Here is a 144,179-nt window from a genome sequence, read left to right as displayed (position 1 = left end):
AACCCCCACCCCTTCAACCAGCACCCCTCACTCACAGGCCAGGGTGTTATGTTAAAGAAAGTGAAAAAGCTGGATGAAAATCTTTCCATGCAGGCACAGATCCAATCAGTGGCTGGTTCTTGCTTTCGTCTGCTCAAAATGCTGGAACAGTTCCTGCCCCTCCTGTCTATCACCCACAGAAAAACGGTGGTCCAGGCATTAATAATCTCCAGGTTGGACTACGTGAATGTACTCTACCTGGGGCTGCCTGAGGATCTACTGGCAAGACTGCAGGTGACCCAGAACGCTGCAGCAAGAGCAATACTCATGCTTGGGCCTAGAGCCCGCATGTCCACACAGCTGAAATCCTTGCATTGGCTCCCTGTCCGCAAAAGGATCCATTTCAAGGCCATGGCTTTGGCTTCTAAGGCTCTCCACGGCATAGGGGCTGGGTACATTGTGAAGAGAGTTCAATTTTACCACCCTCACCGTGCACTTAGGTCTGCAGCACTTCAGCTGGCTCTGACCCCCAGATTCCTCCGGGCACGCATCGGGGGTCGCTCCTTCCAGGTGCAAGCAGCAAAATTGTGGAACAATCTACCGGTGGACGTTAGGTTGACTTTGGATCGCCTTGCATTTAGGCAATCACTGAAAACTTGGTTGTTTCAGCTTTAATATCCAGAGCGGGAGTCACACTGCTTAGCTAGGCCTTCATCCTGCTTCAGCGCCGGGACACTCAATTGAGTAGCTGTGTGATCTATAAATAGCCATTTAACATAACATAACATAACTGTCTTAGTTCCAAAGGGTTTGCTTAGAGTCCTCACCTAAGTGTCCTTAATCTTTAAAATTCTAAACTCGACCTTCCCATAGGATTATACGGAGCTCGTGACTGTGATCTCACACTGCACATGTCCCTGTGGGTCCCCTGTGTCACTACCTTGTGTGGTTCCTTGGGGTCCGTGTGATTCTACAGGCTCTAGGCACTGTGTCTAGTCAAGTCGTGGTTCTTATACCACTTTCTAAATATATGGTTCAGTCCCCTCCTGGGGCCTAATGTGTATTGTGCTATTTACTGTGAATCTAGTGATTGTGAATTGTGTGCTTTGACCTCTAATCTCATAGAGAGGTGAGTAGGGAGTGTTTAGAAATAACTACATATTTATATACATACCTGGTGTGGTTCTCCTTTCATTTGGTCATTCAGGAGGTTATAATCTGGTAAAACAAGCTGCTTTACATTCCTTGAAGACTTAGCCTGAAGGCTGCTCTCCATAGCTACCACTAGGATAGCTTTCAATAAGGTTGTCTTTAACCTAATCATCAATAAGGGTTGTTTGGACTGGTGCAAGGTGCCCACTAGAATGGTGGACATCATATGCCAGGCCAACTTCTTACACCCAGGATCCAGAAAGGTCTGTCCAGAAAATATTTAGGGTCCTCACTCATCATCGTCCTGCCTCCTGAGACATGTGACGTCAGAGCGTGCTTGTAATAAGAAATTTTACGTGCGTCAGTGTGCTCTGGTGGACTAGTGACGTCACAGTGCCCTGCGCGCACGGCGCACCGCTGACGCGCAGCTGCCTTGGACTCCTCCTGTTTTACCCATACTGAAAGTGAGGGGTCGGGCAGGAGGCGCCTGCCCAGCCGTCTCCTGCTTTCTCTTTCAGCTGACACTCTCAGCATCGCTTCAGCTTGACTTCCATCTGCAGGATGGACGCTTCCAGCTCATTTCATCGCTTAGCTTCATGCGAGGGCATCTCTGCTTCAAAGCTGCACGGTGCAGGGACTGACTGCCCTCCAGACGTCCCCTCGCGCCATTTATCTCCACAGAGCACCTCAGCTTCGGAGCCACTGGAGCGGGCTCGGCCTGACGAGTAGGCGCACAACATGACCACACTGTCTACATCAGTCAAAGAGACGTCCTGCTCTTTGGTCTGTGGAGCAGCTTTGCAGAAACCCCTTTCAGGGAGTCTCTGGACATCAGAACTGCCAATGTGCTGAAGGTCTTGTTGAAAAACAAATCCCATCACGTTACAACATGAATGTGACAAATTAAGATTGCATCCACCTCATCGCATCACAATAATACCCGCTCGGCTACATCTCAAGTTCTCCGCAGCGTTCGACACTGTATCCCACCACACCCTTATTAAGAGACTTCACCACATTGAAATATAAGGAGACGCCCTCAGATGGATCACATCCTTCCTCACAGGGGGAACCCAGAGAATGTACATCTCACCTTTCACCTTGGAACCCGAGAACATCATATGTGGCGTCCCTCAAGGCTCATCCCTCATTCTCACCACGTTCAACACCAACCTGAGCCCCCTGGCAAACATCGCCAGTCTCCATGTACTAAATAACATATCCCACGCAGAGGACACCCAGCTCAGCCTCTTTTTGTGGAGTTTTATATAGCCCAAACTAGGCCCGAAGGTATCAGACCGCTTTATACGAGCACCAGTTACTTTACAGACGGACACATTCATGTTTTATTTTTTGTTAGGCACTGGGAGATTAAGCGATTTGCCCAGAATCACAGAACTTTGAGCGTCACTGCCGAGACTCGAACCTGGTTCCCCAGTTCCGTGGTCGACCGCCCTAGCCGTTAGGACACATTCTCCCTCTTGCTATCAGAAGACCGGAGCTTAATTTGAGCCGGTGCTTTCTTGTGTTGGGCACTGCTACTTAATTGGTTTCACTGTACTGATGACAGCCTGCCACATGGTGGCGCTGCTCATCTAATTTAGAGATGAGAAGAATGATGGTTATTTATGATTACTATATACATAAAAACAATAGTAATACCAACCCTCCCCCCCCCTTCCCTCCACTGGAATCATCTGAACTGTTGCACTTGCAGGCGATAGGGAGGGTTAGTAGTTCTTTTGGTGCCGTCACTGGCAGCGATGACGGGGGCAACAGGTGATGCAGTCGCAGTGGCCTCCTGGTCAGGGCCCTGGCACTTATTATTTTACAAGTTCGCAGTGCAAAAGACCCCTCCACCTCGCTGCCAACTTCTACAGGTGCATGACAAGCGTCGCTGACTGGATGAAAGACAACTGCCTAAAACTCAACACAAACAAAATGGAAGCGTTGATCTTTGGGAACACCACGTCCCAGTGGGATGCGTCCTGGTGGCCTTCTGAACTGGGACCCTCAACAACTCTGACAGACCATGCCCGCAACCGTGGCATCATCCTGAACATCATGAAAAGCCAGACTCGGCCATCTTCCTCACTCTTCACATACTCCGTAAGATCTTCAAATGGCTCCTGGTCAATGCCAGATGCACCATCACGCAAGCCCCTGTCACCAGCCCGCTGGGCTATGGCAGAGCACTCTACGTACGAATCACCTTGCAGCTCCTGAAGAGACTGCAGACCGTACAGAACTCAGCGGCCAGACTCATCCTCGACCTCCCTAACGCGACCCACATTAACCCCCACCTCAAGAAGCTCCACTGGCTCCCATCCGGAAGAGATGCAACTCAAGAGGCTGATCAACAACGACAAAGCCCTGCACAACCCAGAACCAGCGTACATCAACCACCACCTGCACTGCACCTGCCCGCCATTCATCTGCACTCCGCCTCCCTCCCCCTCGTTCACACACCTCGCATATGCGGAAGCAACAGTGGGGGGGCGCTCCGTCTCCTACCTCGCTGCGAAGTGCTGTAACGACCTCCCACTTCATCTCCATACCTCATCCTCTCTGCTGGAATTCAGGAAAGGACTCAAACCACGACTGTTCCACTGACTCTTCCAAGCAGCAGGGCTCTCAGCGCCTGGATACCGTCACGGGTGATAGCCATGCTTTATAAGGCCATTTGATTTTATTTCAATTTGATAATAACACTGAGTCCACTACATTAAACTAACACTACATCGCCTGATTATAATGTTTGCTCCTATCGCATGAGAATAATACTGGCACTGCTACACCGACCTTCCACTACATTGCCTGGCAATAATACAGACTCAACAACATCGACCTAACACTACATGGTATGGTGAGTCATGGCTAGTAGATCTGGTATTATTCACTTACCATGATAAAGTAGTGATTGAGATATTATATTCATTAGATGGAGTAAAGTACCCCAAATGTATATTGTTAGACCTGTCAGCCCTAGGGTGGTCTTTCCATATTTTTTTCGCCCTTGCCTCATTTTTCCCACCTTTTTTTTGTTGTCCTTAGGTCTCCGAGCACCTTCCCATTGCTAACCAGTGCTAAGGTGCAGGTGCTCTCTTCCCCCAACATGGCTGCCACTTGCCCCTGCTACTGCAGCGTGGTCATTTTAGGCACACTCTAGTTGCCAGGAGCTGGCTGGAACCCCTAAACATTGTTGCCATTCCAGCCTGCCTTGCCTGCCCATAGCTAGACTAGGGAAGCTCCTGGAACCTTCTAGAATAGGGGCGGAGTCTGTTTTTGCCGCCTTAGAGGGTGGTCACCTGACCTGGGCATATATAAAGAAAAGGAGGGAAAGTTTTCAGTCAGTTGGGGCATCACTGACCTGGGGGACCCTACGCAGGAGACTTAGGCGGTAGGGCCTAGTCAGAAACCTATACCACTGGTGGTGACAGGGTTTAGGTGCTGCCCACCAAGCTGTGTGGAGAACACTGAACTAGCCCACTGATCTGGCCCGGCGGGAGGGGAACCCAGAGACCACCAGCAGTGACCTGCTGAGGAATCCTGTCAGCAGCCTGCAACTCAACCTCCCCCCCCTTCAAGAAACCAAGAACCCGTTACCTATCAAGGGCGCAGGAGCCACCAAGGGCCAAGAAGAAGTCTAACTGCCACAGGACTACTGGGGATCAACCAGGTACCGGGCTGTGCCATCCCTGCCCCCTTTGCCTGGGCCTGTGCCCCTGCGCTGTCCTGCATCATCTCCACTACTGAGCTGCCTGCCCTGCCTACCCAGCGCTCTCCTACTGTGCCCCTGAGAAGCGCTGTAGCCAGCCAGAATTGTTGTACCCTGAAAATCGCTGTATCTTTCCCCCCAAGCGCTGGACTGGCAGAACTGTTGTGCTGCTGAACTGCCCCTGTGGCCCCTCCAGCGCTGTGCCCCTTGATGCGCTGGGACCGCGTGGCGTCGCACCCCCACTCACCACGGCAGCCCGGGTCCTCGGAGAGCCCCGGGAGTGTGGCCGATTTGCTCCCTGGCCTGGGCGACGACTGGCGCGGCCTCGCACCCCCGCGAAGACCTGCTGCGGCCTGTCTCACCGCCGCAGCCCTCGCTGTGCTGACGCGGCTCCACGGAGCACCTGAGGCCGTCTGACCCCGTTGCTGCCTCTGCGCTCCCCCGGTGGGGCCGCACTACCAACTTTAGCCCACTCGGCGGCCCCCTGAGCCAAGGGAGGGCCGCCGCATCCTAACGCTAGGCCGCACCCGGCCCAACAAGGCCTGAAGCTTCTGCCCGCCTCACGTGACGGGGGCGTCGTCAGAGACTCCGCCCCACCGTGCCCCAATTGGTCATCACCCTCCGTGTCCCCGCTGGCCGCGACACGATTGGCGGCTGCCGGGGCGCCCTCACTGGCTATTGGACCCCGGACTCCCCCAAGCCCAGGGAGGCCCGGGACCAAGAGAGACACCGGCGCGGGGGCTCGGAGCGAGCCTGGAGCCCCTGCCTCCCTCCAATGGCCTAGAGAGAAGGCCCAAATCACCGGAGGGCCCTCGGAGGCGAGAGAGAGACCCTCCCCTCCGGGAGACCATCGCAAGGGGCCAGGACGCCCGAAGAAAGAGGTAAACCCCCGGAGGAGGACGGAAGGCCGGAGAGGGCCCCGAGTTAGTCCCTCCCCTGGGGAACACTGTTGTTGGGCCCCGTTGGCCCCCAATTACCCAAAGAAGGCCCCTTTAAGCACTGGAACTGGGCCAGGACCTCAGTTAGGCCCCCTTGACTGTTGCAGCTAGAGTTAACCCCTGGCTAGGGGTCTGGTACTGCATAGTGAAGGGCTGTTTAACTCTGTCTGATTTTTAATGACCTGTTTATCCTTGAGTAATGAAATGGTCATTCCTGATTAAGGAAATGTTGGATCTTAAGTGCTGAAATGTCATTCCTGTCTAATGAAATGTTCATACATGCTAGTGTGATTATTGAAACGTTTATCCTGACTTACTGACCTGGGGGATTGAAATGCCCACAGTTATCTCCTAAGTTGCTCCTTGAATGAAATGTTTATGGAGATCTGCTGTAGTGATTAAGGCATCACCCCCTTTACTCCTGCAAGGAGATGGTTATAGAAACATACTGCATTGTTGATTGAAGTGTTCCCTCTGCTCCCCTAATGAAATGCACTAATGAGTTCTTGATACCTTGAATATTGATTGCCCTGATTCTAATCCTATATAAAAGCTGATTGATTTTAAACAGATTTACTGTTGTGGTCTCCCTCATTGTGTGCGTTCCCTGTCTCAGTGGATACATGTGCTGTGTGGTCACTTTACACCTAAGCTTCGGGTGCCTACCTGCTCGGGACAAGCTACCCCCTGGGGAACTGCTGACCCCAGTTCCTACATATATGGTCAGGATGGTGAAAGTGTCCCTGGAGCCAAGGAGCTCGTAAAGACGCGTGGTCTGTGGTTCTGAACCAGTCTGTGCGCGTGCACTTCCTTAGTTACTTGCAGTGGCGTGAGTGCACAGAGACGCAGGAGCTTTGCACAGTGATTGGTCCCAGGACCACAGGGAGGAGCCAGGTCTCCAGCGCACAGGGAAAGATACCGTTGGCTAAGCACGCTTAGACGAGGGTGCCAGAGCAGCACATGCGGCTTCCAGCAGAGCAAAAAATGCCACACTCCAGGTGCCACTGTTTACAGGTTTCTCTGTCCTGCAGAGCTGGCTGGCCGGCATATTCAACTACCCTATAGGTAAAACTGTCCGCAGGTCCCACTGTTTACAGGTCCCACTGTCCTATAATTTCCACCCCCCTGTAGGTCCCACTGTCTGCAAGTGTCATTGTCCTGCAGGTCCCGCCCACCTTTTGGCCCCACTGTAAGCAGGTCCCACTGTTTGTAGTTCCCAGTGTCCGCAGGTCCCAGTGCCCACAGGTTCCACACTCTTGCAGGTCCCACCCCCCTGCAGGTCCCACCCTCTTGCAGGACACACTGTGCTCAAGTCCCACTTCCCGCAGATCCCACTGTCTGCAGGTGCTACAGTCTGCAGGGGCCACCATCCTATAGGTCCCAATGTCCAAGTGTCTCCAGGTCTCACTATTCACAGGTCCCACCGTCCAGCAGGTCCCAAGTTCCCTGAATCCGCAGCTCCCACTTATTTATATTTATTTAATTAAAGGTTTTATATAGCGCTGGCTGGACCCGGAGGTATCAGAACGCTTTACATGAGTATCAGACAATAATTGCAGGTTACATCTTTACAAAGATTACACAGTTATCAGAGCCTGGCAACATAGTGACAAGTAAGGTTGAGACAAACAAAAAGGACATATACGGAAGGGAAAAAGCAGGCAAGGGGAAAGATTCAGGGGAGGGGGTGTAGGAGGATGGATATCTGACTATGGTTACCCCAGATTTTTTGCCTAGTGTTTAGCTGGTTTTTGACTTAGTTGGCCTGGGATCCTGCTAATCAGGGCCCCAGGCTATCTGTTCTCTCTTTAAATGGACTCCATGTACTATAGGTACATCACCAATTTGGTACTGGACACCTTGTCAGCCCCTGTACCATGCACTATAGGTGCTCAGGGCATAGGTGCATTCAAGGCCTACCAGGGGCTGCAGCATATCTTTTGCCACCCCTGGCTGGTACTTAAATCGACACAACTGGCTGTTCACATAGCTGGGGCAAGGTGGTGTAATCACCCCTTGCTTAGATATAGTATACCTATGTCTAAACCTATATCTGGACACATATACACCTATAAGTCACTCCTATGGCAGGCCTTTACAATCCTGGAGGCAGAGTGCTTGGTTTTATGTGAGATGGTGCTCTAGCATGGGCTGAGCCTGTCTGCAGTGTTCGGAACCATTTCCTTACTGCTGTTCCAGTGATACTGCCATACCATATACTCTTAAGTGCATTATAATCCTCGCGGTTAATGCTAACTTTGGTTTGGCTTTATCAAAACATGTCGTGTTTGGTGTCATACACTTTGGAATACTACCCCCTCGCCAGTTCTCACGACGGGGGTAGCATTCCACCCTTCTAGAGGGAGAAGACATGTTACTTTACTTAAAACGCGGTTAATGCTAACCAGAGCCCCAGCATCACAAAATGGATGCTGCTGCCACAGACACGAGTCTGGCCTCCTGCTGCTGACCGAAACTTGGCAGAGGACGCTTGATCAAAGGATCTCCTGTCACAGGGAGGTGTCACACCACCCCAGACAGGAGATAGTGGATTGTAGCAGGGAGGGTTGAAAGAAACTAGACACTGCCTGGGGCGCACAAGGTGTCCCTGGGCAGATTCCAGTCAAACCGGTTCTGGGGCCATCCTGCCCCAGTCCTGGTGGCAAACTGGACAAAGGAAAAGGGGTGTAACCACCCCTTCCTGGGTCCCACCCATAGGAGGGACCAAGCAGGTAATCCAGCCCCCAGATTTGGAATATAGGTGGGAGCAGTGCCAATGCACATCAGATTATCCTGACTGAAACTTATGAAACGAAACTCTGGACCCTTCGACATCCTACTCGACGTAGAAGACTGAAGAATCTCCCTTGTGGTCAAGGAGTGACCACCCTGTGCAAACAGGCACCATCCAGCACCTCGACGTTTGCTTTGTTGCAGTTCCCGCCAGAACTTGAGCAACAGAGTTCAACAAGACCCAGCGTGCCTGCCTTCTAACAGCCAGATCCACAGTCTATGCAGAGCTGAGACCCGTGGAGGCGACCTGAAGCGTGGGAGCGGCCATCTTGGAACAACCACAAAGTGCTGACCGTGCAGCATCCGAGGTTCCCTTGAAGCTGTGCATTGGAGTTTGAGAAGCTCCAGCCCCGAGCATCTTTTGCACCGAAGCTCACCCCTCCACACTCGACGAGTGCTGCGTGGGGCCCTTTTGCATTTTTCTGCTTGACGCGTTGGTCCGGTCGCTTGCCCGCTGGCTAGTGGCCCCAGAACCGATGAACCTAAGAATTTACACAGCTGGTCTGGTTGCTCCAGACTGGCCCGCACTCCCCTGAAAAGGAGGACCCGCTCTGACCTTGCTGGTCCGAGTATTAAGCAATCTTCGAATACTGCGTGGGTTGCCTTTGCCAAGGTTTTTTGACTCCGATCCGGAAGCCGACACCGTCGACAGCGAGAGAGTTGGTGGGACAGCTCGTGATCCACTCCAGGACATCCTCGGTGCCCCAGAGTCCACGTGGCAGTGGAGACATGCTTCACGACATCGACCTGATTGCGTCCGACATTGCCTGGTTCCTTCCTGGTCACTGGCTAGTGACCCAGACTCTGTCCCCTCTGCTTTCAGGTACTCTACAACTTCGATCCACCCTTGGATGGCACCGGACACTTCTCTTCTGGACGCCTGCAGCATCTTCATCTCCAGGCACCCTAGATCTTCGTGCCGAAACCCGACACATCTTCGCACCTGTGCACCCGCTTCCTGTGGGTGAGGTAACTCTTGAACACCGGTGCTCCTGTAGTGGTTAACACCTCTAGTGTCTAAGTCTAAAGTTTTGTCCTTCTAGTCCAGTCGGAAGACTCTTAAAACTGTAACTCGATAACTTTTACGCACCATTGACTTTGCATTGGTGCATGCGTGTGCTTTCTGCACTGCACCCGAATCCCGCGGGCTACTCCCGTCCTAACTGCTGTTAGTCCAGTGTAGTCCCAGCGATTCCCAAGACCCTAGGCCTTACCCCCGATCGATTGGTGATTGTAATACCACTTTTTTTGATATATGGTTTAAGTGACCACCGGCCTCATCCATAAAAGTGCAACTTGTATATGTTATATTGTGCTTTTGTTTAAACGCTTGTGCTTCATTGCTCATAAAGAGTAGTGGGGATTATTCTGAGAATAAATACATATATTTTTATAGTATATAACTTGTGTGGTGTCCTTTCATTTGATATTACAGGATTGCATATGGTAAAACAGCTGGCTTCACATGTCCTCTTGAGTTAAGCCTTTAGGCTGCTTAGTCCATGCTACCCCTAGGATAGCTTGTCTTTAAGGTTGACTTACAACCACCACCATAAGGGATTGTTTGGACTGATACAGGGTGCACACAGAACTGTGGACATCATACATCAGGCCAACTTCTCACAGGGGGGTAAGAGCAGGGGAAGTAGACAGAGAATGGACGAGGGAAAGAGGAGGGGAGGGTTAGAGACACAGCATGGCAAGAGGAGGGGGAGGGTGACGGGGACACAAAACGGTAGACGAGTCAAAGCTCGCCCAAAGTCCAGTAAGCTGTGATCCCAGGGGAGTGGTATCATTTCCCCATCTCTGTTGCGAGAGGCGCCCTAAGCGCAATGGACTCTCCCAGAGGGGTCGCTGAGACTCCAAGGCCTATTTACTGGATCCTTCTCCAAAAAGGGGAGAAGGAGTGCTATGGCAAGGGTACCATACCATACCTCAGCTGTGAGTGGCTCCCTTGGCGCAGTGGACTCTCTCAGCGGGTTCGCTGAGACTCCAGAGTATAAATATTGGATCTTTCCCCAACAAGGGGAGAAGGAGTGCTTAGTCAAAGGGCACAAAAGGACAGCGGGCTAGGCAGAGTAGCAGGCAAGGGGAAAGATTCAAGTGAGAGGGGATAGGATCAAAGGAAGTAGACAAAGAAAGAAAGAATGCTGAATGGGAACAGATAGATAGATAGGAGACAAGGAATAAGCAGAGTAACAGAAATACGATGAGGGTGGGGGGGGGGCGAGACAGGGAGTACGGGGAGTAAAACTGTGCCCAAAATCCGGCTGTGTAGGTGACGGTCAGGGGATGAACCAAGGCCGATCTCCTCAATAGCTGAACAGAGCAGCTCCACTGGGCGTTGGACATAGTGCTCGGACTCCGCTGTCAGGATGGAGATCAGGAGTATGCTCAGAGATTGTCATTGTGCGTTGATTAGGTGGTGGTCGCTTCCACCCCTCTTTCACCTCTGCTTCATTGCTGCCTCTTTGGTCTGTTTACTCTGCCCCAGGGTCCCAACAGGGGCTCCGGTCCCAGGCACATTCTCTACCTATTGACGGTAGCAGCAAAGAATTGCAAAACCTTGTTATTTGAGGCTCTTTTGGGTGGCATAAGGTGAGTGCTGTTCGGTCAGCCACAGGCCGCCTTCGTTCTTTGTGTTTCAAAGGCGCTTTCTTATCTGCAGATCCCAGTGCCCGCAGGTCCCAATCAATCAATTAATTATTCAATCAATCAGGGTTCTTATAGAGAGCGACTACTCGCCTGTGAGGGTCTCAAGGGGGGGCTAGAGAGGGAGGATTCTGCAGTTCAGTTGAAGAGCCAGGTCTTGAGGTCCTTTCTGAATTGCGGTAGTGATGATGTTGAGACCTGAGATGCAGAGGTAGGGAGTTCCAGTTTGTCTTAGCGAGCTCGGAGAAGGATCTTCCTCCAGCTGTGGTCTTGTGGATCCGTGGGATGATGGCCAGGGCCAGTTGGGAGGAGCGGAGATGTCTAGTCGTTGTGTAGAAGGAGAGGCAGTAGTTGAGGTATTCGGGTCTGGTGTTGCTGAGGCTTTGTATGCGTGGGTGAGGAGTCATTCATTTGTCGATCAGGAGCCGGTGGAGGTCTCTCAGGTGACCTGAGATGTGGCTTCAGCAGGGCGTGCCCAGGATAAGTCTGGCTGTGGCGTTCTGGATGAGCTGCAGTTACTTTGGGAGTTTTTGGGTCGTGTCGGCGTAGAGTGCGTTACCGTAGTCGAGCTTGCTGCAGACGAGTCGCCTGGGTGGCCGTTCTCCTGGACTCGGTGGGGATCCATTTGAAGATCGTTCTGAGCAGGCAGAGTGCGGAAGCAGACGGACGATACTGTATTGATTTGGCGGTTCATATACAGTGAGGAGCTGAGGAAGTCCCAGTGTCTGCAGGTCCCACTATCCGCACTGGCACCAACACCAGGGCCATTGGAATGATTGTGCGGCTGCAGCGATTTTCGCATGGTTATAGATTTGCTGCGTTTGCCACATAATCCATAATTTTTCACATAATCTGCAGATTTTAACAAAAAAAATCTATTTCTAGATCAACGGTTAAAAAGTTACTAATAATGTAGTGATGCGTGGTGCCGCCCACTGAAAGGCCCGTTTGAAAGCGGGACGGTCACCTTTTTGTTGCTTATTGCTATATTTGGGTATTAAAATAGTGTTAGTGGGGTGCAAAGAATGCCCAGATAGTGTTACCAAGTTTAACAATTATGAAACAATGAAGTAATACTATTACAAACTGTGAAGCATAGTGCCGCGTAATTTGCCTTTCCTTGCCACATATTTTACTGAACTCTGCCACACAATTTGGCACTTTCCTATCGCATAATTCCAGTGGCCCTGCACCAATACAGCCCTAATAGATAGAAGACATGAAGCTGGAGGTTTGCCCCATGGAAAGTCCCTCCTGTACAGAGGGAGGTGAGTGTAAAAGGAAAGACGAGGACAGTGCGGGCAGTTCTCACATGTCTGGAAGTGGCGCCCCTCCCGGCCCTGAGGGGCAGAGGTCACCAGAGCCCCTCCCGGCCCTGAGGGGCAGAGGTCACCAAGCTCCTCCCGGCCCTGAGGAGCAGAGGTCACCGGAGCCCCTCCCGGCCCTGAGGGGCAGAGGTCACCGGAGCCCCTCCCGGCCCTGAGGGGCAGAGGTCACCGGATCCCCTCCTGGCCCTGAGGGGCAGAGGTCACCGGTGCCCCTCCTGGCCCTGAGGGGCAGAGGTCACCGGATCCCCTCCTGGCCCTGAGGGGCAGAGGTCACCGGCGCCCCTCCTGGCCCTGAGGGGCAGAGGTCACTGGTGCCCCTCCCGGCCCTGAGGGGCAGAGGTCACCGGAGCTCCTCCCGGCCCTGAGGGGCAGAGGTCTCCGGAGCCCCTCCCGGCCCTGAGGGGCAAAGGTCACCGGAGCCCCTCCCGGCCCTGAGGGGCAAAGGTCACCGGAAACCCTCCCGGCCCTGAGGGGCAGAGGTCACCGGCGCCCCTCCCGGCCCTGAGGGGAAGAGGTCACCGGAGCCCCTCCCGGCCCTGAGGGGCAGAGGTCACCGGATCCCCTCCTGGCCCTGAGGGGCAGAGGTCACCGGATCCCCTCCTGGCCCTGAGGGGCAGAGGTCACCAGCGCCCCTCCTGGCCCTGAGGGGCAGAGGTCACTGGTGCCCCTCCCGACCCTGAGGGGCAGAGGTCACCGGAGCTCCTCCCGGCCCTGAGGGGCAGAGGTCTCCGGAGCCCCTCCCGGCCCTGAGGGGCAGAGGTCACCGGCGCCCCTCCCAGCCCTGAGGGGCAGAGGTCACCGGAGCCCCTCCCGGCCCTGAGGGGTAGAGGTCACGGAGCCCCTCCCGGCCCTGAGGGGCAGAGGTCACCGGAGCCCCTCCCGGCCCTGAGGGGCAGAGGTCGCCGGAGCCCCTCCCAGCCCTGAGGGGCAGAGGTCGCCGGAGCCCCTCCCGGCCCTGAGGGGCAGCGGGGACTCTTTTTTTCATTACAGCAGCTATGCATGATTTCTCGCGACGCGCTTCGAAAACAATGAAATACCCAAAGTGTGGAAAGGGCAGAGTTTGTCCTTTCGCAGACCCGTAGCTCACAGACATAAATCGTGGTCTTATGGAAGGGTCTACCGACGTCACTGTGCTGTCAATCAAAGAGACGGGCCGAGCCCTGTCAGGCACCCATCACTCACTGTCCAGGGTGTTATATGTGGGGATAAACCCCCCACCTCTCTAGCTAGGCACCCCTCACTCCCTGGCCAGGGTGTGGTGTGTGGGGATAAACCCCCCACACCTCTAGCTAGGCACCCCTCACTCCCTGGCCAGGGTGTGATGTGTGGGGATAAACCCCCCACACCTCTAGTTCGGCACCCCTCACTCCCTGGCCAGGGTGTTATATGTAGGGATAAACCCCCCACACCTCTAGTTCGGCACCCCTCACTCCCTGGCCAGGGTGTTATATGTAGGGATAAACCCCCCACACCTCTAGTTCGGCACCCCTCACTCACTGGCCAGGGTGTTATATGTAGGGATAAACCCCCACACCTCTAGTTCGGCACCCCTCACTCCCTGGCCAGGGTGTGGTGTGTGGGGATAAACCCCCCACCCCTCTAGCTAGGCACCCCTCACTCCCTGGCCAGGGTGTGGTGTGTGGGGATAAACCCCCCACCCCTCTAGCTAGGCACCCCTCACTCCCTGGCCAGGGTGTGGTGTGTGGGGATAAACCCCCCACACCTCTAGCTAGGCACCCTCACTCACTGGCCAGGGTGTGGTGTGTGGGGATAAACCCCCCACACCTCTGGCTAGGCACCCAGGGTGCGGGGATAAACCCCCCACACCTCTAGCTAGGCACCCTCACTCCCTGGCCAGGGTGTTGTGTGTGGGGATAAACCCCCCACACCTCTAGCTAGGCACCCTCACTCACTGGCCAGGGTGTGGTGTGTGGGGATAAACCCCCCACACCTCTAGCTAGGCACCCTCACTCCCTGGCCAGGGTGTGGTGTGTGGGGATAAACCCCCCACACCTCTAGCTAGGCACCCTCACTCACTGGCCAGGGTGTTATATGTAGGGATAAACCCCCCACACCTCTAGTTCGGCACCCCTCACTCCCTGGCCAGGGTGTGGTGTGTGGGGATAAACCCCCCACCCCTCTAACTAGGCACCCTCACTCACTGGCCAGGGTGTGGTGTGTGGGGATAAACCCCCCACACCTCTAGCTAGGCACCCTCACTCACTGGCCAGGGTGTGATGTGTGGGGATAAACCCCTCACACCTCTAGTTCGGCACCCCTCACTCACTGGCCAGGGTGTTATGTGTAGGGATAAACCCCCACCCCTCCAACCAGCACCCCTCACTCACTGGCCAGGGTGTGATGTGTAGGGATAAACACCCACCCCTCTAGCTAGCCAGGCACCCCTCACTCACTGGCCAGGGTGTTATGTCCTGGGGTAACCCCCCACCCCTCTAGCTAGGCACCCCTCACTCCCTGGCCAGGGTGTGATGTTAAAGAAAGTGAAAAATCTGGGGGTGAAGCTGGATGAACATCTTTCCATACAGACACAGATCCAATCAGTGGCTGGTTTTTGCGTTTATCTGCTCAAAATGCTGAAACAGTTCCTGCCCCTCCTGTCTATCACCCACAGAAAAACGGTGGTCCAGGCATTAATAATCTCCAGGTTGGACTACGTGAATGTATTCTACCTGGGGCTGCCTGAGTATGTAAATGTATGTAAATGTATAGGCATTTATATAGCGCACTACTTACCCGTAGGGTCCCAAGGCGCTTCGACCGCTGCGAAACCCTTCCTGGCTTCCCTGAGAGATGGTCCCTTAATGGGTATCTCCAGGGTGAGACCAGGTATCCCCGGCGGTCTGGTGGGGCCGTTAGTGAAGATGAGGCAAGCTAATGCCCAGAGTTGCCGAGTGTGAACGCTGATCAGAGTGGGCACTGAGGCGAGAGAATTATCGAGTCCGCTGACCCTGGTCCAGAAACCTGCCGCACCGGGAATCGAACCCTGGTCCCGGGCCGTCCTCTGCTCTCGGGTCTGCCGCCTCTAACCAGTGAGCCACACTACTTCACTACTGGCAAGACTGCAGGTGACCCAGAACGCTGCAGCAAGAGCAATACTCATGCTTGGGCCTAGAGCCCGCATGTCCACACAGCTGAAATCCTTGCATTGGCTCCCTGTTCGCAAAAGGATCCATTTCAAGGCCATGGTTTTGGCTTCTGAGGCTCTCCACGGCATAGGGGCTGGGTACATTGTGAAGAGAGTTCAATTTTACCACCCTCACCGTGCACTTAGGTCTGCAGCACTTCAGCTGGCTCTGACCCCCAGATTCCTCCGGGCACGCATCGGGGGTCGCTCCTTCCAGGTGCAAGCGGCAAAATTGTGGAACAATCTACCAGTGGACTTAAGGTTGACTCAAGATCTCCTTGCATTTAGGCAATCACTGAAAACTTACTGGCAGATGCATCAAAGTAGCCTTTTGCTATTCCTATATAGCGATTTTTAAGGAATCGCTATTTAGGAATAGCAAAAGCCTATGCATGTAGGAATCGCTATTAAAATAGCAATTCCTTAACATTCCTTAATTGCTACTAGCAAATTGCTAGTCGCAATTAAGGAATGCTGTCCCATTAATTCCTATGGGCCAACAGGCCCATAGGAATGTATTATAGATTGCATGAGCAATTTGTGAGTACCAGTGGTGTAATCGCAAATTGCTCATGCAATTTCAAGGGTGCAAGGGTGTCAAAATGACACCCTGTTGCACCCCTGAAATTGATCTATGCACATATGTTGCACACACACATGCCCTGAGGGCATGTGTGTGCGCAACATGAAACTTTGAAAATTGCACAAAAATGCTTTTTTCAAAGTTTTAGCAAATTACCATAAACTTCAACTTCATGGTAATTTGCTCCCCCTATTAGCGAATTCGCTATTTTTTTGACTTTCATGCATTGCATTTAAGGAATCTCAATTTGGGATTCCTTAAATGGAATCGCAATTTAAGGAATCTCAATTTAGAGATTCCTTAAATTGCGATTTTTGCATTTGGGATGATGCATCCCAAATGCAAAAATACCGGGAGCAAAGGGGCAGATTCTGAGAATCTGCCCATTTGCTCCCGGTATTTACTTTGATGCATCTGCCAGTTAGTTGTTTCAGCTTTAATATCCAGAGCGGGAGTCACACTGCTTAGCTAGGCCTTCATCCTGCTTCAGCGCCGGGACACTCAATTGAGTAGCTGCGCGCTCTATAAATAGCCATTTAACATAACATAACTGTCTTAGTTCCAAAGGGTTTGCTTAGAGTCCTCACCTAAGTGTTCTTAATCTTTAAAATTCTAAACTCGACCTTCCCATAGGATTATACGGAGCTTGCGGCTGTGTTCTCACATTGCACGTGTCCCTGTGAGTCCCCTGTGTCACTACTTGGGTGGTTCTTTGGGGCCCCAGCGATTCTACGTGCTCTAGGCCTTGTGTCTATGCAAGTCGTGGTTCTTATACCACTTTCTAAATATATGGTTCGGTCCTCTCCTGGTGCCTATCGTGTATTGTGCTATTTACTGTGAATCTAGTGATTGTAAATTGTGTGCTTTGACCTCTAATCTCATAGAGAGGTGAGTAGGGAGTGTTTATAAATAACTACATATTTATATACATACCTGGTGTGGTTCTCCTTTCATTTGGTCATTCAGGAGGTTACAATCTGGTAAAACAAGCTGCTTTACATTCCTTCAGGACTTAGCCTGAATTCTTCTCTCCACAGCTACCACTAGGATAGCTTTCAATAAAGGTTGTCTTAAACCTACCATCAATAAGGGTTGTTTGGACTGGTGCAAGGTGCCCACTAGAATGGTGGACATCATATGCCAGGCCAACTTCTCACACCCAGGATCCGGAAAGGTCTGTCCAGAAAATATTTAGGGTCCTCACTCATCATCGTCCTGCCTCCTGAGACATGTGACGTCAGAGCGTGCTTGTAATAAGAAACTTTACGTGTGTCAGTGTGTTCTGGTGGACTAGTGATGTCACAGGGCCCTGCGCGCACGGCGCATCGCTGACGCGCAGCTGCCTTGGACTCCTCCTGTTTTACCCATACTGAAAGTGAGGGGTCGGGCAGGAGGCGCCCGCCCAGCCGTCTCCTGCTTTCCCTTTCAGCTGACGCTCTCAGCATCGCTTCAGCTTGACTTCCATCTGCAGGATGGACGCTTCCAGCTCATTTCATCGCTTAGCTTCATGCGAGGGCATCTCTGCTTCAAAGCTGCACAGAGGCAGGGACTGACTGCCCTCCAGACGTCCCCTCGCGCCATTTATCTCCACAGAGCACCTCAGCTTCGGAGCCACTGGAGCGGGCTCGGCCCGACGAGGTCCTCCTGCCGCCGAGGAAGCGCACAACATGACCGCACTGTCTGCATCCGCCAAAGAGACGTCCTGCTCTTTGGTCTGTGGAGCAGCTTTCCAGAAACCCCTTTCAGGGAGTCTCTGGAAATCAGAACTGCCAATGTACTGAAGGTCTTGTTGAAAAACAAATCCCATCACGTTACAACATGAATGTGACAAATTAAGATTGCATCCACCTCATCGCATCACAATAATACCCGCTCGGCTACATCTCAAGTTCTCCGCAGCGTTCGACACTGTATCCCACCACACCCTTATTAAGAGACTTCACCACATTGAAATATAGGGAGGCGCCCTCAGATGGATCGCATCCTACCTCACAGGAGGAACCCAGAGAATGTACCTCTCACCTTTCACCTTGGAACCCGAGAACATCATATGTGGCGTCCCTCAAGGCTCATCCCTCAGTCTCACCCGGGTCAACATCAACCTGAGCCCCCTGGCAAACATCGCTAGAGCCCATGTACTAAACAACATATCCCACGCAGAGGACACCCAGCTCAGCCTCTTTTTGTGGAGATTTATATAGCCCACACTATGCCCGAAGGTATCAGACCGCTTTACACGAGCACCAGTTACTCTACAGGTGGACACATTCATGTTTTATTTTTTGTTGGGCACTGGGAGATTAAGCGATTTGCCCAGAATCACAGAATTTTGAGAGTCACTGCTGAGACTCAAACCTGGTTCCACAGTTTCGTGGTTGACCGCCCTAGCCGTTAGGACACATTCTCCCTCTTGCTATCAGAAGACCAGAGCTTAATTTGAGCCGGGGCTTCCTTGTGCTGGGCACTGCTACTTAATTGGTTTCACTGTACTGATGACAGCCTGCCACATGGTGGCGCTGCTCATCTAATTTAGAAATGAGAAGAATGATGAATATTTATGGTTACTATATACATAACAAAATAGTAATACCAACCCCCCCCCCTTCCCTCCACTGGAATCATCTGAACTGTTGCACTTGCAGGTGATAGAGAGGGTTAGTAGTTCTTTTGGTGCCGTCACTGGCAGCGATGACAGGGACAATAGGTGATGCAGTCGCAGTGGCCTCCCGGTCAAGGCCCTGGCACATATTATTTTACAAGTTTGCAGTGCAGAAGACCCCTCCACCTCGACGCCGACTTCTACAGGTGCATGACAAGCGTCGCTGACTGGATGAAAGACAACTGCATAAAACTCAACACAAACAAAATGGAAGCACTGATCTTTGGGAACACCACGTCCCAGTGGAATGCTTCCTGGTGGCCGTCTGAACTAGGACCCTCAACAACTCCGACTGACCATGCCCGCTTGGCATCATCCTGAACACCATGAAAATCCAGACTCGGCCTCCTTCCTCACTCTCCGCATACTCCGTAAGATCTTCAAATGGGTCAATGCCAGATGCACCATCTCTCAAGCCCCTGTCACCAGCCCGCTCGGCTATGGCAGAGCACTCTACGTACGAATTACCTCGCAGCTCCTGAAGAGACTGCAGACCGTACAGAACTCAGCGGCCAGACTCACCTTCGACCTCCTTAACTCGACCCACATTAACCCCCACATCAAGAAGCTCCACTGGCTCCCATCGAGAAGAGATGCAACTCAAGAGGCTGATCAACAACGACAAAGCCCTGCACAACCCAGAACCAGCGTACATCAACCACCACCTGCACTGCCACCTGCCCGCCATTCATCTGCACTCCGCCTCCCTCTCCCTCGTTCACACTCCTCGCATCCGCGGAAGCAACAGTGGGGGGCGCTCCGTCTCCTACCTCGCTGCGAAGTGCTGGAACGACCTCCCACTTCATCTCCGTACCTCATCCTCTCTGCTGGAATTCAGGAAAGGACTCAACCGACGGCTGTTCCACTGACTCCTCCAGACAGCAGGGCTCTCAGTGCCTGGATACCCTCACAGCTGATAGCCATGCTTTATAAGACTGTCTGATTTCATTTCCATTTGATAATAATACTGAGTCCAGTACATTAAACTAACACTACATCGCCTGATTATAATGCTGGCTCCTATCGCATGAGAATAATACTGGCTCCACTACATCCACCTTACACTACATTGCCTGACAATAATACAGACTCAACAACATCGACCTAACACAACATCACCGTACAATGATTCTAGTTCCACTACATTGATCTAACCCTATATAGCCTGACAGTAATACTGACTCCACTACATCAACCTAACACTACATGGCACAGTGAGTCATGGCTCGTAGGTCTGGTATTAAGAGGGTCAGTATTTACTTACCATGATAAAGTGGTGAATGAGATATTATATTCATTACATGGAGTAAAGTGCCCCAAATGTATATGGTCAGGATGGTGAAAGTGTCCCTGGAGCCAAGGAGCTCGTAAAGACACGTGTTCTGTGGTTCTGCACCAGTCTGTGTGTGTGCACTTCTTTAGTCACTTGCAGCGGCGTGAGTGCACAGGCGCAGGAGCTTTGCGCGGTGATTGGTCCCAGGGCCGCAGGGAGGAGCCAGGTCTCCAGCGCACAAGGAAGATACCGTTGGCTAAGCACGCTCAGACGAGGGTGCCAGAGCAGCACATGCGGCTTCTAGCAGAGCAAAAACTGCCACACTCCAGGTGCCACTGTCCGCAAATCCCACTGGCCTGCAGGATTGGCTGTCCTGCATATTCTACTGCCCTGTAGGTAAAACTGTCCGCAGGTCCCACTGTTTACGGGTCCCACTGTCCGCAGGTCCCACTGTTTACGGGTCCCACTGTCCGCAGGTCCCACTGTTTACGGGTCCCACTGTCCGCAGGTCCCACTGTTTACGGGTCCCACTGTCCGCAGGTCCCACTGTTTACGGGTCCCACTGTCCGTAGGTCCCACTGTTTACGGGTCCCACTGTCTGCAGGTCCCACTGTTTACAGGTCCCACTGTCCTAAAGGTTCCACCCACCTGTAGGTACCACTGTAAGCAGGTCTCACAGTTTGTAGTTCCCAGTGTCCGCCAGTCCCACGGTCTGCAGGTGCTACAGTCTGCAGGGCCACCATCCTATAGGTCCCAAAGTCCCAGTGTCCCCAGGTCTCACTATTCACAGGTCCCACTGTCCTACAGGTCCCAAGATCCCAGTGTCCACCGGTCTCACTCACACAAGTCCCAGTGTATTCAGGTCCCACTGTTCACAGATCCTAAGGTCCCACTCTCCGCAGGTCCCACTGTCCTGCAGTAGAGGGCGTTGCCGTAGTCGAGCTTGCTGCTGACGAGTCGCCTGGGTGACCGTTCTCCTGGACTCGGTGGGGATCCATTTGAAGATCTTTCTGAGCAGACAGAGGGTGTGGAAGCAGACGGACGATACTGCGTTGATTTGGCGGTTCATAGACAGCGAGGAGTCGAGGAAGTCCCTGTGTCCGCAGGTCCCACTATCCGCACCAACACCCAGGCCATTGGAATGATTGTGCGGCTGCAGCAATTTTTGCATGGTTATAGATTTGCCACGTTGGCCACATAATCCATAATTTGTCACATGATCTGACGTTAACAAAAAAATATACTTCTAGCTCAACGGTTAAAAAGTTACTAATAATGTAGTGATACGTGGTGCCGTCCACTGAAAGGCCCTTTTGAAAGCGGGACGGTCACCTTTTTCTTGCTTATTGCTATATTTGGGTATTAAAATAGTGTTAGTGGGGTACAAAGAATGCCCAGACAGAATTACCAAGTTTTAAAATGATGAAATAATGAAGTAATTCTATTACAAACTGTGAAACATAGTGCCGCGTAATTTGCCTTTACTTGCCACATATTTTACTGAACTCTGCCACATAATTTGGCACTTTTCTACGCATAATTCCAGTGGCCCCGCACCAATACATACCTAATACATAAAATAATTGAAGCTGTAGGTCTGCCCCATGGAAAGTCCTTCCTCTACAGAGGAAGTTAAGTATAAAAGGAAAGACAAAGCCAGTTCTCACATGTCTGGAAGTGTTACCCTGGGAGACTGGCCTTCCTGTGGCAAAGATCATTACATGGCTGCCAGGGGTCGGAGGTCACTGGCGCCACTCCCAGCCCGGAGGGGTAGTGGGGACTCTTTTTCCATTACAACAGCTATGTGTGATTTCTCGCAAAGAGCTTTGAAAAAAATGTAATACCTAAAGTGTGGAAAGGACAGAGTTAGTCCTTTCGCCGACCCGTAGCTCGCAGACGTAAACCGTGGTCTTATGGACGGGTCTGCCGACGTCACTGTGCTGTCAATCAAAGAGACAGGCCGAGCCCTGCCAGGCACCCCTCACTCACTGGTCAGGGTGTAATGTCCTGGGGTGAACCCCCCCCCTGACAGCCAGGCACCCCTCACTATAGGCCAGGGTGTCATGTCCTGGAGTGACTACCCCTCTCCCCAGCGCTATCCACTAAAAGAACAGGTGAGATGCCGGGTCCCCCTCCCTTGAACCCTCAACCCGTAACACCGGGGGATTCGCCTCTGCTTCCTCAGCAGGGTATGAATGAAGGGCTTGCTTCCCGCGGCCTGTGAGGAGGGCTGGGGGTAGAGAGAGTGGAGGGTGGAGAGCAGAGACTGAGGGAGGGGGGGAGTAGCCTAGAGAGGGACACTAGGCCGTTGGCAGGGCTTTAAGTGGGCCGGGTCCTGCCGGTGCTCAGCACTGACAGTTCTATATAGCAGGTGCTGAGACAGTTCCCTATCGGACTCTCCATTTTTGCCCTCACCCTCAGGGTGAAAAATAAATCTGAACTCTGCAGCGGTGCCCCCCTTCACTGCCTTTGAGGTCACTTCAAAGAGACTCCTTTTAGTTCTTTCAAAGTCACCATTTCAGCACTGAAGCATTTCCAGTACTCTTTACAACGAAGCCATAGTTGTTGCTTCTTTATCGTATGTTACTGAATATTTGATATAGCGCACAACTCGTCCCCGAAGGTCTTCTCGGCACTAAGGTACCAGAAATGTTTATAGCAAGCGTTTGGAACAGCCAGGATTTAAATTTGTTTTTTGAAGCCTACAAAGTCAGTACAAGCCCTTACAAAAATAGGAGTTTCTTCCAGTGGTGGGGGGCCAGATAAGTAAAGGCTTCTCCTCCCAATTTGGATGAGCGGATACGTCGAGGGCAGAGAAGGAGCTGGTTCCTAGATCCAAGACGTCTGTCCGGACAGCAGGGTGCCAGTCTGTCCTGAAGATATTTGAGCCTCTTACCTGCCAGAGCTCTATGTGTCAGGCAGAGGAGTGTGAAAATGGCTCTCTTCTTTATAGGGAGCCAATGTAAGGCTCTAAGCAGAGGGGCCGGGGGGTGCCCGGTGGCTGTTTCTTAATCAGTCGGGCTGCCGTGTTTTGAACGACTTGCAGCGCATCATGGAGAGCGTTGTTTCATGCTACCTAGGGGTGGGCGGAATTCGCGTAATTGCGTTACGCAAATCTTTACGAAACGGTAAAAAATCTCGCGAACACGCCGAAATTTTGTGAACACGCAGAAGTGCTTGTTCGCTGTGCTTTTTTCCTGTTCGCAATCGCTGTTTGTGTGCTCAGGGGGAAATATCTAGCAAACACACATTTTGAGAACGCGAACAAGCAAGAAATTTCGCAAAGTCGCGGAATGCAGAATTTTGGGCAATTTTGCGTTCTCCGCAGAACGTGAAATTATCCAAATTCCGTGAGCGGAACGACATTTACCGCCCAAGCCTACCTACCAAGAAAGAGCGTGTTTCCATAGTCCAGGTGACTGATAATCAGGACCTGGACGAGAGTCTTGCGGGAGGCCAGTGGCAGCCACAGGAAAAGCCTCCAGAAAAGGCGCATTGTCCCAAAACACGTGCCACATGCGGATGTCACATGGTACTTCATCGATAACTTATCATCGAAGAGGAGTCTCAAGCTCCTCACCGTGCTTCTAGGAGCGGGGGTGGGGCCCGGCTCCATCGGCCCCCAGTCCTCAGTCCAGTGAAGATGAGCTTTGACAAAGGGTAGAATCTCAGGGGCATATTATCAAGGGTGGCGATAGGGAATTTTCGCCTCTTTAGCGGCCATTTTCGGCAATAATTCTATCGCCCTATTAGCAAGCTGTCGCTAACAGCAGTTAGCGACAGCTTTTAGGTGATAGCGAGCGGTTTGGGGCCCGCTTTGCATGTTAGCGATATTTATCGATAATGACATGCAAAGTGGGCGCACCCAAACTGTTAGTGACTGAAAACAGTTGCTAACATTGCTATCGCCTATTAGCAAGGCAGGCGTAGCGATGGAAATATTCGCGCTAAGCGCAAATATCTCCACATACTAACACCTGCCCTGACCAGTTCTTAGCCATGTTATCCAATGGGAGGTGGATAACATGGCTAAGATCATATCGTCACTAATGCGTGAATATCGCTGTATTCTCAGCGATATTCACGCATTTCGCCGCTATCACCGGAAAATATATCGCTTTAGACATAAACGTTGCCAATAGCACGTTATCTCAGCGATAAATTCCGGCGATGCTCAGCGATAAAAAAAACATCGCTAAGCCTATTTAGCGATAAATATCGCTACTTGTTGATAATATGCCCCTCAGTCTTATCCCCATTCATTTGTAAACAGTTTGATGACATCCAATTAGCGATTCTTCTCACACAGGAGGTGAATCGCTGTTTATCATCCTCCCTATCTTGCTGGAGGGAGATCACCAGCTGAGTGTCATCGGCGTAAGAAAGAATATCAAAGCCGTAAGATTTCACTAACCGAGCTAGGGGAGCGAGATCAGTGTTGAAGAGGGTCGGACTTACGGCAGAGCCCTGGGGAGCCCCCATGCTCAGGCACGCAGTCTTAGACTGGAAAGGCCCCAAAGTGATAGCTTGAGTCCTGTCTTTTAAAACGTCAGTAAGCCTGAGTAAGGCGCTGCCTTGTATTCCAGTTTCCTGAAGGCGTTGGATCAGAATAGGATGAGGCACGGTGTCAAATGCCGCTGACAGATCAAGAAGAACCAGCGTGGCCGGCTTGTCTGCGTCCAGAGAAAGACTGAGGGATTCTGTTACCGCGACGAGGGTGGTTTCTGCGCGTTGTAGAGGGTGACAACCAGGCTGGGAGGCATCCACAGGGCGTGGCCTCCAGATAGGATGACAGCTGTTTGGTTACGTGGGATTCCAACATTTTGCCTACTTAAAGAAAGAAGAGATATAGAACAATAATTAGTGGGGTCTGAGATAAAAAGTGTGTTTTTTTTACAATAGGTGTGACATAAGCCATATTTGCAGTCCCGGAGGGTGGCGGCTGGAGACAACTATAGGTTACATAAAAATGCGGCCAATGGAACAAGAGGCTAACGAAGCTGCAATGTGAGGGGGACACAGGTCAGCGGGGGAGCTACATTTGGTTTTGGTTATAAGGTCTAACACTTGAGTGTGAGTGATGGGTTGATATTTCGTGAGTGAAGCTTGAGTTGGGCTATGGCAGGAGTTAGCTGATCAGGTAGAAGATGAGGCTAATGAGGTATTCTGAAAGTTGCAGTAGATGTTGTTTATTTTAGTCATGGAATGAGATGCAAGAGTGGGAGGCGACCATGACTGTGGAGCACGCACGCGGGTTGGTGTGCTCCTTACAACTTTAAAAAGTTCTTTGGCAGAAATGTTCTGCTTGTTCCATTCTGTTGATGGTATATGCTGTATGTACCCTTTTAATCTGAGTATGGTCTGCACCAAGCATAGGATTAAAGGGGAAACAACCTTTATAACGCAACTTTTACAACGCACTACCATTACAACGAAACTTTTACAACGCAACATCCATTACAACGCATGCAATTACAACGCAACCATTACAACGAATGACACTACAACGCACACCACTACAACGCATGCCATTACAACTCAGTCATTACAAAGCATACCATTACAACGCATAACATTACCATCCAACACTTACCCCACTGTTGCACCCCCTGGAGTTAGAACAGTAATTTTCACCCCTACACTATCCAACACTTAACCTACTGTTGCACCCCCTGGAGTTAGAATAGTAATTTTTACCCCTACACTATCCAACACTTACCCTACTGTTGCACCCCCCTGGAGTTAGAATAGTAAGTTTTACCCCTATACTATCCAACACTTACCCTACTGTTGCACCCCCTGGAGTTAGAATAGTAATTTTTACCCCTACACTATCCAACACTTACCCTACTGTTGCACCCCCCTGGAGTTAGAATAGTAATTTTTACCCCTACACTATCCAATACTTACCAAACATGTAATGTAATGTTTTGCGTTGTAATGGTATGCATTGTAAAGGTATTATGCGTTGTAATGGAATGCGTTGTAAATATAGTTTTTAAAATGTCGTTGTAATGGCATGCGTTGTAATGGAATGCGTTGTAATGGATGTTGCGTTGTAAAAAATGCGTTGAAAAGGTATGCGTTGTAAAAGTGTGCGTTGTAACGTCATACATCCGATTGAAGTGGTCGTTGTCAAGAGCATCTTTGATCGGCCTCCATATCCATTCCAGTCTCTTACCATTATTTTTGGTATTTTTTTTCAGGTCAGTTGTATACCAAGGGGCATTAGGTCACATTGGTTTATTGGTATACAAGCGATTAGGGGCGACTAACAACCATTGGCAAAGCCAATATTCCTGGTTTCTTGTAGATGTAATGTTACTTGTATTATATATCTGGATACAATGTCAAAAGCAGCAAATTATCAGTCTGGCGGCACACGATGCTAAACACAGATTTGTAGCTTGCATATTTTTAAGCCACGGCCCTTTGAGAGACGCCCTAGTTTTTTCATTCCATTTAAAGCCCTTGCCGCAGGGATTCTGACGGTCTGGAGCAGGGATGGTCAGTAAGGTATGAGGTGAGGTCAGAGGTCAGGGAGAGATGAATGCAGACCAGGGTGATGCCCCGGGGAGAGACGGGTCACAAGTAGAGGGGGGAAGAGAGGTGTGGAAGAACAGCCAAGTCACAAGAAGAGGGGGCAACGAGCGGGGGTGTGAGAACAGACGGGTCACAAGAAGAGGGGGCAACGAGCGGGGGTGTGAGAACAGACGGGTCACAAGAAGAGGGGGCAACGAGCGGGGGTGTGAGAACAGACGGGTCACAAGAAGAGGGGGCAACGAGCGGGGGTGTGAGAACAGACGGGTCACAAGAAGAGGGAGCAACGAGCAAGGGGGGTGAGAACAGACGGGTCACAAGAAGAGGGGGCAATGAGTGGGGGGGTGAGAACAGACGGGTCACAAGAAGAGGGGGCAACGAGCGGGGGTGTGAGAACAGACGGGTCACAAGAAGAGGGGGCAACGAGCGGGGGTGTGAGAACAGACGGGTCACAAGAAGAGGAGGGCAACGAGTGGGGGTGTGAGAACAGACTGGTCACAAGAAGAGGAGGGGCCGCGTGGGATTTAAAGGTCTTATCCAGGTGCAGTTCAGATGCATCTTTTTCGCCTTCGTGCATTAGGGTCTGGGGCCGTCTCAAGCCCCTGAATTAGGGTCTGTGATGTCTTAGCCATTACATTAGGGTCTGTGACCATCTCAGGCCCTTAAATTAGGATTTGCGACTGTCTCAAGCCCTTCAATTTGCGACGGAGACCAGCTCAAACCCCTCAAATGGGTCTGTGACCCCCTGAAGCACTTTATTAGGGTCTGTGACCGTCTCAAGTCCTTCACATTGGGTCTGTGATCACCTGAAGCTCTTGAATTAGGGTGTGTTACCATCTCAGGCCCTTGAATTAAGGTATGTGACTGTCGCAAGCCCTTTAAATTGGATCTGTGACCGTCTCAGGCCCTTGAATTAGGGTATGTGTCAGTCTCAGGCCCTTGAGTTAGGGTATGTGTCAGTCTCACGCCCTTCAAATTGGGTCTGTGACTGCCTGAAGCCATTGAATTAGGGTCTGTGACCACCTGAAGCACTTAAATTAGGGTCTGTGAGCACCTCAAGATCTTGAATTAGGGTCTGTAACCATCTCAAGCCCTTGAACTAGGGTCTGTGACTGTCTCGCGCCCTTGAATTAGGGGTTGTGTTCATCTCAAGCCCTTCAAATTGGGTCTGTGACCCCCTGAAGCACTTTAATTGGGTATGTCTCATACATGTGTGTGCTAATCTCATGCTCTCCTGAGGCAGCACGTGACCTGATCCACCTCCCACACTGGGGATCGGATGCCGTCCACATTCAGGGGTTGGAGAAGACGTTTCGAGCTGCAGAGGAAGGAAAAGCTGCACGTTGGTACGCTAGGGGCGTTGCTGTCAATGGTGCAGCAGGTTAGTAGCAGCTGGCTTGTATTTGAAATGTATTTCTTTGGCCACATGCAATTACCGTGCTCTATCCCTCTGATGAAACTCCTGTTCTTCTTATGTCCGCATGCATGGTGCCATCTTTATTGGCGCCATATTGTTTCATAGCCAAGATCGAGTGTCTGTCTCTGTATGGCTTGCCACCGCGAGCACGCCACCCCACCCCTCTCATACGCGGTCTTCAAGGTTGAAGCTTCGCAGTCCTATTGAATGTGCTATTTATTGTTATGTGTTTCTTGCTATTAGATGTGCCTATTCTCACAGTTGTGTATAGCAGAGAGCTGCTGCCTGGCCTTGAGACTAAAATAGTGAGTTCTTTGGCAGGTGGTACAGCCCATCTTCTGTATTCCCAATTGCTCCCGATGACCTGAGCTGGAAAATTCCAGTTTGGGCAGGACTCCGAAAGTGCAAGAAATGTATAACTGATGTGACCAGGGGAGAGAAATCAACCCCCTCGAAGGTTCTCTTCAGAGGCTGATCAGATTGGGCTTCGCTGTGGTGTATTTCTAATAGACTAATTGGTTAGTATTCTCTACTGTCTGACCGACTCTTCATTGTTTGGAAGGCTGAGAGGTGGTCATTAGGGACCGTTTTCAGGCCACTTGCTTCACACGGACCCTGAGGCCCACTTGACCCTGGTCAGTGCTGTATTTCACAGTCCAAGCAGCAGCCCAGGGAGGGAGGCACTTTCTTTCCTTTCACTAGGGCCCAGGACTTACTGGCACAAAAAGAACAATTGATGGACAGAATGCAGAACAATGTCATACATTCACCCCAGTGCAGAGATTTGGGCCTAAATCCATTGTTTTTTTGCTCACCCTGCCATTCCAGTTTGGACTCAGCCATATGCAAATCAGTCTTGACCCTGCACCCAAAGGGAACAGTCCAACCCGAACTGCCAAGGCCAAGTCCTCCCTGGACTGGAAACAAGCATCCGAGGACCAGTTTCGGGGTTTCACCCCTCATCAGCCAGGACAGCTTGACTCCATTGGCATAGAGAGCACGATACCCACGTCTGGGCATACCCGTCTCACTCAGGGTGACAAATGCAAAAGGAACAATTGATGGACACAATGGCGACAATGTCATACATTCACCACAGTACGGAGATCTGGGCCTAAATCCATTATTTTTTTGCTCAGCATGCCATTCCAGTTTGGACCCAACCGTATGCAAATTGGTCTTGACCCTCTGCCCAATGGGAACAGCCCAGCCCAGCCTGCCAGACCAGGTCCTTCCTGGACTTGAAACTAGCATCCTATGACAGGTTTCGAGGTTTCACCCTTCACCAGCCAGGATAGCTTGATAGCTTGACTATAGTGGCATGGATAGCACGGGGCCCACGTCTGGGCATACTCGTCTCACTCGAGGTGACAAGTGCCAAAAGAACAATTGATGGACAGAATGAAGAACAATGTCATACATTCACCTCAGTACAGAGATCTGGGCCTAAATCCATAGTTTTTTGCTCAACATGCCGTTTCAGTTTGGACACAATCGTATGTAAATCAGTCTTAACTCTGCACCCAGAGGGAACAGTCCAGCCCGAACTGCCAGGCCAGGTCCTCCCTGGACCAGAAATAAGCATTCTAGGACTGGTTTTGGGGTTTTACCCCTTATCAGCCCGGATAGCTTGATAGCTTGACTCCAGTGGCCTGGATAGCACGGGGCCCACATCTGGGCATACTTGTCCCACTCGTTGTGTCAGGGTGTGCCCAGACGTGGGTCCCTTGCTAACTTTGCCACTGGACTCAAGCTAGCCTGGCTGATGAAGGGTGTTACCCAGAAACTGGTCCCAGGATGCTTGTTTCCGGTTCAGGAAAGACCTTGCTTGGCAGTTTGAGTGGATTGTTTCCATGAGGCACAGGTCAAGACTGACTTGCATATAGCTGGGTCTGAACTGAGGTAGTGCAGTGAGCTAAAGAATGATGATGGATTCAACCCAGATCTGTGACTGGGGGTGAGTGTCTGAAAAGGCTCAGAGCTCTGTCCATCATTTCCTTGTGTTTGCTTTGTTCAACCTAAGTTGACAGGGTATGCCCAGACATGGGTCCCTTTCTCATTTTGCCACTGAATTCAAGCTAGCCTGGCTGATGAAGGGTGTCACCCATAAATCGGTCCCAGAATGCTTGTTTCCGGTTCAGGGAAGACCTGGCCTGGCAGTTTGGGCTGGACTGTTTCCATGACGCACAGGGTCTAGACTTATTTGCATATTGCTGGGTGTGAACTGAGGTGGCAAAGTGAGTTAAAGAATGATGATGGGTTCAACCCAGATCAGTGACCGGGGGTGAGTGTCTGAAAAGTTTCAGTGCTCCCTCCATCATTTCTTTATGTTTGCTCAGGATTTACTGGTAACACTACTGAGAGGACGGAGAAGAGAATCAAGATTTGGGGGCCAGTGCAGCTCTTAAGAGCTACAGTGATGTGACCAGGGTAGGACTGGGACAAGAAATAGGCCCTGGGGACTAGAATAAAAGTGCCCCCCAGCGAACCAGATAGCTAAAACACTGGGTCACATTCACAGACCAGGCCAGTTTTGAACTTGTAACGATGCGCTGCTTTTGCATTTATCGAGGTCTGGGAAACTGTGTGCATTTGTGTTTAATGCAGGCAATGCTTGTGGTAATATCAGAGAAATCAACATTAAAAAACTGGGACACCCTGCCATAAAACCAGCCAACAAACTGCTAAAAAATCTGCCCACTGCTAAAAAATCTGCCCACACATTGATGGGGCGGAGGAGCCCATCGGGCACTGTTGGGTTTCCCAATGGGCCAGTCTGACCCCAGGTGTGACCCGTCCTCTTCGCTCAGGTAGGGACAGGCCACTTGGTCCTGAAGTCACTGCAGGTTCTGGGTTTCATCCTTCAGAGTCCCCGCCCAGATACTGTCGAAGTGTGTAGCCGAGACCACCCAGAGTCCCGCATGAGTGTGACTGGTGGCTTCTTTTCAGGATGGCATGAGACAGACCTTCCATCAGAGGATGGTGTGTGGCTTTTGATGTCACTAATATCTGGAGGCTAAAGAGTGATTGAACCGTGTCCCAGGGGTCTGACTTTTTGTGTTTTATTTGGGGGGGGGGGGGTCACACATTGGAGTTAGCAGTGGCAAAGGCAGAATGGTTTCAGTGGGGTCCCCAGTAACCAAGCCTTTCTGTTTTCAGCTTTACTTTGTTGTGAATTCAGGTGGAGAATTGTGGGTGTTTCCCACTGTTTTCAAGAAGTGTAAAAATCAGTGATTATCAGTTATTACTCTTTTTTGCAAAGTAAACATCAGGGAAATGGGGTTTTTACTAGTGTTTGGAAAGAGTCTGGCCCTTGTGTCCTGCCTTCCCATGTACACTTCTCTGTCCATTCTGTCTTCATTCTTTCCTGCCCTTATTCCATTCTCTGTACCTTTCCCTTGATTTCATCCTTACAAATACCTTTTCATTATTTCCCTCACCTCCCTACCTGTCTCTTTTTCCAGCACTCACGCTGCTCATTCCAGGAAACCGGTCTCATCCCATGTCCAGGATGTGCACGCGTGTGGATACTTTATTGCTCCTTTTTAATATTTGATTGCAGCACATACATGTCTAATGGTGAGCCTTTAACACGCCCTCCTGTTGCTCTTTTCTTCTGACAAATGAAGAACTTTGAAAGAATGAACATTTTTCACTTAGGACGCGAGATAAGAATTGTGGGTGCTCAGTGCTCTGGCATTCCAAGCCTGTGTCACACTTTCCTATTCTTTGGGCCTCATTTATTGAAAGTATGGCATCGCTGCAGTAAAACAGCGAGGCAAAACTTTTAACTGCACCCTTCTTGCGACACTGTGGATGCGCTGTATTTACTGTATGGAGCTTCATGTCTCAAAGATTGACAGAAACGTCAGGAATCCAGATGTATCTGTCAGCGCAAAAATGGGGCATTGCTGGGGTGTGTCTGGAAACAGATGCAACTCCAGCAATGTGTCATTTCACATGCGGCTAGTCGCATGTAAAAAGGCCTGCGTCACCCCTTATGCCTTCTTCAAGCAGGCGTAAGGATTTGACGCAGTGAGTCCATAGAAGCGGTGCAGTGAAATCTCATAGATTCTACGAGCTTTTTCTGCGCCAGAACGCCCACCATGAATACATTATACCTGTCGCAGGTATAAAGTAGCACAGGGGTTTGTAAAGTAACGCATCTGCGTAGATGCACCACTTTGTAAATATGGCGCAGTGTGGAGCATTGTTTAGTCCGCCGGTGTGTCACAAAAAGTGACACAACATTGGTATAAGGGCCTCATAAATAAGGCCCTTTTTCTCTAGATGTCAAGAAATGACTGGGGGAATAAGTGTGGTATGATTGTCTATTCAGGGTCTGTTTCTGATTTACCTTGTCATAGTGGAGAAGTCTGCTTAGAAATGAATGCGTACAGTGTTAGCCAGAGGGCCTTTGGTGACAGCAAGCACTGCTGCTGTGTGCTGAAGCAGCAGAGGCAGTAAAGACACTGCATGACCTGAAGGATGCTTTCCTCATATACCCATGCAGTTCACACCATGAATTAAGTTTATTTAATATTGTCGGGCTCTGCCTGAGGGGTTTTGTGTTTAATTGAAAGTCAGCAGGTGGCTGGCTTAGCACTGATTTTTACCATGGTTGGGGCCAATCTTTATTTGAAAGCAGTGCTGGGACTATGTGTAGGAGAGTATTTCCACTTAGAGCAAGAAGACTCACCTGGTCAAGGTTAGTTTATTGTCCCAAAGTTTGGGGGGGGGGTCATATAGGAGAGTAGGGTCTGCAATCCTATGATCACCCCAGATTTCTGCTTTTTGCTTCACTGGTTTACGACTTTCCCTGGCTGTGGGCCTGCTAATCAGACCCACAGCCTAGCTGTTCTCTCTATTCCAAATTGTACCCAGGTACTGAATTGGCACTGGGCCCTCTCTTGTGCCCCTGTAACCAGGGCAGAGGTGTACCCAGAAGTCTCCCTGGGGCTGCAGCATGTATTATGCCACCCCTGGGTTGACTAACCAAATCAGACACAACTGGCTTGACAGCTGGGGCAAGGTGGTGTAATCACCCTTTGCTTTAGATATAGTATTCCTATATCTAACCCTAAAAATGGACACATATATTCCTATCAGTCACTCCTATGGCAGGCCTTAACATTCCTGAAGGCAGAGGGTTTGGAATAATGTGAAATGGTGCTCTGGCATGAGCTGAGCCTGTTTGCAGCTTGCGGAACCAAGTCCTAATAGCTGTTCCATGATAACGCTATACCATATACTCTTAAGTGCATTATGTACCTCGCGGTCATATGCTAACTTTGGTATAACATTATCAAAACATGTCGAGTAAGGTGTCATACGAATTGGAATACTAACCCCTCGCCAATTCTGGCGACGGGGTTAGCATTCCACCCTTCTAGAGGGACACGACATGTTGGTAACCTGTAACCCCGGTTAAAGTCAGACATAGCCTCAGCTCCACAAGATGGATGCTGCCACCAAGACACAAGTCTGCCCTCCTGCTGCTGGGAGTCCTCCCAGCGCGGGAGGCAAGGACAAAGGGTTTCCTGCCAGGGGCGGTGCCAGCACCATCCCAGACAGGATTTTGTGTATCCTAGGTAGGCAGGGCTTTAGAGGAAGGTGACTGCAAGTGGCACCCCGGTGCTCACTGTGCATATGCCGGCTTGAACCAGTTCCAGGTGCACACCAGCCCCTGAGCTGGGGAAAGCCCGGCATGGGAGAGGGGTGTAACCACCCCCCTTCCTAGTCCCACCCATAGGGCAGGACTTACTCGCGTGCCAGCCCTCTTTTGCAGGATAAAGGTAGGAGCAGGCCCCCTTCCAAATCAGATCATCTTTGAATCCTGAAACTACTTTCCACGAAAGGAACTCAAGACTTCTTCCTAAGATTTCTCCCTTGTGACTAAGGAGTAGTCACCCTGCAGCAGCAGGCACCATCCAAGCATCGCGGTCTGCTGTAAGTCTCTCCTCCGGATCAAGACGGCCCAGCTCGACGAGAACCGGCTTCCCTGGCACCTCTGACCTCTACCCGCATCTTCAGCCAAGCTGAGACCCGTGGGTGTGACGAGACCTCGAGGGACCGGCCATCTTCAAGACTGCACGACGCTTGCCCAGCACGACTACTGAGAGACCCTCACGTGAGTGCTTTGGGGTTCGAGAAGCCCCAACCCTGAGCAGCTCCAGCACCGAAGTCCAGCCCCCTTGCATCCACGAGATCTGCATGGGGCCCTTCTGCTCTGTGCTGCTCACCGCGTTGTCCAGGTCACTTGCCCGTTGGCTAGTGGCCCTCTGACGATGAACTTTGACGACAAACACCGCTGGTCTGGTTGCTCCAGACTGGCCCTTGCTCCCCTCCAACAGAGGAGCACCCCGGACCCTCCTGGTCCACTCCAGACGCCATTTTGAGTCCACCGCGTGGGCTTGCATTTGCCAAGACTTGTTGCCCCAATCCTGGGTCCAGCGACGTCGACAGCAGATACCACAGTGGGACAGCTCGCACCTCCATCCTGGTCACCGACAACGCCTCCTGGTCCGAGAGACTGCAGAGCCCAGCGTCGCCCACTCACCTGGTCGAGGTGACTTCGTCCGGTGCCACTCTGGTGCCCACCTAATCACTGGCTAGTGATTCAGAACTTGGTCCCCTCTGCTTACAGGTCTTCTTCTTCACCGATCCAGGCTTGGATCATCACGAACTTCTTCACTGGTCGCCTGCCACCACTTCTTTCTTCAGGCTCCATAGACTGCAACGAGGATCTCCGACGTCTTTTCAGCCCTATGCAGCCGCAGCCCCTGGGCTAGGTAACCTGAGCATTTCGGTGCTCCAGCATAGTCTAACTATCTAAGTGTCAGGATCCTTTGTCGTTTCAGCTCTACTTAGTCGGGTTCGCCCGGGAACACTAACTTTGCTTTTACTAGCCTCCATAGACTTTTTCCCGCCTTACGCGTGAGAGTTCCCACTCTGCACACGACGTCCCTAGGCCTCCTGCTTGCAATCTAAAGGTTCAGTAGATTAGTCCTAGCGATCCTAAAGCCTATGAGAATAGTTACTTACCTGCTAGTAATTCGCATTCCACTTTTGTAATATATGGTTTTTCGTGCCCCTCGGGCATTTGTGTAAATTGTGCGACTTTAAGTATTTTCTTAAGAGTTTTGTTATGTGCTCAGCTCCCTGACTCATAAAGAGTTCAGGGTAGTCTTGTTATAAATAAATATACTTTATTTTCATAACAACTTGTGTGGTGTCCTTTCACTTGGTGTTCAAGGGGTAAATGTGATGGTAAAACAGCTGGCTTAACACGCCCTCTAGAGTTTAGCCTAAAGACTGCACGTGTCCATGCTACTAGGATAGCTGGTCTATCAGGTTGACTTACAACCAAACATCAATAAGGGTGGTTTGGACTGATACATAGTGATCACTAGAATAGTGAGCACTGCATATCAGGCCAACTTCTCACACTATGCTCCTGCCAGGCATGTGTGTCACTAGTGCAAGGCACTTTACCTTTACGTTCCATGCGGTGTTTACTGTTTTAGTGTATCTTCCATCTTGGGGAACGAATGAGCGCAGATAATAAACATGCTCACCGTGGTTCGTACAGGTGATTGTGCCAAGTGACAAACCTCTCGGCGCTGTAAGTGTGGTTTTGGGTTCAAATCTGGCCTACATGCTCTGCTAAGCTCTCGAACACCTTAGTATAGAAGTTGGCACGGACACTGGAAAAGGTAAAAGACAAGTTTATTAAGACCCCATGGGGTGGTGATACATTCCTACCGCACCCTTCGGCAATGTAAGAAGTAGCACACCGAACATTGGTGCGCGCCCTCTTTTATACAGTTTAATAGCAATAAAAAGATAGGCGGTCACAAGTTACACATTTTAGGTACATATAAGGTCATTTTTGGAACACAGCCAGCATGTGGGAGGAGTTAAATAGCACTGGTCAGTTAGTACCAACATTCCTAAAGAGTGACCAGTAAATGCATGATGCGCATGTGCGCTTGACCAGTACTAAAAATAGCCTGTTGCCGAGCAGAATAAGGGACCATGGGTATCAAGAAAGGACAAAAGGGCACACTGACCACGAGGCAGCGTGTTCATAGAAAACGGAAGTCAGAGGGATTCAAAATGGCCCCCGTTCGTTTTGGTCAAGTTAACAGAAAAGACCGTGTAGCTGTGCTAAACGCTAACTCAGGAGCTGCCAAAACACGACAGACGGCCCTTTTAGCGTTTAGCAAAAGCTACCTCATAATGAACATAATCAGAATGTTCATCATCAATGTTAATAGCCATTATTTTCAATACTTCGTCGTTGATCAGTTTCTCTTGCTTAACAATAGCTCGTTTGGACGGAATACAGGCTGTGATACATACAGAACATAATGTAGGGCCACATTGAATACATAGACAAAGGGTAAATAGTACTCCAAGAAAAACACAGAGAATCGTTCATAATTTCCAACCCCAAGTAGTAAGCAGAGTCCAGAACCACCCAGAAAAAGTCCATGCTCCATTTTCTGGATGGATCTCAGCAGCTATCTTATGTAATTTCGTAATTGAATCATACACAGAAGGTGAGTTATCTGGCACATACACACAACAACTACTCCCGATGACGCGGCATGCTCCACCCCTATCAGCTAGTATCACATCTAAAACCATTCGATTCTGGAGCGCTACAATTCTGGTAATTTGCAATTCCTCAGTAATATTTCCTAAAGCAGAGGCAGTTTCATTGGCGACAGCTTCCACCACACGTGTAAGCCGCCTTATCTTCCTGCTATTCAGTGCAGCTCCTACAAATGAAAATAACCCCAAGTTGAAATCTACATATTGTTGTAAAGTGGTATCAGTCTGATCAATTTCATCAAGATCTAATGTTCGTTTAACTCTGTTCAGCACGAAATCATGGTACAGAACGTAATCATTGTGATACATGGGAGGAGCAATAAACACAGGTGGTAATACAAAAGCTATATAACATGTTCCCAACCATCCCAATGGTAGACGATGGTATCCCTTATTTCCACAAATGAAATATGTGTTACGTGAAGCTACAAATGCAATTCCAATCGGTGTATCAAAGGTAAGAGTAATATTACATTCACTGCGACCTACAGGGATTGTACCTTTATTTCTAATACACAAATCTGCTTTTGTATCAACGACTGTTATCATATGCGAATTTGTCACATTTATAAATCTTTGATTCGTATATACACGAGGTGTAGAGACATTGTCCGGACGATACTCTTCCCATTCAAATTTAGTTCCTTCAGCGTGTGGATAGCCATCTTTATCGTTATAGCATATTTTATTCAATCGAAAAAGTAGTCCACCTTTCGTTGGCCATCTCAAGGTGAAGAGAAGAGTGTACCAAGCATGACAAGAACCATTATGAGAAAACGGGGAAGGGAATGAGTGGTGTTCCTCCCTTCTTCTGATGTCCGGGCAACATTCCACATCCCCAATAATTGGACATGTTGGTCATGTTATGAGTATGATGCAAAATCTGAATAAAGCTGTTATTCAAATAAGTCTGCCTATGTCTTTCCTCGTGAAAAGGCAAGGTAAAATGAAAATGTTCAGATGGACTCGGAGTGGTGGGCAGCAAATGTTCTCGTATAGGAAACAATAGTTCTATAGTCCAAGCTAATACTGCAATCACCACTACGGTCAAGACAAAAAAAACAGCACCAAGAATTCTCCCTTTTCGTGTCAAAGGAGATGCCATAGTTCACAAAACAATATTCTTCAAAAGCAACACTAAGCGGAAAAATAAAAACGATGGTTCTGGACCGAGGCTGCCGTTGATTTGTTCTCCGGGATTCAAGACGGGTGTCGCTACACTGGGTAGAACTGATCCCCCCCCTTGATATTCCCGGCTTCCGTTTCACAAACCTCAGAGCGGTTACCAACCAGTTTCAAAAACACAAAAGGGAATCTTATTTCCTGGGACGTAGATTGTACTTCACTTTATCAGAAACAACGTGGTCCGGGAAGGCTCCCTCCAATTCATCAGGCGTGACAGCTGGGCTTTTTTCTGTATCCAAAATCTTTCTGTAGTCGGATAGCACCACAGGGCTCACCAGATCCGGAGAGACACGTCGGCAGTGCGTTGAATGTATCCACCGCTTCTTGTTGGTGACTCTCACAGCAGTTCGCGTCGCCAGCAGCACTTGTTCAGGGCCATGCCATCTCGGTTCCAAACTGCTGGATCGCTCAAATACTTTGACCATCACGTGGTCCCCAGGGCGGAGATCGTGAGCCTCACCAGTGGAGTTATCAGGGAGCGCCTCTCGAACCTGTTGATGAATAGAAAGCAAATCATTTGTTAATCGTGCCAAATAATCGTTCATCATTATACAAGGCACATCATGTATTAAACGAGGTTTTGGAACTCCCCAAATATTCATCGGCCTTCCAAACACCACTTCATAGGGTGTGAGGCCAGATCGAGAATGTGGGACTGATCGAATGGACAGCAATGCCAGAGGCAAAGCATCCGGCCATTTCAGAGATGTGGATGCCACTATCTTTGCTAGCTTCAGTTTCAGAGTTGCATTGTATCTCTCGACCAAACCTGCTGATTGTGGGTGAAAGACTGCGTGGAATCGTTGTCTGATTCCCAATCCTTTCAGGATGTACTCCATTACTTTCCCAATGAAATGAGGACCATTATCACTCCACATAAGTTTACAAACACCATAGCGCGGGAAGTACTCTTTGAGCAACACCTTAGCTGTTGTCAATGCTGTATTGTCTTTCGTAGGGTAAGCCTCAATCCATTTGCTGAAGGCACACACCACCACTAGGACATACCTGAGATTATTACAGCGCTCCAGCTGGATGTAATCCATTTGCAGTACTTCGAATGGTGCAGTAGGTGGAACAAACCCTCCTTTGGGAGTATGAGTCCCTTGTCCAGGATTGTGCTGTAAACATATCAGACAAGTCTGTACTACTCTCTTAGCCGTGCTTGCAATATCAGCATTTTCCCAAACTCGTGTAAGCAATTTAATAATTGCGAAAGCTCCAATGTGTGCCAGCTCGTGTGTCATTTGCACCATTGTTTGTAAATAGGCCATGGGTAGTTTCCATCTCTCCATATCTTTACTACGCCAGCAACCCTCATCATCCAATACTCCTTCAGTGGCCCATTTCATAAGTTCTGCCTCAGATGCTGACTTCTGTATATCTAATATTTCTTCTCTAGCATCATGCCACCGCTCAGCTTGTGACTTCACCACATACATGGGGAAATTATTTTGCAACATAGCGGTCTCTCTCGCAATGCGATCTGCGAAAGCATTGCCTTGCCCTATTTTGTCCGTCACCTTTTTGTGTGCACTGCACTTGACTATTGCAACTTTCTTTGGGCATAACAGTGCATTCAGGAGATCGCGTACCAATTCTCCATGCATGATGTGTACTCCGTGTGAAGTCAAAAATCCTCGTTCCTTCCAGAGTAGGCCAAAATCATGCACTACTCCAAAAGCGTAACGACTATCCGTGTAAATGTTCACACATAGTCCAGCACTTAATTCACATGCTTTCGTTAAGGCTATCAGTTCAGCTGCTTGAGCCGATTTCTGGGGTATTCGTGCTGCTTCTACAACTGTCTTAAGTGTCGTGATCGCGTAGGCTGCAGAAGTCGTACCATCTGGTAACCTCACGCACGATCCATCAACCCACAGTTCCCCATCTACATCTGGAAATGGTGTATCCTGTAAATCGATACGACCCTTTGTCTGTTTCTCAGTCAGAAAAACACAATCATGTTGTTCTTCCTTCTGAGTCTCAGCAACAGGATCCGGCAGTAAAGTAGCAGGATTCAGTGTCGTACATCGTTTTAGTGTGATGTGCGGCGCCAACAATGTTAGCTCATATCCTGTCAAACGGGCGCTGGTTAGATGCTGTGTTTTCGTTTGATTCAATAACGCATCTACCGCATGGGGAACTAACACCAACAATTTGTGTGACAAAACTATTCCCTCACTTTGTCGTATCGCAACTGCTGTTGCTGCAACTGCTCGAAAACATCCAGGCAATCCTCGAGCCACAGGGTCGAGTACCGCCGAGAAGTATGCACAAGGCCTCTGTTTGTCTCCGTGTGTCTGCACTAACACTGACAATGCGCACCCATCCTTCTCGTGTACATACAATGTGAAAATCTTCGTGTAATCAGGTGTACCTAACACTGGTGCAGAACAAAGAACTTGTCTCAATTGTTCAAAAGCATTCTGACATTCATCCGTCCATTCAATGGGGATCGGTGTATCTTTAGACAACAATGCCAACAATGGTTTAACGATATATGAAAAACCCAATATCCATTGCCTACAAAAAGACGTCAAACCTATAAAGGCACGAACATCCTTCTGGGTGCGAGGAACTGGTGTGTCTAGGATTGCTTGAATTCGATCTGGTGTCAATGCACGGCCCTCCTTAGACAAAAGATGACCGAGGTAGGTCACCTTTGGTCTACAATATTGCAACTTTTTCTTCGAAACTTTATGATTATGTTTGGCCAGGAAGGAAAGCAAGGAAAAGGTACTCTTCTCACATTGTTCTGGCGTGTCTGCAGCAAGTAAGATATCATCTACATATTGAATAAGAGCCACTCCATCTTGTAATTCAAAGGAATCAAGCTGTCTTTTTAATGCCTGACTATAAATGCTAGGACTTTCAGTATAGCCTTGAGGAACTCGACAGAATCTGTACGATTTATTGTTTAAAGTAAAGCCGAATAGATATCGACTATCAGAATGTACAGGGATCGAAAAGAAAGCATTCTTCAAATCGATGACTGTAAAAGTAGTTGCCGTCGATGGAACCAACGTAAGCAACGTGGTGATGTCAGACACCACCGGGTATTGAGGCACTACTAGCTTGTTTATTTCCCTCAAATCAATAATGAAACGGTAAACCTTAGCATCTGTATCTCTTTTAAGGATCGGTAAAATGGGGCTATTGCAAACATTGTAGGGGACTTCCTCAACTACTCCTGCCAAAATCAAATCATTTACAATGTGTATCAAAGCAAGTTCACCCTCTCGGGAAATCTTATATTGTGGGACACGTGGTAGAGATACTCCCTCCTTTACAGTAATACGTACTGGAGGAATTATCATCTGCCCTACATCCGTATCGGAAGTGGCCCACAACGATTTCGGTAAGGAGGCCAGTACTTCAGATTCATGGAGAAAACACACTCGCTCCAATTCTGGGTAATTCTCATTCAACACAACTCGCACTCCTTCTGGGGCACAGCGAATAGTGGCTCGAAAGTGTTTTAACATATCGAGTCCCATAATATTATCTGGTGTATTTGGAGACAACAAAAAGGGACAAGGGGCAGCAAATTTATCAACATGAAATGCAACTGGTTGAGACAGTGGGCTAGAAGTAGGTGTTCCATCGAACCCTATAGCTGTAATTACCTCGCCAGACAGGGGAGCCCTTGGAACCAAGTATTTGGACAAGGCGCTACGAGTAGCTCCTGTATCGACCAGAAATTGATCAGTAGAACCCAGAACATGTGCTTCTATATATGGACCCCTTTGATCAACTGGTACCTCAACCGATTCCACACCCCATCCTACGCAATCCTATGCGTAGTGCTCATCCCGTGGCTCAGCAGAACCACCCTCATTTATCTGATATTGATTACGATTATCAAACGTATTATAATCAGTCTGACCACGACCCCTTGCTCCATATCCTCCGCGATCATTCGTGCCATAACTTCCTCGATCATTCGTTCCATAGCCTCCTCTTGACCCCCCATAATTATTTCTAGACCTCCCACTTCCTCGTCCCCTCAAATTACGCTGCTCTCGAAACACCGGACAGTCTGCAATCCAATGCCCAAACTGTTTGCAGTATGCACATTGATTCACAGAAATGTCAGAACGAGGGGGAGGAGCATTACTGTACGATCCTCGCCCTCCTCTATTGTTTCCTCTCGTAGCCTGAACCTGAGCTAACATTACCTTCGTCTTCAAATCCTTCGCCTTCTTTTCACTACTTTCTTTTGCCTTCAATTCCTGTCGTTCATAATATTGAGCCATAGTCAATAAAGAAGCAGGGGTTGCTGTGGTCCATGAACTTTCACTCGCTTTTAATCGTTTCGCAATCTCCGGTAGGAGATTAGCCACATACTTATCAACGAATAAGTGCCTGCCTGTATCTTCTGTCAATGATTGACCACTGTAATCATGGAACGCTTCCTCGAAGCGAGAGAAAAAATCAGAAACCGATTCATCCATCTTTTGTTTACAAGAAGCTAACATAGTCCAATCAATCTTTTTAGCGGGAGCAAGAGTCTTTAATTTTGTTAGTATGGCCTGTGGAAGGTCTAATATTAATTGACACGGCTTACATGCTGGTTCTCTATCTAAATCAGCCTGAACAAGATCTTTCCAAGTGGCCCCGAGAGTCGTGAGGTCATCAAACTTACGAATCGCTCTCCACATATCAGGAGGCAATATCAACCCAAAAAACAGGTCAATATCAACTAACGTCATAATACACGAAGAAATCGCGCTTTCAACATTTTCATAAAAAGCCGCTGGATTTTTACGGGGATCAGGTAAAGCATTCTTAAGCGCCACAACATCTGCTCTATTCCAAGGCGTATAAACCCAGTTATATACAAAATACCCTTTCGCATCTTTGGATCTTTTATCATCATCTGTGCCATCCCCTTTATGAGGGACATATAAAGGCGCAGCTTCTCGCATAGGTCTAACATTAATCGCAGCGATCTTATCTGTTTCAAAGATAGGGCATTCTTTGGATATCCCCGTTGCTCCGGACGCAGACGAATTCTTCGACTTTCCCAACTCCCGTAGTCGTGTCGCCTCATTTCGCAGTTGAATCAAACGCTTGAAGAAGTCGTCCGCATCTGAAAGAACAAAAAGACCTTTACGAAAATTCTCACGACCCTCGGATATCTCCTTTGGTTCTAACTCGAGAGAATATTTTCTGTACCGCTCAACAACCTCATCTCCAAAATGATCTAAAAAATACAGTCGCTCCTGATCAGACCACTGTTCCATTTTCGCAGTAATGTCAGAAACAGTAACAGTATTAATATTTAGCTTTCGTGCAAACGAACGTAATTCCGCAGTTCGCTCCGCATGTAACCTGGTACGCTGTGTTCGATCACTATCCTCGTCTGATTCCTCGTTCGGAGCCGTAGGTGCGACGTACGGAGGCGGACAACGATCTAGTAATGAAAAATCATCTGTTTCATTAGTAAGGACTGGATAAAGAGGACGCCTGATAGGGAATTGACCATTAACCTGTAAATTGCGTTCTCGTCTCTCCCTCTCTTTCTTTTCCTGTAATTCCTTCTCCTGTAGCTGTAAAGCTTTGTCATGTGCAGCCTTCCGCTGCCCTTTCTCCGCCAAGGCTTCCGCACGCTTCGCTCGTTCACGCACCTCTTTATCCCACATACGCACACAATCAAACATATCTTGTCTAGACCTTCGCTGAAACAAACACTGCTCTACATATTGAACCTTTCGAAGGTCAAACGATCCATATAGTGGCCACTGTAATTCACGATCAGTCTTAGTATACTTATGCCATAATGTACTATACAATATTGGTGGAATACCGAATTTGACATACATTTCACGATTTGGAGTCCCCTCTGGGGGAGCCGGCTGTTTTTTACTTAATCGATAATTGGTGCCATTTTCAGAACAGCACATCCTACGGAGTGTGCTAAAAACAGGCATTTTTCAAAAAGTACCACGAGAACGCGATACTACAAAAATGGCACCTAACGCGGTGTACCGTTCAAATCAAATAAATCAGAGAAATATCCCTACATGCCTGCCTATGTGAGGTGCACTTCACATATTCAAATTCAAATTCAAAGATTCAAATGTTAGCTAACTTCAAACAAATTCAAATTCAAATTCAAAATTCAAAAAGCCACAGTAAGTGTCAGTAGACTACCTCACCAATCAAAAGCTTACCAAATATTTTCAAACGTCCAAAGTCCAACTGCCAAGTTCTGTGGTCAAATCAGCCAAAACGGCACATCACGACAATCCAAGATCAGAATCTCAGTCGGAGACCGGCGCCACCTGGAAGGTCAGATCGGAAGGAAGGAAAAACACACCGTTGGTGCCAAGACTCGGGTCACTCAGTGGCAGCGTACGCGTCCATGGCGAGTTTTCCTGACCTTCGTCACGACCTCTCCTTCGGGCATCCGAGTCGCCGATGAGTCCCTTCGTGGTCGCCAATTGTGGTGTTGGGTTCAAATCTGGCTAGCATGCTCTGCTAAGCTCTCGAACACCTTAGTATAGAAGTTGGCACGGACACTGGAAAAGGTAAAAGACAAGTTTATTAAGACCCCATGGGGTGGTGATACATTCCTACCGCACCCTTCGGCAATGTAAGAAGTAGCACACCGAACATTGGTGCGCGCCCTCTTTTATACAGTTTAATAGCAATAAAAAGATAGGCAGTCACAAGTTACACATTTTAGGTACATATAAGGTCATTTTTGGAACACAGCCAGCATGTGGGAGGAGTTAAATAGCACTGGTCAGTTAGTACCAACATTCCTAAAGAGTGACCAGTAAATGCATGATGCGCATGTGTGCTTGACCAGTACTAAAAATAGCCTGTTGCCGAGCAGAATAAGGGACCATGGGTATCAAGAAAGGACAAAAGGGCACACTGACCACGAGGCAGCGTGTTCATAGAAAATGGAAGTCAGAGGGATTCAAAATGGCCCCCGTTCGTTTTTGTCAAGTTAACAGAAAAGACCGTGTAGCTGTGCTAAACGCTAACTCAGGAGCTGCCAAAACACGACATAAGCTCCAAAATTCGTTTTGACGAGCAGGACATATGAATGAAAGATCCCTCGTGAAGAAAATGAATCTTCCCTATTGTGGAAAGCAGATCTTCCCTAGGATGGAAAAGAGGTCATCCTGGGTGAAGAATGCAGATCTTCTGTCGTGTATTTCTATAGGTTCTGAATCGATCCCCCTATTCCTGACCCTATTCTGGTTAAACTTACTAGCTAGTTAACTAACAGTCAGCCCATGAGGCAAGAAATTCCCCATGATGCAGATACCGTTATCTGACGCAGTCACACTACGGCACAGGAACGTGTTATCTGATTAGGTCATAACGCTTGAGATCTAATTAGACAAGCGATATTCCTCCAGCCCCTGATAAGGCATACGACGTTCTCATAACAAATCAAACCTATGACAACCTGGATAATCCGTGCGGCCATTGTTTTGATTTTCACAGAGAACTTTAGTAAAGAATGTGCTAACGAGCAAGTCGTATGACATCTTTATTGACGTACCTATGTCCATCCTTACGTCAATCCCGGCACCTTTAAGGTATAAATATTGCCGATCTTGCCCTATGCAAAACACACGCGTGGTGACAAGACGGAGCAGCCACACTTGCCGAAGCCGAGAGCAGAAGCAGACCCCGCAGGCAGCAGCCCCGCCTTCCTGACGCGCTGAGAGACGCGCTGCTATCTCAAGCCGAGAGACCCAGCACCGGCGCTTCCGGGTAGCCCTCGCAGGCAGCCTGGAATATCGAGAGCAGAGAAAGAGATACCATTCCTCATTCATCCTAAATTCCAGGTACAGAACTGAATAACCCCTCCTAGAGAATTCTTTAGTTATTCACTTGGCAAAAACCAAACTTAACTTAAACTGTAACTTTCTATTCCCGCCCACGCATTAGACTTAGGTCAGGTACACGGGGTAGGCGTATTTAGAAACACCAGTTGAGTACGTTTAGTCAAATGTATATGTGTATGTAAATATATTTTAATCATTTTAAACATCATATGGCTCAGAAACCATATCAATGTTTTTACAGTATTATTTTATACTATTGCTTCTAATGTATGCACTTTACTTAACTATAAGTATCGCAATAATATCGATCCATTTCTCTTGTACGAGAAAAGAGACTGATCAATAAATAACACCTTTTCTCTACATTCTGATGAGACTAAGAATGCACGTACTGACTGAGTAAAATAATTGCCTTGTGCTCACACGACTCTCGAGATTGACTCTTGATTAGGGGAGAGCAAAGTTGTCATGTTCTATGGTTGTCAGAAACTAAATCCCTTCTTGTCTAATCAGGGAAGTTAATCCTTCCTTGAACATTCGAGAAAGTTTCTAGCGAACTCTGAGCTTAGCTGGCAAACCCAAAAATTAAGTCTAGTATCGACAGTAGTAGACCTAGTTAACGTCTGGCCTAGGCCTTTACTGCTGTAGGTACTATTCCAATGCGCAGAGCCTATTGGGAAAATAGGAACTACACTACATGGCTCCCAACGCGTTTGGAAAGGGCGATAAAACTAACGTAAGACATTTAGAGTAACTCAGTCGTGCTTTCTCACTCAGACCCCTTTTCCCAAAATACTCCAAAGACGTCTGGAGTGGGTGAAAGGTTATTATATCCTCCAAAAACCTCGCAGGAGGGAACTCCTATGTATGGTTCTTGGTCTAGTCAACGTTGAAGGATAAAACAGTTCCAGAATATTGTGCATCTAATCTCTGTTTCCATAAAGAAACCTGATCTGCAAATAAAAATAATACCATCCTGTCAGTAAAATGGGAGACAGTGATGGAGAAAGAGAGGCAATTAGATTAGCTACTGAAATAGCAGATGCTGATGCTACCATGCAAACAGCAGACCCGGATATAATACTCATCCAGGTCGCCAAAAGGAGATCTATAACCTTAAAACTTATAGAAAATGGACTGACACCTAGAGGTGGCACAGTCATATTCGTAATTGAGGCACACGAATATCGGCAGACAGAGGTATACTATACATGGATACATTTTCCAGCAGCAAATGCTGTAACAAAGTACTTCCACTATTACAAAGTAGAGGAACCTCCTGAAACGTACACTCCTTTCGAGGAGGTGGAAGTACCACTCAAATTCCAAGAGCATTTGCTCTTATTTGATGGCGCCCTAAAACATAATAATCACATTACAAGGCTCGGTCCTTTAGGAAGACCAGGAGCAACGTGGCCGGTCTTAGCCGGATACACACCACATCCAGACATCGACGAGATGACTGCACCAGAGCTATTAATACAGCTAAAACAACTACTAAAAATTCACAGACAATTAGTTCAGTATGTAATGCGGACTTCTACAATTCAGCCAGCGATTAAACTTCCACAGCTGACCTCTCACCAGGGGAACACAAATAAAATTACACCACAGAACATCCAATCCTGCCTAGGTAAGGTTCCAGCTAAAAGGGAACAGATACCATTCTGGTTGGCACAGAAAATCACCCAAATAGAGGCGGTGTTTCCTGACACCACCCCGCTAGAAAAACACAGGATTCTGACTATATGTCTCCCAATGGGAATCGCACCACACATTGAGGACTGTGACACTTGGGGTACAGTCTTTGCTTCCATCTACACAAAAACACACGGTGTTCCATCCATTTCGGTAATACCAGATGTGCTAAAACAAATTCAAGATGAATACGGTCCAGAACCTGCTTTAACTCTTGGTATGAAATTACTGAAAGACTTCAAGCAGGTCTCGGCTATATTACTAGCCAACATAAAGGGTGAAGCAGCAAACGTGGCGATCCGCCAGAGGTTAAAAGAGACAGATATAGCAGACCAACCAGCTGAAATTGCCAGAATCATAGAAAAATCCTATGAAGAACTAGGCAGAGATAGTCTAGGTGGAATACCAGTAAAACCGCAACTGACTACAAGTCCAGAAAAAATGTTTTTTAATAATAATAATAATTCACCAAAAAAGAACTGGGATGGGAACAAACAATCCAATCCTAAAGAAAAGAAATTCCAGTCCAGAGGAAGGTCTCCTAGGCGAAGAGAGAAATCTCCAAACCCGAGACAAAGGTCACCTCAGAGTGAACCCTCTGGGAATAGATATAACCTTAGAAATAGGGATAATATTAAAAAACCTGATAGATATCAAGACATTGATACACGTCCCTCTCAATCTTTTCAGAATTCCTCGCAGAAATCGGAAAGAAGAGGACGATCAGAAGAGCACGCCAAGTCCAAAGACAAGGAACCTGCTCAACTGAAAAAGAAATCACAATTTCCAAAAAAGAAGGTAGCCAGTATCAAGGTAGTTAACAATGCCGAGAATACTGAGGACACAATTGAAAAACGGAGAGTGGGCCCAGACAATGCTAGACAGCGCAGCAGAGGTGAGCATAGCTCGCAAAGTCCTTATGAATCATCTGGAGACAGTGGACACGAATGAATACCTTCAAGTGGAAACTGCAGATACCAGAGTTAGCAAGCCCCACAAAATATACGAGATAACATTACGTATAGAGGGAGATAAGACTAGGAAAATAAGGGGACTATTTTGGGATAACCTATCCAAGGGCTATGACATCCTTCTAGCTGAAAAAGACTGGCCACCGGAGTTTGTCAGGGAGTGCCCTCATGGCGAAGAAGTAATTATGCCTGCCTTCTCGAATCAAATACCGATTCATAAAAAATACACACTTGCTAGAAAGTGGGCAGTGGCCTTAGCACCTGCTTTATATAAAAATCACGTAGGATGGGATGAGGATTCTCCTCCTCACAAAGTCCAGTTAAAATCACAACCAACTGCACAAAGGCAGTACCCAATTAAGCAAGAAGCTAAAAAACAAGTAAATGAAATACTAGATCAGCTAGAATACCAAGGGGTGATTGAAACTTGCACCTCACAAATGAACAATCCTTTGTTTCCGGTCTCCAAACCAGACAATTCGTACCGTCTAGTTTTGGATTACCGACACCTTAACACATGTTGCAAAACTTTTGCAGTGCAAAACTCACACAGTGCTGCACTAATGAATAACATAGTGCGCAAAAAATACAAAACAACCTTGGACATCTCCAACGGATTCTTTTGTCAAAACATAGCACCAGAGAGCAGATATTTAACTGCATTCTCAGTAAATGGCACTCAAAAACAATTCTGTCGGTTAGCCCAGGGGTACAAGAATAGCCCGGGGGTATTCTCAGCGAGAGTAACAGAATTACTACAACAATATGATGATGAAGCATTATCTTATGTCGATGACATTTACTTAACAGATGATGACTTGGAAACTCACTTGAAAAGAGTGAACACCATAATACTTGGTTTCGCTGCAGAGGGTTACAAATTCAACTTCAAAAAGTCCAGAATTGCCCATCTGACGGTCCTATTCTTAGGATATGAGTTATCAAGTGAAGGCAAAAGCCTGGCAGACAATTTCCTAGAGAAATGTGCCGTAATCCAAGCTCCTAAAACACTAAAAAACCTACAGTCAATTCTAGGCTTCCTAAATTTCGGAAGAACTTACATTGCTAATTACGCAGAAAGGGTCAAGCCCCTTTACGATCTAATTAAACCAGACTTTAAAAGATCCAGTTGGACTCAAACTCACACAGAAATTTTGAGATCCTTACAAACAGACATGCTAATTAAAACAAAATTAGAAACCCGTGATAATACACGCAACCTTGTGATCCGAGTCATCCCAGGGAGATGCGGATTCACATACCTAACCTCTAATGAGGGAGATAAGGTACCAATTGCATTTAAATCGCACTTGTACACTAAGGCTGAAATGAAATTTAGCCCAACGGAAAAAATTCTTACAGCAACACAGACAGCTATAGCAAAAGAACGAGCCCTGGCACAAGGTAAACGAATAATAATCGTGACACCAATACCAGCCTTAGAGGCAGTAACAAAGGCAAGCATTCCAAATGCGAAAGCACTCCATCCGAGATGGATACAATGGGCTAACTCTCTTGCTGCAACAGACGTGGTGTACGAATTTGATCCTTACTTAAAAACACAAGAATTTCTACAATATGAATTCGAATGTCCTCTGCCAACCGAAATTCTGCCTCTAGACCAATACGGCTGTATAATATATACAGACGGATCAGCACAACCCGCAGTAGGGGGTAAACAAGCTTACAGTGCTGCGTGCGCGATTGTTAAAGGTCGTTGGCACGAAGGGAAATTTAAACCAACCCTGACTAAGACCCAATCTCTAGGAGATTGCACAGCTCAGCGAGCTGAATTACTAGCATTCAAGATGGCGCTTGAAAATACCGATCGAGAATTCCCCACACTCATAGTGTGCGATTCGTATTATTGCGTTCAATCTTATAATGAATACTTGCAGATCTGGCTTCAAAATGGTTTCAAGGATGCGAAAGGAGGCACAATCAAGCATAAAATGCTATGGGAACAAGTAGCTCTTTTACAAAAAGAACTACCAAAGACTCACGTGATACATACACTGAGTCATCAACGTGATGGCGTTCACGTTGCAGGGAATTCATTGGCTGATGAGGCCGCGAAGGCAGCTGTGCAAACGGCTTCCAAAAGCTGCCATCACCCGGTCAAAAACAAAAATAGACAGCGAAATATTACAAGCTGTCAGCGCTTCTGAAAAAGATTCGATAGAACCACTCCCTAAAGGCTTTCCATTAAAGTACTCATACATAACAGATGAAAACAATGTTCCTTTTGCTCAAATCCCTGGAGTGGGGGATAGGGCAATTCCAAACATGGAACACAGATTAGGACTAATAATAGCGGCACACGAAGGGCTTGCTTCTACCCATGCTGGCGTCTCAGCCACAGTATCATTATTAAAACAGAGATACTGGTGGCCGCAAATGAGAAGACAAACAAGGAACTATGTTCTAGCATGTGAAATATGTCAAAAAATGAAAGTATCAACTGTGAGACGTCCAGCACAGACGCCCCTTCTAATCTCGGATAAACCATTAGCCTGTGTTTATCTAGACCACTGCGGTCCCTTACAAAGGGACGGTAACTATAAATATATCTTGGTCGCAGTGGACTCATGCACGAGATTCATATGGATGTGGCCCCAGCGAACGGCTGACGCCAGAACTGTTATAAAAGATTTGCGGGTCTTTATCGGCACATACGCAATTGGCATTCTGCATTCGGACAATGGTCCTGCTTTTAGCTCTCGGGCTTATAAGGAGGCCATGGTCAGCATGGGCGTGCAATTGCGGTACTCTTGTCCATTTCACCCTGAGGGGAACGGAATTGTTGAAAGAAAAAACCGTGACATAAAGCAATCTATAACGGCAAAGGTATTAGGTTCGGGAGCTGGGTGGGTCAAACATCTAATAAGTGTCCAACGTAGTCTAAATAACTTGCCAAGAAATTCTCTGAAGGGATTCAGTCCGTACGAATTATTATTCGGAACTAGGATGTTGATCTCTGACCTTGATAGTCAGACTTCAGTGGTAATAGAAAAAACCTTTGATGTCAAAGACCGTTTGGCTATTTTGCAGGACTTAAACAAAACAAGAAAAAACCTGAGCAACATACAGTTGAAACAACAGCCAACAACCACTGAAGAATCACCACCTGTCCCAGCAAGACCTGTCTGGATTCCAAAAGTCGGGGATCTAGTCAGGGAAAAGATCGCGGTAAAGAAGGAATTTGGGCCTTCTTACAGAAAAGCAGTTCCTGTCTTGTCTGTCAACGGGACAAGATCAGTTGTACTACCGCCACTTGCTGGAAAAAAGGAGAACCGAGTTGTATCCATCGACCTGGTAAAACCACAACATGTGGCCGATAACAAACAGTAGGCCAAGTGGACTCCCAATAAGTAGCAGAACACCAAGGTTTGCTACCAGTACAGAGGTCCTATCAAAGAGGCTCATCACATTCGAAACGCCTACAGAAGAACAACAAGGACTATGCAACAATGCAATAGAACTTAGACCTCTGAAAACCCAAATAAAGACATTTAGTAGAGACACACCAATCTATACAGAAGTACCAAGTGAAAATGCAAGAAACAAAAATCCTGAACCAATTGGAACAATTGACAGAACTGCATCCGGTTACTTCATCAACTTCGATGATTCCTCTGACGGTTTCAGCGAACAAAAGACACAGCCATCATCAAAATCCTTTAAAGACAAAGCGAAGGAACTTTTGAAACAACTAAAAGAAACATATCTGATTTCTCCATGGATTGAATTTTGGGTGGGTTTTGGTGCATTTATCCTCATACTTTGGCTCATCATGGTATTTACCTTGGGACGCTTCATTGAGGGAAAATATGCTAAAATGGACACAGCAAGTCAGAACATCAACTTGGTCCTCAAACCACACACATCTTCACACGTCGAGAAACGAGAACTTTCTTCAGAACTTTCTTCAGCCAACTTCACAGCAATTCCAATACCTGGTGGGGTAGCCTGGGACAACACTGACTATGAAATTTATGGTCCGGTCGAGATCCTGAAATATCCACACCAAATCAAGATCTCTTTGAGTGACTTTGCAAAACCAAACTCATTTGCTGATGATTGGGACTTTGAAAGTATTAACAATATGATGTCTGACTTAGTAATGTCTGCTAAATTTACAAAACATGATTATTTGCAGGGTTCTACAAATTATGATAGTATGTATTGCTATAACCACTATGGTAACCATTTCTTGCATAAATCTGCACAACCTAGAAATGTTTTAAGTTATAATCAATGGGAACATTGTGCTACACCTCCAAAAGGGAGCTCTAGAACCGTATATGACAAATATTCATATTTTTCAGGTTTTAACATAACTAATGCTGAAACATTTTATTACAAATTGTCAAACAAGACAGGGATGAAAACCATGATAACCAACACAAAATTGATATATTCGGATTCTTTCTTTGAAAAAATGAATACTTTTGGATTTGATTATTGGGACAAACATGTTGATTTGAAAAGTGTTTGGGGTACAAAAGAATGGCAAGTACAGGGTTTAGAAGCTTTGTTTAGAGCCTGCATGATCCCAGAACAAATGATATTTTTAAATGACACCGTCCAACAAACCACCTGTCTTGGCCTAGCAAAAATCAAAGATTTAAATAACCTATCTATTCCAAAGCCAACAATGTTTAGCAATAACTCTGATACAGATGAAGGAATAGACATAAACCATATACTTAACCAAAACAGAACACATCCTGATTGGAAACAATGGTTGATCTGGCCCACAGATACAAATAACTGTCAAGATAGATTCCTGAATAAAACACAGGGTTTCAAAATGACCAGGCCAGACCCTAGATATCCCCAAAGACATCACCCAGGGATAATAACAACCTACAGTGTGGGCAAATTATGCCTTCAATGGCTACAAACTTCCACACTGCCTGAAATTAAGCAACACCTAACTTTACTTACTGATGGTGCTGACTTGCGTGATTTCATACTGGGACCACGCAAACAGCGTCATAAGCGTTTCATAGCAGCCTCTGTATATGCAGCATACAATGAGGCCTGGAAGGTTACTCAAATTGAGACAGCAGAAAGAATACGGGAAATTGACCGTATTAATTTGGAAAAATCACTTTCTGTAGTGGACAATGGGTTAATGACTCTGTCCTCCAGAATTTTTTCATTGGACAGCATTGTGTCTTCAGCAATCAATATATTATCGCAAGACTTACTATTATTACAACATGGTCAGTCACAATTGCGTTCTATTGTACAGCTTGGTTGGACGTTACAAAATCTGCGTTCAGGCTATGTGCCTTGGCGTTTAATCAACACAACGTCACTATTCCAAATCTTTAACCTTACTGATAGACAAATCGGTATGGCGCAGAAGGGTGCTGATTATACAATCTTGAGCATTGAAAAACTAGAAAGATTACCAATGACAATGTCAGAACGACCTGTCAGTGAATGGATAATACACGGAATCATAAATATTCCAATCTCAACCTTCAGGTTTCAATACTGCCAAAAATATATACAGGCTGGCATGTACGAGAAATTGGGAAAAGGGTACCTTAAAACAACTTGGAACCTGCCCTATTCACATGCATGTGTCAGTAACAAAGGACAGAAAGTGTTTCTTAGTGGCAACAATTGTGCTATGTCACTGAGCGGCACGCTTCTGTGTAACGGTATTAGTTTGCACGGAGCCTGTGAAGGGAATTCATACAACCTTTCATGTCACCAGCAAGGCGCACCTGCAACTGAAATAGAACCATTCTTTCAAAGACTCTATAATGGGAGTTACATTCTTATTGTAGACCGCAGATGCTGTAGTCTTATGCCCGGGACTCCTTATCTCGTCACTACGACGGCGAAGGTCAAGTGCTGTGGACGTTCTTTGTTCCCCAGCTCCTTTCCAGACAGGGAGGCAAGGGCATGGCCCGGTCTGAAAATTACTTCTATTCGAATAGACACTTTAAGCAGAATGAAAACAGTGCTTCTTCAGACGCCTACAAGGCTCACGTCATCTAAAGAAACGTATGATCTACAAGTCGCAAGGACGACTGCAGAGATACATACATTATTATCAACCAATTCCCCCGTACATTTCGCGGAAATCCTGAGCGAAATCTTAAATATTTCTGATACCACAGGGGTCTCAAAGGTATTTAAGACAGTATTTTCGATGGCATTAACACCATTCAAAGCCATACTGGGTATTTTTCCAGACTTCGTCCATTCGATTTTTGGCGGACTTCCCCTGATCCTAGGACTAATTGCAGGAATCCTATTCCTAGTCCTTATTTTTCGTTATGGCAACCCATGTCACAGAACAAAATCTCACGACAATGGAAGATACGATCCTAGCCATTGGATACCGGGACCGGATATCAAAAATCCTGGGACTCTCCCGGCTTAGAGACCTAAACATGACTTGGTTTCTATCATTTCGACCAATGTGGCAAAGGTGTGTTTTACCTGTACTAAGGTGTCTGCTATGCGGAGAAGAATGCGTGTTAGACACCTGTCTGACGCTACAATCGGATGCGCCAGTGGATGCAGATACACTGTTGGTTCCTACCAAGGTTCCCGCACTGTGCTGCCCTCAAAGGCTGCCAATTCTGATGACGGCATTCCTGGAATCTTCACCACTGCGATTGAAGAGTAGTGAAGTTCAAGATGAAAGCAGCATCGAACAGGTACGACCTTCTGTCAGCAATGCAAATCAGAATGTCAATGGAGACAATCATGCGCATGAATGCATGGTTACCCCTATTTCCGACTTAGTGGAACTTTCCCATGAAGCTGTTGACAGTTTTTTCGAAAGCCTGAATGATATGATGTTCTCTCCGGAACAGAAATAGAGACTTTTGAGTAAACTCGCACACGGCGTTCCCTGAATTCGGCCTTCAACTTTAAAAATAAAGTCACATGAACAATTACAATCCAGTTCACGGACAGCAACTTTTTTCAGCAAGCCCCTAAAATATTTTTCTATATATTTTTTCCCGGGACACTGATCTTCTGCTTAAAGTAAGAAACTATTCCTAGAGAACTAAGATTTCTATTTTTTTAGATTCTTTATAGACTTTATATAGACTTTAGCTGCCCACTGGTATGTTCACAATATATTTTATGTGATGAAATGGTTTCGACTTTTTTTCTGTATAGCCATATTAAGAGCCATTTCATGTGTATTTCTCATATACCAACAAACAATAATGCATAACAATGCGTGTTTACTTTTGCATTTAATTCATAGCTTAAGTGCATACAATATATATGACTGCAATTTTTCAGTATATTTGAAAATTTCAAAATGCATTTATGTATTTTGGGGTGGTAAGGTATACACTATACTCTATAGTATGTTGTACTATGTTATACTATGCATAGATTAGTAGATATGACCATAGTTAGCGTGGAGTGGGTGTCGTGTATTTCTATAGGTTCTGAATCGATCCCCCTATTCCTGACCCTATTCTGGTTAAACTTACTAGCTAGTTAACTAACAGTCAGCCCATGAGGCAAGAAATTCCCCATGATGCAGATACCGTTATCTGACGCAGTCACACTACGGCACAGGAACGTGTTATCTGATTAGGTCATAACGCTTGAGATCTAATTAGACAAGCGATATTCCTCCAGCCCCTGATAAGGCATACGACGTTCTCATAACAAATCAAACCTATGACAACCTGGATAATCCGTGCGGCCATTGTTTTGATTTCACAGAGAACTTTAGTAAAGAATGTGCTAACGAGCAAGTCGTATGACATCTTTATTGACGTACCTATGTCCATCCTTACGTCAATCCCGGCACCTTTAAGGTATAAATATTGCCGATCTTGCCCTATGCAAAACACACGCGTGGTGACAAGACGGAGCAGCCACACTTGCCGAAGCCGAGAGCAGAAGCAGACCCCGCAGGCAGCAGCCCCGCCTTCCTGACGCGCTGAGAGACGCGCTGCTATCTCAAGCCGAGAGACCCAGCACCGGCGCTTCCGGGTAGCCCTCGCAGGCAGCCTGGAATATCGAGAGCAGAGAAAGAGATACCATTCCTCATTCATCCTAAATTCCAGGTACAGAACTGAATAACCCCTCCTAGAGAATTCTTTAGTTATTCACTTGGCAAAAACCAAACTTAACTTAAACTGTAACTTTCTATTCCCGCCCACGCATTAGACTTAGGTCAGGTACACGGGGTAGGCGTATTTAGAAACACCAGTTGAGTACGTTTAGTCAAATGTATATGTGTATGTAAATATATTTTAATCATTTTAAACATCATATGGCTCAGAAACCATATCAATGTTTTTACAGTATTATTTTATACTATTGCTTCTAATGTATGCACTTTACTTAACTATAAGTATCGCAATAATATCGATCCATTTCTCTTGTACGAGAAAAGAGACTGATCAATAAATAACACCTTTTATTGAACACGCCCGTCTCTTCCTTTTCTCTGCATTCTGATGAGACTAAGAATGCACGTACTGACTGAGTAAAATAATTGCCTTGTGCTCACACGACTCTCGAGATTGACTCTTGATTAGGGGAGAGCAAAGTTGTCATGTTCTATGGTTGTCAGAAACTAAATCCCTTCTTGTCTAATCAGGGAAGTTAATCCTTCCTTGAACATTCGAGAAAGTTTCTAGCGAACTCTGAGCTTAGCTGGCAAACCCAAAAATTAAGTCTAGTATCGACAGTAGTAGACCTAGTTAACGTCTGGCCTAGGCCTTTACTGCTGTAGGTACTATTCCAATGCGCAGAGCCTATTGGGAAAATAGGAACTACACTACACTTCCCTAGGATGGAAAAGAGGTCATCCTGGGTGAAGAAAGCAGATCTTCCCTAGGATGGAAAAGAGGTCATCCTGGGTGAAGAAAGCAGATCTTCCTAGGACGGAAAAGAGGTCATCCGGGGTGAAGAAAGCAGATCTTCCTAGGATGGAAAAGAGGTCATCCTGGGTGAAGAAAGCAGATCTTCCTAGGATGGAAAAGAGGTCATCCTGGGTGAAGAAAGCAGATCTTCCTAGGACGGAAAAGAGGTGATCCTGGGTGAAGAAAGCAGATCTTCCTAGGATGGAAAAGAGGTCATCCTGGGTGAAGAAAGCAGATCTTCCTAGGATGGAAAAGAGGTCATCCGGGGTGAAGAAAGCAGATCTTCCTAGGATGGAAAAGAGGTCATCCGGGGTGAAGAAAGCAGATCTTCCTAGGATGGAAAAGAGGTCATCCTGGGTGAAGAAAGCAGATCTTCCTAGGATGGAAAAGAGGTCATCCTGGGTGAAGAAAGCAGATCTTCCTAGGACGGAAAAGAGGTCATCCTGAGTGAAGAAAGCAGATCTTCCTAGGATGGAAAACAGGTCATCCTGGGTGAAGAAAGCAGATCTTCCTAGGATGGAAAACAGGTCATCCTGGGTGAAGAAAGCAGATCTTCCTAGGATAGAAAAGAGGTCATCCTGGGTGAAGAAAGCAGATCTTCTCAAATGAGGAAAGCAGATCTTCCTAGGATGGAAAAGAGGTCATCCTGGGTGAAGAAAGCAGATCTTCCCTAGGATAGAAAAGAGGTCATCCTGGGTGAAGAAAGCAGATCTTCCTAGGATGGAAAAGAGGTCATCCTGGGTGAAGAAAGCAGATCTTCCCTAGGATAGAAAAGAGGTCATCCTGGGTGAAGAAAGCAGATCTTCCCTAGGATAGAAAAGAGGTCATCCTGGGTGAAGAAAGCAGATCTTCCCTAGGATGGAAAAGAGGCCATCCTGAGTGAAGAAAGCAGATCTTCCCTAGGATAGAAAAGAGGTGATCCTGGGTGAAGAAAGCAGATCTTCCTAGGATGGAAAACAGGTCATCCTGGGTGAAGAAAGCAGATCTTCCCTAGGATAGAATAGAGGTCATCCTGGGTGAAGAAAGCAGATCTTCCTAGGATAGAAAAGAGGTCATCCTGGGTGAAGAAAGCAGATCTTCTCAAATGAGGAAAGCAGATCTTCCTAGGATGGAAAAGAGGTCATCCTGGGTGAAGAAAGCAGATCTTCCCTAGGATAGAAAAGAGGTCATCCTGGGTGAAGAAAGCAGATCTTCCTAGGATGGAAAAGAGGTCATCCGGGGTGAAGAAAGCAGATCTTCCCTAGGATAGAAAAGAGGTCATCCTGGGTGAAGAAAGCAGATCTTCCTAGGATGGAAAAGAGGTCATCCGGGGTGAAGAAAGCAGATCTTCCTAGGATGGAAAAGAGGTCATCCTGGGTGAAGAAAGCAGATCTTCCTAGGATGGAAAAGAGGTCATCCGGGGTGAAGAAAGCAGATCTTCCTAGGATGGAAAAGAGGTCATCCGGGGTGAAGAAAGCAGATCTTCCTAGGATGGAAAAGAGGTCATCCTGGGTGAAGAAAGCAGATCTTCCTAGGATGGAAAAGAGGTCATCCTGGGTGAAGAAAGCAGATCTTCCTAGGACGGAAAAGAGGTCATCCTGAGTGAAGAAAGCAGATCTTCCTAGGATGGAAAACAGGTCATCCTGGGTGAAGAAAGCAGATCTTCCTAGGATGGAAAACAGGTCATCCTGGGTGAAGAAAGCAGATCTTCCTAGGATAGAAAAGAGGTCATCCTGGGTGAAGAAAGCAGATCTTCTCAAATGAGGAAAGCAGATCTTCCTAGGATGGAAAAGAGGTCATCCTGGGTGAAGAAAGCAGATCTTCCCTAGGATAGAAAAGAGGTCATCCTGGGTGAAGAAAGCAGATCTTCCTAGGATGGAAAAGAGGTCATCCTGGGTGAAGAAAGCAGATCTTCCCTAGGATAGAAAAGAGGTCATCCTGGGTGAAGAAAGCAGATCTTCCCTAGGATAGAAAAGAGGTCATCCTGGGTGAAGAAAGCAGATCTTCCCTAGGATGGAAAAGAGGCCATCCTGAGTGAAGAAAGCAGATCTTCCCTAGGATAGAAAAGAGGTGATCCTGGGTGAAGAAAGCAGATCTTCCTAGGATGGAAAACAGGTCATCCTGGGTGAAGAAAGCAGATCTTCCCTAGGATAGAATAGAGGTCATCCTGGGTGAAGAAAGCAGATCTTCCTAGGATAGAAAAGAGGTCATCCTGGGTGAAGAAAGCAGATCTTCTCAAATGAGGAAAGCAGATCTTCCTAGGATGGAAAAGAGGTCATCCTGGGTGAAGAAAGCAGATCTTCCCTAGGATAGAAAAGAGGTCATCCTGGGTGAAGAAAGCAGATCTTCCTAGGATGGAAAAGAGGTCATCCGGGGTGAAGAAAGCAGATCTTCCCTAGGATAGAAAATAGGTCATCCTGGGTGAAGAAAGCAGATCTTCCGAGGATGGAAAAGAGGTCATCCTGGGTGAAGAAAGCAGATCTTCCTAGGATGGAAAAGAGGTCATCCTGAGTGCAGAAAGCAGATCTTCTCAGGTGAGGAAAGCAGATCTGAAGTGTGCAGAGCGTGAAAGTATGGCTGTGTGCACAGGACACAACACAGGACCACCAAGCAGTATTTACCAGGTAGGACCTTCTTTATTCTGCTAGGTACTCCCAGCCCTGGCATCGCTCAGCTTCAAATGCCGTTTTTTGCATGACTCTGAATGGCCTCATAGATATCGTGTAAGGTAAGGAACCGCAAATCGCAACGGTGCCTTACTCTATGCTCGAGAGGCGTTCCATGGGCGTTGCAGTGGGTGTTCCCACGCAACGCCCATGGATTTTGACACTACCCCAGATTTGCATGTCCATGTAAACCTGAGGGGTGCCAAAATATTACGCCTCCCCCGGAGTGGTGCAATGAGGAAAAATAACTTTATTTTTCCTTGTTTTTCCTCTTTCTATGTGTGCTGCATTCCACAGCACATATGGAAAGAGTAAAGGCCTCATAGGATTGTTTTTGTGCTGGAAGGTTCTCCGTCCTGAACAAAACCAATCATGCCGACAACACAGACACCCTTGCAGCATGGTGCCACGGTGCCTGCGTTGGCACTAGGCTGCCTAAATACTGCCAGCACAGGGGGGAATGACATAAATGCACTGTACCGCATAAATACTGTGCATCCTGCCCTTTCCCTCTAACGCAGCACAGCAAGGTTGCTTGCTGTGCTGCGCTATGCCCTAATGCCTATCTATCTGCCCCAGAGTGTGCAAAGGTAAAGAAAACTTAATTTCAGAGTAACAGAACAAAGACCATGCGGAACAGTATAATCTTTAAGCTCAGGACAGACAGAGGAGCTTTAACAGAAAGTAATCCTTACTCTATAATTTCTATTCTCTGATTACAACTGGTTGTTTATTCATCTCTCGAAGCACCCTCCTTCGATCGTACAGCTCCATTCATCCTGTAAAGCGCTCTGATACCCTCACAGGTCTGGTTCGTGCTCTATAACCCCTCCCATGCTCATGATGAGCTCAGCTCGTCATGACCCGCCCAGCGCTCACACGCGGGGATAATTCCCCTGCTGTGCTGAGCGTTCTAAAGAAACGGGCGTGGTCGCGATGAGCTCAGCTTGTTATGAGCACAGCGCCACCGTGCTGCATGACGGGCCAAACTCGTCATGAGCACCGGGGCGCTGTGCGCGCCCCCCACCCCCCAGCACACTGGGGGAATTACCCCCACCGCCAAGGGGTTAAAACTCTAAATAAATGAAATAAAAATTCATCCTGTCTCTCTCTCTCAGCTGCAGCTCCTCCACCATTGGATAGGAGCGTCGCGCCCCTGCTCGCAGAGGCAGCTGAAAAATAAATGGATTATCATTTTATTTCTTGTCCGCCTAAGTCTTGCAACGCAGCAGGGGGAGGGGGAGTGTCGGGCACTGGTGGCAGTGCGCATGATGGGTTTGCCTCCGTCTTAGGATGGCCAATGCGCACTGACCTCTCCAACTCAGCTGTCTTGCTGGGTGGAGAGACCAGCAGGCACAGGCTTCCAGCTCCAGACGGAGCACCTAACCAGTGCGCTCCGTCCAATCCAGAGGCTGCTCTCATGGTGAGAGCAGTGTCAGGATTGGCCGCAGAGGAGTCTGGGAGCCTATAGGAGTACCAGAGCGGCGAGGAGAACAGCGCTGAGCATCAGGTGAGTGGTATTTGTCTTCTTTGTTTGTTAGTTACTGCCCCCGTGTTGCCTCACCATTTTTGTCGGACACCAGCTGCTACAACTCTCTTTTTAAACAGGTTTCCCACATCCTTTGAATTAATTTACCATTGCTATTAAAGACGTGTGCTTCTCGTCTTTTTTTGCTGTTTGCTGCCCTCAATCTAAATATTCTTTTAAAAATTATAAACCCCACATTCGCAATGAAATATCATATTACAAGCATATGTGCTTCTGTCCCTCACACCTGGCGCCTTGATTATAACAACTCTTGACTAAGACTGTGCGACATTCCAAATCCACTCCCAACAAGCCGATAGAAATGCAATATTTTTTTATTTATTGACATTATTTAAGGATGAATACGGAAATACTTTTATTCCACTGGTGCTTCGACGTCATGAAAGCTGTAGTATACCTCTGTGTGTGTGTGGTGGGGGTCTACAAAAGGCCTTCAGGAGGAGAGGGGAGCATAGGAGCACAAGCCCTGGACTGACAACAAGTGGTGCCACCCAACATGCCTGTGTGTGCACTAGGAGAACTTCCAAGTGTGTAGTAACTCTTTCATTCAAAGTGCTTGTGTGTGCGCTCTGCACAGTGTGTGGTCGTGCTCCAAGGCCCAAAAGTGACTGAAAAAACAAAACTTTTTGTAACTTTTTTCGGTCTTTCACCTTCAGGTAACTACATATAAAATAACACTCAGCTTAAATGAAAATGAAATGCAAGTTATTTTATTCGGTGGGAAGCTCAATATTGAACATCATGAAACCTCAATTAGTTAATGCAATACACCTCAGAGCCACATCATTCACTCCTGCTTAGTGCAATGGAGAATAGTGACTTGTGTATGTTTAGGGATACAAGGTTCCAGTTTGTGACAGAAAACACTTTGAACAGGTTTTGGGCCATATGTATCAAGCCCAAATGCGTGAATTTCGGCGTTTGCGAACGCATTTTCGGTAAATGGTATGTATCACGCAAATCTGCATGCAAAATAAGGAATCGCAAAGTTTGCGATTCCTTATTTTGCATTTACATTTAAGGAATCACAAATTTTGATGCAATGTATGAAGCCAAAAAAAGTAGCAAAATGCCCTTAAGGAATCTCAATTTACCACCAACTTCTAGCTGGTGGTAAGTTGCGATCTCTTTGAAAAATGCACATTTCAAGTTTTTCCAAGTTCCATGTGACGCACATACATGCCCTAAGGGAATGTATGTGCGCCACATGTGCACCCATGCACATTTCAGGGGTGCAACAGGGTGTCCTTCGGACACCCCTGCACCCTTGAAATTATTCTCAATTTGCGATTTTCAAATTGCGAATCGCAAAATTGAGAATACCTTCCCATTCATTCCTATGGGCCTCCTGGCCCATAGAAATGAATGGGAAAGTATTCCTTAATTGCGATTCACAATTTGCAAATCGCAATTAAGGAATACTAAGAAATCGCTAAAAATAAGCGAATTTGTACATACATACCAATTTGCGATTCTGAAATAGCGATTTCTTAAAAATCGCTATTTCAGAATCGCAAATCGGTACTTTCATACATATGGCCCTAAGTCATTATTTTAAACCTGCACTACAAACAGCAAAAGATAGGCTGTGCACAAAAAGTGCAAAACAGTTTGGTGAAAAACTGCTTCCAAAATATAGTTTTAGTAATACCCAGGCAGTGTGTAGTGCAATTTTTTCATAACTGTCTTTTAAAAGGACACCCATCACAGCTTAGCTGGTAGTTCCCTAGCAATTAGTGATTCGGTCAATTGACGCCAATGCTGACTTCCAAGCGCCCTTTACATCTGAGCAGTTGTTCACATTTACATTTCTTTCAGGCAGCAGCACCCTGGCAGGAAGGCTTGTTTACCGGTCGGTCTCTCCATCGTTCTCATAGCACAGAAGACTCCTTGCCTTACACTTCAGCAGGAGAATTCCAACTCTCTGAATTAACCATCCCAGGATAGTTGTCTTTTCACTGAAAAGTAGGGGAACTGTTTTCCTAAACTTTTAAAAAGTATGATCATTTTGTGCCCCTCAGAGCCACCCCGATTCAACCACTGGATCCGCGGGATAACCTGAAAACTGACCTATAAGCTGTACTTATCCACAGAGATGCAGTGGCGGACCCTCCACTATAGCGGACGAGCGGTGCCTCCCCCCCCCCCACCACCTTAAAATGTCAGGAAAGGAAAAATAAAACGATAATAAACACACTTTATTTTTCCTTTCCAGCTGAGTCTTGGAGGTGGGGCAGGGGGATGACAGGAACAGGAGGAGAGGTAGTACACTTTAAGGTCAGTGAGCACGGCGCTTTGCCGTTGTCTCAGACCGGCCAAACCGTCATGCGCACTGAAGCTCTCTCCGGCCCCAGCTGCATTGCTCGTTTGGAGGGAGCAGGCACTGGCTCTCGGTCTCCCTAGGAACGCAAATTGAGAGCGCTCAGCCCAATCCTGACGCTGCTCTCATGACATGAGAGCAGCGTCGGGATTGGCCGCGGGGGAGGCTGGGAGCCTGTGCCTGCGAGAAGAGAAGAAGAGTGCGACGAGGTCGGCTGCAGGTCAGTTTTTTAAAATGTATTTCTTTATTAGTTTTGTTCTGTGACCCCTCCCCCACTTCCCACCCGCTCACCACTCCTACACAACGCCGCCTGCTGCTGCAGAGATGGCCGGCCAGCGTCTTTGCACTATGTGAACGGATCCTACAGCAGATCTTGCATGCAGGCTACATGACATGTGCTTGAGCCCTTTGACACAGGAGAGAGAAGAAGAGGGTGCAGATTACAGGAGGAACCCTGCAGGGGGACCAGGAGGCGAACACAAAGGAGGAATCAGCCAACCCCACCCATAGGAAGCTGTGGTCCTCACTGGAAGACACTGGGGAAGGGAAGGAGTGCCCAGGACTCCCAAGATGATGAAAACACCTGGGCAGCATCGCCTGATGCCTTCTTGTGACACACACGCACTCAAGCAACACACACACACAACATTTCACACATGCATACATGCACACGTAGACGTAGACAACTCTCACACAATGATCATGAACACACACAGCTCACACAACACACACATGAACACACACAAACACACACAACACACACAGACTCACACATACCAACACACACAAACATATACTTACATCACACACACACAAACACTACACACACAACATGCATACACACACACACACACACAATCGCACACAGCACACACACACACAAACACACACACGCAGATATGCACATGCACACACACAATACAGTCATACCACACAAACGCATTAATATGTTTACAGTTGTAATATTCATAATAACCCAGTTAGACAGCGCACAGCAGCGGCGTACGGAGCTGCCAGTACTACAAGTTGGAAGGATTCAAAGCATCAGGAGTTAATTAAAAACAAAGGTCTTTCGTTTCTTTTTAATACTGGATTGGGGGGGGGAGACACAAACTGAGGGGAAGAAAGTTCCAAAGTTTGGATGTAAGATAAGCAAAGGATCCACCCCTCTCCCGGCTTTGCGAACCATGGGGACACACAACTGCTTAAAGTTGTTGTGTCTGAGGGTCGAAGGTTCGGAGTCTGTTCCTTAAGTACTGAGGTCTATTCTGGCTGACAATGCTTTCAAATAAGGACTAGTCAACCCCAAAAAGGTGTTCTCAGGATCAATCGGGTGGCTGTAGAGCCGGTGGTTCAGGTCAGTGGTGGGTGTAAGTGGCAGTGAAGTCCTAGAAGAAAAATGGCTGGAGGGAGAGTGATTAGTTTTTATTAAGGTGATGTATGTAAATGTAAATGTAGGTGTACTTATATAGCGCAAACCTGTCACCCAAAGGGCATCCTGGCGCTTGCTTAGGGAACCCGTCCTGGTATTCCCCTGTGAGAAACCCCGGCAGGGTGTCCACAAGGTGAAAGCCAGGCATCCCGCCACGAGGGGCCGTAGTGGAGATTAAGCAAGCTATTGCCCAGAGTTGCAGAGTGTGACCCCGTGATTCGAGTAGGCACCGGAGCGAGAATTGTCGAGTCTGTGGAATTTTTGAGCCCGAGACCCGCCGAGGCGGGGAATCGAACCCTGGTCAACGGTCGATCTCAGCTTCCGGGTCTGCCGCCTCTAACCACTGAGCCACGCTTCTCCGTCATCTCCGTGATCCCTCTGTCATTATTAAAACAAAGTGTATAGTGCTGCTTTAAGGGGTATTATGTCCCTAGTGGTCATATGTTAAACGTGCTTGAGCTATAATGGTCTCAGGGGGAGATCCAGGGCGCTTCGTCGGGACTGAGTGAGAAAGTTATATGTACAGTGGTCCGAAAATGTTGGTGCCCCCGGAAAAATGAAGGGAATAGAACTTCTGAAACGACAAGAATCAAGAAACAAAGATACAGTTTACCATTCGGGTATCCATACCAGTGGAAGTTTTGCTACGGTCTGGGTTCTCCATTGGAGGGCCAGGTGTTTGTAGTTTGTAGCGTGATCATTGCTGCTAACGGTCGCTTTATATGTAATCGAGCTGAAGGTGATTAAAAGGGAAGTTATGGTTAAGTGACAGATAGACAGACACATAAGATCAATGATTAGTGCTGAGAGAATGGTGTCAGGGTTGTTCACAGTATCACTATTTTCATTTGTAAACAAGCCCTGGTTTTATCAAGTAGACGTAAATTGTATAAATAAAATCAAAATTCCAAACCAAAACCCCTTTGTAAACAAAGACCCTTTTCCAAAAAGAGCAAAGATGGGTCCATCACCTCCAAACGAACGCCCAGGGTCTTAACGATGAAATACCTTGGATTGAGGTAATACACCTTCTACGACTCCACTGCCACTGCCGCACACGCACCCATACGGCTTCATCAAAAGATCTCAGAAAAAGAGCCCCTTCGGGGGATCCCTAGGGCATTGCAGCACCGTCTCGATGAGGAGCAAAAGCCCAATGATGAAGCATGGCATCCTTCGGGGTGTGTGAGGGCATCAAGATGAGGACACACTGCCCCCCACAATTAGAATAGTACACGACGAGGGTACCGCTTACTTCCCTTGTTTTTCTCCCACTACTTAGGGGCGGTGACTCCCTTTTGGTATAAGGTCATTGGACATCTGCAGCAGATTTGCTGCTGTTAGTGTTTAGTGGCAGTCTCTAGGTTGGTGGTCTCTGGCTTTGCTGCTGCTGGTCAGAGGCTCTCGCTCCAGTTTCCTGGTGCTGGTAAATAAATGTCTGCAGATTTGCTGCTAGTTATATTTACAGACAGTCTCTATGCAACGTGTCCAGAACGCGGCAGCCAGAGCTGTGGTGGGTCTGCCCAGGTTTTGCTCCGCTGCCAACACTTTGCGCTCTCTCCACTGGCTTCCAGTTAAGCAGAGGATTCAGTTTAAAGTGCTCTGCCTGTCCTATAAAATTCTTAAGGGCTCTTCTGCCCCGATTCTCACGAATCTTTTGACGCCTTATGTCCCTGCCCGCTCCTTGAGATCGTTAGGTCAGGATCTAGTAGTAGTCCCTCGGTTTAAGCTTAGCCGAGCTGGAGGCCGCTCATTCCGAGTTCGGGCTGCGGCCCTTTGGAACTCTCTTCCTTTAAAGATACGTGCGTCTGATAATCTCCTTTTATTTCGTAGGGCCATTAAGACTTTTTTATTTCCTTGAGCCTGTTTTTTCCTAGTCTGTTCTCTTTTTAGTTGTGTTGTGTTGGCTACCTTGTCAAGCGCCAGGACGCTCCTTCGCTGGAGCAGCTGTGCGCTGAATAAATTTTAATAACATAACATAACATCTTGGTAGTCTCCAGGTATGAGGTTCCATATCACGGCTGGTGTTTATGGGCTCTTTCTCTAGTTTGCTGCAGGTGGTCATTAGATGCCTCTCGCGCAAGGGGGTGGCTTGGCACCGAGGAATAAGGCTACTGGCTAGTGCGGCTCCGGAATGGATGGGGAGTGCTTTCGACCTTGCAATGGACTTCGTGCCTCTACAACACCGCCCTGATAAGCCACTGATCTGGGAAGCCTTCCTGCCCCAGATCAGATAGCCCATTTCTTTGGGTGACTACTTTATAATGTGTTACGGCAGCCGTGCTGTCTGACAGGAGTCGCGCCTGCCATTTTGCTTTACATGCTGCCTGAGCACCTTAAAGAGCTCATGAATGCAGGGTGCCTTTCCATTCCTTTCTGCAGCTTCCTTCTCGCAACTAACAGATTGAAGGTCTATAGCCTCTGTATACTTTTCTCCATAATGACTGTAAAATGACTGCTGTACTCAGCTACTGATTGTTCTACTAAAATACACACAAAGATCTTCCTCAACAATTTTTTACATTCTACACAGATTGGTTTTCCTCAGACAATTGTCTTTGAATATTACTATCATTGAGAAAACACAACATTTTAACTAAAATTCTTTTTATGGGGTGACAAACTTCAAATCAATGACTTTCATTGATCTAAGTCCCTTTTCTATTCTGCTGGATACCATGGAAGACTGAAAACCCACTCAAGCTTCCCAAATACCATCAACTTAGTCGAATATTCCTGTTTCTGTCTTAGGCCCTACCAAACTGACACCAAAGATCAGGGCACCTTTAAAATGGCCTCTCATAAAAGTGTAAAAAAAGACTGTCCTTCACTAGTAAAGTCTCTTTCTCTGATTTCTTTGGATCTTCTTTTTGAGGAAATACGTGCCCTTAAACCTTATGTAGAGGAAAAAAATATACGCAGTCAGAGCCGGGATGATGAATTGTACATCATTGAAAACAGACTCACACTGATGGAACAGAGACTGGATTCTATACAGACTATTACTGAATAAATCACTTTATTATAAACTGAGTTTGTCATCTTAAGAAATAAGTGGAAGACCTTGAAAATCACAGTCATCAAAATAACCTGCGTATTTATGGTCTGGTGCAAAATTTGGAAGGACCAAATCCTGTTTTTTTTTTTCAAATCTCGCTTCTTCAAGTTCTTGGGTTGCCAGAAATGCCTGCCTTAAAATATTAAATGTGTGAAATACTACAGGAGTATTACCCGTAAACCAAGTCGGGAACAGGTTAGAAAGGTAGAGAAAACAAACAATATCCCAACAGGTATTATTCAGGAGACAATTAAGCATGTATGCTAAAACCATTACTAGTACAGAAATAAGGAGACTTGAATCAAATTAATAGTTATTGGTTGTTATTCATCATAAACTTTTTACAAAAGGGAAGAGAAAGAAAAAATACAGTTAAAGCACCACTGTATGAAAAAATCAATAACAACCAGACTGTACTTGGTGCTCAGGTATGTGCAGGTGACATAGGTGGTGACGCAAGTGGCAATACTGGACAGCGTGAACGGTGCAAGGTGAGTGAAAATATATACAGTGAGTTAAAACTTGTGGCTCGACGGTAATTTCAATAATCAAAGTGACTGTTACAAATAGTTAGCGATTTAGAGGAGCTAACATAGAGGATGCGCCATGTATTGCGCTGTGTTGTCGACGACGTTTCGATCCTTGTCAATTGAGATCGTCTTCAGGACTGGGTTGAGTTGTTAGGAGCGTGCTGAAATCAGTAGAAGGCGGAGGAATCACGGGTTCAGTGGAGGGTCCAAATAACTGGGTGGACCTGATCAGCTCTGTTTGGAAAGGCAAGCACGGCGCAGGTGAGTGAAACACAAATTACCATCAATCTGAACTTGATGGTAATTTGCAAAAACTTTGAAAAATGCACCAAAGTGCAATTTTCAAAGTTGTAGGTTACAGACACACATGCCCTTGGGCCATGTGTGTGCGCAACATCTGTGCACACATCAATTTCAGGGGTGCAACAGGGTGTCCTTTTGACACCCTTGCTCCCTTAAAATTACATGCGCAATATGCGAGTACCTATTGGGCACTCGCAAATTACGTGTGCAATTTCCCATTCATTCCTATGGCCCTAGAATGAATGGGAAGGTTTTACTTAATCATGACTGGCAATTAAGGAATGTTTGGGAATCGCTAATTTTATAGTGATTCCTACATGCATAGTCTTTTGCAATTCCTTAATTGCGATTCCTTAATATTCGCAATTAAAGAATCGCAAAAGCCTACATTGATGCATGTGCCTGTCAGTAAATCTTTACTTTGCTACCAAATCCAAAGCCCATTTAGATGATCTAATCAAAAGAAACAGAGAAAAAATTCAGTATAAGCTTTCTACAGAAAATCCTTCTTCTTATCTACTCCTAGCAAGAGCTAAAGAAAACGAATCAGGTAGACTATTAGCGAATTATCGAAAAAAATAAAAAAAAGTTATTCCTTTGCCTGTTTTTAATATATCGTCCGGTCACAAGAATAAATACCTCTGAGGGGGCCAGCACAGTATTTTAACCCACTTGCACTAATCCCTACACACCCGCACTCACCACTGCGGCGTTCATCAAAAAGATCTCTGCCAAAGATTCCTCTCACATGGCCCGTCAGGTACTGCAGCGCCCCCCCCCCACGAAGAGCAAAATGTCCAATGATGAAGCATGGTTTTAATCAAAAAGAGACTAGCTCAAATTATTTTAAGGGGGGGGGGGGGAAAGACTCTGGTATGTTTTGTCACGGAGTGTGAACACCTGGCAAGTGTGTTCATAAAGCCCTCACCCACCAACCTAGTTGGTGGCATGCTTCATCATCGGGCCCACCCAGTGGCACCTAGCGTGCCCCGGGTGTGCTTCAACGCCTGACTACAGCGGAGCTGGTATGTTGCTGAGTGTGCGGTGAAGATAGCTAAGGAAGTGATGTTAAAACGGCTGAACGGTGGTCCCAGTACCCGAGGGTAAAATTAGACTTTAATACCTGGGCCTCCGTCAGCGGTTAAAAATAAGGCAGGGGGATGTAAGGGGCGAGTTACGACCTCTCACATCCAGTGGGTCAACATGTTTCAGCCAGTGCCTTATGACTAGACTGGCTTTCTTCAGGACCTAAATGAAAAAGTAAAAAAGTGAGTGCAAGTAAACTAGTGGGGGTGTAGGAGAGACTATGTGTCTACACGCCCTAAAGTGTATCTATGTGTGAGAGGGGGATTCCCTTCTCAAGACCACCTGTACATGTAACATGGATGGACAAAGGACAAGACATACATGGAAGAAATAGAGTCATTAGGATGTACAGTTTGGCGCACATCTGGTGCCGTCACTATAGCGAGTGTTGGTGGGCTATAGGCGGCTATGGTGCGATGGTATTGGTGGTACCATCACAGTGGGAATCGCACTGATAACTCGAGAGTGAGGTGATTAAGAGACGGAGAAAAACAAGGTGCATTAGTGAACTACGGCGCAAGAATGGGCTCTTACGCTAGTTTTTGCTCAGTCTGACCTCAAGGTTGGGAGGTGGCAAAGGCTTGACCCTAGGGGGACAAACATTCACCAAGCTAATTAGGGAGACCTGTTAGGTGATGAAGCATGACACCCTGACGGGTGTGTGAGGGCAACTGTCCCATTAAGAGGAATCCTCTCTATCCAACCTATAACCACTTAGGAAGACAGGCGACGCTTCACCTATACTTCATGCCGCTGAATGGACGAGCTATTATAGGAATAGTTACCCTACAGTCACTGACACTAGTATGGGTGCAGGGTCCGGAGCGGGGGCCACACAGGTAGAAAGGGGTGTGCAATAGTTGAGGAGTCCTCGTGTCACCCTTATTAAAGTGAAGGAGCAACTTCCTGCACAGAAAAAACAATCCCAAGAGGCAATCTCCTCTTTGTGTGTGTGCTGCAGGATGCAATACACGTGGAAAGAGGAAAAAACTAGGAGAAATACAAACATTTCTCCTCCTTATGGCTGTTCTGGGAGGCGTAAGATCTCGGTGCGGCCCCAGGTTTACGTGATCTTGTTAATCTGGGCAGCATCGAAAGCCATGAGTGCTGATTGGGAAAACCCACTGCAACGCCCATCGAATGCCTCCTTCTCAGTCCTGGCCCCCCAGTTCTGGAACAGTCTTCCTCTTTCCATCCGCTCCATTCCCATCTACACTCACTTCCGCAAAGCTCTTAAAACTTTTCTTTTCTCTCAGGCATTCCCTTCCTAATTTTCCTGGGTTCCCTCTGCTGAGTTCTGATTAGGTCCCCAGCGCCAGGAAGCCGTTTGGCCACCGTGCGCTTTATTAAATACTTTATTCATTCATTCATTCATTCATTCATTCCTTGGCTCAGAGTATGGCAAGGCAGCGACTTGCACTGCTTTGACTCACTACACATCTATGAGGTCATGCAAAGGTACGCAGAGTGGCTGTGTGCTGCCTCATTGATCTGATCGAGAGGGATGTATGACGTTACAACGCATACTTTTGCAACGCCTTCCTTTACAACGCATTTTTTACACCGCAACATCCATTACAGCGCACACCATTACAACGCATGCCATTACAACAAATTCTTTGAAACTACCTTTACAACGCATTCCACTACAACGCATTACATCACATTGCATGTAAGGTAAGTGTTGGATAGTGTAGGGGTAAAATTACTATTCTAACTCCAGGGGGTGCAACAGTAGGGTAAGTGTTGGATAGTGTAGGGTACTATGTGTTGAAATGCTATGCGTTGTAATGGTATGCGTTGTAATGACTGCGTTGTAATGACATGCGTTGTAGTGGTGTGCGTTGTAGTGTCATGCGTTGTAATGACTGCGTTGTAATGACATGCGTTGTAGTGGTGTGCGTTGTAGTGTCATGCGTTGTAATGACTGCGTTGTAAATACATGCGTTGTAATGGATTTTGCGTTGTAAAAGTTTCGTTGTAATGGTAGTGCGTTGTAAAAGTTGCGTTGTAAAGGTTGTATACTGATTGGGAGGCTTACGTCACCGTAGTGTAAAAAAAGTGTGATTCTGGCAGTGCAAGCCTCTCATAAACAAGCCCCCAGGTACGAGTCTCGGTGTTGGCTCATCAGCATCTTATGATTCTGAGCAAATCACTTGTTCTACCCTTGTCTAAAAAACTTAAAATTAATCTGACATTCTGTAATGTAACTGGCTCTCATGTTGTCCTGTGTCCCCTCGGGGGCCCACTGTACTTTTCTGCTCTGTTAGCACAACCGCACACGCTGCACACGTTGTAGGCTGCTGCTACTTTGCACCCGTTATGAAATAGCATGCTTGCTTTTGTGCCACACCGTTATTTTAGAAATAGGCTGCATATGTTTTGTTATTCTGATTGATTTTTGCTGAGATTCAGATGGAACATTTATTACAAGGTCAAAAAACATTGTGTCTTGTTTTTCTCTGTGGTCGGACATTAACATCTAAGACCCAGCTGGGGTTTACGAGTCGAATATTTCTTATCATATCAACTGAGACCTGTAATTTTGAAAGGAGAGAGGAGAATTTCTAGCAGAGAAAGGGTCTCAGAGCTCCAGCTTTGCACAATCTGAAATGCATTGCAGACCAGCTAACAGCAAATGCCAGGTATGGGGCCCATCACTATCCCAGAGATCTTTATTCTTTACTATAATATTCTGAGGCTAGACTTAGGCAGATACACCAAAAACCATTATAGGTCTTTTCATTGTGTACGGTTTATTGGCGTGCTCATTACATTACTAAGTCTTGTATGTTTTTCAATTGAAGCACAGTTGCTTCATAATAGGTCACAATAGTTTCAATAAATATTGTAAACTGTTTTCGTGTCTCATTTCTATCTATATGGACATGAATGAGTGAGCGAATGAAAGGTGATGACTATTACCGTTGGTACCTGAGGGGAGTAGAGTGTTGAGTTCTGAGGTGCCAACTTACCTGCTACTCTAAGAAGGTTAGGAGTGCAGGTGAGGCACTACGAGCTAGTCTGGATTGGGGTTCAGGGGTACTGAGGTGGTATGGCGACTCAGTCACTACACACTGACGCTCTGTGATCCCAGGCATAGTTCTGTTCCAAAACAGAATCCCTGCAACAATTTAAAGCACCAGTACTTTTGGTTCGTGTTTGCACCATACAAAACTGCAAAAAAGTGTGTGTGTTATATGTGAGATTACTGCATGTGTGATTGATTTGTATTGGATGTATGTGGCTATGCTTTTGCACTTGACGTGTATTTTGAGACATCATCACTCTATCATCTAGGTGCGCATTTGTGTGTGATAGGCCGACATGTCTTCATGTGACGTGTGTGTTAATTGACAGGTCGTGCTAAGTAAAAATATATGCTCTGTCAGACTTTTTCTTGGGGCGTTTCTTTTTGCTGTTTTATCTAGTGTAAACTCAACCCAAAAGCATTTGATAATTTTTCAAGTGAACCCTTTACATTACATAAGGGCACATTCATTTTTTTAGGCATGTGACTTAATCTTGTCTAATGGTGCAGTGAGCGAGCATGTGTGTCATGTGTTTGTGAAAAGTGAAAACCTGGTAGATATGCATATTCCTTATTACTCGTATGTGATAGGTATGTTGTGTTGTGATATTATTAATCTCTGTAGTTCGGTGGTGTCTGTGAGTGTGTGTGGTATGTTTGCCACTGTGTGTAGAGCTTTGTGCTTATGGAGTAGTTGGTGTTTCCTTTGTCGCTGCCCCCTCATGACCCCTTCCAGTGCTGTCTGCTATTGTTCCTGGCTTCACACATGGGCTCTACTGTGATCTGCATAAACAAACACACCCTTACAGGCAGTGGGGGAAGGGTGGGAGTGGGTCAGGGTGAGCAAGGATGTGGCGCAGGGGAGACACATGGTAATCACATGCACTGTTGTGTGGTGCAGCAAAGAAAATGGATACAGTATTGTGCAACTGTCTGGGCAACATGCGGCCCATGTGGCGTAAGGTCCCAGGGTGGCACAAGTTTGTGGAACTGTCTGGGCAGCATCGGGCACATGCGGCATGGGGACACGGGCGGTACAAGTTTCAATCAGCCAACTCAGTGGCTTTGACAAGACCCAATATAGGAGGAGAGAAGTAAAAAAACTTTTTTTTTTTTTAAAGTGCACTTAAATTGCAGAAGCCTGCAGCAGAAGAGCCCCTGGAAGCAGTACTTGGTCCTGGCTCCACGGCAGGATGAAGACTCGACACAAAGCCCAGTAAGAAGACAAATACGAGGAAGAGGTACCAATGAATAGTAAGCAAGAAAACAAGAGTGATTTAGGGGCCCGTGGGCAGCCAGCCAATGGCTAGTAAAGGGATGTAGGAGTCAAGTGGGAGCCAGCCAATGCTAAGCAGAGGTAAATAATGGGGGGTCTCTAAAACCCTTTTATTTATTTTTTAAATACAAAAGATTTTGCAAGCACAGTGCAATCACTGTGCAGGCAAAACCTAAAAAAAGGCTTCTGTGATTCTGATACATATTTATTTTTTTCTTATTTATTTATAAAAAAGTTAAAAAACATTTCCTCATTTATCGACCCAACTCAGAAAATAAAAATTTAAAATAGGCTCACACATGTGTGGTACAGGTACACCTGCCTATAAAGTAACTTTACTGCCACGTCATAGCCCTTATTTTTTAATGTCTTTTCTTTAGCCATGATGCACAGCATCATGGATGTTGTACAGCATGGCTGAAAACCATTTGCAAAGCAAAGAGGTGCCAAAAGCGAGACCTATTGGCTTTGCTAATGATTGATTCTTTATCTTTTTATCTTTTCATGCTGTCTATCAGTTCCCTGCCACAACTTCTAGAACGCTTCTATCTCTTGTCTTTCTTTTTACTCCTTGTCTGTACCTTTCTCCATGGAAAATTGTACCAGTGTTACCTATATTACACATGCCACATAAAACAAGCATTGGCAAAGCCAATAGGTCTCGCCCATGCAGGAGTTATTGGCAACATGTTTTAGCCATGTTTTACACCATGTGGCTGCTGTTTAGCATGGCTTAAAGTTAATGGCGCTGGTTGGGTAGCGGTGTGGTGTGGTAGATTGGGGTAAAGTGGAATGGGGTTGATTGGGGTAGAATGGATGGGGTTGATTGACGTAGAGTGGAGTGGGGGCAGACAGGGTAGCATTTAGTAGGGTTGATTGGGGAAGATTAGAGTGGGGTGGAGTGGGGTAGAGTGCAGTAGGATAGATTGGAGAGGGGGATTTGGGCAGATTAGCATGGTATATTGAAGTGGGGTAGATTGAATTGGGGTGGATTGGAGTTGGGTAGATTGGGATAGTGTGGAGTGGGATATATTGGGGTACTTTGGAGTGGAGTGGTGTAGATTAGAAAAGAGTGGAGTGGGGTGCATTTGGGTAGATTGGAGTGAATGGGGTAGACTGGAGTTGAATCGGGTAGATTGTAGTAGAGTAAACTAGATTAGGTGGATTATAAAAGAGTAGAATAGATTAGGGTAGTTTGAAGTGGGGTACATTGGGGTAGAATGGAGTGGGGTAGATTGCAGTGGTGTGGAGTAGATTGGGCTAGGGTGAGGTAGATTGGAGTGGGGCGGAGAGGGGTAGAGTGGGGTAGATTGGAGTGGTATAGATTGGAGTGATGTAGATTGGGAAAGATTGGAGTGGGGGGTTGATTGAATTGGGGTAGATTGGGATGTTGTGGAGTGGAGTGGAGTGGGGTAGATTAGAATGGGATAGATAGGAGTGGTGTAGTCTGGAATTTGGGTAGATTGGAATGGAGTGGGGGAGATTGGAGTGGAATAGGTTAGAGTGGAGCCGGATTCAGAGGTGTGGGATGGGGTGGAGTAGATTGGAGCGGGGTAGAATGGGAAATAGTGGGTGGTAGGTTGGGGTAGAGTTGAGTGCATGGGTTGGGGTAGATTACAGTGAATGTGGTAGTCTGGAGTTGAATCCGGTAGATTGCAGTGGAGTAAGGTAGAATGGATGGATTATAACAGGGTAGAATAGATTGGGGTAGTTTGAAGTGGGGTATTTTTGGTAGAATGGAGCGGGGTAAATCGGGGGAGTGGGATAGAATGGAGTGGCGTGGAGTAAATTAGGAAAGCGTGGGGTAGATTCTAGTGGGGTGGAGAGGGGTAGAGTGGGGTAGATTGGAGTGGGATGGATTGGGATGGATTGGAGTGGAGTAGATTGGGGATGATTGGAGTGGGATAGATTGAATTGTGGTAGATTGGGATGAAGTGGAGTATATTGGGGTGAAGTGGGGTAGATTGGAGTGGGATAGATAGTAGTGGTGTAGTCTGGAGTGGGGTCGATTGGAATGAAGTGGGGCAGATTGAAGTGGAATAGATTAGAGTGGAGTTGGATACATTGGTGTGGGTTGGAGTGGGATGGGGTGGGGTACATTGGAGGGGGGTAGAATGGGAAAGAGTGGGGGTAGGTAGGGGTAGAGTTGAGTGCACAGATTGAGGTAGATTGAAGTGGAGTGGGAAAAATTGGAGTGGGGTAGATTGGATTGAAGAGGAGTAGACTGGAGTGGAGTGGGGTAGATTAAGGTGGAGTGGGGTAAATTGGAGTGGGATAGATTGGGTGAATTATGGAGGGGTATATTGGAGTGAAATGGGGTAGAGTGTAGTTGAGTGGGGTAGATTGGATTGAGATAGATAGGAATGGGGCAGATTTGAGTGGAGTGGATAGATTAGAGTAGAGTAGGTTGGAGCAGAGTTGGATAGAGTACTGCAGGGTAGATTGGGATGGTGTGGGGTTAATCGGGAAGGGTAGATTGGAGTGGGGCAGATTGGATGGGGTATATTGGAGCAGTGTCATTTGGGTTGGAGTAGGGTAAGGTAGATTGGAGTGGGGTTCATTGGACTGGATTTGGGTGGAGTGGGTTAGATTGGACTGGAGTGGGGTAGATTTGAGTGGCATGTGATGAATTGGAGTGGAGTGGATTGGGCAGAGTGATGTGAGGTAGCTTGGTTGGATTGAAGTGTGTAGGTTGGAGTGGGGTAGATTGGGTAGAGTGGAGTGGGATAGTTTGGATTGGAGTGGAGTTGGATAGATTGGAGTGAGATAGATGGGGAAGAGTGGATTGAAGTAGATCGGAATGGAGTGTAATGAGGTAGGTACATTAGGGTGGAGTGGGGTTGATTGGGGGATGAGAGTAGTGCACATTGGAATGCAGTAGGGTAGATTGAAGAGGGATGAATGGAATGGGGTAGTTTGGATTAAGGTAGATTGGAGTAGAGTGGGTCAGAATGGTGTGGAGTGGGATAGATTGGAGTGGGGTTGGTAGATTACAGTGGGGTGGGATAGATTGGAGTGGTTTGATTTGGAGTGGATTGGGTGAGATTTGAGTGAAGTGTGGTAGATTGGAGTGGGTAGATTGGAATGAAAGAGTGGGGTAGATTTGGACTAGAGTGGAATGGAGTGTGGGGAAGTAGAGTGGGGCAGATTGGAGTAGAGTAGAGTAGGGGCATTGAAGTATTGGTGACACTTTCTTCTTTTCCATTTTAACATCTTCAGGACTAATTATATGCTTCAGAAATTCCAGAGACCTGGTGTGGAAAAACTCACATCCTTATTAGCTAAAAGATAATGTTACTTTAAGCCCTACAGTAGTGTTTTGACATGCTGTACGTGTGCCTCTTAGGAATCAGGGTAAATCAAAAGTCATCTAAATAGACAATACAAAATACTTCCAAAAACCGTAGCAGAACTTCATCAATAAAATATTTTAAAGCAGCTGGAGTGAGACAGATTCCAAAGGATATACCTTGATATTCAAGAAAACCAAATTTACTGCTGAATTCAGTCTTTTACTTATCATCCTAACAGAATAAAAGCAATTGGTAGGCACCACTGAGATCAAACTAAGCACACATTTTGCATGTTTGATCTGATCTAAAAAGATAGATGTCAAAGGTAATGTATAGCTTTTTCATTATAACTCAGTTGATGACCCTGTAATCAATACATGGTCTAAATGTATCTTTCTTTTTTGGCATAAAATATAGAGGTGAAGAATCAAGGAACTGTGGTGGCCTGATGAACTCATTAGCTACATTTTCATATGTATGCTGTCTAAGATTTTCTGTGTTATTTTCCGTGATTACAAGGTATAGCTGCTCCAGGTTCTAAATTGAGCTTGCAATCATAGTCCTTATTTGGAGGAAATATGCTTATTGCTGTATAAAACATATCATCAAAACTTTTACAGCAAATCAGGTACTGTGGTTAAATAATCAGTGGTACGAGGTGTTATAATTAGGGGTGTGCAAATGCATGTAGTTTATTTTTGTATAATTATGCAAAAAATCAGAAATATAAGTGAAAAATATGCTTAATTATGTGAAATGCAAATCCAACATTTAGTGTTACATGTTAGTATGAAACGCATGCTCACATCCAAAACCATTTTATGCTAAATAAATAGTGCTAAAAACAGAAGTGCTGCAGATGACAGCTGCTGGCATTCAAATCATTCGCCTTTTCCCAGTGCTCCGGCACAATAATTTTACCACAAATACAGTGTAATCACAGAAATCCACGTAATGCCATAATTTCAGGAATTTCATGTAACAAGCATTATACAAAATTCCGAATATAGTGCATATTACTGGTGTAACTGAAATTTCACCTAGGCCTAATTATAATGCCTGTTAATGCCTTGGGAGGACTACTATGGGGTGATTCACTGTTTGGTTTGGACATAAAAGGAATTCAATGTTATGTCTTATCTGCTTAATGTTATCTGTACCTTCCCTGACTGTTAAGTAGCTGTTTCTTCCCTCTTAGAACATTTAGGCATTCGAAACGGAGCACCCTGTCTGCCAAACTCTTGGGCTTTTAGTTGTTTATTATTCTGTATTAATTCTCCTTGTAGAAATGTATTCTAAGGCTTCACTAAACTGACCTCTTGTTGTAATTTAGCAACTACATCTAACATTTGAGACAATTTGACATCACTTAGTGTGAAAATGTGCCAAGCAATCTGTATTGATGCAATAACCTTAAAATCCGAATCCAACAGAATTGATGGGAACTCACAGCCAACCTTATTTTGTACTATGTAGGTCAATAATTGATTGGTGGAAAGGGGAATCAGCTAGTGAGTGAAACTTGGTATCATCAGTTTACCTGGCTGTGCAGCATGGCTTGATCTTACTGCAGGTGCATTGGTATCTGAAAAGGAGAATTTTTTTTTGACCTAGCTATAGTTTTGTCTTTTGAAGCTAATTTCGGAATAATATTATTTATGGTGTACCCGGTTACACTCTATGTATCCCACTCTCTGTTTTGATACACAATGCCACATTTATTTAGCACTCTAAGGACACTTGTACTAAAATGCCTCATTTCAGTCCATTACCAAAGTTGCCTTATGTCCCCAAAATGGCTCGAGTATTTCTATGAGATATTTTCTGCGCCCACAGCTTACCCCAGAAAATCATTTTGGATCAGGGATCGCAGTATAGCTCTTTATTTTGGAAAAGCCTTTGCAGATGCTTAGAAATTCAACAAGCAGAATCATCAGGGTATACTACCCACAGCCTAGCAGGCAGACAGAATTTTGAAGCAGGGACTTTGATGTTTTACCAAGAGCACACCAGATAATTGGAAAAGCTGACTCTCATCTGCAGAGTTTGCTTATAATTAGGCCTCGGAAAATTTTGAATTACACTGAAGTATTTTTGTGCAACATAATTTATGCACAATTAGCGAGATTACACCATTATGCCACGTTGCATAACAAAAATCTTGTTCTGGGAAGAATTGAAATGCAAGAAGTATGGAAACAATGCATTCAGAAAGAACTTAAGATACATTTTCCCAATGCGTGTGGCAGTTCTTTACCACAGGTGGTCAACAAACATTTCAGGTTGATTTCTTACCCTAGCGGACCATTTGGGTAATTGTCTGAGAGTGAAACAACAATTCCAAAATCAAGCAGCAGTTCTTTTCACGCAAGCCACTGGAAAATACTCCCCAAAATATATTTGCAAGTTAAATTTTTACCCAAAGTGACAGTTCAGGTATTCTTTTGAGAGCACAATTTCCTCTTTTTTTAACAAGTAGAAAGTGCCATAGAGACTGGGAGTCTCCCGTACATATATGGCAACTGCCTCTTCTTTTCCTGAAAACTATTCCCTCTACTTTGTCCAGCACATGGTCATTTTGAATTTTGGAATTTGGAGGGAAAGCATCATTCTTATTTTGTCTGCAATCTCTGCTGCATACATACCCTAAAAATCTTTACTTGTTTTGGCAAAAATCAGGTACGCTCAATTTAATACTTTGCAAAATGTTTGTTCTTTGAAGGAGGGCAGGCACCACTACGTTTGTTCCTTTTCAGCTTCTGTTTTTTCTTTTTCTTTTCTTGTTGATAGAATACTAGAAGTTTAGAACAGGGGCCCTTATAAGATTAAGTGTTTTAAGGTATAATGTATGTACAATTTTGGATGGGGGGGCTGGGGTTATAATTTTTCTCATTTTCATAGTGTTTTTTTCTGTGAATTTTATCACATATTTGTTAATCATTTTATTGTGTTGTTCTAATCTGCCCTGCAGAAGGTCTTGGGTGTACTTTTAATGTATGTTTCACATTCTTGTGTCTGCTGTACTATAGTTGTTTTATGTAAATCATTTTCAGGTGCTTTTGAATGGCCTTGTATTGTATGCAAAATGTGGGTTATTTTTTGGTCCTCATTTTCCACCATGGTTTTCCCTTTAAGGTCAACGGAGAGTGACACACTGTCACAGTAAACTGGATGGATCGACCTACTATTGAATCAGCATCACCAATCAGTGGTGTCACGAACTCCAGGACGCTCGAGCTGAGACCAATCGGGAGCAATATTGCTACAATTGTACACCAACAGCCTGGACCAGACTGGTATACATAAGTGCGCCAGGAAAGGGAGAAAAACACAAAGCAGCGTAAACATTGGACAATGGGGGGAAAAAAAACATCAGTCAATTCACAGTTGGTCCCACTTCAAGAGGTGCCAAAAAGCTCTTTTATCTTGATTACCTGATCTCGCCAAGTCCAACTTCGATACCAGTAATACAGATGCCCGCCAGTCGAGAAGGGAGGGTGGTATCGAGTCCTTCCATTTTTTACAAATTTCCCTCCTGGCCAGCAAGATGGTGTAGAAAAGAAGATGTTTGACCAGACCCCCGACCTCATCCGTGACACCAAATATTGCGAGAGCAGGATTTATCGTAATTTGGAAACCCAAAGAGGTCGTAAGTGAAGAACTTATAGAATCCCAAAAGGGAGACAAGAAGGGATAGTCAAAAAACATGTGTAGGTCCAAGGCACACGCCACAGGAGAGTCCTTAGAGAATTTTGATAGCCTCTGTGGAGAGTAATAGGCCCTATGGAGAGTGAAGAGGTGATTCCTTCGGAGCCAAGCTGGCTTAACAATATCCCACAGTAACTTGAAGGAAGTAAGCCAAAGGTTTTCCACATCATAGTCCACGAAGGAGGACCCCCACAGTTTCTCAGGCAGTTGGAATTTGCCATCGATCTCTTCTAACATTAAATTATACCTAAACTAGACCTCCTTTCTAGCCGGAGTTTTATCAAGTAGACGGGACTCTAAATGACTGTAGGAGAGTAGGGTCTGCAATCCTATGATCACCCAGATTTTTGCTTTTTGCTTCACTGGTTTACGACTTTCCCTGGCTGTGGGCCTGCTAATCAGACCCACAGCCTAGCTGTTCTCTCTACTCCAAATTGTACTCAGGGACTGAATTGGCACTGGGCCCTCTCCAAGTCCCTGTACCCAGGGCTGAGGTGCACCCAGAAGTCTCCCAGGGGCTGCAGCATGTATTATGCCACCCCTGGGTTGACTAACTAAACCAGACAAAACTGGCTGCTTGACAGCTGGGGCAAGGTGGTGTAATCACCCTTTGCTTTAGATATAGTATTCCTATATCTAAACCTAAAATGGACACCTATATTCCTATCAGTCACTCCTATGGCAGGCCTTAACAATCCTGAAGGCAGAGTGCGTGGAATAAGGTGAAATGGTGCTCTGGCATGAGCTGAGCCTGTTGCGGAACCAAGTCCTAATAGCTGTTCCATGATAACGCATACCATATACTCTTAAGTGCATTATAATCCTCGCGGTTATATGCCAACTCTGGTATCGCTTTATCAAAACATGTCGAGTAAGGTGTCATACGAATTGGAATACTAACCCCTCGCCAATTCTGGTGACGGGGTTAGCATTCCACCCTTCTAGAGGGACACGACATGTATGTAACCTGTAACCCCGGTTAAAGTCAGACATAGCCTCAGCTCCACAAGATGGATGCTGCCACCGAGACACAAGTCTGCCCTCCTGCTGCTGGGAGTCCTCCCAGCACAGGAGGCAAGGACAAAGGGTTTCCTGCCAGGGGCGGTGCCAGCACCGTCCCAGACAGGATTTTGTGTATCCTAGGTAGGCAGGGCTTTAGAGGAAGGTGACTGCAAGTGGCACCCCGGTGCTCACTGTGCATAGGCCGGCTGAAACCAGTTCCAGGGGCACTCCAGCCCCTGATCTGGGGAAAGCCCGCCAAAGGAGAGGGGTGTAACCACCCCCCTCCTAGTCCCACCCATAGGACAGGACTTAGTCGCGTGCCAGCCCCCTTATGCAGGATAAAGGTAGGAGCAGGGGCCTTCCAAATTAGATCATCTTTGAATCCTGAACCAACTTTCCACGAAAGGAACTCAAGACTCTTCTCAAGATTTCTCCCTTGTGGCTAAGGAGTAGTCACCCTGCAGCAGCAGGCACCATCCTAGCATCGCGGTCTGCTGTAAGTCTCCTCACCGGATCAAGACTGCCCAGCTCGACAAGAACCGGCTTCCCTGGCACCTCTGACCTCTACCTGCATCATCAGCCCAGCTGTGATTCGTGGGTGTGACGAGACCTCGAGGGACCGGCCATCTTCCAAGACTGCACGACGCTTGACCAGCACGACTCCCGAGTGACCCTCGACCGAGTGCTTCGGGGTAAGAGAAGCCCCAACCCTGAGCAGCTCCAGCACCGAAGTCCAGCCCCCTTGCATCCACGAGATCTGCGTGGGGCCCTTCTGCTCTTTGCTGCTCACCGCGTTGTTCAGGTCACTTGCCCGTTGGCTAGTGGCCCTCCTGCACCGAACTTCGACGACAACACCGCTGGTCTGGTTGCTCCAGACTGGCCCTTGCTTCCCTCCATCAGAGAAGTACCCTGGACCCTCCTGGTCCACTCCAGACGCCATTTTAAGTCCACCGCGTGGGCTTGCATTTGCCAAGACTTGTTGCCCCAATCCCGGGTCCAGCGACCTCTACAGCAGATACCACCGTGGGACAGCTCGCCCTCCATCCTGGTCACCGACAACGCCTCCTGGTCCGAGAGACTGCAGAGCCCAGCGTCGCCCACTCACCTGGTCGAGGTGACTTTGCCCGGTGCCATCCTGGTGCCCATCTAATCACTGGCTAGTGATTCAGAACTTGGTCCCCTCTGCTTACAGGTATCCATCTTCACTGATCCAGGCTTGGATCACCACGAACTTCTTCACTGGTCGCCTGCCAGCAACTTCTTTCTTCAGGCTCCATAGACTGCAACGAGGATCTCCCACGTCTTTTCAGCCCTATGCAGCCGCAGCCCCTGGGCTAGGTAACCTGAGTATTTCGGTGCTTCAGCATAGTCTTACTATCTAAGTGTCAGGATCCACTGTCGTTTCAGCTCTACTTAGTCGGGTTCGCCCGAGAACACTAACTTTGCTTTTACTAGCCTCCATAGACTTTTTCCCGCCTTACGCGTGAGAGTTCCCACTCTGCACACGACGTCCCTAGGCCTCCTGCTTGCAATCTGAAGGTTCAGTAGATTAGCCCTAGCGATTCTAAAGCCTATGAGAATAGTACTTACCTGCTAGTAATTTCACATTCCACTTGTTTAGTATATGGTTTTTCGTGCCCCTCGGGCATTTGTGTAAATTGTGCGACTTAAAGTATTTTCTTAAGAGTTTTGTTGTGTGCTTAGCTCCCTGACTCATACAGAGTTCAGGGTAGTCTTGTTATAAATAAATATCTGTTTATTTTCATAACAACTTGTGTGGTGTCCTTTCACTTGGTGTTCAAGGGGTAAATGTGATGGTAAAACAGCTGGCTTAACACGCCCTCTAGAGTTTAGCCTAAAGACTGCACGTGTCCATGCTACTAGGATAGCTGGTCTATCAGGTTGACTTACAACCAGACATCAATAAGGGTTGTTTGGACTGATACAAAGTGTTCACTAGAATATTGAACATTATATATCAGGCCAACTTCTCACATTGGTGAGCAGCGGTTGGGATTTGAGCTTGCTGTTGTTTTACCACACATATCCTAAGAATATCATTTGAAAGATCACATAAGTACTAAGGTACATATAACTTAGCTTAGAATACTCTGAGTTCTACTGAACCAGCTGTTGTAGCTCCTAGGGCTTAGCACACCCTAAACTACAACTCTAGCAAGGGATCAGTAGGCAAACATATAGTGTAGGTAAGTGCACCACTTACACCTCACTAGAAAAGCATGTCTACCCATGGAGAGTCTTCAGAGACTACCCTAGTGGCCATTGACCCTCCACAGGTCAAATCAAGATATGCAGCTCTCAGTTTCCAGGAGATGAGACAAGTGTGTACCTCCAGGAAACTGAAACAGGGGTCTAACCCCACCATTCCCTTTCTGATAGGTCTCTTAGAGACGTATGATGCTAGGAAAGCCTCTCATGTAGATGGGAATATGCCAGCCCTAGAGGGTACCATTGGAGATCCAGACCTCCTTGACACTGAAAATGCAGTTGAGGAGGAGGAAGAAGAGGAACTCTCTGGGGATGAGGCAGACAACAGGCCTGAACTAGTCAGCAGACTCACCAGGGCCAACTTAGACCTACTTAGGGAAGGATCTGGGGGACCCCCAGTACTGACCCTAGTAAGGCCTAACCTTGGAGTTAGAAGGGATAGATCTCATTCTAGGGACTCCAATAGATCTCTGCACTCTAATGCCTCTTCTCAGGGGAGAAGGAACTCTCCCCAGAGGAGATTGACTTCCCCTCAGAGAAGAGAGCATGAAGCAAGGATGAAACAGGCTAATCTAAGGATTGAAAGGGAAGAACTTGCCCTGGCCAAAGAAAAGCTTGCCTTTGCTAGAGAGCAGCAGATGAGTGGGATAGTTCCCACTGGTGGCAGCAATCTCCCAAGAGATAGAGAGAAGGGTTTAGATACTAAACACCTGAGTAAGATAGTGCCCCCCTTTAAGCAAGGGGATGATATCCAGAAATGGATGGCTGCTTTGGAGAGGGCCTGCACTGTCCAGTGCATCCCCCAAAGTCAGTGGGCAGCTATATTGTGGTTCTCCTTTGAAGGCAAAGGTAGAGATAAGCTCCTCACTACAAGAGTTGAGGATGCTAACAACTACCAAGTCCTGAAGAACACACTGGTTGATGGGTTTGGCTTAACCACTGAACAGTACAGGTTGCTGTTCAAGGACACCCAGAAAACTCAGTCTCAGGATTGGTCTGACTTTGTGGATTGTGCCACTAAGGCTTTGGAAGGCTGGTTGCTGGGTAGCAAGGTTACTGATTATACAGGGTTGTACAATCTGATCATGAGAGAACAGATTTTAAATAACTGTCAGAACCAGTTGTTGCATCAGCACCTTGTTGATTCAGATCTGACCTCTCCCCAAGAATTGGGAAAGAAGGCAGACAGATGGGTCAGAACAAGGGTCAAGCAGAACCAGACTCAGAACCAGGGTGGTCATAAGAAAGCAGACCAAAAGGGTAGTGACAAGAGTGAACAAAATGACCAGAAGTCTTCAACAGGTCCCCAACAAACCAAAGAGGGTGGGGGTCAGGCTTCACAGCAGAAAAAGAAGACTCAAGAAGGCCAGTCAAAAAGGTGGTGCCAGTACTGTAAAAGTAAGTCTCACTGGTTTAGTGAGTACACCAAAAGAGGAGGGCAAACTCCTACCACTACAGCCCCTAAGGCAACTGCACCCCCTAGTACAGTCAGTAGTGGTAGTGCACCTCCCAAGGGAATAGTTGGGTTAACCTTGGGAACTGAGGGGTCTGACAACTTAGTTGGCACACTCACTCAGGCTGTCCTTGTCTGTACAGGGGATATGGATATGTCCCCTGATGTCAGTCCCAATACTTTGGGCAAATACAGGCAGACACCTTTAATAAATGGCAAAATAGCTCAGGCCTACAGGGACACTTGTGCCAGTGTCACCATGGTGACACCTAACTTTGTAGACCCTGGACAGATCATGCCAGGTACAGATTTCCTGGTGACCAATGCCAGCAACGTCACTACCAGTCATAGTATGGCGATTGTTACTTTCTCCTGGGGAGGGGTAAGTGGCCAAAAGAAAGTTGTGGTTAGTTCAGACCTCCCAGTGGATTGTTTGTTGGGCAATGATTTGGAGTCATCACTATGGTCAGAAGTGGAGCAGAGGACTCACATGGAAATGTTAGGCTTGCCAGCACATGTGCTTGCTGTGACTAGGTCACAGGCCAGAAGATGCCCCACTGAACAGGTGCTGGATCCTGGAACAATGGACCAGACACCTTCCAAGAAGAAGAGCAGTAGGGTTAAGGCATTGCCTTCCCCCTTGCCCCAGGTTGAGGATCAAGTCTCTGAGGAGGCTGACCTGAAAGAGCTGAGGGAAACTGAGCCTAAAGAGCTTGAACTTGATCAAGTTGAGTTTCTGGGCTCAGGGGGACCCTCCAGAGAATACCTGGGGAAGGCACAGTTAGACTGCCCTTCCCTTGAACCCCTCAGACAGCAGGCTGCTGCTGAGGCTGCAGGGAACGCCACAGGTGCCCACAAGGTATACTGGGAAGATAGACTCCTGTACTCTGAGTCAAGAGACCCCAAGCCTGGTGCAACCAGGAGGCTGGTCATCCCCTTGTCTCAGAGGGGTTTCCTTCTCACCTTGGCCCATGAGATTCCCCTTGCAGGTCACTTAGGCCAGACAAAGACTTGGGACAGACTTGTCTCACACTTTCACTGGCCTCACATGAATGAGAATACCAAGGAGTTTTGTCGCTCCTGTGTCACTTGCCAAGCCAGTGGTAAGTCAGGTGGCACAACAAAGGCCCCCCTCATACCACTACCTGTGGTGGGGGTTCCCTTTGAAAGAGTGGGGATTGACATTGTTGGTCCAATGGAACCCCAGACAGCATCAGGGCACAAGTTTATACTGGTGGTGGTGGACCATGCCACCAGGTATCCTGAAGCTATTCCACTTAGGACCACTACAGCACCTGTAGTGGCAAGGGCCCTAGTTGGAGTGTTCTCCAGAGTGGGCTTCCCTAAGAAGGTTGTTTCTGACAGAGGTGCAAACTTCATGTCAGGATATCTGACTGCAATGTGGAAGGAATGTGGTGTCAACTACAAGTTCACCACACCCTATCATCCACAGTGCAATGGGCTTGTTGAAAGATTCAACAGGACCCTCAAAGGGATGATTCATGGACTACCTGAAAAGCTCAGGCGTAGATGGGATGTCCTGATACCCTGCCTCTTGTTTGCTTACAGAGAGGTCCCACAGAAGGGGGTTGGCTACAGCCCTTTTGAACTTCTGTATGGGCATCCTGTAAGAGGACCCCTGTGTTTGGTGAAGGAAGGATGGGAGAGACCTCTCAAAAAGCCTGCAACCAACATAGTGGACTATGTACTTGGTCTCCGCTCCAGGATGGCTGAATACATGGAGAAGGCATCTAAAAACCTTGAGGCCAGCCAAGAACTCCAAAAAGCTTGGCATGACCAGAAGGCTGTCCTGACTGTGTAAAAGCCTGGACAGAAAGTGTGGGTGCTGGAGCCAGTGGCCCCAGCAACACTCAAAGACAAATGGTCTGGGCCCCACACCATCATTGAGCAAAAGGGAGAGGTCACCTACCTGGTGGACCTTGGAACTCCCAGGAGCCCCCTCAGGGTGCTCCATGTGAACAGGCTCAAGGCATATGTCGACAGGAAGGACATGAGCTTGCTCGTGGCCACAGATGAGGGACAGGAGGAAGAGAGTGACCCTCTCCCAGACCTGCTCACTCAGAATCCTGATGATGGATCAGTAGATGGTGTTGTCTTTTGTGGCAGCCTCTCTGAACATCAGCAACAGGATTGTAGACAAGTTCTGCAATCCTTTAGACATATGTTCTCTCTGACCCCCAGCCAAACTGATTGGTGTACCCATGAAGTTGACACTGGAGACAGTCTGCCTGTCAAGAGTAAAATCTACAGACAGCCTGATCATGTCAGAGACTGCATCAAGACAGAAGTGCAGAAAATGTTGGAGCTGGGAGTCATTGAGCCCTCAGATAGCCCTTGGGCTAGCCCAGTAGTTCTAGTGCCAAAGCCTCACACCCAGGGTGGTAAGAAAGAGATGAGGTTTTGCGTAGACTACAGAGGACTCAATGCAGTCACTAAGACTGATGCCCACCCAATACCAAGAGCAGATGAACTTATAGATAGATTGGCTTCTGCCAACTACTTAAGTACATTTGACCTGACAGCTGGGTACTGGCAAATCAGGTTAGCTGAGGAGGCCAAGCCCAAGACAGCATTTTCTACCCCTGGTGGGCATTATCAATTTGTGGTAATGCCCTTTGGTTTGAAAAATGCACCTGCCACCTTCCAAAGGCTGGTGAATCAAGTTCTCACTGGGGTTGGATGACTTCTGTGCAGCATATCTTGATGATATAGCTGTCTTTAGTTCCACCTGGGAGGATCACCTGGTCCACCTGAGGAAAGTGTTAGAGGCACTGCAAAAGGCAGGTCTCACTATCAAGGCCACTAAGGGCCAGATAGGGCAGACACAGGTTGTATACCTGGGCCACCTTGTAGGTGGAGGCCAGGTTCAACCCTTGGAGAGCAAGATACAGGCCATCAAGGACTGGACTCCTCCAATCACCCAGACTCAGGTTCGAGCTTTCTTGGGCCTGACTGGGTACTATAGGAAATTTGTCAAGAATTATGGGTCCATTGTGACTCCACTTAATGACCTGACAAGTAAAAAGATGCCAAAGAAAGTTCAATGGACAGCAAGCTGTCAGAAAGCATTCAATGACCTAAAGCAGGCCATGTGCACAGCACCTATCCTAAAGAGTCCAGATTACTCCAAGCCATTCATTGTCCAAACAGATGCTTCTGAGTTGGGTGTGGGAGCTGTTCTATCTCAGCTGAATTTTGATGGTAACGACCAGCCCATTGCTTTTATTAGCAGAAGGCTGACCCCAAGAGAGAAAAATTGGTCAGCTATTGAGAGGGAGGCCTTTGCTGTGGTGTGGGCCCTGAAAAAGTTGAGGTCATACTTGTTTGGCACTCACTTTAAGATTCAGACCGACCATAAGCCCCTCTTATGGCTAAATCAGATGAAGGGTGAAAACCCCAAACTACTTAGGTGGTCCATTTCCCTACAGGGGATGGGTTTTACAGTGGAGCATAGACCTGGTACTGATCATGGCAATGCTGATGGGCTCTCCAGGTATTTCCACTTAGAGCAAGAAGACTCACCTGGTCAAGGTTAGCTTATTGTCCCAAAGTTTGGGGGGTGTCATGTAGGAGAGTAGGGTCTGCAATCCTATGATCACTCAGATTTTTGCTTTTTGCTTCACTGGTTTACGACTTTCCCTGGCTGTGGGCCTGCTAATCAGACCCACAGCCTAGCTGTTCTCTCTACTCCAAATTGTACCCAGGGACTGAATTGGCACTGGGCCCTCTCCAAGTCCCTGTACCCAGGGCTGAGGTGCACCCAGAAGTCTCCCAGGGGCTGCAGCATGTATTATGCCACCCCTGGGTTGACTAACTAAACCAGACACAACTGGCTGCTTGACAGCTGGGGCAAGGTGGTGTAATCACCCTTTGCTTTAGATATAGTATTCCTATATCTAAACCTAAAATGGACACCTATATTCCTATCAGTCACTCCTATGGCAGGCCTTAACAATCCTGAAGGCAGAGTGCATGGAATAAGGTGAAATGGTGCTCTGGCATGAGCTGAGCCCGTTTGCAGCTTGCGGAACCAAGTCCTAATAGCTGTTCCATGATAACGCATACCATATACTCTTAAGTGCATTATAATCCTCGCGGTTATATGCCAACTCTGGTATAGCTTTATCAAAACATGTCGAGTAAGGTGTCATACGAATTGGAATACTAACCCCTCGCCAATTCTGTCGACGGGGTTAGCATTCCACCCTTCTAGAGGGACACGACATGTATGTAACCTGTAACCCCGGTTAAAGTAAGACATAGCCTCAGCTCCACAAGATGGATGCTGCCACCGAGACACAAGTCTGCCCTCCTGCTGCTGGGAGTCCTCCCAGCACAGGAGGCAAGGACAAAGGGTTTCCTGCCAGGGGCGGTGCCAGCACCGTCCCAGACAGGATTTTGTGTATCCTAGGTAGGCAGGGCTTTAGAGGAAGGTGACTGCAAGTGGCACCCCGGTGCTCACTGTGCATAGGCCGGCTTGAACCAGTTCCAGGGGCACTCCAGCCCCTGATCTGGGGAAAGCCCGCCAAAGGAGAGGGGTGTAACCACCCCCCTCCTAGTCCCACCCATAGGACAGGACTTAGTCGCGTGCCAGCCCCCTTATGCAGGATAAAGGTAGGAGCAGGGGCCTTCCAAATTAGATCATCTTTGAATCCTGAACCAACTTTCCACGAAAGGAACTCAAGACTCTACTCAAGATTTCTCCCTTGTGGCTAAGGAGTAGTCACCCTGCAGCAGCAGGCACCATCCAAGCATCGCGGTCTGCTGTAAGTCTCCTCACCGGATCAAGACTGCCCAGCTCGACGAGAACCGGCTTCCCTGGCACCTCTGACCTCTACCTGCATCATCAGCCCAGCTGTGATTCGTGGGTGTGACGAGACCTCGAGGGACCGGCCATCTTCCAAGACTGCACGACGCTTGACCAGCACGACTCCCGAGTGACCCTCGACCGAGTGCTTTGGGGTAAGAGAAGCCCCAACCCTGAGCAGCTCCAGCACCGAAGTCCAGCCCCCTTGCATCCACGAGATCTGCGTGGGGCCCTTCTGCTCTTTGCTGCTCACCGCGTTGTCCAGGTCACTTGCCCGTTGGCTAGTGGCCCTCCTGACGACGAACTTCGACGACAACACCGCTGGTCTGGTTGCTCCAGACTGGCCCTTGCTTCCCTCCATCAGAGAAGTACCCTGGACCCTCCTGGTCCACTCCAGACGCCATTTTAAGTCCACCGCGTGGGCTTGCATTTGCCAAGACTTGTTGCCCCAATCCCGGGTCCAGCGACGTCTACAGCAGATACCACCGTGGGACAGCTCGCCCTCCATCCTGGTCGCCGACAACGCCTCCTGGTCCGAGAGACTGCAGAGCCCAGCGTCGCCCACTCACCTGGTCGAGGTGACTTTGCCCGGTGCCATCCTGGTGCCCATCTAATCACTGGCTAGTGATTCAGAACTTGGTCCCCTCTGCTTAGAGGTATCCATCTTCACTGATCCAGGCTTGGATCACCACGAACTTCTTCACTGGTCGCCTGCCAGCAACTTCTTTCTTCAGGCTCCATAGACTGCAACGAGGATCTCCGACGTCTTTTCAGCCCTATGCAGCCGCAGCCCCATGGCTAGGTAACCTGAGCATTTCGGTGCTCCAGCATAGTCTTACTATCTAAGTGTCAGGATCCACTGTCGTTTCAGCTCTACTTAGTCGGGTTCGCCCGAGAACACTAACTTTGCTTTTACTAGCCTCCATAGACTTTTTCCCGCCTTACGCGTGAGAGTTCCCACTCTGCACACGACGTCCCTAGGCCTCCTGCTTGCAATCTGAAGGTTCAGTAGATTAGCCCTAGCGATTCTAAAGCCTATGAGAATAGTACTTACCTGCTAGTAATTTCACATTCCACTTGTTTAGTATATGGTTTTTCGTGCCCCTCGGGCATTTGTGTAAATTGTGCGACTTAAAGTATTTTCTTAAGAGTTTTGTTGTGTGCTTAGCTCCCTGACTCATAAAGAGTTCACGGTAGTCTTGTTATAAATAAATATCTGTTTATTTTCATAACAACTTGTGTGGTGTCCTTTCACTTGGTGTTCAAGGGGTAAATGTGATGGTAAAACAGCTGGCTTAACACGCCCTCTAGAGTTTAGCCTAAAGACTGCACGTGTCCATGCTACTAGGATAGCTGGTCTATCAGGTTGACTTACAACCAGACATCAATAAGGGTTGTTTGGACTGATACAAAGTGTTCACTAGAATAGTGAACATTATATATCAGGCCAACTTCTCACAATGACTACCCCCCTACTGGGAATCTACTCTTAACAATGATATGTGAATGAGCCCAGCTGGCAATCTTTAAATATTTGAACCTAGAGAGGTTTGACCCAATTCTATTTTCAGAGATTTAAACCTAGAGAAATTAGGCCCAATTTTATCTTTGAGAGATTCCCATGGTTCCAAGCCTCCTTCTACAAACAGATCGCCCCAAACCTCCACCACGCCTCTCTCAAGGGCAAAGCAAGGGTATCAGCGAGCCAACCCAGGCTCCCAGGTGAGTCCCACAGCGGTGTCCTACTTGAAAAATACCCCAACCTTATGGAGCTCCTGAGCTTGACCCATGTTCTCGCCATACCCTGCAAGACCTTCAGTTTTATCTTTTAAAAAAATTTAGGATCTCCAAATTTAAACAAGAAGCCCACCTGTGCTGCACTGACCCCTCTAAGCATGGCGCTAAACATGCAACCAATCCTGATGTCAGTGGGCATCTTCAATAGCATGCGAGCATGGGTGAGTTGGAATGACCATGCATACAATTGGAGATCTGGAGCTGCTAGGCCTCCCTTTTCTCTACGACGCCTACCTTTTTTCCAGGCTATCCTGGGTATATTTTGGGCCCAAATAAAGGAACTAATATCGCTCTGTAACTTCGACAAAAGTGAGGGTTCAAAGTAAGGAGGAATGGTATTAAACAAAAAAAGTGATTTTTGGTAAGATGGTCATCTTTATCAGATTTACCCTTCCTAGAATAGACAAAGGGAGCGAAGACCATGATCGCATAAGTCTACAGCAATCTTTAGCTACAGCAGAAAAGTAATTTTCCACAATTTTATTAACATCATGGACGATATTTAGACCGAGGTAGCGCACTTTTGGACCGGGCTGCACCCCTGCCCCTAGATCGTTATCATTCCACACCATGATCTCTGTTTTAGAGGCATTTACCTCATAACCAGAAATTTCCCCAAAGTCTTGAGCCAATTTAATAGCCAATGGAAGGGCTATACGTAATTCTGAAGAAAAAATCAGGATGTCATCAATGTGCAGGGCCACCTTCCTCTCCCATCCCCTATAGCTAAAGGGCTTGATATTAAGATCGTCCCTCAGCCGTTGGGCGAAGGGTTCGATGTATAGATCGAATAGGAGAGGGGAGAGAGGGCAGCCCTGACGTGTTCTCCTTGTGATGTTAAATGGGTCTGATAGTACTCCATTCACCAAAGGGCAAGCTGAGGGATTCTGGTAAAGCAGTCTCACTGCTCGGCGAAATCCATTCCCGATGTTAAATCTGCCTAAGACCCCCGACAGGTACGACCAGTTCACCCTGTCGAAGACCTTAGTAGCGCCGAGCGTAAGAACAGCCAAGGGAAGAGAGTCAGTGGTTGCCATGTTGATTGCCCCTATAAGATTGTAGGTCAATTCATAAAGTTATCGACCCCTCACAAAACCCATCTGGTCTCGGTGTAAGATGTCAGCAGCTACCGCGCCCAATCTGTTGGCCATAACAGTAGCAAAGATTTTACAGTCGACATTTAGGATAGAAATTGGTCTATACGACCCACAGCTAGATGCCGGTTTACCCGGTTTTAAAATCAAAGTTATAGACACGCTATCCCAAGAGGCAGGGGGTGACAACCCCTCCCTAAGGATATGGTTAAATAAAGTGGTAAGGAAAGGAACAGTTGCCTGCTACAAGGCCCTATAAATTTTGGCCGGAAGGCCGTCCGGGCCTACCGCCTTCCCCTTCCTGCTACTTAGAATAGCAGCTTTAACCTCGTCCTGTGTAATCACCCGATCTAATGAGGCACGTTGTTCCGAGGTCAATGAAGACAATGGAATCCCCCTCAACCAGTCCTCAATGCTATCTGCCTCAATATATTTGTCTTCGTGGTAAATAGCTTGGAAAAATTGCCCAAAAATTCTCCTAATGTCATCATCTGAAGAGTAAACCACATTATCATAGGTAATTGAGTCGATATTGTTTCGAACCTGGTCAGTTTTTTCCTTCCGGGATAATAGTTTCCTGCCCCTTCTCCATACTGGAAATGGGCAATTTTACTAGCTTCCCACCTTTGAAGGATACGTGCATTCAGGACGGAGCCCAAGTGCCCCTTTAGGTAGAGTAACTTATTTTGCAATTCCTGCAGGGTATTGGTGGAAGCAGCTGAGTACAGGTCGATTTCCCCTTGTATCTCAGCTTCATTAGATGATACCTCCTCTCTATACAGCTTCCGGGGTTATTTTTGTCTGCACGTGCTGGTGGATGGCTAAGGTTGCGGTGGCTCCTGGAGTCCAGGCCCATGTAGCCAGACACGCTCCCTTGTTCTCAGCTACTTTCTGCCCCTGTTCGTACCCACCATGTTTTGTGAGTTTGTGTATGTGTAAAATGGTTGATATTGTGTTTTACTTTTTTTCCAATTTTCAAAAGTATTTCTACAAGTTATTTATGTAATTTCGGGCTGTTTATGGTTGGGGCACATTAAAGTTTATTTATCTTATCTGACATTACTGATTTACTGGTGGTGGGTTTAGGGCTATCCCATATGTGGGCACATTGACACTGGAGGGACAGACATCAGGTTATCCTTTCTTGTATGAAGTCTAGCAAACAATAGTTAGTTATGCAAGGGTACACTGTTGTTAAGCATTTGTGATAGTGGTGATGATGATGGTATTGGCTGGACTGCCCAAGTCTCACTGAATTCCCTTTCTACTTTCTTTGTATTAAATGGGCTGACAGTGAGAAGTCTGCATATTAGCTGACAGTGACACTTGAGTCTTTTGCTAAGTGCTACTGCTTGTGCTAAGTGCTATCCTATATAAAAAGTAGAAACAACTGCCCCTAAAGAAGGAGTGGCAATTTAGGAGAAGATGTCTGCTGTCAGTGCATCCACTGTCATCAAGCCCTCATCAGTTTTACAGAACAATAACATACCTGCTGGTATCGCCCCTGCTCAATTTGCCACAAAAAAGTTTGTTGTGGTGAGCCGGGTGGACATTATGATACCGTAGGACAACTGACCCATCTAAAAAATGAACATGCAATTTTGTGGGAAGAGCACCTCAAACGGATTGCTGCTGGTCGTGAAATAGAGGTTAAACTGATAAAAGGAGGTGGTGGTGAGGAAGACAAGGATGTTAGCATCACGCGAAGCAGCCCGGTTTTGGTCGGCAATAGTGTGCAGTCACCACACACAGCAACCTTATAATGGCAGAAGGTTCAAAGGGATATAGCCCCCGCAGAGAGGCCAAGCAGCCTACCTGCTACCTTGCGGTCACTTTTGGAGATATCTCAAAGAAAACAGTCCTCAACTATCAAGGATATATTTGTCAAGGAGTTGCTATATACCACCAAATCCAAGAAAAAATCAATTTATGCAAGAGGAAGCTTGCACAAATGATAGCACTTAATATCCTCCCTTTTCTGTTGTGGAAGGAGAACGTTTTCTTGAACTTGTGGAGACCCTCTGTCCAAAATGGAAGGTTCCAAGCTAGACCTATTTATCCACTGTTGGTGTTCCAGCACTTCACTATCAGGGCCGGACTGGCCGTAGTGGGCACCGGGCGTTTCCCCGGTGGGCCGCTAGAGTGGGGGCTTGTTTTGGGCCATTTTTGTTATCGGGGACCAGCAACATCGGCCCCCTGTAACAAAATCATCTGGAACTGGACCTCGCAAACTGCTCAGCTGCACCACCTCACACCAGGGGGGGCAGGCCGAGCAGTTTGCCAGGGCCGGTTTCGGTTTCCAGTCCCGCCTGTGCACCATCAAGTGCAGCAATTGGTTTACGATGTTATGAAGGAGATTGCTGTTCAGTCCTCCTCACAACGGACATGTGAACCAGTTGTCAAGTACAGATTACATGTGTATCACTGCATACCAGATCCCTGCCAAGGGAGAGAAGCAATGGCAAAATGCTGGATTCACTTCTGATGATGCTTTTCTGAGCATGCAACAATTGCGGTGTCCACTGTGGAGAAATCACATACAGCTGCCAAACCTTGCATGAATAATAGTCTTTTTTATTTAATGTAAAGTGTTGGATTAATTTAAAAGTTTAATAGTAACGTCTACTTATGGCTTCAACCCAGAGGACTCAGCATTGGAATCAGGTGGCCCAATTCACAGAACTAACTTAAGACTACTACTCCTAAACTGAGAAAAATCCTAACTTTAAGACTTTCAGTATTCACAGAAGGCATTTAGGAGTCCTAAAGTTAGGACTCCTAATTTCTGTGAATACCGAAAGTAGTAAGCGCCTTATGTGAATACCAAAATGAGTAAGTGCCTTCTGTGAATACCGAAATGAGTAAGTGCCTTCTGTGAATACCGAAATGAGTAAGTGCCTTCTGTGAATACCAAAATGAGTAAGTGCCTTCTGTGAATACGAAAATGAGTAAGTGCCTTCTGTGAATACCGAAATGAGTAAGTGCCTTCTGTGAATACCAAAATGGTAGTAAGTTTAGGATTTTGTCTTAAGTTAGTTCTGTGAAACAGGCCCATTGACACTATCAATGAAAGTAATATTACCATAGCCAAGGCTGACGAGGGATACTTCAGACTCTTTAGTTTAACACATTCCATAAACTAAATTGTGCAGACCTTCCTCAAAAAAGATGAACTGGTCAGCAACATACTGGTGACTGTTAAGCTGTAGATGAGATGACAGGCAGCATCGCCACACTTCATACAAACGAGCAGTGACATGAACAGCGAAATGTCCTTCACACATCTCATATGCTTAATACACAATGTGAGAAGTTGGCCTGGTAGGGGATGTTTCCAATTCTGGAACCACCTACTACCTGACCAAACAATCCCTTATGGTGTCTGGTTGTAAGTCAACCTTATTAGACAAGCTATCCTAGGGGTAGCATGGACTAAGCAGCCTAAAGGCTTAACTTAAGAGGTCGTGTTAAGCGAGCTGTTTTACCACATACAATCCTGTAATACCAAATGAAAGGACACCACACAAGTATATATTATAAAAATATATGTGTTTATTACTAAAAACAATCCCCAGTATTCTTTATGAATAAAGGGGCACAAGCGTTAAATCAAAAGCACTGTTTAAACATACAAAGTTGCACAATTATGGATGAGGGCAGGGGGCCACTCAAACCATATACTAAACAAGTGGTATAAGAGATGCCACTCGAGCAGTGGTTAGGCCTAGGGCCTAGGGAATCGCTGGGAGCAGTCAGGACAAGCAATGCTGAAGTCGGGAATGGCCCTCGGGATTCGGGAGATGTGCGGAAAGCGCACGCACGCAGCAATGTTAACCAATGGTGCGTAAAAGTTGTAAAGTTAAAGTTAAAGGACACTTCCGCTGAACCTAGAGGAACAAAACTTAACACACAGACCCTAGAGGTGTGCACCAGTGTGGGAACACCGGCGGAGCAAAGTTACCTCACCCACAGGAAGTGGGTGCACAGGGTCGAAGTGGCGTCGGGTTTTGACACGCAGGCTCTTGGTGCTTGAAGCTGAAAGGGCTGCAGGCGGGTTAAAGATGAAGTGTCCGGTGGAGTCCAAGGGTGGACTCAAGTTGTAGAGTACCTGAAAGCAGAGGGGACAGAGTCTGGGTCACTCAGCAGTGACCAGGGTGGAACCAGGACGGAACCAGGCAATGTCGGGCGCAATCAGGTGGTCGTCAAAGAGCTTCTCTCCGCTGTCACGTGGGCTCTGGGGCATCTGCGACGTCCAGGAGCAGGTCACGATCTGTCCCACGCAGGCTCTCACCGTCGGTGCAGTCGGCTTCAAGTTTGGAGCAAACAAGCCTTGGCAAGAGCAATCCGCGCGGGATCGGAAGATTGCTTCTCACTCGGACCAGCAAGGTCAGAGTCGGGGCTCCTTTTCAGGGGAGCTGGTGTGGATCTGGAGCAACCAGATTCACGAGTCTTCTTAGGTAGTTCGTCGGCACAGGGACCACAAGCCAGCTGGCAAGTGACCGGGCCAACGCGTTGAGCCAAATAGTGCCAAAGGGCCCCACACAGCACTCGTCGAGTGTGGAGGGCTGAACTTCGGCTCAGGAGTAGCTCAGGGTGGGGGCTTCTCAAACCCCGGTGCACAGCTTCGAGGATCACTCGTGGGCTGCACGGTCAGCGTCTCGTGGTCAATGCAAGATGGCGTGCCCCACGCTTCCGGTCGCCTCCACGGGTCTCAGCTTTGCAGGGACTGTGGATCGGGCTGTTAGAAGGCAGGCAGGCTTGATCTTGTCGATCTCAGTCGCTCGAGTTCCGGCAGGAACTGCAACTAAGTAGACGTCGAGGGCTGGATGGTGCCTGCTGCTGCAGGGTGGTCACTCCTTGACCACAAGGGAGATTCTTCGGGCTTCCACGTTGGAGTGGAGGTCCAAGGGTCCAGAGTTTCGTTTCAAATGTTTCTTCCAGGAAATCTGATGTGCCTTGGCACTGCTCCCACTCTTATTCGAATCTGGGGGGCGTGATTACCTGCTAGGTCCCCTCCTATGGGTGGGACCCAGGAAGTGGGTGGATACACCCCCTTCCTTTGATCCAGGCCGCCCTGGCACGAGGGCTGGAGTGCCCCAGAACCGGTTTGGCCGGATTATGCAAGGGGCAGCCTTGTGCGCCCCAAGCAGTGTCTGGTTTCTTTCAAACCTCCCTGCTACAATACACTATCTCCTGTCTGGAGGGCGGTGACACCCTCCTGTGACAGGAAACCCTTTGTCCAGGACCCCCTTGACTGAGTTTCGGTCAGCTCCAGGGGTCCAGACATTTGTCTGTGGCAGAGGCATCCATTTTGTGGATCTTAAGGTCTTTGGAGAAATCAACCGCATTAAAGTAAAGTAACATGTCTTACCCCTCTAGAGGGGTGGAATGCCATCCCCGTCGCCAGAACTGGCGAGGGGATGGTATTCCAAAGCGTATGACACCTTACACGACATGTTTTGATAAAGCCAAACCAAAGTTGCTAAATAACCGCGAGGATTATAAGGCACTTAATAGTATATGGTATGGCCTTATCCTGAAACAGCTTAGGGATTTGTTCCCGACGGCTGCAGACAGGCTCAGCTCATGCTAGAGCTCCATCTCACATAAAACCACGCACTCAGCCTCCAGGATTGATGAGGCCTGACTATAGGAGTGGCTCACAGGTTTACATGTGTCCAGATATAGGTTTAGACATAGGTATACTATATCTAAGCAAGGGGTGTGTACACCACCTTACCCCAGCTGAGTGATCAGCCAGTTGTGTCAATTTAAGAACCAGCCAGGGGTGGCAAAAGATATGCTGCAGCCCCTGGTAGGCCTTAGTGGCTCCTATGCCCTGTGCACCTATAGTGCATTCTACAGGGGCTGACAAGGAGTCCATTTCCAATTGGTATGTACCTAGGGTACATGGAGTCCATTTTACAGAGAGAGCAGATGGCCTGGGGCCCTGATTAGCAGGGAACCAGGTCAACTAAGTCAAAAAACCAGCTAAACACAGGCAAAAAATCTGGGGTAACCATAGTCAGGTAGCCACCTTCCTACATAACCCCCCCCCCCCAAACGAAAGGAGATAAGGCTATCCTTGGACAGGTAAGCCTATATTGCCTGAGTGGCCATATAAGGAAGTACCTGCACTAGCATGGGTACCCCCTGTCTCATGGTCCACTAAGCAGTCCCTCACCCTTTGGGTATTAGAGGGTCTCCACCATAGGGAATCACTACCTTCGGTGTGTTTATGCAAAGTTAAAGGCTGGTTTGGATATGGAGTTTTGAAGTGAGGCTCTACTAAGTTAGGGCTTGGCTTCCTCCAATTATCTTCCACCATGTGTGCCTTTCTCTCTTTAACTGAGTTGCACTGTGCTCTCAGGGTCAACCTCTGGCTACCTAAAGCTGGAGGCTGGGTCCCTCTGTTTGGCTTGCTGGAGGGACAGTTCAGGTTTGGGCCCTTTGGGTCCCAGGTTTGGCTGTGCCCAACAGAATCCATCTGTGGGAGGTCCCTAACTGTTTTTAAGGGGGCTCCCTCAGGAGTTTTTAAAGTTTTCACCTTACTAGGGCTACTAGTTTTGGTGCACCTAATCTTTTGATGGGGGTGCTTTATTTGACAGGGGGCCCTCTGGGTCTCACTGTCCTTCTTGTCCTCTGCAGCCCTGGGCTGGCTAAGGCAAGGGAGAGAGGGGCAGGTTACCTGCTCCAGACTGGGTTCCACCTGAGAAGGGTCCCCCGCCATCAGAGGCTCTGTCAGGCCAGGCCTAACAACCTCTGGGGCAGTTCCTTCATCAGGGGTAAGATCAGTTCCCTGAGGAGGCTGATCCTGTACTAAAGTCTGGTGAGGGGGAGATTTCTCTTCCTCCTCCATGCTCTCAGTTTGTGTGGAGTTATCCATCATTTCAGGTTTCACAACACACATATCAGTTTGAGTTTGGGCTGTGGCCATCACAGCCCCACCAACCTTTTCAGGAGGAGACTCAGTTTGGGTTTCTGCTGTTACCATAACAGCTTTGCTATTCTGTTCAGGAAGAGCTTTTGCTAAAGATGGGACAGGGAGTTTCTCAGCCCTACCAACCTTTTCAGGAAGGACATCTTGAATTGGGGCTGTAGCCATTACAGCCCCACTAACCTTTCCATTGGAATTCACCATTCTAGAATGGGTTTCCTGCTCAACCTCAGCCCAGGCTGAGATCTCCAAATCATTACCAAGTAGGCAGTCTACAGGCAAGTTTGGTGACACTGCCACTCTATTTGGGCCAATGACACCTCCCCAGCTGAGACTTACTACTGCCATGGGATGATTTGTTTGGATTCCATCAATGTTTGTAACCTGGTATGTGGCACCAGGTAAAAGTTGCTTAGAGGGGACTATGCCATCAGCCACCATGGTGATGCTAGCCCCTGTGTCCCTAAAAGCTTCAACTTTCAAACCATTGATGATGGGTTCTTGTCTATACTTGCTCAAAGTATTTGGGCAAGCAGAGAAGTTGGCAAACCCCATGCCAGTTTCATAAACAAGATCATTGGGTGATGGGGACCTGGATAGGCCAGGGTCCACCTGAGCTCCAACAGTAAACCCACCCAGATTCCTGGGTGTGCTTCCACTTCCTGGGGGATTACTGCTGACAGTAACAGGAGGTGTGGAAGCTGGCTTGGGAGGTATATTTTCTTTATTGTTATTCTTGGGACAACAGTTGTCTGCTTTGTAATGCCCCACCTGTTTACAGGGATAACAATAAGGCTTTTTCTCAGTTGAAGAAGTGTCTTGGGACCCACCCCCATTCTTGGAGTTTTGGGGCCCTGGGGAAGTCTTTTCTTTATTTTTATCCCCACCCTTATCTTGAGGCTTGGTAGACTCCTTCTTCTGGTTACTGTCTTGATTCTTAGGCCTAATCCTGGTTCTGACCCATTTGTCTGCCTTCTTTCCCAATTCTTGGGGAGAGGTCAGATCAGAGTCCACCAGGTGCTGGTGTAAGAGCTGGTTCTGACAATTACTTAGGATCTGCTCCCTCATAATCAAATTATACAATCCTGTAAAGTCATGTACTTTGCTGCCATGTAGCCAACCCTCCAGAGCCTTAGTTGCACAATCAACAAAATCAGTCCAGTCCTGAGTCTGTGTCTTCTGGGTGTCTCTGAACTTCAACCTGTACTGTTCAGTGGTTAAGCCAAACCCATCTATTAGGACACTCTTCAGGACTTTGTAATTGTTTGCATCCTCATGTCTAACAGTGAGGAGCTTATCTCTCCCTTTCTCTGAAAAGGAGTACCATAAGATTGCTGCCCACTGTTCCTCAGGAACCTGCTGTACCATGCAGGCTCTCTCAAGAGCAGTCATCCATTTGTGGATGTCATCCCCTTCTTTGAAGGGGGGCACAATCTTTGTCAGGTTTCTACTGTCATAGGACCTGGGTTTCTCTTTAGGAATATTGCTGCCACCAGTGGCACCTAAGCCACACAATTTTTGCTCTCTTGCCAAGGCAAGTCTAGCTTGAGCCAAGGCTACCTCCTCCCTCTCTATCTGGAGTTTGACAGCCCTCATTCTGGCCCTATGCTCTAGCTTTTGAGAAGCACTCATGCCTCTCTGTGATTCTCTGGAGACACTAGAAACATGAGAGTCCCCTGAGGGAGATCTCACTCTTCTGTTGCCTGGGAGAATAACATGTTGGGTTCTGGGGAGGTGCTGGCCCTCTCCATTCCCCAGTAGGTCCAAGTTGGCCTGGCTAAGCCTGGCAACTGGAACCTGGCTACCCTGATCCTGAACTCCTAAGTCCTCAATGTCTGAGTCCTCATCTAAGTCATCATCATCCTCCTCTTCAGGGGGATCAGTTACAGGGGTTTCCCTCCATTTCCTGTGTCTAGGGAAGCTGCCTTTGCCTTCTCTAAGTCATCCTGTTCTAGGATTTCTACCAGGATTAGGCAGGTGGGGCTTCTGCCCCTTTTTAACCCTCTTGCTTTGCACAAGGCAATCAAGTCTCTACGGGTTAGTTTGTCATATCCAAAAGTTGCCTGGGTAAGGTCAACTGTCACAGGAGTAGACCCTGAGGCTTTTCCTGTGTCAGACATGGCTGCTAGTGAGGTGTAAGTGGTGCACTTACCTACACTAAGTGTTTTCCTACTGTACCTTGCTAGTGAGTTGTAGTCAGGGTGTGCTAATCCCTTTAATCTACAACTACTAAGTTCAGTAGAACTTAATATGCTAAGCTTTTGATTTATATGTACCTAGAGGTACTTGATGTGATCTTTCAATTTGATATAAAGATTGCAATGGTAAAACAACAGCAAGCTCAAATCCGCACCGCTGCTCACCAATGTGAGAAGTTGGCCTGGTAGGGGATGTTTCCAATTCTGGAACCACCTACTACCTGACCAAACAATCCCTTATGGTGTCTGGTTGTAAGTCAACCTTATTAGACAAGCTATCCTAGGGGTAGCATGGACTAAGCAGCCTAAAGGCTTAACTTAAGAGGTCGTGTTAAGCGAGCTGTTTTACCACATACAATCCTGTAATACCAAATGAAAGGACACCACACAAGTATATATTATAAAAATATATGTGTTTATTACTAAAAACAATCTCCAGTATTCTTTATGAATAAAGGGGCACAAGCGTTAAATCAAAAGCACTGTTTAAACATACAAAGTTGCACAATTATGGATGAGGGCAGGGGGCCACTCAAACCATATACTAAACAAGTGGTATAAGAGATGCCACTCGAGCAGTGGTTAGGCCTAGGGCCTAGAGAATCGCTGGGAGCAGTCAGGACAAGCAATGCTGAAGTCGGGAATGGCCCTCGGGATTCGGGAGATGTGCGGAAAGCGCACGCACGCAGCAATGTTAACCAATGGTGCGTAAAAGTTGTAAAGTTAAAGTTAAAGGACACTTCCGCTGAACCTAGAGGAACAAAACTTAACACACAGACCCTAGAGGTGTGCACCAGTGTGGGAACACCGGCGGAGCAAAGTTACCTCACCCACAGGAAGTGGGTGCACAGGGTCGAAGTGGCGTCGGGTTTTGACACGCAGGCTCTTGGTGCTTGAAGCTGAAAGGGCTGCAGGCGGGTTAAAGATGAAGTGTCCGGTGGAGTCCAAGGGTGGACTCAAGTTGTAGAGTACCTGAAAGCAGAGGGGACAGAGTCTGGGTCACTCAGCAGTGACCAGGGTGGAACCAGGACGGAACCAGGCAATGTCGGGCGCAATCAGGTGGTCGTCGAGGAGCTTCTCTCCGCTGTCACGTGGGCTCTGGGGCATCTGCGACGTCCAGGAGCGGGTCACGATCTGTCCCACGCAGGCTCTCACCGTCGGTGCAGTCGGCTTCAAGTTTGGAGCAAACAAGCCTTGGCAAGAGCAATCCACGCGGGATCGGAAGATTGCTTTTCACTCGGACCAGGAAGGTCAGAGTCGGGGCTCCTTTTCAGGGGAGCTGGTGTGGATCTGGAGCAACCAGATTCACGAGTCTTCTTAGGTAGTTCGTCGGCACAGGGACCACAAGCCAGCTGGCAAGTGACCGGGCCAACGCGTTGAGCCAAATCGTGCCAAAGGGCCCCACGCAGCACTCGTCGAGTGTGGAGGGCTGAACTTCGGCTCAGGAGTAGCTCAGGGTGGGGGCTTCTCAAACCCCGGTGCACAGCTTCGAGGGTCACTTGTGGGCTGCACGGTCAGCGTCTCGTGGTCAATTCAAGATGGCGTGCCCCACGCTTCCGGTCGCCTCCACGGGTCTCAGCTTTGCAGGGACTGTGGATCGGGCTGTTAGAAGCTGGGCAGGCTTGATCTCGTTGATCTCAGTCACTCGAGTTCCGGCGGGAACTGCAACTAAGTAGACGTCGAGGGCTGGATGGTGCCTGCTGCTGCAGGGTGGTCACTCCTTGACCACAAGGGAGATTCTTCGGGCTTCCACGTTGAAATGGAGGGCGAAGGGTCCAGAATATCGTTTCAAATGTTTCTTCCAGGAAATCTGATGTGCATTGGCACTGCTCCCACTCTTATTCGAATCTGGTGGGCGTGATTACCTGCTAGGTCCCCTCCTATGGGTGGGACCCAGGAAGTGGGTGGATACACCCCCTTCCTTTGATCCAGGCCGCCCTGGCACGAGGGCTGGAGTGCCCCAGAACCGGTTTGGCCGGATTATGCAAGGGGCAGCCTTGTGCGCCCCAAGCAGTGTCTGGTTTCTTTCAAACCTCCCTGCTACAATACACTATCTCCTGTCTGGAGGGCGGTGACACCCTCCTGTGACAGGAAACCCTTTGTCCAGGACCCATTTGGTTGAGTTTCAGTCAACTGCAGGGGTCCAGACATTTGTCTGTGGCAGAGGCATCCATTTTGTGGATCTTAAGGTCTTTGGAGAAATTAACCGCATTAAAGTAAAGTAACATGCCTTACCCCTCTAGAGGGGTGGAATGCCATCCCCGTCGCCAGAACTGGCGAGGGGATGGTATTCCAAAGCGTATGACACCTTACACGACATGTTTTGATAAAGCCAAACCAAAGTTGCTAAATAACCGCGAGGATTATAAGGCACTTAATAGTATATGGTATGGCCTTATCCTGAAACAGCTTAGGGATTTGTTCCCGACGGCTGCAGACAGGCTCAGCTCATGCTAGAGCTCCATCTCACATAAAACCACGCACTCAGCCTCCAGGATTGATGAGGCCTGACTATAGGAGTGGCTCACAGGTTTACATGTGTCCAGATATAGGTTTAGACATAGGTATACTATATCTAAGCAAGGGGTGTGTACACCACCTTACCCCAGCTGAGTGATCAGCCAGTTGTGTCAATTTAAGAACCAGCCAGGGGTGGCAAAAGATATGCTGCAGCCCCTGGTAGGCCTTAGTGGCTCCTATGCCCTGTGCACCTATAGTGCATTCTACAGGGGCTGACAAGGAGTCCATTTCCAATTGGTATGTACCTAGGGTACATGGAGTCCATTTTACAGAGAGAGCAGATGGCCTGGGGCCCTGATTAGCAGGGAACCAGGTCAACTAAGTCAAAAAACCAGCTAAACACAGGCAAAAAATCTGGGGTAACCATAGTCAGGTAGCCACCTTCCTACACACAACAGTCACCTGTCAAAGAATTTGCACTCATGTTAATCTTTTGTTCAAAGTCCTAAAGCAGTTTAGGATCATTCTGCGTGGTCATACAGCCAGATTCATCAAGCCAAAATCGGCTCGCAAAGGGCCAGATTCTGAGAATCTGGCCCTTTGCGAGCGCTATTTTTGCATTTGGGATTCATCATCCCAAATGCAAACATCGCAAATCTAGAAATCGCTAAATTAAGAATAATTGCATTTAAGGAATCTCAATTTGAGATTCCTTAAATGCAATTCATGAACCATTTTAAAATTGCGAATTCGCAATCTGGGGCCGCTATTTACCGCGAAGTCTAACTACGTGGTAAATAGCGAAAACTTAGGAAATTGCACTTTAGTGCATTTTTCTAAGTTGTATGTTACACACACACATGCGCACACTTTGGACATGTGTGTGCGCAACACCAGTGTACATTACCATTTCAGGGGTGCTACAGGGTGTCCTTTGGACACCCCTGGCACCCTTGAAATCGCTTCCTTATTTGCGATTCGCTAATTGCGAATCGCAAATAAGGAATGACTCCCCATTCATTCCTATGGGCCTTAAGGCCCATAGGAATGAATGGGAAAACCATTCCTTATTTGCGATTAGCAATTAGCGAATCACAAATAAGGAAGCAGTAGAAATCGCAAAAAATATTGCGATTTCTACATCCCGTTTTGCGATTCTTTAATAGCGATTCCTTAAAAGTCGCTATTAAGGACTCGCAAAACAGGACTTTGATGAATCTGGGGGATAGAGTCCCTGTGAAAGCCTCATAAAGGGGGTGACGACCCGTCGGTAATGTCACCTTCTGCATACTGCAACGCCTGTTTGAGGAGTACAGACCTATCGACGATAATGTAATTTATAGGAGACGGGATGCAACTGTCAAAGCAATGACGTTGTAGGTGTAAATGTGAGGGCTAGTGGGTGCCTTATGCAAATGTTACTCCCTTTTGAGATTATGTTGTTCAAAGTCAGCAAAGAAGAGAATCAAGCAGCCAATTGATCCTGTTGTTGCACCTGCTGCGGGAACATTTGCAGAGGGTACAATAAAACACTAAGCAATATCAGGAGGAAGCAGCTGGTGCTAATAGCACTCCCTTGTTCTGTTTATCTATGAAGGAAACACTTTATGTTTTACAACTTTGATTCCATCAAAGATGGCTTCAGGTGTGGCACACTTTTGTCATGATCACTACGGATGGGTAAAACTTGTGCAATTACACAAAAGTATGCAAAGTGCATCTCACACACAAAAAGGTTTTGCAAACGATCTGTTTGGGTAAAAATTAAATTAGAAAATTTAATTTTGACTTGTTACTGGCCGCTCTTTTACAAAACACTGCCACTCGTGTTTGGATTTGTAGATTTGCCCTCATAATGTACCCAAATAGTCTGCTAAAGTAAAAACATCTACTTGAAATGCTAGTTGACTGTTCATGTTAAAGAAACTGCTGCTCATGCTCAAAACAATGCTGCTCACATGCGTTTTTTTTTTACTTTTGTGCAAAAAAATTACCCGCTCAGGTAAAACATCTACCTGAAATGCTGCTTGCATTAAAAAAATGTACCTGAACAGTACATATTGCATTGCAATTTCTCACCAAACTGAAACATTGTGGAGTAACTAAGTAATCTCTGTCATTTTGCATGCAATTTTGATCGGAAAATATCAGAATTACGCCAGCGTAATTGAAATTTTGCCCAAGCGTAATAAATACAGAATGTTACTGATCTAGTTGTTCATTAGACCACTGTGGGAAACTGCAGTTGATTAGTGAGGAGTTAGCTGACAGACTGCTTCTTTTGTTGGAAGTGCATGTTTTACTCTGCATGTCAGAGTGTTTTGCTGAAAAGGATGAGGAAGATATTTGAGAACTCCAAGAAAATGTGTAATTTTAGCTTTCTCGGGCACTAACTACGAGTTCACAGCAAAAGAACCCCCTCATTATGTTCATTTTCTAAGTAAATGCTTTAGGTTTTACAGATTTGATTCCCTCAAGATGGCTTCAGGAGTGTCACTGTTATGTGATGAATGCAGAATGTTAGCAGTCTAGTTTTTCATCAGACCACTGGGGGAAGGGGATGCAGAACAATGGTGAATCAGCTGACAGGCTGCTGCTGCCGGAAGTACATTGTTTACTCTGAATATCAGACATTATTCTAGAATGGATGAGCAGGACAGCGTAAAAGTTTAGAACATGTGCTGTCAATTAAGCTTCTGGAGGATCTTCCATAACCTCTACCACAAATTAATGAGACAAAACAGTTTTCCTTCAAACATGGATCATCAGTTCTTAGCAGAGGGTCAGCAGTTTTTTACAGGATAAAATCACCTTAGATCACATCACAATTCCTAAAATTAGTACAATGACGCCAACAAATGATTTATATTGTGACTAAAATTTGATATTGCCTTTATTATACGCAAGTCACACAAAAATATTTTAAAGATAATTGCATACGTAAAGAAAGAAAGTGGCTGATAGATCTTTGGAAGACTGATAATGCATCTTTGGGACAATTTGCATGTTTATAAAAATGCTTAAATACTGCAGATGTTTGTTGCTATCTCAACAAATTATAAGAAAAATACGTGAAGTGATTGCTAACTTTTTCTCGGATCATTCTTCTGTTCAAACGGAAGTAGTGTTTAATTCTACTTCCGCCATTTCAGATGGTTTTTTAATAAGCTTTTATTCCAGGATAATGGCTAGTGTTAAATGCATGCAATTTTTTTAAAGAATATGTGATATATATATATAGGTTCAGTCAAAATATATGCTGCGTGGGATGCATTAAAAGCTTCATTATGGGGCTTTAATATTGCCTATGTTTATTGATTTAGGAAAAATAAGGCAAATCCAAATTGTGAACATACAAAAGGATCTTGAGTTAGCCCCATTACAGATGTTAACCTCTGGATTGATTCAGGACAGTACTGTTGGGGGAAAAACTCTGCAAAAGCCAAAAGATTTTTGTTTCAAATTGCAAGTAATCAAAGACAAAACAATTGGATAACAAACCTGCTAAAATATGAACACACAGTCGTCTAAATTTACAGCTAAGCACTATCATATCAAGGTAGTTTTTACCCTGCTAGGTAGATAATCAAAGATTGAATTGAAAAGGAACAAGGGGCACAAGAGAAATATTTCTACAAATACAAAAGAACGCTTCATTCTTCTGATGATATCTCAGCAAATCAGGTGGAAATTACTGAGTACAAATAAACAAGAAATGTTCCAAAATAGAATCCTGCATGTCACATCAATCCCTGATTCATTTTAGGATGCATTTGTGGAACTCTTTCTCAGTAGACAATCAGAAGAGCCTGGATCATACAGACCTGTAAATGTTTCAAGTGCGAATTGCAAACTATCCACAAACATTCTGTTCAACTGCTTTACAGAGGGAGCACAAGAACTGATTCATGAGGATCAATCACCTTTATATCAGGAAGACAGATTACGTCAAATGCAAATTCTTTATCAAAACTATTGATTATTTGTGGGGATGGGCGGAATTTGCGTATTCGCGGTATGCAAATCTCCACAAAACGGTGAAAAATCTCTGCGAACACGCAGAAATTCCGCGAACAAGCAATTCCGCGTGTTCGCGGAATTTCTGCGTGTAATTGCTGTTTGCTTGCTCGGAGGGAAATATCCCGCGAACTCGCATTTTGAGAACACAAACAAGCAAAATATTTCACGAAGTTGCGTAACGCCGAATTTTGGACAATTTCGCGTTCTCCGCGGAACGCAAAATTGCCCAAATTCCGCAAGCGGAATGGAATTTACCACCCAGGCCTAATTATTTCTCATCCAATTCTCAAAGAGACATTTTCATCACAGTAGATGTCCACAAGGCCTTCAATTTTATTCACTGGGATTTCTCACTTTGCAAAGATTTGGCTTTCCATTTCAATGTACACAAACTATAAGAAAGCTATATTCAAAAGCCACAGCTACTATAATGATAAACTCTGAGCAGGCAGGTGAGATCCAGCTTACGAGAGGGATCGCCAGGGGTACCCTGGGTCCCTGGGTCCCTGGTGCTTTTTGCATTGTTATTGACCACCCTAGTAATCAAGATTGACTCAGATAATAGGATGAATCTGCCCCATCCTGCAAGTGGCTGAACTAATATTGTATGCGGGTGATTGGAATCTGTACCTGAAACCAGAAGGAACATCTCTTGTACTGTGGACCTGAGGCAGAGATTTCTAATATAAGTGGCTATAAGATCAATCAACCAAAAACTGAAACCACCCTGTTTAATACCTCAGCCGATGGTTTTCCATCATGTTTACGAGAAAGCTATGTTGCAAATCGTCCAATAAGATGTAGCACAGCTGATTGTGCAGCTCTATTTAATTTGAACTATCTTTTGGCGCGGAATAAAATTAAGGGACTTTTTACGAGTCTGGTGGTCCACGGACTGCAAGACTTCCGGAGGCACAGCAGTGGTGGTTTTAAGGCTCAACTTTTATGACCAGAGATTGTGGTTCTGAAATTCTGGACCCTACTGTTGTCCCGTTATCGAGGTCCGATACCCGTGTCCCGAAACATCAACGTACCATGACGAATTTGGTGTCGACGAACCGATAATGATTAGGACAATATTCCTATGCATTTGCGTCATGATCGAGGTATGCTAACACCCCTGATTCGTAGTTTCCGTCCCGACCCCTCAGACTCCATTTTGTAAACGGTATCCATCTTGTGTCTTGCCCTCATGATAAGTCAATTAAAGGTCGAGCTTGATCTAAAAGGACACGTCCACCTTCCCTGACTCCCCCCTGACGTGTCCCAACTGACTCCCTTGCCTCCAGCCAAACCTGTTTGGGCAGCTCCTCACCCAGTGGCCAAACACGATAGCATCAATGCACAACATACCACAAACCATTCACCGCGTACAGATCATGTTTTCTACACACACACACACCTGTCCGCGTTCCCTGTTTATGGCCAGTTTTATGACTAGGAGGTGCCTTCTTTTATTGGGGCTTCACTGATATCTGATGGGAGTTCCGGGCTTGGCTGGGTAATCTATCACGAATTGGACATCTAAAATACGGGCTTGCCTACATGACTTCGCTCTTTTGTATTATTGTAGAAATATGTGTATAGCCATATCATAAACTCAAGAATTCTTGCTTGCAGCTATTATTTCTGTATATAAGGAGAAGGCTGGTTCTGTAAAAACGAACAGTCTCCTGAGAACACATGACCCGTGTTTGTCGTGCTTCTAGGACACCTGTTACTTGGTAGCTGCCAATAAAACTTGATCTCTGACTGCGACTAGAAGACTCAGTGTTTCTGTGGTCCGGAACAAGGGAGAACTTAGAGGTCTTCGGGTGTTATCCCCTGGCACCACGGGTTCTTAAAAACCCAGCACCTCAGTTGGCGCCCAACTCGGGGCGGTATCAAGCGGCGACGGTCCAAGCCAGATGTTCGCGAGGAGCTTCGTGTGAAAATTCCAGAGGACGGCCAGCCACTTCAGCGACCCCTGTATGTCCTACGAAGGACTGCTGCCCTGACTATCGCCTTGTTTTGGACCCAGTGATCCTTGGTAGAGCGAAACGATAGACAAGTCTTCTAGCGACGTCACCGATCTTCAATTACTTCAGTTAAGTATAAGTGGAGCGTCTCCCAGTCCTTAGTTTGTCCTTAGTTTTTGGTATCCTTGAGATACGCTTTGATTTGGTACTTGCAAGCCCCAAAGCCGAAGGACTTGTGTATTCACGAGAAATATCGTAACAGATAATCCTTTGAAGTTTGAAGCTAGACTAGTGAGCAAAGATGCCTGGTTTTAGCAGACTTGGACACTTGTTTTGTCTTGGTTATAGTAAGGACTCCCGATTAGAGGATTCCTGTCCGGTTCCTCCGATTGGAACTCCAACATATGAGCTCTATGTAAAACACGGCGTAGGTCCTATCACATATAATGAAGTGTGGATAAAATACACCCGCAAGGATGGTGTTTTAAAATGGCCCCAATATGGTAGTTTCGACTCAGAAATATTAGACAACCTAGAGGTCAAATTATTTAAGAGAAAAGCCCGGCCGGCGATGTTTGACTCTTTCCGCTTATGGCGCAAAGAAGCCAAACAGAAAGAAATAAAATTAGCAAAAAGGAATAAAAGAGGTATGTCAATGGTGCAAGCTGCCGTTGCATACAGGGATAACGAGGAAGAGCAAGAAAGCGAACAAATACTTAGGAGCAAGAAACTAGCAGTAGATAAATGCTACCCAATGTTACCAAATAAGGGACAAGGTCAAGAGGAGAGATCCGAGAAAGATCCATTAATGTCCCACTTATTAAGCTCACCTCCACCGTATGCGTTAGACGCTACCGCACCACCAAAGCATTTTACTATACCGCGCCCCGGCGCACGTAACCCAGCTCTTGCACGAACGCTAGCTCCTCTTCAGCTGGTTCCTACTTCTCCGGCGCAGCCTTCTCAAAGGCCGCCGTCTCTGCTACCTACTCCATCTACTTCTACGACTTTGCCTACAGCTCCAGCTATTGTCTATGATACTACGTCTGCTACTACTTCAACTTCCTCTGCTATGGCCTCGATTTCTTCTTCGCCTCAGCCTGTCTTTTCTGATGCATTTGCCCCTCCGCAAGCTTCTCCTTCTATTAGACAAAGAGTGACAGGTACCGTCACTGGTCTGCTTTCACCTTTCTTCGGGTCGCCTAAAACGACCCCTAAAACAGAAGATAGACAGTTACGTAGTCAACTGCCTGATTACGAGGAAAGAAAAGTGCTGAATGAACTAGCACGCCAATGGATTACGGATACTGTTAGATATGATGTTCAGTCTGTTATGGAAGTTTTCCGTCAATGGAATGCACCCACTCAGAGATACGTATTCGAAGAAATGTGTGTATATCTGTGCGAAGATGTGAAGACAAATGATCCCAAATACACAATGAACGAACTATGGCGTACACGCTTTAAGTTCTATGAAGGTATGATTATAGGTGCAGATGTTGAGAAAGCGATAGAGTTATTGCTCTCTTATAGGAGTAAGGGAAACGTCTCTAGATCATGTCACGAAGACGATGCACCAGGTGGGAAAAGAGCGAGACAGTACCCCATGAGAGAGGTTCCTCCGGTTTGGAGGGAAGGTGATGCGAATGCGAATCCACCAATTCTGCCTCACTTCCAGCGTGTATGGGTACATGTCCCCTGGAAAAGATCCGATGTCTTAGCACTCAAGCAGACACTGCCTGATCCTCGTAAAAACCCGACTGGGTATTATAAGGAGTTATCGCAAACTGCAAGCTCATGTATAATGAATTTAGCGGATATAGACATGTTGTTTGGGAACGTTGTTCCACATCCTCTATGGAGCAAAATACGTCATACGAACCATGACCAAGAACTAGGTGACTCATGGGCGAACATTACAGCTATAGATGCTAGACAAATTGGTGGTTCTAAACCTGAGCCGTTAATAGCCGAACTTCCCGGTAGAATTATCGCGTACATGAAAACCATAATGCCTGAAGTACGCGTAAACTGGGACAAGCTATCTGCGTGCAAGCAGAAGAAAGATGAGAATGTGTCTGACTTTTTCACAAGATTTGAGGAGACTTTCACCGATCATAGTGGTCAGGATATGGCTACCGAGGGTGGTCAAAGATTGTTTGTAGACAAATTCGTACATAATTTAATCCCTGAACTGTGTAATAAACTGAAAGATTCAGAGAGTGCTTGGGCTGTCTCTACGTCAGCGCAAATTTTAGCTACAGCCCAGTACTATGAAAATAGGCGCAAAGACGAGCTAGATAAAGTCGACAAAAAGACAAAAGATTTAAAAACTAAAGTTCTTCTCCAGCAAGCCTATCTGCCTCGTACGACTAGTCAGCCCAATTATCAACAACAACAGCAGTATTCGAGAAACGCGCAAGGAAACGAGTTTTCCCATCAGCGTATTGCTTATGGCCCGAATCAATGTGCGTATTGCAAAGAAGAGGGTCACTTTAAAGGTAATTGTCCGGCTCTTGCGCGACGTTTGAGCGGTGCTTCAGGTGTAAGGGGAAGAGGTGTTCAACATGCCCCTAGAGGTAGGGGCCGTGGAAATTTCACCCAGAATACCACTTCTTTTCCGCCTCAGAATTCGATGAACAGCTTTGACCAACAGAATAATGCGTCGTCCAGGTCAGCTCAGTACAATGCTGACGACTATTACACCGAACACGAAAATGAGGGTAATGATTGCTAGGACAGCCATGGACAAAGAGAGGGAGTTGTTTCAGTTCCAGTAGATCAGAATGGACCTTATGTCGAGGTGATTGCCTCAGGAGTGTCAGAGCCATTTCTGCTGGATACTGGTGCTACAAAAAGTTCTATCATGCACTCGAAACTTCCTGGCGCACCTTTGTCTGGCGAAATGAATGTTTCAGTAGGTTTCTCTGGCGCCCCTGTTAGAAACCCGATCTTTAGTCCTATATCTCTTTCTATTGGCCCGTGCAAATTAGAAGCACCCCTCATTCTTACAACAGGTTGCAGTGAAAATTTGTTAGGTTTGGATTTGCTAAAAAGGTTATATGCGACTTTGTACTGTTCCCCCTTGGGAGTACAGCTTACTTTAGGTAAGAAAGTCGTTTCTCCAATGTATTTGTCAAAAGAAAATATTGCAACTGAATTGTCGTGTCTTCCTGATGTACTCTGGGCTAACGGTTCTAATGATGTAGGTCGTTTGGAGATAGCACCGTATGTCATAACATTGAAAGCCAACGTTAGGTTGCCACGTATTCCCCAATATAAAATATCTAGCGAATGTGAAAAGGCGTTATTGACGATTGTTTATGACCTGATTGATAAAAATGTCATCGAAGAAACAACAGGTAATGTTTGTAACAGTCCAGTCTTACCGGTCTTAAAGCGTACCGATCCTTCCCAGCCCCCTGTGTACCGGTTTGTGATTGACCTCAGAGAAGTGAACAAGATAGTTATCCCACAGTTTCCAGTTGTCCCCGACATTACTGCTTTATTGACGATGGTTCCAGCTTCAGCAAATTGGTTCTCGGTGATCGACCTGAAGAACGCTTTCTTCAGCATCCCGATTGCTGAGGAGAGTAGAGATATTTTTGGATTCAATTTAGGAGGACGAAGCTTCCGCTTCAAGAGCGCTCCTCAAGGCTACTGCGAAAGCCCATCAATATTCAGTCAGGCCCTGAAAACACAACTAGACACGATTGTTCTACCGAATGGCTCAACTCTGATTCAGTACGTAGACGATCTGCTGATCGCTGCAGACACTGAAGAGATTTGCAAGAAAGCTACGTTATCATTATTACGTAACTTATGTGACGTGAAGCACAAAGTCTCTCTCTCCAAATTCCAATTTTGCCGACAAGAAGTAACCTACCTAGGTCACATCTTGTCGAAGGAGGGAAGGAGACTGACACCAGAAAGAATACAGGCAATAGCAGAACTGAGTGCCCCAAGGACACAGAGAGAGGTTCGAGCCTTCTTGGACATTACATCGTACTGTAGACAATGGATACCGAATTTCTCACTACTAGCCAAACCCTTGCTGGCACTACTCTGTAAAGACACGCCAAATCCTATGCCTTGGTCTGAAGATTGTCAGACGAGTTTCCACGAGTTGCGTGATGCATTGTGTTCGGCTCCTGTGTTGGGAAACCCCAACTACAGTAAGCCTTTTACATTATATGTCCATGAGAAGGAAGGTTGTGCATTATCAGTTTTAACACAACATTTTGGGGACAGACAGCGCCCATGCGCGTATTTTTCGGCAACTCTAGACCCTGTGGCTAAAGCCCTACCAAGCTGTCTGAGGGCTACCGCCGCAGCAGCTGTCTGTATTCGACAATCCGCTGGATTAGTCATGAATAATACTCTGATCGTTATGGTTCCGCATGCAGTAGACATTTTACTAAACAGGACGAAGACACAACATCTTACTAGCGCTCGACTATCCAGTTACAAACTTACACTGCTAGCAAGTCACATCCACATAAAGAGGTGTGATACACTGAACCCCGCAACGTTATTACCCATTCCGACAGAAACAGACAAGATTGATAACCATGACTGCTGTTTTAGGACAGAAGAAGAGACAAAAGGGAGAGTAGACTTACAGGACACTCCCCTTCCTGAATGCAACGATACTTTATGGGTTGATGGTTCATGTTTCAAGCTGCCGAATGGTGATACGACTGCAGCATATGCCGTAACGACATTACACACCATTATAGAGACCGCGCGTATTTCCCACAATTCTGCACAAGCCGCAGAATTGATTGCGCTTACCAGAGCATGTGTGTTAGCGAAAGGAAAGCGAGTGAATGTGTACACTGACAGCCAATACGCCTTTGGTGTGGCTCACAGTTTTGGGAGATTGTGGCGTGAACGTGGGTTTCTTACGTCACATGGTGCAAATATACAACATGGTCAGTTAGTTAATGAACTCCTCGAGTCACTGACCTTGCCACTACAAGTTGCAATTGTAAAATGCAGTGCACACAAAAAGATTCAGGGTGATGTTGGCCGCGGGAATGCATTTGCAGACGAGGTTGCGAAAGAGACTGCAAGGAACACAATGAGTCGGATGTATGTTGTAGGTCCCGCTAGATGGATTACTGATGTGGGAATGTGTGAGGACACCATCGAAAGCGTGAAATCTATACAAGCCGAGGCAACTGAGAAAGAGGTGAATGAATGGAGAGAAAGTAAGGGTAGGTTAGATGCGAATGGTTGTTGGGTCGAATTGTCAGAACACCAGCGATGGCTATTACCTAACGCCTATGTACTTGCAGTAGTAACAATAGCTCATGGATTTGCGCACATCAGTTCGAAAGGAATCTGTAAAGTATTGGCCCCAGTATGGCAAAATGGTAATATCCCGAAATATGCAGAGAATGTGGTCAGAAACTGTATGGTGTGTTTGAAGTACAATCCCGGTAGGGGAACCCCAACTCCAGCTGGTCATTTTGCGCCTCCAACGTATCCGATCGAGGTTTTGCAGCTCGATTTCATTCACATGGAGAGATGCAACCATCTGAAGTATGTGCTCGTTGTTGTTTGCGCTTTCTCCAGGTGGGTGGAAGCATACCCCCTTAAGGACAATACCGCCTTGTCAACTGCCAAAGCCCTTGTCAAAGAGTTCTTCCCTAGATTCGGCATGCCTAGAATGATCTGGGGTGATAATGGAAGTGAATTCGTAGGACGCGTGATGAAGAGAGTGTGTGAGTGTTTAGGCATACAACAAAAGTTTCACTCTGCGAATCACCCCCAATCAGCTGGATTAGTAGAATGCTACAATGGCACTTTAAAGCTCAAATTAGCCAAGATCCAAGCCTGTACAGGTCTTAAATGGCCTGACGCCTTGCCCCTAGCACTCTTGTCAACCAGAATGACGGTCCATTCCAGGTTAGGACTTAGTCCTCATGAGATAGTGTTTGGCCGCCCAGCCAACGTCTGGGGCGGGCCAAGGCCAAAGAAACTCAGCGAAATAGAACACCCCGTACTGCTTGACTATTTGAATTGACAACTAAATTGCGTGTTTTACACCAACAGGTTCACAGTTCCTCTCCGCCAGCCTCTGACGATCCAGGTCACTCCATCGAACCCGGCAAGTGGGTCTTGGTGCAGAATTTCCAGCGCACAAACAACGGACAGCCAAGGTGGACCGGACCGTACCTGGTACTTCTTTCCACGAGATCAGCTGTTCGGGTGGAAGGCAAAAAGAACTGGGTGCACGGGACCCATTGTAAACGGGTCCCTCTGCCCCTTCCATACGACCGGTGGGTCAACGAAGGAATTGCCGACTCCGAAACAGAATCCATACCTCGCTTCATCCCTTTCAGCGATGCACGTTTAAAAGAAACTGGTACCGAAAAGGAGAGTGATCATATTTTACAAGGACTTGTGCCACCGTCAATGCAGTTGGACACTTCAGAACCTAAGACATTGTTTGAAGACCACACCGTACCTGGGAAAGAACAATATAATTTAAGGTCAAGACAAAGAGACTAATAAAAAGCAAACTAATGTGATTTCCCTTCCCCCAAGAACTATTTTTGATTTTTCAGCTCTCTCACTCTCAGGAAACTTGCTCATTTTTGATTTTCGAACCGCCATCCGGTTCTGCTGCTAGGGTCGCGGTTGAAGTCTGGGGAGTGCAGCTGGGGACGTTTAGGTCAACGGTTCTGGTTGGTCCAAGGGAGTTACCCCGGACTGAACAGAGCGCACTCCCTGGCAGAACCAACCTACCACCGCGGGCAGCAACTAGAGGATGGAGTTTCCTAGGGTAAAGAGACCTACCAGATTCACGAACATTGAAAGACAACTATGCACTGTACTGGCCAAAAGAAGGTTTTTGATAACATGTATTTTAATGTTGTGTAGCATAACGATGTTTTTGACTGGTTATACTCTATTCGTATTCCAAGTTACTTTTTCAAATGACACCCGGCCACCGCCTCCTCCTACTATCTCTCCACACTACTTTCACCCTCTACCTGAACACGAGTCTGCCAGAAGACTCGAATTTGTAAATAACTCATTCATTCAACTCCTACACCAACACCAGTCCATAATGAACAGATCGAACTGTTGGATATGTGGACTCATGCCACACACAACGGATAAGGGTATCCCATACTTCATCCTGCCTTTCAGTTATTATGGTTCTCTGTGGGCTTTTCAGACCATGTTCCTGTTCGCCCTAGAACCATACCCAACCCGTTCCGTTGAAAGCGATTTCAACAACAAGGCACTAGTGGCAGGGATAAGAAATATGAGTAGGGAGTTCAACACATATCTAACGATTCCCAAAGATGAACTCACTCCGTACACTCGTTGGAACGTAACTAAATATGGGGTTTACCTGAGTAAGAGCCAGACAGCAAAGAAATCCCGCCCAGTTTGGATAGTACCCAACCGAGGTCACTTATGTTTACAAGGTATCGGCAGGGATCCCAAAGCACAATTAGGGAAGAGTATATGCACGGAAACCTATGTGTTCGCTTCCCGAACTTCCCCTATATTATTAGCAGCCAAAGGCACGTATTTCGTCTGCCATGACCAAGCCTACACCTGGTTGCCCCCTGAGTTCTCAGGTACATGTTTTATCTCATTTCTGCTGCCTCCCACCTACACGGCCAGAGCAGATTACCATCGGACAAGGACAGCTAGAGGTGTCGTGAGTAAAGACGACACCGCAGGTCAGGAATTCGCTGACTTCGCAAAGGGTTTTCTGCCATTTTGGGGGCCTATGGTGAACAGCAGGAATATTCGCCAGTTATCAAGGATAGTTGAATCCGCCGTGATTACAACGGCCGGAGCCCTTGGCAATTTGACGACCGAACTTCAGTCGGATCGACTTATGACCCTTCAGAACCGAGTTGCCCTAGATATCATACTCGCCGATCGTGGTGGTGTGTGTAGAGTGATCCAATCCAGTTGTTGCATTTTCATCCCTGATAACGCACCGACAGTGTACCAGGCCATCTCTAAGCTACACGAGATATCTGGTTCCCTCCACGTAGAAAAAGGGGACTGGTCCTTACTAGGGTGGTTCTAGGAACTGATCGCTACCTGGGGATGGAAAACACTGATCTTCATTGGGATGATCTTAGCACTTCTGTTTATGTTCTGCCTGTGTGTACAGTGTGCTCCTGCACTATGTGGCCTCTGTGCTACCTCATGTGTACGGAAGCCTGTGTCAAGGGACGAACTGAGCAACAGAATGATGCTACAGCAGCATCTCCACAAATTCCTTCATACAGATTTAGACTCGGATTAACATGAATTATTGCCTTATATGAGGGCAAAAGGAGGGTCTGTGGTTCTGAAATTCTGGACCTTACTGTTGTCCCGGTATCGAGGTCCGATACCCGTGTACCGAAACATCAACGTACCATGACGAATTTGGTGTCGACGAACCGATAATGATTAGGACATCATTCCTATGCATTTGCGTCATGATCGAGGTATGCTAACACCCCTGAATCGTAGTTTCCGTCCCGACCCCTCAGACTCCATTTTGTAAACGGTATCCATCTTGTGTCTTGCCCTCATGATAAGTCAATTAAAGGTCGAGCTTTATCTAAAAGGACACGTCCACCTTCCCTGACTCCCCCCTGACCTGTCCCAACTGACTCCCTTGCCTCCAGCCAAACCTGTTTGGGCAGCTCCTCGCCCAGTGGCCAAACACGATAGCATCAATGCACAACATACCACAAACCATTCACCGCGTACAGATCATGTTTTCTACACACACACACACCTGTCCGCGTTCCCTGTTTATGGCCAGTTTTATGACTAGGAGGTGCCTTCTTTTATTGGGGCTTCACCGATATCTGATGGGAGTTCCGGGCTTGGCTGGGTAATCTATCACGAATTGGACATCTAAAATACGGGCTTGCCTACATGACTTCGCTCTTTTGTATTATTGTAGAAATATGTGTATAGCCATAGCATAAACTCAAGAATTCTTGCTTGCAGCTATTATTTCTGTATATAAGGAGAAGGCTGGTTCTGTAAAAACGAACAGTCTCCTGAGAACACATGACCCGTGTTTGTCGTGCTTCTAGGACACCTGTTACTTGGTAGCTGCCAATAAAACCTGATCTCTGACTGCGACTAGAAGACTCAGTGTTTCTGTGGTCCGGAACAAGGGAGAACTTAGAGGTCTTCGGGTGTTATCCCCTGGCACCACCGGGTTCTTAAAAACCCGGCACCTCAAGATGTCAGGCCGCGCTCGGACAACCGCAACCAAAAGTACCAATATGGCATGGAAATCCATGCCGTGCAGGTACAGCCTTTGACACTCCCAATGGGGTGCCTATTGTATAGGCACCGCCCTGGGAAGCCAAAGAATCTCCCGCCAGACAGGGGAAAACTCCTAATCTGGCGGGCGGTTCCTACATGGGTTTGGAAGTACATGAGGGGGGCGGTCCCGTTCCTGCACGTCAAACTCATAATAAGAACCTAAATCTTAATTTAACAGATATCAAGCACTTGTACTTTCAGTTATCAGTCACAGGACACTAAAAAAAATTCTGTTCTTCCACATTTTATTTTTTATTTATAAATGTTCCCTGTAAACTTCAGATAAAATTGCTTTTACACTCATGAAAATCTCTATCCAGTTTTATATGAGAGGGACAGCGACCTTCAATAAACTTGCTTAAGACCCAGATTGATGCTTAGATCATTTTTGCCAAATAGTAAATCGTGTGACTTAAAAAAAATGTAATGTGATAGTACAGTGCAGAACAGTTATGCACTTAGGACAACGCCATTGCACATTTAATGCTCGTGCAATGAATGGTTGATTTACCTATGTTTATAAAATCTTCAAATGCCAAATGGAAATTAGGGATAAGACAATGCAGGTGGTTTCATTGAGGAAAGTCCTCAGTCAGTGCAATAGCCCTGAGATTTTCTCCTTACAAGACTGTCAACATATTGGTCTCAGTCTTGAAATTGGTGCAATTAAGAAATGGGAAGACGCAGAATTAAATTAGTCACCAATTTCATTTTAGTTGCTTCGTTGAAAATCTGGGAACAAATTCAGGGCGGTTGTAAAAAAAATGATCCTAGTGTTTGGATACTTTTCATCAGAGTAACTCATTCTTTCTGTTTGGATCATGTCAAGCCCTACTCATAGGAAACTGTAAATGCACTTTTTAGGTCCCTAGTAGGGGGCTTGAGGAATTTTATAAAAATCCCAAACAGGATTCTCATGTGGATGTACTTACTCAACTCTTTAGTAAATGGAATAAAGAAAATGGGTGAAAGGTCCACTAAAATATGGATGATAGTCTCTTATTTCAGCAAAGAATCCTTCTGTGGAGCTGATTTTAGAAGAAGGAGATTTTGTGCATGATGGATGTTTTCTGTACCACTAAGATCCTTAATAGGATTGCTAAATGTGTTGTCCTACTGCTTTAGAAATGAAAATAGAATAATGGGGGATTGGTGGAATAGTGTGTGGTCCTGTCCTAAATGGAACTCATTTTGGGTAAAAATGTTTTCGTTTGTTTGCTCCAGGTAGTAATTGATACGCTAATGTGAGGCCCCTCATGAAGAAACCATCCGTCAACCCATCAGACCCGAAGAACTACTGACCCATTAGTTTGATCCCCTTTCCAGCGAAGGTTCTCAAGAAGGCAATGAACCAGCAACTCACCAAACACCTGGAACACAACAGCATCCTGAACCCATCTCACATGGGATTCCAAGCGAACCACAGCACCAAGGCAGCCCTCATTGCAGCCACCAAGGGGGGCAGGGCCCTCCTGGACTGCCGCGAAACACCAGCCCTCATCCTCCTGGACCTGTCGCCCACCTTCAACACCGTCTCCCATTACATCTTCCACAACAGACTTCACCACATTGGGAATCTAGGGTGACGCCCTCAAATGGATTGCCTCCGACCTCACTGGGAGAACCCAAGAATCCGTCTCCCACTGTCTTCTTCGGAACCCAAGAAGATCATCTGTAGCGTCCACCAAGGATCGTCCCTCAGCCCGACCCTCTCTAACACATACATGACCCCCGTGGCCAACACCATCACATAGTACGGACTCAACATCATCTCCCATGACGATGACACCCAGCTCATCCTCTCACTTTCAGAAGACCCCTCCACTACCAGAGCCAACTTCAACAGATGTATTAGGGAAGAGGTGTGGCGCCGCGGCTAGGGCGACAGACTCCGGAATCTGGAGATCACAGTTCGATCCCCGGCACGGGCGGCAGATTAGCCCAGCACCATGTGACTCTGGACAATAGCTCGCTTAATCTTCCCGACGGCCCCCAGCGCCTAGAGACCCTTATGGGTGATTGTGCGCTTTACAAATGTGGATTATTATTATGTGGATTTTTATTATGAATGTCACTGACTGAAAGGAGGACAACTGTCTGAAGTTCAACATCAACACAACACAAGTCCTCATCTCTGGGAACAACACCTGACCATGGAACAACGCATGGTGGCTCGCTTTACTTGGCCCATCCCCCGCCTCGACAGTACACGCACACAACTCCATCCTCATCTTGGGCAGCAAGCTATCTATGAGGAAACAGGTAAACGCAGTCCCATCTGCCTGCTTCCACACCCTACGCATGCTCCGCAAGTTCATAAGGTGGACCAGTCAACACCAGAATGAACGTCAAGCAGGCTCTCATCACCAGCAGGCTGAACTACGGGAACACACTCTACATAGCAGCAACAGCCCGCCTCCTGAAGAGACTACAGACAATACAAAACTCAGAGGCAAGACTCATTCACGACCTCCCCAGACCAACCCACATCACTCCCCACCTCAAGAACCTGCACTGGCTCCTGATCCAGAAGAGATGCCAGTTCAAGATGCTGACCCACGCATACGAAGCCCTGCACAGTGAAGGACCAGCAGACATCAACAAACGCCTGACCTTCCACCAACTCACTAGACACCTATGATCCGCCTCCCCCTACCTCACGGGCACCCCCAGATCTGCTGATGAAACACCAAAGGATGCTCCTTCTCACAGCTGGCAGTCAAAGCTTGGCTTGACCTCCCCCTGCACCTCAGGACCGCCTCATCACACCCGCAGGAAAGGACTCAAGACATGGCTGTGCTCACCACGAAGCAGTTAGCAATTCTAGCGCCTTGAGACCCTCACAGGTGAAATGCAGCACTTTATAAATCCTTGATTGATTGATTGATAGAGAAAAGGAACTAGAGATGCCAACAGAACATTGGATACATGTATTTAGTGTCAATTCTGGGAGAACATTGGCAGGAAAATGGAGACAAGTTAAAAAACGACACTATTGGCTGTGACAGCTTGACACGCATGTGACCTTAAACCAAGCTATGCGTGCTCTGAAGTTCAACTTCAAGTAAGACGGGATACAATGGCCTGATCGAGGCTTGATGCACTACCACTCTTCGATTTCTTTGAGTTATTGATTATGAACATGATGTAATTAATATGAATCAGGACTGCCGACGGGATGTATGTCAATACAACGCGATCTTTTAGATCGCGGTACTTGACATCGCAGATTTTACAACGCAAGTCGTTACAACGACTTGTGTTGGAGGGCACGGATTAAGGAATTTTATAATTTTATATTCCAACACCAGTCCCCGTAACAGTAGGGAAGGTGTTGGAATATAAAATTACAACATTCCTTATCCCACAGCGCCATCCAGCGCAATTCGTAGTAACGACTTGCGTTGTAATAGCTGCGTGGAAAAGGTCGTGCGGTGTAAACACCGCGTTGTAAACGACGCTTCCCCTGTCGACGCAAATAGAGGTTGGAGTAAAATGCATTAATGTTTAGAATTGTCAGCAAGAGTTAGAATAAATGTATCTTTCTTTATGAACTCTCAGTTTTGTTTATTTTCTTCTTTTTATATCGCTTTATGAGAGATTTTAAGAATAAGGATATTTTCCCTGATGAAGGGATGACACAGTCTCGAAAGGCATTGGAAGAATAGCTGTGATATGTGCAGATCTTTGATGCAAGGAGAAAAGGAAAAAAAGAAACATTATAGCAATTAAATACTAGGCGTGGGCAGAATTTGCGTATTTTTAACCCGCGGAATTCAGTGGAGTTACATAAAAATTCAGCGAGATTACACAAAGTTTTATCGGCAGGAGGAAAATGTGCATGTCACGCTGTTTGCGCTGCAATTTAGTGCCAGTTGCGTGAGAAGCAGTGAAAAGTCAGTGTGAACTGTGTCATACAGGACACAAGAGCACGTGGTCATTTGAGGTGATTGTATTGCTATTTGAGCAGAAAATCTACTTGAACATCAGTAAATCTAGACGAGAAGCAGCCGTCTGACCACAACCCCTCACGCCTGTCCGTGGCCGCCCCCTTTAGAAAATGGTGCTAGGGGACGGCAAAACTCGTTCACATTTTGGAGCCTTGCGGGAAAACATTCCGCCACGCGGCATGTGGCGGACTTTGGCAGACTCCACGTTACTCTTGTAATCACACAGGCTGAAAAAATACTCCTTGAGACAAACTATTTAAAGTGTGGGGTTGTCAGTGGTGTAGGAGAGTAGGATCTGCTTACTATGGTTACCCCCACTTTTTGCTGGTGTTTCACTGTTTTTTTACTTTAGTCTGGCTGGGGCCCTGTTATCCAGGACCCCAGCCTAGCTGCTTTCTCTCTAAGTTGATTGCATGTTCTTTAGGTACACTCCAGTTTGCTTACTGGGGCACCCTTGTGAGTCCCTAGTATATTGTAGACTAGGTTGTAAGGGCATAGCTACCCCTGAGGCCTACCAGGGACTGCAGCATGTATTATGCCACCTCTGGGAAGCCTTCTAAAATGACACCACAGGTCTGCTACTGCAGCCTTTGGGAAGGTGGTGTATGCACCCCTTACTAAGATATAGGCAACCTATATCTATTTTAAATCACTGCACATAGAAACCTATCAGTCACTCCTATGGCAGGCCTTATCAGTCCTGAAGGCAGGGTGCTTGGTTTTGTGTGAGAGGGTGCCCATGCATGAGCAGAGCCCCTCTGCAGCATTCAGAGCCTATTCTCTGAGGCTATTCTGTGATGCAGCCAGACCATATACTCTTAAGTGCATTAAACCTCACTGTAAATGCTAACTTTGGAATGGCTGCAAGGAAACATGTTGTGTTTGGTGTCAAACACTTGGAATCCTACTCCCCCGCCAGTCCTGGTGGCGGGGGTAGAATTCCACCCTTCTAGAGGGAGAGACATGTACACACTGGTCTAACCGGTAATTGTTTAAAAGAGCCCTGGCATCACAAAATGGATGCTGCAGCCACAGACACGAGTCTGGCCTCCTGCTGATGGACGAAACTCCGGCAGGGGAGGCCTGGACAATAGGTTTCCTGTCACAGGGAGGTGTAACCACCTCCCAGACAGGCTTTAGTGTATTGGGGCTGGGTGGGTGCACTCTGAAAGTGCTTTGAAGTCTGCACTGGGGGCACATTTGGTGTCCCTGTGCATAGCCCAGTTCAAACCGGTAGCAGGGGCTACTAGCCCCTGCAGTGGAACAAAACTGAACAAAGGAAATGGGTGTAGCCACCCCTCTTTCCAGACCCTCCAATAGGTGGGTCCCCAGAGTATGTCCAACCCCTCTCTTAGGTATAAGTAAGGAACCCCTGGCAACAGGACTTTAGATTACACCTGGACGAAACTCTGAAACTGAATCCTGGAACTTTGATGCTCTACTAAAGACTACAGGACAGAAGAATCTCCCTTGGGGTCAAGGAGTGAGTCCCATGCTTTGCAGGCACCAATGAAGCATCTTGCCATCTGCATTTCCAAAGCTGCCGTCGGACTCTGAAGTATTTGCAACACAGGAAGAGGATTTCCAGACTTCTCAGAGGCCGACCCGAGTCCCCAGCAAAGCTGAGACCCGCAGCCCTCACGAGTGACATGGAACCAGTACCCCTGGAAACTGTGCACATTTGCTAGTGCTTTAACTTCTCAACGTCTCTTGAAGTTGTGCTTTGTGTCACTTGTAGCTCAAGCCCCGAGCACTTTTTGCATCAAAGATTGTGGGGCTATACTCCACGAGTGTTCCGTGAGCCCACTTCTTGCATTTCAGCTTTAGGCTCCTTTGCAATCCCTGGTCCGTCAACTGGTGGGTCCCTACAAAGGCAACTCTGATTTTCCTTGGGCTTTCCTGGTAGCTCCAGACGTGCCCTGACTACCCACCATGTGGTGAGTTCTTCCGACCTTGCTGGTCTACACCGAAGCATTTTTTTGATTCCTGCATGGGTTGCTGTTGCCAAGGCTTGTTGGGTCCATTCTGGGCACCGATACCGCAGCACTCAACATCCTTTGTAGGACAGCTCGACTCCTGAACCTGGTTGTGGTCGACGCCTCCTGGTCCTCGTGGCTAAAGAGTCAAGCTTCACCTCTTTCACCTGAAATCACCCGACATCAGTGGGCATTCGACTATCGTGCCCCTGGTCACTGGCAAGTGACCCAGACTCGGTCCCCTCTGCTTTCAGGTTCTTCTCATCTTCAATGCAGGCTTGGATCACACTGGACACTTTCCACTTGGATGCAAAAGACACACAATTGATGGACGGAATGCAGAACAAATCTAAACATTCACCCCCAGTCAAGAGATCTGGGTTAAATCCATCATTCTTTTGCTCACTATGACACCCCAGTTTCCACTTGGATGGCAGCAGCACTTTTCAGCAGATCACCATTGAAAATGACGACGATTCCCGACACCAAAATACACATATGCATCCGGCTTCCCTTGGTGAGATAACTCAAGTGCTCCGGTGCATCCGTGGGTGTTGGCCCTAGAACCCTTAAGTCTAAAGGGGTTTGCTCAAAGTCCTCTCCTAAGTGTCCTTTATCTTTAAATTTCCAACTGCGACTTTCCCCATAGAACCTAATGGTGATTTGCGGCTGTGTTCTCACACTGCACGCGTCCTCCATGGGTCCCCTGTGTCACTACCTTGGGTGGTTCCTTGTGGGCCCAGCGATTCAAGGTGCTCTAGGCACTGTGTCTAGTCAAGTCTTGTTTCTTATACCACTTTCTTAATATATGGTTTGGTATGCCCCTGGGGCTCAACGTATATTGTGCTAATTTACTGTGTGATATTAAGTTTACCGTATGTTCTTTTGCACTGTGGGAAAACGTATATGACGAGTTTGTAAAGGTTCGAACGACAATGATGGAACTTATCATGGCTCCATGAAAATTGAAAATACAGAGGACCTGATTACACATGTCTCACATGTTTGAATGAATTGGATTACATTCATGGTGAATCTGATATAGAGAATTTCATACACTTGTAAACGTGTGATTTTAAGAGGATAGTGCTCATTACGTTGTGAATAAGCCTTGAGGAAGCCCGCATAGGCAAAACGCGCGTCAGCTGTGGAGCATTGTATTTTAAGAAAAATAAAGTCTGAATCGTCTACACAACATGGCTTTCTTGGATTGGAAAAGAGTGTGCTGATAAGAATATTACTGGAAGAAGAGTGCTGACTGCACCGAGGATAAAAGTTACTATATGTGATGTGCGCTGGTGTTTTTCTGCAGACTAGTGGGATGTGTTTAGAATAAATAGATATATTTTATATATATACCTGGTGTGGTTCTGCTTTCATTTGGTCATTCACGAGATCATAGACTGGTAAAACAAGCTGCTTTACATTCCTTCAAGACTTAGCCTGAAGGCTGCTCTCCACAGCTACCACTAGGATAGCTTTCACAAAAGGTTGTCTTTAACCGACCATCAATAAGGGTCGTTTGAACTGGTGCAAGGTGCCCACTAGAATAGTGGACAGCGTATGCCAGGCCAACTTCTCACAAGTGGTGCTTTGGGTTGTGGGGTACCGTAGCTGCACGTGGGGTGTCAGGAGTGCTCTGAGTCCTGGGGTGATGTAGGTGCACATGGGGGTGCCAGGGGTGCTCGGGGTCCTGGGGTGCTGTAGCTGCACATTGGGGTGTCAGGGGTGCTCGGGATCCAAGGGGGCTGTCGCTGCACATGGGGATGTCAGGGGTGCTCGGGTCCTGGGGTGCTGTAGCTGCACATGGTGGTGTCGTGGGCTCGGGGTCCTGGGGTGCTGTAGCTGCACATGGGGGTGTCAGGGGTGCTCAGGGTCCAGGGGTGCTGTAGCTGCACATGGGGGTGTCAGGGGTGCTTGGGGTCCTGGGGTGCTGTAGCTGCACATAGGGGTGTCAGGGGTGCTTGAGGTCCTGGGGTGCTGTAGCTGCACATGCGGGTGTCAGGGGTGCTCAGGGTCCAGGGGTGCTGTAGCTGCACATGGGGGTGTCAGGGGTTCTCGGGGTCCTGGGGTGCAGTGGCTGCACATGGGGGTGCCAGGGAGTCTCAGGGTCCAGGGGTGCTGTAGCTGCACATGGGGGTGTCAGGGGTGCTTGGGGTCCTGGGGTGCTGTAGCTGCACATGGGGGTGTCAGGGGTGCTTGGGGTCCTGGGGTGCTGTAGCTGCACATGGTGGTGTCATGGGCTCAGGATCCTGGGGTGCTGTAGCTGCACATGGGGGTGTCAGGGGTGCTCAGGGTCCAGGGGTGCTGTAGCTGCACATGGGGGTGTCAGGGGTTCTCGGGGTCCTGGGGTGCCGTGACTGCACATGGGGGTGCCAGGGAGTCTCTGGGTCCTGGGGTGCTGTAGATGCATATGGGGGTGTCAGGGGTTCTCGGGGTCCTGGGGTGCTGTAGCTGCACATGGGGGTGTCAGGGGTCCCCTGGTCCTGGGGTGCTGTAGCTGCACATGGGGGTCTCAGGGTTGCTCTTGGTCCTGGGGTGCTGCAGCTGGACACAGGGATGTCAGGGGTGCTCGGGGTCCAGGGGTGCTGTAGCTGCACATGGGGGCGTCAGGGGTGCTCTGGGTCCGGGGGTGCTGTCGCTGCACATGGGGGTGCTCGGGTTTCTGGGGTGCTGGAGCTGCACATGGGGGTGCTCGGGTTTCTGGGGTGCTGTAGCTGCACATGGGGATGTCAGTGGTGCCCTTGTGGAAAAGTAAATTTTGCCGTGTTCTGTGTCCCTACGTGTTCCCCATCTTATGCTATATGTGCATGATTAATATGCAATATGTATTCCCCATGATCGATTAAAGACGCAATTATAGTCGTGTCCAACTCTAGTATGCCAGTTTCCAGTTCTCGTGAAAGCTACGAGTATTAGGCCTATGTAAAGTTATGTGGCCACGTTTCACAGTGTGCACGTTAATTCATTGTAAAGTCCCCGTTTCTAGGCCTCAAAAGGGCCCGGACTCAGATTCAGCTCCTGTCTCCTGAACCCTCTCCAAGGAGCGATACAGCCCCCACCTGTATCCCTGACCCTTCACTTACTTCATGCCTCACAGTGCCCGGCTCGGCCTGGCTCTGCCTGCCAGTCTGCCAAGAGTATGTTATGATTCTAGTTATCAGTCCAGCTCTCCTTCTCTGCATTCCTAAGCTACTGAATCGCATCAATAGTTTCAGTCATCGTCTAGCCTTTACGTCTCCATGTAAGAGAAATACTGTATTAATGGTCATTTAATATTCCTCAACACGCACTACATGTAGAATAATGCATGCACCAGTCTTAGAGTCTGTTAGCCTTTACCCTGATAACTTTTGGATTCTATCAATATGTTCTCTAAACATCAGATACTAGATAGTGTTTAGGTACATGTCGCTCTGACTCTCCAGACTTCAGTCTCTTCTTCTAGTAGAAGTCATAGCCCCCAGTTCCTCCTAGTAACACGTCATTGTCAGTTTGCGCGCACCACTAGGTTAGAGGTCCCGGCTCCTTAGGTAGCCCCCTCCATGTTTCCGCCCCATTTATGACATATTCTGTTACGTTTACATCACATGTCTATGTACACGCCTCTTGTTACATCCACTTCAGCCTTATCTTTCGCGACTGTTACGAACCCCGCCCACTGCTACGCCTACTGTATTGAATACCATGTATTTTGTTTAAGTATATATGCTTGTGCACTGTTATTAAAAAGTTAGCTGTTGTCCCGATCCTGCCCCCGGCAGCTGCCATCCTATTCCCGTGCAGGTTGTCCTGTTCCTGTCCTTTATGCTGTATTAAAACCTGCAAACTCCAGCTACCTCGAATCTTGACTCTTATTTATTGAGCTATCTGTTATTATAGTATCCTGAAAAATAGTACCGGTATTTAATTATTTATTTACCACATAATGGCGCCCGAATAGGGACTTGCCCTTTCCCCACGCGCCGGAGAAGCCACGCAAGCCCCCTGACCCTCTGCAGCCGTGACGGAACCATACCGTGCACGTGCAGATATTTCTGCTTCAAGTATCCCTCAGGCCCACGGAGGAGACGGAGGTTGCGGTCCAGCATCCAGACGAGGTGGTGGAGGAACGCGGCGAGTCCCGACCAGAGCCCAAGCCGAGAGTCCAAGGTCCGAGGTATCCGGAGGCCCACCCGTAACAGAAGTCCGAAGTTCGTCCGTCCGTCGTCGTAGCAGTCCAGTCCAGTCCGAGGCCTTCCGTTCTTGCTGCCCGGTGAGTACCGTTGCTGGGGTAGTATCTAGACAGGGTCAATTGCATTGTCTCTGGTCCGTGGGTTTGGGTACACAGATCCAACACGAAGTGTTCACTTAGGTGGATGCGGGTCCTGACGTGTCTCTTTATGAGACCGGTAAGTTTCGTACTGTTTTAGCAGTGCATCTACTTTCTGTTCTAGTCTGTTCTGTTCTCGAGAAATTCATGTATTCTGTTTTCTGTTTCCAGGTAGTATTTTGTCCGAACTATTATCTTAAATGTCATTCATGTATTTCAATGTCGTGGTATGAATGTGTTGTTCTTCAGTAATTATCGTGTTCATTGTGTATTGTATTGTGTCTAGACTCCAACCCAGTCATGCCTCTATTCTCCAAGTTACGTCAGTTAAGAACTAGAAAAGGTCTGTTAGAAGAAGCAGTTCCTGTCCCGCCTAGGGACAGTCCAGGTCATTTTATGTATCATAAGCATGGCATAAGTGCCATATTATATCTAGATTTATGGGTGGAGTACACCAAACAGTTAGAAGAAAAGTATAGATGGCCCGTATCGGGTACATGGGATGCCGAGTGCATCATGCGAGTAGAAGAAGCATTATGGAAAAAGAAAGCCAGACAGTCACAGAAAGATGCCATCGAGTTATGGCGCAAAGAATCTCATAAAAGAACCGAAAAAGAAATCAGAAAGTCAGAATTAAGTAGAGAATCCTCAGAAAGAGCCCAAGAAAGGGAATTAATCGAAATAGGTGAACGAGTTAAAACCGAACAGTCAGACAGACAGAGGAATGCCCTCATTAAGGGTATGTATCCTCTTCTTGCCGAGGGCTTGCCAAAAGCAACCCCGGAGGCAGCCAGTAATTTCCCGCCACCCTTAGTTCCGACCAAGCTACGTCACAAACCGACCGCAGCTGATATTTTTCTCTCGTCCTATTTGGACGACACAGTCCCAGAATATGCAAATCCTGTTCCACCAGCTCCTGTAAATAATGTAATTCATGGTCCTCCAGCCACCGGGGCACCTGTTACAGCACCTGTTACGGTACCCCCGGTCCAGCCCGTAGTACAAATTCCCGCCACATCAGTCACTTTGCCAGCACGAAGAGTATCAGTCGACGATTCCAGTTCAGGGGCCGCGGGAGGAGGTCCTCCTGGTACCCCGCCGCCAAATAGACGTCTAGGGGTAGTCGAGTTACATGAACGTGCATTACAGCGTACGCCCAAATATCAGTCCATTGCAGAAATCAGGCGAGCTCTTACTGAATGCTGCTATGATCCAGTCCCAGGCGAGGATAGTATGGTTATATATTCCGTACGTATAAGGCAGGTGTCCGAGTATTTGGTCACCCTACCGAATATGAAAGAAGATCTAGACAGAATGTATCGTTTCATTCGTACAGGAGACGATCCAGAAAGTATTGGTGAAGTCATGTCTCTCAGGAAAGCTGAGATCCAGTTCATGTTATTAAAGTTTCTGATCAATTGTTTAATTAGGGAACAAGATTCCCCGACTAAAGATCCGAACGAAATGAAAATTCTGACAAGGTGGAGTGATAATATAGCCGAGGGTAAGCACAAGACACTCAATAGTATAGAGAGTATGTACAAGAAAATACGTAAAGAAATAATAAGGTTACACGAACAACGCAAAGAAGCTCTAGGAAGCGAGAAAGAAAATGACTCTCCTACTGAAGAGGTAGACGACGAGAATCCCGCCAGAATAGCGTATGTAGGTAAATCTAGATTTCCAGACCGACATTTACGCCTAGAACACAAGAAAGTCTTTCATCTTCCAGCACCAGAACAAGGCTCTCTAGAACAAGTATTTCAAGCTACCGATCAAATTCTGAAATCACGAATCGGTTATAGTGAGTTAGGTACCATGCATGAACAAGAACTAGCCCGATCAGCAGTCCGATGGATTACTGATTCTACCACTTTTCCAGACGAAATAGTGGCACAAATGTTTCTGAAACTGCCCCCAGCCGAGCAGCGACTGGTGGGTATGTATATGATTCAACACCTCATTACACTGTATGAGGGTCAACATTCTGATCCAGGTCCGTTACATGATGTTCTGAACAAATTACTCCAGTATAAATGGAAAGGTTTAGGTACCGATTTAATTAGTGTCATTCTAGAACAGCGCCACAAATATAGAACGTTTCTGAACCCGCATTTTGTTCATGTCTCACCCCCGGAAAGTAAACCGTTTTACATAGACAGACAGCATCCGTTACGAGAAGTACACCCAGTTAAGACAGCGGGTGGTGAAATGCAACGAGTATTTGTTTATACCCCAGTTACCAAGATGGAACTCTTAGAAATGAAGAAGTTAATTCCCTGTCACGACAAAGATCCAGCAGGGTTCCACCGAGAATTAAAAGACATGCTCCGTATGGGAGAATACACGTATCCAGATATTATTAAAATGTTAAAAGTCCTGTTGCCTGCGGGCATATATGAAAAACTCAAAGAAAAAGAATGGGAGGTGGGAGAGAAAAAGATTGATTGGACAGCTCTAGAAGCTGAAGATAAGATACGAGTACCAGGTACCGGTCTTGGAGACAAATGTAAAGAATTACCAGAATTATTGATACAGGTTTTGCCTAGGTTATTAGCCACTAAAAAGGAAGACTGGGATGCAATCTCAGCCTGTAAACAGAAACAAGACGGAGACACTAGTGATTTTTATTCCAGATTCGAGAAATGTTTTATCATAAACAGTGGTTTAAAGACGAGTAGTGAGTCATACCCTCATCTTTTTGTTACTAAATTAGTCGAGAATTCAAGTCCACAAGTTAAGAATCGAGTTTTGAAAGTCGAAAGTACATGGCAAGCTAGTACTCCGTCCCAGATGTTACAGATGCTCCAGTACCACCAGAATAGAATCAGAGAAGAGCAAGAACACGAGAGAAGACGTATGAAAGACACGAAAATGAAAGTATTAGTTGCACAATCTGTTCCTCAAGACAGTCAGAAGAGGGGTCCGAATCAAGCCAGTCATCCTGCAGCTCCCGTTAAAGGGACATGCAACTATTGTAAACAGCCAGGTCATTTTATAAACGAGTGTGCAGTTCTGAAACACAATATAGCCACTGGTAAGACTAAAGAAAGACCACGTCCGCCTAGACAAGAGCAAGTTTCACAGACTTCTCAGCCACAGAATGCACCACAGACAGCTCCAGTACCGCAGCCTATAGCTGCAACACAGCATGTTACACAGCAGATGTACCAGTATGCCCAGTCCGAGTATCCAGAGTACCAGCCGTATTCATGAAACAGCCTAGAGAGGGAGGTAGGCTTGCCTCTCATCGAGATTCCTGTAGATCAAGAGGGTCCTTATGTACATAGTCAAGTATTAGGGAAAGACAGAAAATTTTTGATTGATACAGGGGCAAGTAGGACTACTATCAGTCATGACGAGGTTCCAGGGGCTCCGCTCTCAGGCTCTAGAAATGTTTCCCTTGGATTTTCAGGAAAGCCAATAGTTAACGAGATTTCCAAACCAGTTACTCTAGAAGTAGGTCCATTGTCCCGAACTACTGATCTATTACTTACGAAATCATGTCCAGAAAATTTGTTAGGCATTAAAACATTGAAAGAATTAGGTGCAGTTATTTGCTGCTCCCCAGAGGGAATACGTTTGTTTTTGCGTGACTTCAAGGGTCACTATGTTTTACGAGATTTCGATCCGAGATTGTCTAATGTTCCGCAGCATCTATGGGCACAAGGTCCAACTGATGTTGGTTTTATGCAAATCACACCCCATCGTGTGACTCTCAAGCAAGGTATAGTCCTACCACGAATTAGACAGTACAGATTGCCACCCGAGGCTGTAGCAGCCTTATCCAAAATTATTGACGAGCTCACGGCTCAAGGAGTAGTTGTAGAAACTGACTCCAATGTATGTAATTCTCCTATCATTCCAGTCATGAAACGTACTGATCCAAATGCACCCCCAGTATATCGATTAGTGATTGACCTTCGAGAACTCAATAAATGTATCATTCCCCAGTACCCAGTTGTTCCAGATATTTCTTCCCTGTTGACAGCCATTGATTCTGAAGCCACATTTTTCACTGTCATAGACCTCAAGAACGCATTTTTCAGTGTCCCCATTCATCCAGACAGCCAGTTCCTTTTCGGATTCTGTTTAAATGGAAGGAGCTATAAATTCACACGAGCTCCTCAAGGTTTCACAGAAAGTCCTAGTATTTACAGTCAAGCACTTAAAAGGCAACTAGACAATATTCACATGCCAACTGACACTGCCCTGCTCCAGTATGTCGATGATCTACTGATCACAGCCCGTTCTGAACGTGACTGCGAGCGTGCGTCACTTACAGTTCTGTATTTTCTAGCCGAGACGGGGCACAAGGTGTCCCCTTCGAAGCTTCAATTCTGTGTCCAGCAAGTGATCTACTTAGGCCACTTACTGTCCAAGAGGGGTAGGCAGTTGACACCTGACCGTATCCAGTTAATAGCGAGTCTTCCTCAGCCCAAGACCCAGAAGGAGGTACGTGCTTTTATCGGCCTCACTTCTTACTGCAGACAATGGATTCCCCAGTATGCATTCCTAGCCAAGCCACTGATACAGTTAACGACTCAGGAGGCAGCCGTATCGACTGTTCTCCCTTGGACATCTGAACATACACTTAGTTTTAATGAGTTAAAGAAAGCCTTATGCCAAGCTCCTGTTCTAGCTACACCGAACTACAGTAAGCCTTTTACACTTTTTGTCACGGAACGTGATGGTACAGCATTATCTGTTCTTACACAAGATCAAGCCGGACAATACAAGCCTTGTGCTTATTTTTCGAGCACATTAGATCCAGTAGCTCAGGCTCTGCCTGCGTGCCTCAAGTCAGTTGCAGCCACAGCACTAGCTATTAGACAAAGTGATTCCATAGTATTAGGACACTCCTTGACAGTACAAGTTCCACACTCCGTGGAAGTTCTTTTAAACCGAACACAGACTCAGCACTTGACAATTGCACGTTTAACAGGTTATGAACTGACACTGTTCCAGCCACACATAGAAATCAGACGCTGCAACGTTCTAAATCCTGCTACACTGTTACCGTCAGTTACTTCAAATCCTGCCACACATGACTGTGTGGAAGTAGTTAACACCATGACAAAGCCAAGACAAGATCTGACAGATATTCCATTACCAGATCCCAACCTGACACTTTATGTGGATGGTTCATGTATGAGATCAAGTACCGGAGAACTAGTAGCCGCGTATGCAGTGACTACTGACACTGACGTTATAGAGACACATCGTATTGACACCCTGTCCGCTCAAGCAGCAGAGCTAGTTGCTCTGACTCAAGCCTGCATATGTGCCAAGAACCTGAAAGTTAACATATACACAGATTCACGTTATGCATTCGGAGTTGTACACGACTTCGGAGTGCTCTGGCAAGAGAGAGGTTTCATGACTTCTCATGGAACCAAGATTCAGCATGGTCTCCTCATTCAAGCTCTGTTAGATGCAATACATTTACCGACAGCTATCGCTATCATGAAGTGCAAAGCACATACGAAAGTCACTGACATTATTTCTCAAGGTAATGATCTAGCAGATCCAACAGCCAAGCTTACAGCACAGACACCAGACATACCAGTTAACAAGACACCGACATCCACTCTAGAACAGACTACTTGTATGACAGTTAAGGACCCTACTCAAGATGTCATAGATATCCAGTCACATGCTACTCCTGAAGAAATCAAGAAATGGTCCGAACAAGGAGGGGTCCAGACAGATCAGGGATGGGTGACGAAGGGAAAGGCCACATGGTTTCTCCCTGACTCAATGGTTCAAGTCATTATCAATACCGCACATAGTCCAGCACACTTAGGAGAAAAAGCCATGTTAGACAGTATCCAGAACCTTTGGTTCAACAAGCATTTACGAGCTGCAGCCAAGCAGAAAGTCCGTACCTGTATGATATGTTGCCAGTTCAATCCAGGTAAAAGTGTCCCGGTGAAACAAGGTGGATTCCAGCCCCCTGACCACCCTTTTGAAGTCCTCCAGATGGATTATATTCAGATGGAGCGATGTCGAGGTTTCAAGTATGTCCTTGTAGTTGTATGCGCTTTGTCCAGGTGGACAGAAGCATATCCAGTCCCAGATTATACAGCCGACCCGCGACCACTGCCAAGCAGTTGGTTCGTGAATTCTTCCCCCGCTATGGACTCCCTAGGGTCGTGTATTCTGATAACGGCCAGCCATTCTCATCTGAGCTCATGAAGCATGTTTCCCTTCTGTTAGGGTACCAGTGGAAGTTTCATTGTGTACGCCATCCTGAAGCAGCAGGTCTCGTAGAGAGACATAACCAGACTTTGAAAACCCGTATTGCCAAGATCTGTCAAGAAAAAGGTGTAGACTGGTTAGTAGCCCTGCCAGTCGCCCTATTTTATATGCGCATGGTCGCACACTCCAGATCAGGTCTGTCCCCTTATGAGGTCGTATTCGGCCGCCCCCCGAACATGTGGGGTACACCTAGACCCCGAAGTATTACAGATGTTTCTAGTAATATGCTGACAGATTACCTAGCTTCCTTGATGTCTGCCCTACACTCTTGTCGTTCACAGGTTGCCGCTGCATTTCCCGACAATACTGAAGTCAAGCCACACAAGGTCCTTCCCGGCACCCTGGTCTTAATCAGGAATTTTGATCGTTCAAGTCCGCTGGAGCCTCGCTGGAAGGAGCCGAAGTTAGTCCTTCTGACCACCCGCACGGCCGTGAAGTTGGAAGGCAGAAAAGGCTGGGTGCACCTGTCTCACGTCAAGAAATTTCATGGACTAAGAACTAAAACGTTCAGTGATACTTCTACGGACACTTCCGAGTCTAACAACTGCCCTATTCTCAAGGACTGTCCCGCTACAAACTTTGATTCCAAGCCTCCCCTGTTAGAAGAGACTCCGCAGTAGGAGTATAAAAAGAAGCTCAGGTCTAGTAAAATAAGTCAGCCAGGTTAATTGTCTAAGTCCCCCTCGGGTGAAACGGTTAGACAGGTTTCTGACATGTATGAGATAGACCCCCATAGTGAGAGAGTTAGTCAAAACTCAATCAGATGTATCGTTTTTCTAAGTTTTATATTGTTTCTGAGTTTGATGGTTACCTGCACAAGTTATGCATTTCATTTATGTTTTCCAATTTCTCATGTAAATATGTTTTCTAATACTACAGTAGAGCACACCTTTAGTGATCTGCCTCCTCACGAACTATCCTATCGTCTTGCTATGCGCAACAATACATTTATCCGTATGTTACATTATTCACACCAGACCAGCAATGCCACTAATTGTTGGGTGTGTGGTCGACTCCCCCCTTTCCAGACACCGAAGGGAGTTCTGCCACTGTTTCCTTATCCGTTTTCACATAATGGTTCGTGTGGAGCCTGGTCCATGTTAACGTCATCCTCAACAGATATGTCCCTTCTGAATAGTACATGTTTTCCAGACAAGCAAGGTCTTCCCCACAGAACAGGGTTAGATCTAGAAAATGAGGTTTATAATTTGGGTAATTATTCTTCGAATTTTATGGTCCTGAATGTTCAGTCTGATCCTACTCCAGACTTACCTGCTATTTCAGTACTACCAGTCAAAGGCGAATTATGTGTCAGAAATAATGGTTCCGTATATGTAGGACATAGTGATTGTACTACTATTGTCAAGTATAGTGACAGTGGGAAATCTATTTTCAAAGCTTCACGTCATTCTTATTTTGTTTGTGGTCAGACCGCATATGTTCGTCTGCCCCTCGATTGGGAGGGAACATGTTACATTGCTTTCCTACTGCCACCAGTTTTCCTAGCCCCATCCGATTATCATAGAAACACACATCTAGTACACATTAGACATAGAAGGGAGATCGAGTCCCCGATTGTCGATCAAACTGAAACTGCTCTAGAACAGTATACAGACTTCAATAGAGGTTTCTTTTTCTTTATAGGCCCTACCCAGAATAGTAAATTAATACGTAGATTAACCAGAACCCTTGAAGCAGTAGTGAATGAGACTGCCTCTGCTCTAGGTTTCTTAACCGAAGAGCAATCTGCTATGAGATTTGTCGTGCTCCAAAATCGCCTCGTTCTTGACGTCATACTGGCCGATAGAGGAGGAGCATGTAGAGTCATCGGATCTAGTTGCTGCATTTTCATTCCTAATAACGCGCCGTCTGTTTATTCAGCTATAACCAGACTTCATAAAATTGCCCATCAATTACACCAGAATCCAGGCACCTGGACATGGTCCGGTTGGCTCTGGAGTATAATTTCTGCCTGGGGATGGAAAGTATTGTCATTCCTAGGTATAGCAGTAATGATCGTTTTCAGTTGCTGCCTCTGTTTACAATGTGGCCCTGCGATTTGCGGCATTTGTGCTACATCTTGTATTCCTAGTCCCAAGTCCCGTCCTAGATCCCGTTCCAAGACAATTCGAGACGAGCAAATGATACTGTATGAAATGATAGATGGTATCATGAATATAGATGTTTCCTGATGGAAACGTAGTGACAAGGAGGGAATGTGGAAAAGTAAATTTTGCCGTGTTCTGTGTCCCTACGTGTTCCCCATCTTATGCTATATGTGCATGATTAATATGCAATATGTATTCCCCATGATCGATTAAAGACGCAATTATAGTCGTGTCCAACTCTAGTATGCCAGTTTCCAGTTCTCGTGAAAGCTACGAGTATTAGGCCTATGTAAAGTTATGTGGCCACGTTTCACAGTGTGCACGTTAATTCATTGTAAAGTCCCCGTTTCTAGGCCTCAAAAGGGCCCGGACTCAGATTCAGCTCCTGTCTCCTGAACCCTCTCCAAGGAGCGATACAGCCCCCACCTGTATCCCTGACCCTTCACTTACTTCATGCCTCACAGTGCCCGGCTCGGCCTGGCTCTGCCTGCCAGTCTGCCAAGAGTATGTTATGATTCTAGTTATCAGTCCAGCTCTCCTTCTCTGCATTCCTAAGCTACTGAATCGCATCAATAGTTTCAGTCATCGTCTAGCCTTTACGTCTCCATGTAAGAGAAATACTGTATTAATGGTCATTTAATATTCCTCAACACGCACTACATGTAGAATAATGCATGCACCAGTCTTAGAGTCTGTTAGCCTTTACCCTGATAACTTTTGGATTCTATCAATATGTTCTCTAAACATCAGATACTAGATAGTGTTTAGGTACATGTCGCTCTGACTCTCCAGACTTCAGTCTCTTCTTCTAGCACAGAAGTCATAGCCCCCAGTTCCTCCTAGTAACACGTCATTGTCAGTTTGCGCGCACCACTAGGTTAGAGGTCCCGGCTCCTTAGGTAGCCCCCTCCATGTTTCCGCCCCATTTATGACATATTCTGTTACGTTTACATCACATGTCTATGTACACGCCTCTTGTTACATCCACTTCAGCCTTATCTTTCGCGACTGTTACGAACCCCGCCCACTGCTACGCCTACTGTATTGAATACCATGTATTTTGTTTAAGTATATATGCTTGTGCACTGTTATTAAAAAGTTAGCTGTTGTCCCGATCCTGCCCCCGGCAGCTGCCATCCTATTCCCGTGCAGGTTGTCCTGTTCCTGTCCTTTATGCTGTATTAAAACCTGCAAACTCCAGCTACCTCGAATCTTGACTCTTATTTATTGAGCTATCTGTTATTATAGTATCCTGAAAAATAGTACCGGTATTTAATTATTTATTTACCACACCCTGGTCCTGGGGTGCTGTATGTGCACATGGGGGTGCTCGGGTTTCTTGGGTGCTGTAGCTGCACATGGGGGTGTCAGGGGTGCTTTGAATCCTGGGGTGCTGTATGTGCACATTGGGGTGCTCGGGTTTCTGGGGTGCTGGAGCTGCACATGGTGGTGTCAAGGGCTCGGGGTCCTGGGGTGCTGTAGCTGCACATGGGGGTGTCAGGGGCTCAGGGTCCTGGGGTGCTGTAGCTGCACATGGGGGTGTCAGGGGTGCTTGGGTCCCGGGGTGCTGTAGCTTCACATGGGGGTGTCAGTGGTGCCCTCGTCCTGGGGTGCTGTATGTGCACATGGAGGTGCTCGGGTTTCTTGGGTGCTGTAACTGCACATGGGGGTGTCAGGGGTGCTTTGAATCCTGGGGTGCTGTAGCTGCACATGGGGTGTCAGGGGTGCTCAGGATCCAGGGGTGCTGTAGATGCACATGGGGGTGTCAGGGGTGCTCGGGGTCCTCGGGTGCTGTAGATGCACATGGGGGTGCCAGGGAGTCTCGTGGTCCAGGGGTGCTGTTTCTGCACATGGGGTGTCAGGGGCGCTCTGGGTCCTGGGGTGCTGTAAATGCATATTGGGGCATCGGGGAGGCTCGGCGTCCCGGGGTGCAGTAGATACACATGGGGGTGTCAGGGGTTTTAGGGGTCCTCGGGTGCTGTATCTGCACATAGGGGTGTCAGGGGGGCTCAGGGTCTAGGGGTGCTGTTGCTGCACATTGGGGTCTCAGGGGTGCTCGTGGTCCTCAGGTGCTGTAGCTGCACATTGGGGTGTCAGGGGTGCTCGGGGTCCAGGGGTGCTGTAGATGCACATGGGGTGTCAGGGATTCTCAGGGACATGGGATGCTATAGCTGCACATGGGTGTGTCAGGGGTGCTTTGTGTCCTGGGGTGCTGTAGCTGCACATAGGGTGTGTCAGGGGTGCTTGTGGTCCTGGGGTGCTTTAGCTGCACATGGGGGTGTCAGGGGTGCTGGGGTCCCAGGGGTGCTGTAGCTGCACATGGGTGTGTCAGAGAGGGTCGGGTCCTGGGGTGTTGTAGCTGCACATGGGGGTGTCAGGGAGGCTCAGGTCCTGGGTTGCTGTGGCTGAACAGGGGGGTGTCAGGGTGGCCCGGGATCATGGGGTGTTGTAGCTGCACATAGGGTTGTCAGGGGTGCTCAGGGTCCTGCTGTGCTGTAGCTACACATAGGGGTGTCAGTGGTGCTTGAGATCCTGGGGTGCTGTAGCTGCACATGGATGTATCAGGGGCTCTTTGGGTTCTGTGGTGCTGTATCTGCACATCGGGGTGTCAGAGGTTCTCGGGGACCTGGTGTGCTATAAATGCACATGGGGGTGTCAAGTGAAGGAAGTGACCCGATTAGGTCCATCCGGGTCACTCACGACCACCTCCCAGTCTTCCACACAAATGAAGAGTCGGTCAGATAGTAGATAATAAAAACCAAGCATATTTATTCAGGTACACTCGAGTGGAGTCCAGTCTAACCAGCCTCCTGGGAATGCTGCAGCAGGACTAACTTCAGCAAGCATAGCGATACATTTTGTACAATTCAGAACCACTAAAGTCACACCCTGACTGGAAATTCCCAGTTGGTAGCAGCTGAACAAAGGAGATACAGAAGTATGAGTTTCGATCCTGAGACTGTGCACATACCATCTCGATGCCAAGTTCTCTCTGCTTGTGCCCACAGCTCTATGGGTGGGAGCAGGCCTATATAGTGTGAAAGGTATGCCCTAATAAGAACAGTGTATTCATTAGCAGAGCAAGGCTCAACCTTGGACAAACAAAAACTATCACAGATGCTTTCAGCAGAGGCAAGGAAAGAAATCAACTACAATTGTAACTCAAAATGGCGGTCAAACATAAAATGGTGCCCCAAATGCTAACTTAAGGCACACAATACGTAAACAATACAGCTAGAACATTTTTATTCCAACAGACCCTCCTTTTAGCATTCACTAACCATTGCATATTACTATCTAGAAATGAATAACACGTTGCGAAGATAAGAAACAGCACCAGATGCAGATACCTTTGTCAATCTGCATGATTTCATCAATTTGTTTTTGCAGCATGATCGCAGCATTGGTGTCATGAACAGAAATGTTGGTCTTGGTGTCAGACCACGTAAACAGTAGGTACAACAAGCTGAAAAGCAGTGTATGCAAAGACAACATGTACAGATAACACCAGCAACTGCAACCAAAAAGATAAGGATTTTCCAACCCCTTGTTGTTAGCATATTCCAAAACCACCAATGTCCAAGTACCTGTCGCTTGGTATAGGTCTGATGACAGTCTATGCAATTTTTTTTATAGCCGTGAGGACGTGGTCTGGTATGTAAACACAACAGCTGCTGCCAATGATTCAAGAGGCCCCTCCCCGATCAACAAGGTTGATGTCTAAGACCATCTTGTTTTGTAATATAACGAGCAGCGTAGCCTGGTGCTCAACGGTAATGTTTATCAGTATCCCAGCTGTTGTATTAATAAGCTCTTCCACAAGTCTTGTAAGCCGACAAAGCTGGAGACTATTAGCCATGTGACCCCAGAAGGGTAAAAGACCCCTTCCAGCATCGTCAAACTGTTGCCAGGTGGTCTGTGTCTGATCTATATCCTCAATTTCCACAACCCTACTGACTCGGGCGAGTTTATACTCCTACATTGCAGCCAATGGTCTTTATGGTAATTGGACGGGAAAATCTACACAATGGGAAGAAGGAAAGAGTGGTAACATCTAGCGGTGGTGTTAACCACAGACACCTGCATGGGTGTGTCCTTAGTAACATTACGATCTTGGAAATATTGGAAGTACTCGGAAGTGTTGACTCTTTGGAAATCAGCCATTTCCATTTTAAGCCATGCTTTGTTCTGTATTTTATCATATATGCTTATATAAGATGGTGGGGATAGTGTACCGAATATCCCGTTTCCTTCTCATCCTAGGGGAGTAAATCCGTGATGGAAACTTATATACTGTACCACAGTGCGAGAATCAGTAGATGTCATAACTTGAGTAGATAATTGGAAATAATAGTGCATAATAACGAACAATTGAAACCAGCCTTTACAACTGCCAATATATGACAATGACAGGGACAACAAATTATCGCTCTTATGAGTAACAGAGGGAAGCACTCCACAAACCCAACAATTTGTTGTATTAGACACATCATGGGCTTGATGCAACATTTGCATAAACACATTATCTGTGTAAGTCTTTTTATGTTCCCCTTTGTGAGGGGCCAAAGTAACAAACATATGCTCATGAGAAGTGGGCGTTGTACCAACCTAGGAATGTACAGGATACTTTTCCTCCAGTAACCAAGCTATTCAAGTACTGTTAAGAATGCAATCACAACTATCAATGCAAAGACTATTTTACTC

The sequence above is a fragment of the Lissotriton helveticus genome, chromosome 3_2 (genome assembly GCF_964261635.1).
Source record: "Lissotriton helveticus chromosome 3_2, aLisHel1.1, whole genome shotgun sequence".
NCBI lineage: Eukaryota > Metazoa > Chordata > Amphibia > Caudata > Salamandridae > Lissotriton > Lissotriton helveticus.
Note: the sequence above shows the minus strand (reverse complement) of the source record.